Consider the following 140,067-nt stretch of genomic DNA (forward strand, 5'->3'; position numbering starts at 1 on the left):
AAATGAGGGTTTTTAAGGGAAAGAGTCCAGGTTTTAGTAGATCAGTGGACTTCAAGGTCACTGTGAGTCTACAGGATGATGTGGCAGCTACACAGAAGAAGACAATGGTTGCCTTCAAGCAAGTCTGCTTAATTCTTGAAGGCAGGACCAGGGGCACGGCAAGGGAGGGTGGTTACAAACCCAGGCCTTGGCTTGAGTTGAGGAAAGATGTCCTAATGGTCTCAGCACAGAAGTGACTCCTTTAGTAGGGACTCCATCATCGAAGAACTTCAAACAGATACTTGGGACCGCTTGTCCCAAGTCCCTGGACTTTGTATTAGTTACCCAAGCCTCTACTTCCCAGAAAAGATTGAGTGTTTAAGATTTTCCCTGCCTGTGGCCAATTAATCTCCTCTCCAGGGGGACTGGGTAGAGAGAGCCAGCCTGGGTGAGATGCTGACAAGGGGAGGGGTGGAGTCCTGGACCCCTTTGTTTGCTCACACATTCCTTTTCATCTTTCTCAGGGCTCTGTGAGCATGTGTGAGAGAAAGACAAGGGGAGGGTGGCTGTTTGTTAAAGAGGGGCTCGAGTCATTTACTATTTCATTAACACCTTGGCTTTCTGAGGTTGTTTTTTCTTACTCCCTTCTCCCACCCCCCAAACCTCACTTGGGGGAAATGAAGAGAGAAGAGATTAGGGGAAGGTGTGGTCAGCTCTCGGCATCATACTCTTGAGTAGACTTTTAAGCACATGGGGAGCCCTGCCCTGGCAGGGAAGACAGCATGACCACCAAGCTGGTTCAGGTTCTTAAGACTTTTCAGCCTATCCTCCTAATTCTCTCCTGACTTCTCCAATCACAAATACTTAATATGCTTAAGACACAGGTCTGACTGCATCACTTCCCTGCCTAGATCCCATCCTAGATCCCTTTGTCTCTAGAATAAAATACAATTTCCTCCACGATCTGCTTTTAGCCTTCGTTTCCAGGCAGATTCTATAGGACTCCCTTTCATGAATGCTGCATTTCATTCCAGCTGGTTGATTTGCTGTTTTCTGATGTTAGCATTCCAGGAGGGGCTGCACCTTCTACTTTCCACTTGGCTCTGCACCTCTTTTCTAAGTTCTACTTTTCTGATTGTTAGGAATTCCCCATATCTAACCAGCCCTGGATCCATCAGGATTCACCTTCTGTCCTGGTATCTCCCTCCTTCCCACTCTTTCTCTGAGAGTAGTAATCAAATCCACATTTCCATGGTTCCTGGAAAGGGCATCAGGCTGATCAGGTGTGCTTAGACTCCAATCACATCAGTGATCTCCCAAACCAAAGTGCTCCCTGGCAATTCATCCATCCATCAATTCACCTTCTCATCTATCTATCCATCCATCTACCCACAATCCACCCATCTCTCCATGCACCCATGCATCCACTCGCTCATCCACCCACTCATCCATCTATCCATCCATCCATCCATCCATCCATCCATATTTTCTTCCATACATCGCCACAGGCCGTCCCTTACCCTGGAAATGCATTTCCTCTTCAACTTGACACCTCTAAGAATTCCTGTCTCCCTTCAAGCTCAGCTAAAACACCCCCTCTTCACTGAGAGCTCCATCTCAGGGTCCATACCTCACTTAAGTACTGAATTATCTTATTTATGGTTCGTGAGTGTTAGTCTTGCTTCGTCCCTGTGGCTTGATCACTCCAAGCAACTAGAGGACCCCCAGAACACTGGGTTAGGAATCAGGAGGACCTGAATTTAAATTCAGATATCTTCTAGCTTTGTGACCTGGACAAGTCATTTCACCACTCTGCTCAATTTTTTCATCTGTAAAATGGTGATAATAATAGTATTTACCTCCCAGGGTTGTTGAGATAATAATTGTAAAGCACTTAGCACAGTGTCTGGTATATAGTAGGTGCTTAATAAATGCATGTTCCCTTTTCCCCATTTTCATCTTTGTAATGTGAGCACTGGATTGGATAGACTCTAGAGTCTCTTCCAACTTCATGAGTCCATCGTTGAGAAATCAGAACAGTTCAATAAATAAGTAAAAACTATTAGAGAGTCTGCTTTGTACCTAGAACTGGACTGGGAATTTTGGAAAAGGATAGGACTCTATAGTCTAGCTAGGGTGGTGTCTTAAACAGGTGAAGAGTTAAAAAGCCATCTGAGATTTCATAGAATTATGGTTCAAATTTACAAGTGTTTGAGGATCAGTTATTAGTGAAGAAAATAAATTGGAAGGGTCAGAGTAGTGGATACAGATGAGAAGGAAGAGCTCAACCGACAAGCATTTATTAGGCACCTGCTGTGTCTCAAGCTCTGTATTAAGTTCTGAGAATACAAAGAAAGGCAAAAAGACAGTCCCTGTTCTTGAGAAACTCCCATTCTGGTGGGAAAGACAACATGCAAACAACCATGTAGATAAAAATTCCAGACAGAATAAATTAAAAAGCCACAGAGAGAAGAGAGCATCAAGATTCAGGAGGACATAGGCAAGTCTTCTTTGAGAAAAAGTGATTTTAGCTGAGATCTTGAGAAATTCAGGGAAGCCAGAAGGCATGAATAAGGAGTGAGAGCATTCCACACATCCCTGGAGTTGGGAGAATATGGGTTGTGTTTAAGCAACAGCAAAACAGCCAGTGCCACCGGATATTAGTGTGTCTGGGACAGGGGAAGATAGAGAGGATAAGTTGTAAGGAGATTGGAAATATAGGAAGAAGCTGCTTATGAAGGGCTTTACCAGTCAAATAGAAATTTTAAATTTTTTTAGAGGTGATAAATTGTCACCGGAGCTTATTGAATAGGGTGGTGTTAAGAAGACCTATTTGACATTTAAATGAAAGTTGGACTGGAGTAGAGAGAAACCTGAGGCAGAGAGACCCTTAGCAGCTATTGCTATAATTCAGGCATGAAGTGATATGGGTCTGCATCAGGGTGGAGACAGTGTCAGAGGGGAGAAAGGGAGGGAATTGAAAAGATGTAGCCGAGGTGAAATCGACCAGTGGTGTTCCAGAGGTGAAACATACAAGAAACGTCTGCAGAAGCAAAATCGACCAGAGATGTGGCAGAAATGAAATTGATCAGAGATGTGGCAGAGGTGAAATTGACCAGAGATGTGGCAGAAATGAAATAGACCAGAGATGTTTCAGAGATGTAATATACCAAAAAATGTCTGCAGAAGTGAAATTGACCGGAGATGTGGCAGAGTTGAAATTGACCAAAGATGTTCCAGAGGTGAAATATACAAGAAATGTCTGCAAAAGCAAAATCGACCAGAGATGTGGCAGAAATGAAATCTATCAGAAATGTGGCAGAGGTGAACTTGACCAGGGATGTGGCAGAAATGAAATAGACCAGAGATGTTTCAGAGATGTAATATACCAAAAAATGTCTGCAGAAGTGAAATTGACCGGAGATGTGGCAGAGGTGAACTTGACAGACCTTGGCATCATATGGGGCCTGAGGGGTGTGAGAGAGCAGAGTCCGGGATGATTCCAATGCTTTGAGCTTGAAGGACTGGGAAGGGAGGGGTGTCCTTGACTGTTTTTCCTTGACTAATTTTCCACTTAGGCAGAGAGACAGCTTGGGAAGATAATGAGTCAATTTTAGACATGTTGAGTCTCTTTGGGAAGTCTGTTGAGACAGAAATTATTTGGACTTGTAACCGACTAGGCAAGAAAGAAGACATTGCAAGCAGGACTTTGAGATGTAGCCCTACTTTAGAAAGGATCATGGTCTAGTTGGCAAGACTAGATGCCCACATGAGAAAGCCGGAGGAAAATGATAGCCAGGCTCTAATTGAGAACTGTGTGACATGGAGAACAGGCTGGCTGAGTCTAGAGCTGGGAGCTGAGTATGGGAAGAAAGGTAATAGAACTAGGCTGTATACAGAGACGGGCTGGACAACCAGCTTGTGGATGGGTGTGATAGGTGGCTGATAAAACATAGGACTGGCAAGTCTGGGTGCTGGCAAGGAGCTGCTCTCTCTCCCTGTGGGAACAAGACAAGAAGGAATCCTCATATACCACAACTAGTAGTTTTTAGTCCTAAGGACAATCCAGGATAGGACTCAGGGAAAACTGGAACTCCCTGGCCATTTGCAAGTTCTTGATCCTCTCCTATGAAAATGGTAGAGACCACACCTCCACCGTGATCCGCAAGAGACTGACGCAAGCTGAGTCAGGCCCGGAAACAGTCCGTTCTCCTCCCAGACTCACTGGAAATATTTCAGGAGATGGACCACCCAAGCACCATAGCTTGGAGAGGAGGAGAGGGGGTTTCTCAGGGTCTCACTTGTACAGCTCTGGGACATTACACCTCCAGGATCCAATTTCTGAATCCATTCCAGACCTTGGAAGGAATTCTATTTGCTGTATGATTCAGAGAGAATACATGCGTATGCAAGGGTGTTTCAAATCAGTGAGACCCCACCAGAAAGTCAAATTTACTCTCTGTTTGTTCTCTCTGCACTGAAATAAGGGGCCCAGCACTTTGGGGCATTCTGCACTAATCACTGCTCCTCCCTCCCCGTAACCCAGGGGTCAAGATTCTTCTGTCTTGTCTCAGACATAGGGTGCTCACCTCCTCCTTTGGCCCTGACCCCGATCCCTTTAGTGACTCTCAGTAACCTCATTGGGAACAATGGGGAAATCTGAGCCACCTGTGTGTTTATCAAGGAAGTGGGTGAAGTGATAAGATCCATAGGCCAGTCCTGCCCCTTCTGTCAATATTAATCTGTGATAATTCCTGTGGGGCTTGTCAGCCACATAATCCCTGTCCCCGTGGGACTTCATCTCCAGCCTCTAGCTATTTCCTTCTTCAGAACCTCCAAAGACTTCCACAGGATGTTCAAATGTGCAAAATTACTTTTATTTTCACAAGTGAAAATCAAGTCATGACAAATGCTGGTTGGTTGACTGATGGACATAAGGGAGCATATTAGTCCTTGAATGTTTTGCATATGGAGGCAGTGAGTGACCCACCACTTGAGGTCTTCCAGAAGAGGCTAGAGGGACTCCTTGGTCAGATGAAGGTTGGACTGGAGGATCTTGTCCAATGAGTGGAGCAAACCAAGCCATGTATTCTGTTTCAGACCTGACTTTCAGAGCCCAGGGCAATGGGTGGGAATGACACTGACCACAGGTTCCCTTGATTTCAAAATAAAGGAGGATGACTGGAGTACAGGGATGTGGAAGTGGCTGATCCATGGCCTACTCTACTACATCCTAGGCTTGCCTGAAGGCCAGAGGCTTCCTTTCCCCCTTGGCCATGCTGTCAGAGGCCCAGGATGGGGCTAGGCACCCGCGGTGCCCCCAGAAGGAGGGCTGGCTTTAATTGTCTGGACCAAAGTTAACACGGAGAAATCAGACAATCAGGGTGGACCTTCAGGGGAGAGACGTCTGGGCCATGATCCCAGCTCCCCATGAAATGGGATGATACCAGGCTTGCAAGCCATGTATTTGCATGTAAATGTACATTTTTACTTCTAACTCCTCCGAGGGATCTGGGATAAAATTAGTAGCTCTTCTTTGTGGGGTTTTGGTCAGGGCCCCTGCCCCGGCTCTTAGCATCATAAGAGGGAGGCACCTGGTTGCCAGGGAGCAGGACGTCAAAAGCTCCCCCTGGCCTTAGCTGGGCTCAGAGGGTCAAGGCTCTCCTCATCTTCAGTCACCAGACCTTCACCCAGGAACTCATTCCTCACTTTGCAGCAGAACAAACAGGGCATTAATTTGAGTCCCCAAGGCTGACAGCTTTTCCCAGAGTTTCCTCTGCCATCCCAGAGCTAGCGCTCCCTGCTCTTGTCCCGTGCCCACACATGCTCACACACATACCACGCATGCTCACAAATGCTCGTACTTTCCCATACACACACACATGCAGGCTCCTTCACATCCACACGCTCGTTCACCCGTATACACGTGCCCCGATCCATTCATCTGCTAGAAGGCACAGCCCTGAGTAATTTACAGAGGAATCGTGGACAAAGAAATCTCCTAGACCCTGAGGGTGAGCAACAGAGACAGGGGAAAAAACCATCAGCCCCAAGGCCTGGGCAGATGTTCCACTGTATCGATTCCTCTTTCTCCATCCTAGTATGGCCAAGGCAGGACAGCTTGCCTGTGGCCCATATCCCCGGGAGGGACAACTGCTGCTAATGATCCTGAGATAATTCTGTTTCGAGAGAGAGTTGTTAAAAGAAGTCAGGCCCCCGAGCTTCTGCCAACCTGATCCAAAGCATGGATCACCCCACCCCCAGACATGGCGTCCTATCTTTCCACCCATAATCCATTTCTCTGTTCCCAGAGATAGATCTCCCTACCTTCCCCCATGAGGTGCTCTGGACATTACACCCAGATCTGGAAACTTATTGGGCTCAGGAGAAGCCCTCCCGTTAGAGGAGGGTCTCGGCCTCCAACCGGGTGCCTCCTGCCCCCACATGGGCAGCTGGCACTTTCTTAGGTCAAATTTTGTGTGACTGTGAAGCAAGGAAGAGGGCTGTGGTCAGAAGGCGCATACACCTCACTATGGCTCTTTGGACAGATTTTCCAGGGGATCCCCAGAGCACTGGGTCCGTGGCACATAGACTGTGATCCCAGACCGCAGAGTGAGAGCTGGATTCCTCAGGGTCCTCTTCCGTTCTGGGAGGAGCCCTCATGGATTCTGAGCCTCTTCAGCCTCGTGCCAAGCCCTGGTCCTAGATCCTGTGATTTTCTTTCCTTCGTGGGCCACACTGGCAAGGAAAGCCTGAACAAATGCCAGGCACTTGGTGGTCAGTCTCCAAGTTATCCAGGGAACAGATATGGACGAATGAAAACAAGAGCCCCATGCCCCACTAGATAAGGAGTCAAAGCATAGAAGGCCGATCTCAAGAAAGGAAACGCAAGCAATCAACAGCCATGTGAAAGATGATTATAGGAAGCTGGCAATCAGAGAAATGAACATTCAAGTGGTTCTGAGGATCCACCTCACGCTAGCCCAGGTGGCAAAGATTACAGAGGGAATGACGCAAGTTGGAGGGGATGTGGGAGGCCAGGCTGTGAGGTGGGCCAGCTGTTCCAGAGAGCGATTCAGAACCATTCCAAAGGTAACATTCCCGGCAGGAACATTACTAGCAATGCCCCTGGTGGCTCTCTGATTCCTGGATCAGCACCGGGAAAATCTCAGAATCTCCAGGAGGACGGGACCCGGCTGAGCCTTCTCCTTCTACAGAGGGGAAACCGAGGCCAGGGGAGGGGTTCTTGGGTTCACAAAGATGACAAATCTGAGGAATAGTTGAAAGAATTGGGGATAGGCTGGAAAAGAGAAGAAAAGAGAGGAGAGGAGGAAAGTTAGGGACATAGAGACAGACGAGGGGAGGGTGAGAAGTGAGAGAAGGGGAGGGGGGGGAGGGAGAGACACAGAGAAAATGAGAGACAGAGATAGAAACACAGAGAAAGGGACAGGCAGAGACGCCCGGAGAGATTAGGCTCATTTTGCTTAGTCCTTGGGGAATAATTTAAAAGAGGTGAATTAAATCTGACATCAGGAAACGAACCAAATTGTAACAGCCGGTACTTGGCTGCCTCTGGAGAGACTGGACTCCCCATCCCAGGCTCAAGCAGAGTCGGGAGGAGCCCCCGGAGGGACGACCGGCCAGTTCTGGCTCCCCCAGAGGCAGCCAAGGTCTTTCCTGATCAGAGAATTCGTGATGGCAGGGCCAGCTTTCCAAGCTTGGCCTCTGATCCGGGGCCGTTCAGCCCTTTCCCTACTCCACTTCCTAATTTCAGGAATTAACCTGCCCCCAGGTGCCAGGTGAAGTACTCGGAGGCTGAGCACATGGGCTTGGAAAAGGCCCCGAAGCCCAGGACAGCTTCCCTTTGGTCTTTGGGCTGGAACCTGGCCTTGCAGCGGGAGGAGTGCTTCTTCACGCCCTTGAAGGCTGTCTCACCCAGAGTCCCAAAGCCTCAGAAAAGACCGGGCAGCCTCCCAGAGAAGGCCTGGGTCTGCAGCCTCCCAGAGAAGGCCTGGATCTGCAGCCTCCCAGAGAAGGCCTGGGTCTGCAGCCTCCCAGAGAAGGCCTGGATCTGCAGCCTCCCAGAGAAGGCCTGGGTCTGCAGCCTCCCAGAGAAGGCCTGGGTCTGCAGCCTCCGGATCCCCCCTTTGCCAGCTCTACCTCTGCCTGGGAGTCAGAATCCTGGGGCGCCAGAGGCCTCTGGTCCCCAGAAAGTACCTCCAACTCCCCCCCTGCCCTGCCTTGCCCTGTTTCATTGCTTCTGGGTCAGAATGGTGGCCCCCAGAGAGCCCCAACGGCCTGGGGTTTTGGGCCTGCCTCCCAACGCTTGGGACTTTGCTGCACTCGCAGCTCCACGTATTGACTGTTGTTCATTTGCTTTAATCACGCCTGACCCTTTGTGTCCCCATTTAGGGTTTTCATGGCGGAGATATTAGAAAGGCTCGCATTGACTTCTCTGGGTCATTTTACAGATGAGGAAACTGAGGCAAACCGTATAGAGGGATTTGCCGAGGGTCACACGGCTAGGAAGTGCCTGAGACCATATTGGAACCAGACGAATCTCCCCAAGTCCAGGCCCCGCGGTGCTAAATAAGCAGGCGCAGGGAGAAGGACCTGGCACACAGAAAGCCCCAAATGTGCGGGTTATTTCTTTGTTGTTGCTAATTTATTTCTTGCTGTTGTTAATTTGTCCTCTCACGAGTGTGTTCCTGGGGTCTGGTTGCCCTTGAGGACCCACTGCACTACAATGGATTAGCCGCTAAGGCCCCATTCCGCTAGATCCAGCCCATCAAGAGTAGATCACCAGCCCCTCTGCCCTTTTAGCTCCATGCCCACAGTGATGGGCTGGCTGTATCTGAGCGCCCATAGAGATGCCGCCCAGCCCCGGTCAAGCCGAGGTCCCCAGGACTTTCCTGGGCAGCTCCTTCCCAAGCTGATGCTGAGCCACCAGTAGCCGCTTCAGGTCCACCCAAGGCTGCTATTATCTCGGCTACATTTCTCTGTTTTTCACAAGAAGAATATTCATTCCTTTCTTCAATCAAAAAACATTTATTAAGCACCTACTGGATACTTTGCTGCACACTGTGGACACGGAGACAAAAAATGAACAAAAATAAACTTTATTAAATGCTTTTCTAAAATCTGTTCAGCTTTACTGGGAAGTTAGTCAGGATGCAATGACTAAGCATTGATTAAGCACTTGCTGTGTTTGAAGCACAGTGCTAAGTGGTAGGGATAGAAAGAGAAAGCAAAAGCAGTCCCTGCTCCCACGGAGCTTCTCATGCAATGGAGAGACAACCTGCAAACGTGTGGGGACAAATGGGGTAGAGGCAGGGAGCCTCAGAGAGGGAGGCACCATATTTGGGAGGGCAAAGGCTGGGAAGGTGTCCTGTGGAAAAAGGGGCTTAAGCTGAGCCTTGAAGGAGACCCAGGAGGTGATGGAGGCAGAGGCGAGAGGAAGCGCGTTCCAGGCATGGGATGGGGCAGCCAGAAAGGAGCCCGGGCCCCTGCTTGATGGCGGCTTCCTTTTCCGGCTGTTTGCTTCCCACCCTTTTAGTCATTCCCGTGTCCACTTGGGACAGAGCAGACGTTTAGGGCGTTAGCTGCGCATCCATGTGTGTGGAGGGGCAGTGTGTGTATATGTGGGGGGGCTGGCGTCAACATGCCCCCTTGGTTGGCAGGAGGGAGGGCCGGGGGGCCTAGTTCTCCTAATTCTGCGAGCTGGAAGCTGTGGAGATCCCAAGTCTCATTCACTGAGCAAGTCCCCCGGACTCCCCAGGTTGGAGCCTGGAGCAGAGGCTCAGGGACCCGCCGTCCTGGATTTTCCGGGACAGCCTCCTCTGCGGCCCTCGTGGAAAGCTCTGCAGCCTCCTAAGCCATTGCCGGGCTGGCCGTTGCCTGTGCCCCAGGCCACCGGCAGCTGAGCCTCTGTGGCCCGTCCTGAAGCGCTCGGTTGGAGCCTCCGGCCTCTGCGCTCTGAAGGCTGGAACCGCAGGGCCGGGCAGGCCCCTGCCCCGTGGCGACCACAGCCACCTGGAGGCTCAGGCGCCCTGGGCTGGCGTCTGCCAGAGGGAAAGACGTCGCCCCATGTAACGAGGGGGTGTTGCCTGGAGATTATCGGTGTTGCCCCAACTCTCTAGCGTCCTATCTGCTCCCGTTTGACCTGGCCCGAGCGGGTCCTGATAGTGACTCAGGGGCCGGGCCCCGGGTACGGGGCCAACAGGCGGCATGGCAGCCCCGTGGGTCTGTGCCGTGCCCTCGGGGAGCCCCGGCTGGGCGGCGGGGGTAGGAGTCGGCTTTGGCGGGACCAGGCAGGAGCTGAGCTGCGACAGGGGCGCCGTTGCCGCAGCTCTCCCTGTCTGCTGGTGCTTCTTTCCCCCATATCAGGGAGAGGCCCCTCCTTCATTCTGTTTCCTTCCTCCTCCCAGTGCCGGTGGGAAGCGGCTCTGGATGTCCAGCTGCCGGTGGGACCTCATCTCCCTTGGGGGTTTGCCCATTAGAAACCCAGAGGGCCGGAAGGAGACCCCCGTGGAGCAGATGTCTCCAGCAGGCCCCAAAGGGGGCGGAGAAGGCCTCTGGGCCTGCACACCCTCAATAACAACCCTTGCAAAGGCTCCTCCAGGGATGAGAGCTCACCCCCTGCCAATGCAGCCAGCCAGTGCTCCCATGGGAGCACTCCCCACTGAAGGAAGTCTCCACAGCTTCCCCCACTGTCCCTGGCCCTGCCTTCTGGGGTCCAGCAGAGCCAGGATCCTCCCCCTCCGCAGGGGGCAGTTCTCACCCTCCCCATGCCTCCTATTCCTGCTCCAGATCCGTGTCCTGTCCCAGGCTCTCCCGCCCGAGCTGTCTCTGAGAGACCCCCTCCAACTGTGGCTCCCAGAGCCAGGCCGGCCCCAGAGGGTCTCACTGGGCGTTTCCTTATTGTCGGACGCAGTGCTCCTATTAACGCGGTGTTCCTATTAACACAGGGCTCCTATTAACGCGGTGCTCCTATTAACGCAGGGCTCCTATTAATGCCATGCTCCTATTAACACGGTGTTCCTATTAACACAGGGCTCCTATTAACGCGGTGCTCCTATTAACACGGTGCTCCTATTAACACGGTGCCATGTTCCTATTAACACAGGGCTCCTATTAATGCAGGGCTCCTATTAACGCAGTGCTCCTATTAATGCAGGGCTCCCTATGCGGTGCTCCTATTAATGCAGGGCTCCTATTAACGCAGTGTTCCTATTAACACAGGGCTCCTATTAACACAGTGCTCCTATTAATGCCTTTCCTAATCACAGGCTCCCTAATAATGGGGCTCCCTTAACAAGTCTCCTATTAAAGGGCTCCTATTACAGTCTCCCTATTAATCAGGCTCCTAATTAAGTTTCCTATTAACACAGGGCTCCTAATAACACTCTCCTTTAAAACAAAATTTCCCAAAACCCTTCCCTAATTATTCTCCCTATTAAACCCATCTCCTAATAACACAGGGCTCCTAATAATACCATTTCCTTTAACACAGGCTCCCTTTAATGGGCTCCCTATTAACGTGCTCCCTAATATGGGGAGCTCCCTTTTGCAGTCTCTATTAACAAAAATCCTAATAAAAGGGCTCCCTTAAAATTCCCTAATTCCAATCTCCCTAATAACAGAGAGCTCCCTATTAAGCGTCTCCTATTAACACAGTCTCCTAATAACCAGGTTATTAATCCATTTCCTAATAACACAAGCTCCTAATAATCAAGCTCTAATCAGTCTCCTAATAAACAGGAGCTCCTATTAACAATCTCCCTATTAATCAAAAACTCCAATATTTAATACAGTTTCCTATTAAACCCCAAGGGCTCCCTATTAACACAGTGCTCCCTAATAACACGTCTCCCTAATAACAAGGGGCTCCTATTAATGGTCTCCTATTAACGGTGCTCCTAATAACACAGGGCTCCCTAATAATCCATTTCCTATTAACAAGGCTCCCCTATTTCAAGGCTCTATAACACATCTCCCTAAATCAAGGCTCCCTTTAATCGGTCTCCCTATTAACAAACTCCCTATTAATCTTCTCCTAATTTGGTCTCCCTATTAACCCGTCTCCTAATAACATGGGCTCCCTAATACGGTCTCCATAACACAGTGCTCCTAATAACCGGGGCTCCCTAATAATCCATTTCCTATTAACACAGGGCTCCTAATAATCAGGAGGCTCCTTTTGCATGCTCCCTAAACAGGGGCTCCCTATTAATCATCTCCCTATCCATCTCCCTATTAAAGGCTCTAACCGTCAGATCTCCTTACCACACACTTTTTCTTAGCTTGGTACAATTCAGATCCTCTTCTCCCCTTAGGAGAGGTTGTGTATTTATCGCAAGGGCCAGATGCAAGTATCCCGGGTTCCACTGGGTCCAGTATCTTGTGGGCCAGAGAGACAGGACTGGCTGCTTGGGGCAAAGGCCAAGAGGTGGCCTAGGTGATGTAGGTCGGGATTTGGATTCGAATCCTGCCCAGATCATTTATAGAAGCAGGCCATTGGCGGGCGGGCGGGCCCCCCCAGACGGGGGGGGGGTAATTCCCTCTCCCCTGTCCCCGTCCCTGGGAATGTGAGGCAGGGCCTGGGGCACAAGGGGTGCCATTGAGTCTGCCTGCCCTCAAGGGGCTCCAGCAGGGGCTGAGCAGGGGTGCTGGGGGGGAGGGGAGGAGGCCCTGGGAGGGAGGCTGCTGGGAGGAGGCCCTGGAGCCGATGGGGATGGGAGGGAGGGGGAATCTGCCTGCGGGCTGGGCCCGGGCAGCTCCTGGAAGGCACAGCTTTGGCCAAGGGCCAAGCCTTTGTCTCCCAGCCCGGGACTCCCTGGGCTTGGCGCCTGTGCCCCCGGGCCCCATAGGGCAGGTTTATTCAAAGGCTTTATTCATCCTTGGCCGAGGCCCATGGACCCCCCGGCCTAGGTTGGAGGGAGGATAGAGAGAGGGGGCCCCTGGGGGGTCCCAGCTCGGGGCTTCCCCCCTCCCCGCCGGGCCCTGCCTGCCCTGGGGCTTCTGGGGTTCCGCTAGCCCTCCGCCTCCCTGGGGGTCCTGCCCCAGTGGTCCTGGCCCACCTCACTCTGAGGGGGCCCGGGCCCGAGGCCGCAGGTGCTCGTGGGCGGCCACAGAGAGGAAGCTCAGGATGAGGGATGCTTCTGGGCCTGGGTGGCCGTGGGGAGAGGGAGGGGGGCTGGGAGTCGGCTTTGGAGCCCCCTCCTCCCAGTGTGCAAACATGCCCGGAGGCCCCCCCCCCCAGCATCACTGCTGGGCAGAGGGAGGGCAGAGCGGCGGCCCCGCCCCGTCCTTGTGGGCTGGGTTGGGGCCAGAGCCAGCTCCGGGCCCTACATAAGGCTCTTCCTGGGGCCACTGCCCTTGCAGAGGCCAGTCCTCAGTGTGGTGGAGCTCGGCCGCCATGGGAGCCAGCAGCTGGGGGCGTGCCCTGCTCCTCTGGGCCCTTCTCCTGCTCGCCTCCTCCTCCAGGCAGCAGCAGCAGCAGCCAGGTAGGGCCCGGCCCCCGGGGCATCTCCTACCTCCTGGGGGACCCTCGTCCTCTTCTCCTGTCCCCTCTGTGGGGGTCCGGGCCCGGCGACTCCTCAGCAGCAGGAGGGCAGCTGTCCCTCCCCCCACAACCCCCAGAGGCGCCGGGGACCCCCAAGCCCGGGCTCCCTCTCAGCCGGCATTTCTGGGCAGGAGCAGGAAGGCCGGACCTTTGGGCCCCTCCCTCCCCCCTCCTCCAAAGCCTTCTGCCCCCACAAAGTGTCCCCAGCCCCCCAGGGCTCTGCCCAGGACCCCCATCAGAGTCCAGCTGCCTGGGCCCGGCTCCTCAGGGCTCTGCTCTGTCCCCCCCGGGGCTCTGCCAGGACCCCCATCAGAGTCCATGCCTCCCGGGGCTCTGCTCTGAGCTGCCGGTCCCAGGGTCACCCCGAAGCCCAGTCTCTGTTCCAGTTTTCTCCCCTCTGAACGAGGCCTTCTGGGACACCGGCCCTGGCACAGTGGGGAGGGACGGCCCGCCCCCGAGTTTCAGGGCCTGGGGGACTGAGCCCAGGGCTATGGGGGGACATGCTGAGGTCTCCGACCCAGGGGCTCTTGCTGTGATTTCCAGTAGGTCAGAATGCTGGGTCTTCCCCCTCACGGCCCCCACTTTGTGCCCACAGCATCCCTCGGGGACTGGCTGAGGGGGATCGGTTCTGGTCCTGACTCTGCCTCCTCCTGGGTCAGAGTGGTCCCAACTCTGGCCCCTCCCTGCCGTGGGGGCTGAGCCCCGTGTCTCTCCCAGGCCCCGGGAAGGTCCGGTCCCCCACAGGACACGGGCCTTGTCAGGAAGGGGGTGAGCCAGAGCCAATGGGATGGAAGGGGAAAGGGGGGGGGCGGCTCCCAAGCCAGGAAGACAGATTCTCGGTGAGAGAAGACCAGGGGCAGGAGCAGGGATGGAGTAGCATGGGGGGGGGGAGAAACTGCGGGTTCAGTCCCAGTCTGGGTAGGTAGTGAGCTCTCTGTCCCCAGAACCCCAAAATAGAGGCTAGAAGGCCACTTGTCAGGGATGTAGAGTAAGACCTGGCTTCGAATCCCACTCACATTTGGGGGCCTGCCACACCGTGACTCAGTTTCCTTATCTGAAAATGCCATGTTGCACTGGATCACCTCTGCTCTGGCTTCTAAGGCCTCCCCACTGGCCCTCTTGGCGCTTCTGGGATCCTGGCTGGCCGGGCACCCTGTGGGACAAGGGAGCAGACTCTGTACCCCCAGAGAGCAGGTCCCAAACTCCCGGGAGCAGGTCTCAAACCCCCGGGAGCAGGCCCCGAGATCTCAGGGAGCAGGTTTAGTGCTAGAGGCCCACGGCTCGGTCCGTGCTCCACCAAAGCAGGAAAGGCTGGGAGCCTCTGGTCAGCGCAGGCTCTTGGTGATGCTTCAGAGGAGGCAAAGGGTGGGATCATTCATTAAGCAACTACTGAGCGCCAGGCACAGGGCTGAGCACTCTACAAGTGGCATCTCGTCTGATCTCCCTCTAAGGAAGGACTTTAGAACCTAGAACCCGGGATGTCAGGGCTGGGAGGGTCCTTAGGACCTAGAACATGGGGGCAGGTTTGTCCAAGGGCAGCCTCGTGGCAGCCTCGGAGGGCCAGCCCGGCTCCGGGGTCTCTGGGCCCGTTTCTCCCAGGCCCAGTGACTCAGGCTCTAGGTTTTACTGCAGTTTTCCTTCTCTGGCTAATGCCCTGGGATGGACAGGCCGGGCTTACCCGAGCAGCTCCCACCCAAGGTGGAGGGTGGGGGGACGAGCCGGCCGTCCCTGCTCGCGGCCCCTCCATTTGGGCGGGTGTGTCCGGAATGAGTTCTGGCCCCGATGTCTCCGCCCGAGCCGCTCCGGTGCCTCCATCCAGGCCGGGGGTCCCGGGACGGTGTCTGGGAGCTCAGGGCAAGACCAGACCTGGGAGTCCTGCTGCTTGGGGCATGGGCGCCTGGGCCAAGCCAGCCCGCCGGCCCCCCCTGAAGGCAGGCCCCCTTTCTCTTTGGGCTGCAGAGCATGACACCCCCCGAGTCCTGTACGACCTCCCCGGCTCCCTGCAGCAGCAGGACGGTGAGTGCCGGGGTCCGGGGCAGGGTCAGGGAGGTGGTGGGGGACAGTGGGGGGCAGGGGTGTAAGGGCAGGTACCCAGGGTCAGGGATGCCCGGCAGGTACCCAGGGGCCCGGGTGCCTGGCAGGACCCTGGGGCAGGGGTGTGCAGGCAGGTGCCCGGGGCAGGGGTGTGAGGGCAAGTGCCCGGGGCAGGGGTGGCCAGCAGGAGCCCGGGGCCGTGGCTCCCTGGCAGACGGGGCTCTCTCTCCCCAGCCTTCTCCGGCAGCCCGCTTCGAGTCGCCAGGCCAGTGATGACCACCATCTCGCCCGTAAAGAGTGAGTGGGCCCCAGGTCGGGGGGCGCTGAGGGGGTAGGTTGGTCATGGACATGGCGGGGCTCAGGACGGCCCCACACCTGGAGGCTAGGCCCCCAAAGTTGCCATCCTACTTCCTCCAATGGCCTCCTGCCCTTTGGGTTCCCAGGATGCACCGGGGAGGGGCAGTGGGGCCAGGAGGGAGAGCGTGGCCCAGGGTCAGAGGCCTGGAAGCCCAGCTCTGCCTGCAAGCAGTGGAGGCCCCCCCTCCCGAGCAGGCCCCCATGTAAGGGGGTCCCCAAGAGGAGGCGCGAGGGCTGCCTGTTCCCGGGAGGGAGGCGGGGCTGGGGGCGGAGCCTCACGGTCTGCGTGGCCCCCCCCAGCCTACAGCCCCTCCCACAACGGCCAAGTCTGCAGCACCTGGGGGGACTTCCACTACAAGACCTTCGATGGCGACATCTTCCACTTCCCTGGCCTCTGCAACTACGTCTTCTCCTCCCACTGCAAGTCGCCCTATGAGGACTTCAACGTCCAGATCCGGCGCTCCCCGGGGCCCAACGCCACCACGGCCGTGAGCCGCGTCACCCTCAAGCTGGAGGGGACCGTGCTGGAGATGAGCCTGGGCGCCATCCTGGTCAACGGCAAACCGTGAGTGCGGCCTGGTGTGGGGCGCCGTCCCCTGGAGACACCCCCAGGAGAGCAGGCCCCGTCTCTGAGACACCCCCAGGAGAGCAGGCCCTGTCTCTGAGACACCCCAAAAGGAGCAGGCCCTGTCCTAGCCACCCCCAAAAAAGAGCAGGCCCCATCTCTGAGACACCCCAAAAGGAGCAGGCCCCGTCTCTGAGACACCCCCAGGAGAGCAGGCCCTGTCTCTGAGACACCCCAAAAGGAGCAGGCCCCGTCTCTGACACCCCCAGGAGAGCAGGCCCTGTCTCTGAGACACCCAAAAAAGAGCAGGCCCCGTCTCTGAGACACCCCCAGGAGAGCAGGCCCCGTCTCTGAGACACCCCAAAAGGAGCAGGCCCCGTCCTAGACACCCCCAAAAAAGAGCAGGCCCCATCTCTGAGACACCTCCAGGAGAGCAGGCCCCGTCCTAGACACTCCCAAAAAAGAGCAGGCCCCATCTCTGAGACACCCCAAAAGGAGCAGGCCCTGTCTCTGAGACACCCCCAGGAGAGCAGGCCCCATCCTAGACACCCCCAAAAAGGAGCAGGCCCCGTCTCTGAGACACCCCCAGGAGAGCAGGCCCTGTCTCTGAGACACCCAAAAAAGAGCAGGCCCCGTCTTTGAGACACCCCCAGGAGAGCAGGCCCCGTCCTAGACACCCCCAAAAAGGAGCAGGCCCCGTCTCTGAGACACCCCCAGGAGAGCAGGCCCTGTCTCTGAGACACCCAAAAAAGAGCAGGCCCCGTCTCTGAGACACCCCCAGGAGAGCTGGCTCCATCCCCACCTGGAAACCCCTCCCCTCCTCAGGCTCTGCTCAGACCAGACGGCCCCTAGTGCCCCTTCCCCTCTCTCAGCCTCGGTTTCCCCATTTGTAAAGCAGGCAGGTTGAGCGGGCTGCTCTCCCTGCCCCTACTCCCTGACAAGGGCTCTCTTGCAGGGCCCAGCTCCCCTTCAGCCAGGCGGGCATCCTGATCGAGAAGAGCAGCACTTATGTGAGGGTTGTGGCCAAGCTGGGCCTGGTGTTCCTGTGGAACCAAGATGACGGGATCCTGGTAAGGGCCCCCTGCCCCTGGCTGCCGGGGCTGCTGATCCCGGTGCTCCTTGGGGGCTCCTCTGGTCCGTGCCCACCCACATTGTGGAGGAGCCTCCTGTGGGCATGGGGAGGGGAGGGAGGAGCTGGAAGGCCCAGGGAGGGGGGGAGGGTCTGCACCCAGTGCCTGTGCTCCCTCTTGCCCTGGGGGACAGACGCCCGGGGATGGGGAGGGTGCTTGGGGAGCGAGGCCCCGGCCCCCGGGGCTCAGAGATGTCGCTCTCCTGTGTCCAGAGCCCTGGAGAGCACCTCTGGGGGGTGCGGTTTGGAGGCTGATAAAGGCTGGACTGGAGCTGGAGGATTTTGTGGGTACTCTATCCCGGGCTGGAAGGTTTGGGTCCAGACCCCCTGAGGAAGTTACCCCAGCTTCTCCCTGGCTCCTCCCAAAGGGGCCCAGCCGGCCTCCGGCTCCCTCCTCGGGGAGCACCGGTTTCTGCCCCTGGCTCGCAGGGCACCCAGGTCCTTAGCTCTGCCCGCATCCTCTTTGTTGTAGCTGGAACTGGACGCCAAGTATGCCAACCAGACTTGTGGCCTCTGCGGAGACTTTAACGGCGTCCCCACCTATAACGAGTTCTTCTCCAACAGTGAGCAGCCTCTGGGGCCTCCAGCCTCTGGGGGGCATCCGGGGGGGCTTGGAAGGAGGGAGGACCCTTCTCCTCCTACACATGGGGGGGGGCAGGCCCTCCTCTGTGCATGTGAGCGAGTTCCTGCCTGAGAAATGGGCAGGTCCGAGCCAGGGCCCAGACATGCAGGGCGGCTGGGGAACCGCCCGGGGCTGGGGAACCTCCCGGGGCTGGGGAACCTCCCGTGGCCGAGGAACCTCCCGTGGTTGGGGAACCTCCCGTGGCCGGGGAACTTCCCGTGGTTGGGGAACCTCCCATGGTTGGGGAACCTCCCGTGGCTGGGGAACCTCCCGGGACCAGGGAACTTCCCGTGGTTGGGGAACCTCCCATGGTTGGGGAACCTCCCGTGGCCGGGGAACCTCCCGGGACCAGGGAACTTCCCGTGGTTGGGGAACCTCCCGTGGTTGGGGAACCTCCCGTGGCTGAGGAACCTCCTGGAGCCAGGGAACCTCCCGTGGTTGGGGAACCTCCCAGGCTGGGGAACGGCTGCTTGGCCAGGGCCCCGGTAGTGGTCAGGAACGCTTGTGGGAGCCGAGGCTGAGCTTCGCCTGCTTCCCGCAGACGTCAGGCTGACCGCGGCCCAGTTTGGGAACATGCAGAAGCTGGACGGGCCCACGGAGCAGTGCCAGGACCCCCTGCCGGCCGCCCCGCACAACTGCATGGACCCCTTTGTAAGCAGCGGCCCTCCCCTATCCAGGGGGGGAGGGGGGCGGCCGCGGGAGGAGGGGAACGGGGCAGCGGGGGCACAAAACGACGGCTCTGCTGGGCTCTCCCCAGGACATCTGCGAGACCGTCCTCCGCAGCGCCCCCTTCTTCGCCTGCCACGCCCTGGTGGACGTGGGCAGCTACGTGGAGGCTTGCCGCCAGGACGCGTGCGGCTGCGACGAGGGCCAGAGGGCCGCCTGCATCTGCGGCACCGTGGCCGAGTACTCCCGGCAGTGCGCTCACGCCGGGGGGCTGCCCGCCGACTGGAGGGCCCCCGAGCTGTGCCGTGAGTAGCTCTCCCCGGGCCCGGAGCCCTCCGCCCACCTCGGGGCCCCCGGGACCTCGGCCGGGGATTCGGCTGACAACCCGCTCCCTTCCCCTCTCGTTCCAGCCAAGACCTGCCCCGGGAACATGCAGTACCGAGAGTGTGGCTCCCCCTGCGTGGACACGTGCTCCAACCACGAGCAGTCTCCGCTCTGTGAAGAGCACTGTGTGGACGGCTGCTTCTGCCCCCCAGGTGAGGCCCCCACACCTCCCCCTCCCTCTGCCCCCTCCCTCGGTCCCCTCCCTCTGTTCCCCTCCCTCTGCCTCCCTCCCTCTGCCCCCCCCCTCTGTCCCCCTCCCTCTGCCTCCCTCCCTCTGTCCCCTCCCTCTGCCCCCTCCCTCTGCCCCCCTCCCCCTCTCCCGAGGACCTCCTTGTCCTGCAACCAACAAAGAACGGGGGTGCTCCCCCTGCCGTGGCCACAGCCGCGCCGGGGAGGGGTTTGGGGCACAGGACGGGGGCCTGTTCTCAGGCAATTCTGCCCTGACAAGATCGTGGTCTGTCCTGAAAGTATCGAGTCCGATCCAGGGCTAGCCACCGATCCCTTCCCAATGTTCTGGCAGCTGCTCGGGCAGCTTTTGCTCAGAGCTCTCCGGGGTGGGGGGGGCTCCGTCTCCTGAGGGGGGTCCCTCGTCTGCTGGAACAGACACGGAAAGGGAGGGAGACCCAGACTGCAAAGAGAGAGGAGACAGAGAGAGACAGAGACAGGGAGCGGAGGGAGAGACAGAGAGAAAGGAGGGAGAAAAAACAGAGACAGAGACGGGGGGTGGGGTGGGGGGAGGACAGAGAGACAGCAGAGATGGGGTGGGGGGGGAGACAGAGAGCACTGGATGTCATGGTCACCTACCACCTGCTCCTCCCTGGGTCAGCGGTCCTACAGACTGATCCCAAGGGCGTCTGGGAGGCAGGGCCGGCTCCCTCCCCTGCCGCCTTCGGGAAGGAGCCGGGTGGGCCAGGGCAGGGAGGGTGGTGACAGAGGTGGGCCAGGGGCTGTCCCCGAGACGCCCCCTTCTGGGCGCAAAGGGTCTCCAGGCGGTGGCTCTCGCTTCCTCAGGAACGGTCTTCGACGACATCAGCGGCCAAGGCTGTGTCCCGGTGAATCGGTGCTTCTGTACGTACAAAGGACAGCCCTATGCCCCCGGAGCCTTCTACTCCACCGAATGCACTAACTGGTGAGTGGGGAGGGTCCCACGCAGTAGCAGCCACGGAATCTAGCGGGTCTGGAGCTGCAGGTTCAGATCCTGCCCAGCCCTGGGCAGATCCATGACCGGGACAAGCCCCTCCACCTTCCAGCCTCTCCTTAGGGGCCCCGGGCAGGTTTAGTCTGGCTCCAGGGAAGGGCCGTGAACCCAGTGACCCCAGAGCCAAGTTTGAACCCCAGCTTCCAAATCCGTGCCCTTTTGGCCCTGTTTCACTTCTGCTTCCTCAACTGTAAGATAAGGACAATGGACGCTTCCCTGTGGCCCTGGAGAGCCCTGGCTGAACCATAGGGGTCCCCTGCTCACGGTCCACGTGACCCCAGAACTGCTGGCGGACTCTCCAGGGCTGGGGTCTCTGGTCTCTCGTGGGGAGCTGGCCCTGCTGCCTCCCCTCGGGCTGTGCGGGGCCCTGAAAGTCTCCTTGTCCCTGCAGCACCTGTTCTGGGGGCCAGTGGAGCTGCCAGGATCTCCCCTGCCCCGGCACCTGCTCTGTGACTGGCGGCTCCCACTTCTCTACCTTCGATGAGAAGCATTACACAGTCCACGGGGACTGCAACTATGTCCTGGTCAAGGTAAAGGCTCCAGGGGCAGCTACAGAGAGGGGGCTCAGGGGGGATGGGGGAGGGCCAGGGGTCAGCCCTGGCTCTGGAGCTAGTTGTGGCTAACCTGGGAGCAAGGAAGAGAGAGCGGGGAGGGCTCAGAAAGCTAAGCTCTCCTGGCTGCAGGAATCCCTTCATCCCTCTGGGATGCTGGCAGAATCGGCCTCTAGGGCTGTCTCACATCCCGGGCCTCCGGAAGGACGGCCAGTCTGTCAAAACAGCCATTGACACTGAGTCGGGGGAGTAGCCAAAAGGCTGAGTGGGAGTCGGGCCCCCCAAAGATCCGAACAAGCTCCAGCCTGGGCTGAATCTAGGAAGGTGAAATTCAGGCAGAGGAAAAGCAAAGTTTGACACTTGGGTCCAAGTATTCAACTTCACAAGCCCAAGATGGGGGGGGGTTACTTCTCTGAAGAATCTTTGGGGGAGAAGTGGCTTCCTCAGAGCTTCACCCACACCCAAGGGGGACAACCTGGAAGGAAGTGCTCCCCAACACATGGGAAGCTCCCGCTGCTCCCTGCCCCCACCTCTGTGGAGTGTTTCTTTGGAGGGCAGGCAAGCTTCCTTGAGCCCATGGGTTATTCCCGAGAAGCCCCTTCTTTCCTGAAGCCTCATCCCTAAACAAGTAGAGGTTCACGTTGCCTAAGGTGTAAGAGTCGGGCTCCAGAGGTCCCTGGGAGGGTTTCTGCCCAGCGAGCTCATGAAGCGGTGCTAATTTGGGCCAGGAGCTCCCCTGGGGCTGGGCTGGGTCCTGAAGCTGAGAAGTGGGAGGCAGCCAGGGGCTGGAGAGAGGCTGCCCAGGGCCTGCGTCCAGAGGGGGTCTTTCCACTCTGCAGCCCTGTGACGACAAGGCCTTCACCGTGCTGACGGAGCTCCGCAAGTGTGGGCTGACTGACAGCGAGACCTGCCTCAAGAGTGTTTCCCTCAGCATTGGGCAGACGGTAAGTGCGCCCTGCGCCAAGAGGGGGCCCAATGAGGAGGGGGCGCTCCCGCTCTGGAGACAAGGGGCTCCACAAGGAAGAGGGCACTCCCACTCTGCAGGAGACAAGGGGGCCCAATGAGGAGGGGGAAGCTCCCCCACTCTGGAGACAAGGAGGTCCAATGAGGAGGAGGGCGCTCCTGCTCTGGAGAAGTGGGATCCCCAAGCCTGGTCTCCCGGACGAGGGGCTGGGCCCTGGGCATCTTGAACATTTGTTCCTCCAGCCTCCATGGTTTCAGTGATTGCCCCAAGGTGACTCCTGCCATGATCAGTTTAATCAATCATCTCCAGCATTGATTAAGCACGTTCCCCTTGCCGAGCAACGTGCTGGGAGGCTAAGCGGCAGGTCTCTGGAGAGAGAGCTCTTGGGGTTTGGGGAGCTTCCCGTCTGAAGGGTTGCATCCAGAACCCCATGGAATGGGCAACCTCCAGACCTGGCCACCCCTCACCACCTTCCTGCTCTCCAGGTGATTGTGGTCAAGTCCACAGGGGAGGTGTTTGTGAACCGGATTTACACTCAGCTGCCAGTCTCAGCAGGTGAGCGAAGCTTCCTTCTCGGCCCTGTTCTGGCAGCTTCTCAGGAGACCAGGGCCAGAACTGTCCTGGCAGAGAGGGGCGTGGGGTGGGGTGAGGAGCTCCTCCTGCCCCACGCCAACCCCGTTCTTTGTCCACAGGAAACGCGACCCTCTTCAGACCTTCCTCCTCCTTCATCATCGCTCAGACCAACCTGGGCCTCCAGCTGACCATCCAGCTCAGCCCCATCATGCAAGTCTTTGTGAGACTGGAGCCGTCCCTGCAGGGGCTGACCTGCGGTAGGTGGGGGAGCCCTTCCCCTAGTCCTTCCCGGCGGGTGGCAGACGGGTGGTCACGTGCTCACGGCCCTCCCGCCTCCCCCAGGTCTCTGTGGAAATTTCAACAACGTTCAGGCCGACGACTTCAGGACCATGAGCGGGGTGGTGGAAGGCACGGCCGCTGCCTTTGTCAACACCTACAAGACACAGGCTGACTGTCCCAACGTCAAGAATCACTTTGAGGACCCGTGCACGCTCAGTGTGGAGAATGGTGAGTGGGCTGTGTAGGATGGGGGTGGGGCAAGCCTGCTTTGCCCGATAGGCAGGTCCCCAGAGTGAGACCTCAGGTCCAAGCCCCTCCTCACTACCTGTCTAAAAGAGGAGGTCACCGAGGGAGTCCAGAGGTAAGGAACTTGCTGAGGGTCACACAGAGACTCGGTGGATGGAAGAAAGGAGTCTCCTGAGAGCCCATGGTAGGGGCAGAATGGAGGGATTCTCAGCAGGCACAAGCTGCCCAAGAGACCTCTGGGGTGGATCCTGGGATCCTGGGGCACAGAATCCTTGGAGGCTTGCAAGGTCCCAACAAGAAGTTCCCTGTCATTTTTGTTTGCAGAGAAGTATGCCCAGCATTGGTGTGGCCTGCTCACCGACCGGCAAGGACCCTTTGCCCTGTGTCACGCAGTGGTCAGCCCGGCCCTTTACCATCGGGTAACTATCTGCCAATCATTAATGGGCAGAGCCAAGTGATTGATGCTCTCACAGGCTTCAGAGGAAAGAGAGGAAGACAGGGAGAGAGGGCAGGGCAGATAAGAACAGCCAGAAGCCCCATCAGAGCTTCTCAACATCCCCAGAATAGCCTGGAGGGCACCGGTCCTTCCATCCTCCTAGAACAGGAGAGGACATAGCAAACATGCCATATTCCACACCAGAAGTAGGAAGATCTGTCCAAGGTCCTAATAAGGATTCCAGTGACCAAGGATTTAAAATGAGGCTCCCATTGGATCAGATGACAATGACACAGGGACCAAGCAGGTTTCTGACGACAACACACAACTGATCTGTCTACCATAATGTGTGATCCTGAATGTCAATTCTGTGCGGAAGGGATCTCGCCAAACCAGGGCTTATGTCTCTCCTCTGGGATCAAATTGTTAGGTCTAAAGAGACATTCAGGGAATTCCTGGTCCTCCTCTCCCCAGTCCTGGTTTTGACGCTGATTCTGGTCCTGGTCCTGGTCCTGCTTCTGGCCCTAGCTCTGACCCTGTCCCTGGTCCTGATCCTGGCCCTTGCTCTGACTCTCTCCCTGGTCCTGATCCTGGCCATGGCCCTGGTCCTAACCCTGATTCTGGTCCTGGTCCTGGTCCTGATCCTGGCCCCAGCTCTGATCCTGACCTTGGTCCTGATCTTGGCCCTAGCTCTGACCCTGTCCCTGGTCTTGATCCTGGCCCTGGCCCTGGCCCTGGCCCTAACCCTGATTCTGATTCTAGTCCTGGTCCTGGTCCTGATCCTGGCTCTGACCCTGGTCCTAATTCTGGCCCTACCTCTGACCTTGTTCCTGGTCCTGATCCTGGCCCTGGCCTTGGCCCTAACCCTGATTCTGGTCTTGGCACTGACCCTGATCCTAATCTTGGTCCTGTCCCTGGCCTTGGTCTTAGTCCTGACCCTGGCTCTGAGCCTGGCACTGGAGCACTTTTATAGCCACCCGGTTTGGAATCACACTGAACAATTAAAGGGAAAAGTATCCTTAGTGGTGACTAAGGAAGTAGGAAGTACCCTTCCCTTGTCCATCAAACCTCTAAATGAATTACTTATGCCTGGAGTCCTGGAAGTTAGCCTCAGGTCTCTGGGAGTTTGGGTGGGGAGACCTGGGTCCGGGGGATCCCTGGGACCACTGAGGGCCTTTTCTGCTCCCCAGAACTGCATGTTTGACACTTGCAACTGTGAGAAGAGCGAGGACTGTCTGTGTGCGGCGCTATCCTCCTATGTGCAAGCCTGTGCTGCCCAGGGAGTGCTTCTGAGCGGCTGGAGGACCGGGGTCTGCAGTAAGGAGCAGTGGGACTTGACTTAGGCAGCACAGAGAGGAAACAATGGAGGGGAGGGAGATAATCCTATGGTGCAGATGCTGTTACTATTCCCAATTTATAGTTGAGGAAACAGGTATACAGAGGTGAAGTGTCTTGTCCAAAGTGACACAGCTACTTGTGTCTGAGGCTGAATGTGGATTCAGGTCCTCCTGACTCTGGGTCCAGTGCTCTCTCCCCTGGACCAGCTTCCAGCATGGCAGGAGGGAGGGGAGTTAGTCTCCCAGACCATCTGCATGATCCTAGGAGCTTTGGGGGAGCAGCCCACTGCCCACATTCTGACTGCTTCTGGGGCCTCCCTTGTCTGCAGCCAAGTCCATGTCATGCCCCAAGTCCCTGATGTACCACTACCACATCACCACGTGCCAGCCCACCTGCCGCTCGCTCAGTGAGCCCGATGTCACCTGCGGTATCAAGTTCGTCCCCGTGGATGGCTGCGCCTGCCAGGAAGGCACCTTCATGGATGACACTGGCAAATGTGTGCCTTTGGCCAGCTGCCCATGCTACTACCAGGGGTCTGCTCTTCCAAATGGAGAGTCTGTGCATGACAATGGGGTCATCTGGTAAGGAGCCTGCCCCTGCTCTGCCCCTGCCCCCGCCCCCGCTCCTCCCCCCTCCAGGCCCTGCCCCTACCCCTGCTCCCTCCAGGCCCTGCAGTATGAAGAGCAAGGCCCCAGATGAGCCTTAGCTGGTTTCTTCCTTTCCAGCACCTGTACCCAGGGCAGACTGAACTGCATTGGAGGCCAGGTCCCGAAGCCAGGTAAGCCCCTCTACTGCCCAGTACCACACTCTGGCTGCTGAGGGCCCCATCTCAGCTCTCTGATTGGGTGGTCAGGCTACCAGCCTGGATAGAGAGCCCAGGAGGGCATGCCCACACAGGAAGCACCCCGGGACCCGGGGCCCAGATTGACAGAGGAGCATAGACCTTGAGCTGAAAGGGGCCCCGGAGACCACCAAGGGCCATTCCCTGGTACACCCCATGTACAGAGGGGTACAATGGTCCAGTGGGACAGGGGCTTGGCTAAGGTCTTGTAGCTTCTCAGTGATGGAGCTTTCTCCCCGTGGCTTGGTGACCGTTGGGTGTCTGTCCCCTTTCTTTGTCTCAGTCTGTCTGCCCGTGCACAAGCTAAGGCAAGGTCGCTGCACCATGAGCACAGAGCATTGTGCCTTACAACAGCCTGGCTTCAGCCCCAGCCCTGCCCCCAGCCCACAGGGATGAATTCTACAGGTGGGGGCTCCCAGGGCTGCTCACGGCTTCCCTTCCCCTTCCCTTCCAGTCTGCACCGCCCCCATGGTCTACTTTGACTGCAGAAATGCCTCAGCAGGAGCGACCGGAGCGGAGTGTCAGAAAAGCTGCCACACTCTGGACATGGCCTGTGTGAGTGTCCCCTGAAGCTCTGGCACTCTCTTTTCTTGGGGAGCTCCCAGCCCTCCATGCTTAGTCCAGGAAGGAGCCCTACGCCGCCCATCCTACTGCACCAGCACCATGTCCACCTAGATGAGTGAGGGTGTCAATGCCCTTGCACATGGGCTCACAGGTGCCTTCACACATCCTATCACCTGCCTGCTCATATGGCCAGTCCCTCTCCTCCCTCCCTCCGGGACGGGCCTTGTGTACTTCATCATGGGCAGTGCCCATGAACAAGTGGGGCAGGTGGACACCTGGTCCGTCTCTCTCCATTCCCTCTCCATCCCTGCTGCTGGCCACTTCCCCACCCTTTGCCATCCAGGACATCCAGAGAGCCTCTGAGCAGGACAGAAGCCACAGCCTATTTGCAGAGCTCACAGAGTGCCCGTTGCTTTAAGGCTGCTCAGCATGTGCAGGGAGGGGAAATCTGTGAGATTTAGAGCCCAGGACTTCCTGAAAGTCTTTACTGAAGGGTCTTTTCAAGACCTTCTTGTTCCCATCTCCAGCTTACACTGCTCGCAGCTGTCTGTCTGAACAGTATAGTGCTGGTGGTCAAATAGGCAATCTGTGTGTCTGTCAGTGTGTCTCGGTCTGCCTGCCGGCCTGTCTGCCCACCTCTGTGTCTCTCTGCCGGTCTGCCTGGCAATCTATCTGCCTTTCTGCCTGCCTGATGTCTGTCTGCCTGTCTGTCAGTTTATCTGCCTGTCTGCCTGCCTCTCTGTCAACCTGTCTGCCTGTCAGTCTATCTGCCTGTTGGTCTGCTCTTTCAGCTTGTCTGCCTGTCTCTCTGTCAGCCTCTCTGTCAGCCTTTCTGTCTGTCTGCCTGCCTGTCAGTCTATCTGCCTGATGGTCTGCTGTCAGCCGGTCTGCCCGACTGTCTGTCATCCTGTCTGTGTGCCTACCAACACCTCCTGTCAGACTTTTGACACCTTCTTCCGCCCACAACAGTATAACAGCCAGTGTGTCTCCGGTTGCGTGTGCCCGGATGGGTTGGTGTCTGACGGAGAAGGAGGCTGCATCCACAAGGATCAGTGCCCTTGTGTCCACAACGAGGCTAACTACCAGCCGGGCGAGACCATTCAGGTGGAGTGCAATACCTGGTAGGTGCCCGCGGCTGCACAGAGCTTCGTTCTCCTCCTCTGCAGGAGGCGGCTTTCTTCACTGAAGCAGTTGGGGAAGGCCTTCTGGGCGGCCTTCTGGGCAGGGAGCCTCAGTCAGATCTCCAAACTCACATCTCCCAGGACTTGCTGGCACCCCTCTGCTCTTTGGAGGCTTTTCCTGCTGACCCCTAGGGGGCAGAAGGCAGCTCTCTGCCAGCTGTGACACTGCCCCAGGAAAGAGGCCAGCCGTGGCCGCCTGCAGCCCAGGAGGATGGAGGTCCAGGCCTGGTCTCCACCCTTTGCCTGGGGCTTCCTCCCCCTGCTTCCTGCCTGGCCCACCCACACGGGCCTGACATCCCTTCTTTCTTTCTCCCCTCAGCACCTGCAAGAATCGAATGTGGGAGTGTACAAAGGAGCCCTGCCTGGGCACATGTGCGGTGTACGGGGATGGCCACTACATCACCTTTGATGGCCAGCGCTATAGCTTCAGTGGGAATTGCGAGTATACGCTGGTCCAGGTAAACGGGGGGGTTGCTGTGCTGGCCACGTCTTCCTCCCTCTCTCGGGACATCCACAGATCCCCTCTCTCTGGAGTCCCTCCCTGCTGGGGGAGCTGAGCCCAAGGGAGACTGGCCACTCCTACTAGTGAGGTTGAGGGTGGGGAGCTGCCTGGGGTCCTGACATCCTTCCCGACTCTAACCTCCCGCCTCCCGCCTCCCTAAATGCCTCCGACTCCTAACTCCTGACTCCTGCCTCCCGCCTCCCGACTCTATCAACAATGGGCCGTGGCTCGTTCAGGCTTGTCCCCAGGCTGGTGCAGTGGGGGAAGGTAGAGAGCCACAGACCATTCTGAAAGTGGCCGGGGACGCCGTCGGTCCTGGAGGGTTTTGGGAAGAAGCCCAGAGCACACCCTGAGATTCTGGGGAAGGCAATCATAGCCCAGCCCTCGGAGCTCTCCACAGATGACCTGGGACAGGAGCGCTGTCCGTGGTGCTGGGGTGGGGAAGGTGGGCCTCCTCCCCTGAGTCCTCACTTGAGCTTTTCCCTGGGCAGGACCACTGTGGGAAGAATAGCAGCGGCAAGGGGACTTTCCGAGTCATCACTGAGAACATCCCCTGTGGGACCACAGGCACCACGTGCTCCAAGGCCATCAAGATCTTCTTGGGGGTAGGTCTTTAACTGGGAAAGAAGCTGCCCAAAGAGAGTGTGGGACAAGGGCTGGGGCTGGGGCCAGCCTTGACTGGACACGATTTCCCAGCCAAGCAAGGAGGAGAGGGGGGCACAGGACTCCCTGGGAGGCCTGGTCCTGTCCCTGTGCTCTGGAGGAGGTCGCCATTAGGTGCTGTCCCCAGTGCCCTTGTGGGTCCGGGCCCAGGCACTGAGCAGCCTTTGCCCTTTTAAATCCAGAGCTATGAGCTAAAACTCAGTGAAGGGAAGGTGGAAGCAATGGAGAAGGAGGGTGCCAAGGGGGAGCCGCCTTACAGCATCCGTCAGATGGGCATCTACCTGATTGTCGACACTAACGCTGGGCTGGTCCTGCTGTGGGACAAGAAGACCAGCATCTTTATTCAACTCAGCCAAGACTTCAAGGTACCATGGCTGAGAAGCCAGACCTGCGACCCTGTGAATGCAGGCAGCCCTGGAGGGGCTCCAGGGGGGCCCCGCTTGCTGCGAAATCAGGGCCTGTGTGTGGGTGTGCCGTGTGTGTGTGCTCGGGTAACATCATGCACAAATGTTCATGTGCACGGGTGTGCGGTGGGTGTGCACTGTGTATGCTGAAGGGTGCATTGTGTGAGTGCAAGTGCTCCCATCTGTTTCTGCATGGGGGTGTCTGTGCACTGTGCACACTTAAGGGTGCAGTGTGTGTGTGTGTGTGTGTGTGTGTGTGCAATGTGTGTGTACTCAGGTAACATTGTGCACAAACGTTCATGTGCATGGTGTGCACGTGGGTGTGCATTGTGCACACTTAGAGGTGCATTGTGTGTGGGGGGTGTGCATAGGAATGCATGAGTGCTTACGTGGCATGCACTGTATGTGCAAGGGCTCCCATCTGGGTGTGCATCGCAGGGTGTTTGCACACATGCATGTGCCCGTTCTTGTGTTTGTCGATAAGAGGCTAAGTTCAGGGCAGGGATCCTGGAGTGCTTATGTGGCCGGGCCTTGGAGCCACAAGGAGATGAGGAAGGCGGGGCCCCTGGCCGCAGGAGCCAATGTCCCACAGAGGAGCAATGTGCTAGGCTGACTGTGGGGACGGGGGAGAGGGGGCAGGCGCTTGCCCAGGTTAGCCCAGGTTAGCAAGGATGCACAAAGCACTTTCCTTCCAGCCCCCTGACATAGAAAGGGGGATCCTCGTTTGGCAGATGAAGAAAAGGAAGTTTTCCCTCCATGTCAGTGGTGGGGTGTCTTCCCCCCACCGGAAAGAAGGCTCTTCCTGGGACCACAGCACTGGAGGCCATTGAGGACCAATAGGCTGGAAAAGAGGAGAATGGGTCCTCCAGGCAAAAGGAGTGAGGTGGCCAGCAGGGGGAAGTTGGAAAGGGACTCATCCTTCCACAGGATGAGGGCCAGCCTCTGCAGGATGAGTAGCCAGGGCTGTCTGGGCTGGGCTGGGCCTTGTGCTTCCTCTGCCTCCCTGATCTCATCCTTCTCTCTGGGCAGGGCAAGGTCTGCGGGCTCTGCGGGAACTATGACGGCAACACCGTCAACGACTTCACCACCAGGAGCCTGTCGGTGGTGGGCGACGTGTGGGAGTTCGGCAACAGCTGGAAGCTCTCCCCCACCTGCCCAGACACCGTTCCCGTCAGGGACCCCTGCACCGCCAACCCTTACCGCAAAGCCTGGGCCCAGAAGCAGTGCAGCATCATCAACAGCGCCGTCTTCTCAGCCTGCCACCCCCACGTAAGGCAGACCCCGACGTGAGGCAGACCCCCTTGTAGGGCAGACCCTCACGTAAGGCAGAGGGGCTTCCTCACATGCATAGTTCTGTCCCAAGCGGGGCAGCCGCTTGCCTCCCCACTGAACTGGCTGCTCCCCTGAGTGTCCCTGGCACTTGAGTGTTCACGAGAGCCTCGTTCTCTTCCGGGGCAGGATGCGACGTCTCTATTGGACAAAAAACCTGAATCAGTCTTGGGGTCACTCTGACTTCACCCCAAAATCTTCCACTTGTAAAGAGAAGGCGGGGCAACGCCCTCCCCGGCTCTGGGAGTGACCCGTGTCCTGCTGGGGATGGAGGAACCCAGACGCCGCCTTGTCTTCCCTAGGTCGAACCCACGAAGTACTACGAGGCTTGCGTGTCGGATGCCTGCGCCTGCGACACGGGGGGAGACTGCGAGTGCTTCTGCACGGCCGTGGCCGCCTACGCCCAAGCCTGCAACGAGATCAGCATCTGCGTCTCCTGGAGGACCCCCAGCATCTGTCGTGAGTCCCCGAGCCCCCGGGAGAGCGGCCGGCCAAGTCTGGCCTCCAGATTTAACCCTCCAGTTCATCTCCGGGGACACGGCAAGGGCGGAGACACCGGGGGTTCCCTCGGGGACCGGGGCCCCACCACAACAGCTCTGCCAGGGCTGGGCTACACCGTGGGGCCCAGCGAGACCCGGCAGAAAGGGCCGCCCCTGGCCCCCTGGTTCCTTCCCTCCCAAACCCGGGACTGTGCTCCCCTCTCCACTCTCTGCTTCCCCATCCTGCCCGCGCCACCTTGGGCTTCCGTCCGGGCGGCTCTGGAGTTCTCCCCAAGGCCGGGGACAGAGTGGGAGGGTCGGTGGCGAGCTGCTCTCTCCGCTGCCTTGTCACACGCATAGGCTCCCTTTGAGCAATCCGACCCTTTTATGTGTTTAATTATTAATAAATTGATTGATTGTTTTATGATAATTTTTCCCCTTTTAGCTCTGTTCTGCGACTACTACAATCCCAATGGCTCCTGTGAGTGGCACTACCAGCCCTGCGGTGCCCCCTGCATGAAGACCTGCCACAATCCAAGTGGGAAGTGCTCCCATAACGTCCGAGGACTGGAAGGTAAAACGGCCGAGCTTTAGCCCAGCCCCCAAGGGACGCCAGGGTGCCTGGCCACGCTCACATCATGGCCTGACGTCATTTTCTGCCCCAAAGCACAAGAGATGCCTTGGCTGAGATCACAAGATGAGGGAAGGAGAGGGGGTGGGGAGGAGGGAGGGGGGAGAGAAGGAGGAGAGGAGGTGGGGAGGAGGGAGGGGGGAGAGAAGGAGAAGGAGAGAGGGTGGAGAGGAGGGAGGAGAGAAGGAGAAGGAGAGGGGATGGGGAGGAGGAAGCGCCCGGCAGCCCCCTGGCAGGTTTCTGTTTTGCCCCGACTCAGAGCTCCACTGCCACCCAAGTTCTAGACAGTAGCTTTCACACAGTCCCTGGGCAGGATTCAGGACCTAAGTCCTGTGGAAAGCATAGTCACCTGGCCACCCTCTCTGGCCAGAGGCGAAGCTGGAGAAGAGCTGGTGGGTCCCCCACAATCTGAGAGCGAATCCTCTCCCTGCAGGCTGCTACCCCAAGTGCCCTCCAGAGGCGCCCATCTTCGATGAGGATAAGATGGAGTGTGTCCAGAGCTGTGCTCCCTGCTATATCCGAGGAAGATACTACCCGCCAGGCTCCCCGGTGCCCTCGGACGAGAACTGCCACTCATGGTAAGAGCCTCTCACTCAGGGTGGCAAGTGAATGGCATCTGCCCCTCCCGATTCTGCCGTGATGGAGACTGGAACCCTCCAGGCCTAACAGCTGTCCCATCCCCACTGGGACTCGCTCCCCGCAGCCTTAATGGCTGCCAGATGTGTCCTTGGGCAAGAACTCTCCAGAGGCAAACGTGTCCCTCAGAAGGGAAGGGCTGGTCTGGAGCCTTTGCCCGGAAAGGAGAGCGGGGGGGGGGCTCATTTATCGGTGGCGTGGGGGTCCCCTCCCCAGAGACGTTTCTGCGGCAGAGGGGCCGGGCGATTGTTCCTGCAGAGCTCGGCCCCTTGTTTCTCTGGCTCAGTGGCCGGCGTCCTGTTTCTGTCCTTGGCAAAGCCAAGCCCTGTCTGAGGCTGAGGTGGGGATGGGGGCTGGAGCAAGGGAAGGAGATACTTTCATAAAAACCGAAGCAAATGGAAAGCAGAGCCGGTGAGGGAGATGGTCGGCCTGGCCCATAAGTCAGAAGCCACCAGGAGATAGCGCGGGGCCAGTGGCCTCCGGCTCCCCTTCCCACTCTCCTCCTCTCTCTTCTCAGCTCATGCACCGAGGCAGGCATCAAGTGCACTTATGACTCAAAGGGTAAGAGATGGGCTAGTTTTTGAGGGCGTGTCCCTGGCTCGGGGCTGGCTGAGGGTAAAGCCAGATGTTGACGAAGTCTTCCTCTCTTCTGCTTGCTAGCATGTGTCTGCACGTACGAAGGGAGGAGTTTCCACCCTGGGGAGATCATTTACCACACCACAGATGGCACCGGGGGCTGCATTACTGCCACCTGCAGCGCCAATGGCACTATAGTGGGCAAGGTGTACGACTGTGACCTCACCACCACAGCCCCCTCAACTACCTTTTCCTTCTCTCACACCACATTAGGTAAGACCACGGCCAAGTCTAGTCAATCTGTAAGCATTCGTTAAGGGGCGTGCTACGAGTACAGAGAAAGGAAATTCTTTGCTCCCAAGGAACTTCCCAAGGCACAGAGTGATTTCAGGCGGGGGCGGGGGAAGCCCCTCTGAGTCTTAGGCTACAGGGAAAATACCTGACTCTCTCAAGGTTCCAGTATTCTCGTGGAATCTGAGTTATTCGGTGCCTTATGCGCTTGGAAGTTTTAGCAGCCTGGGTCCCCCTGATGTCCCCTTCTCCACTGTCCACTTCCCACACTGTACGGCCTTGGGACCAGACATCTAAGATGATCCCGGCCAGAGACAAAACAGGTCAGGTACTGGTGCTTCCTTAGAGTTCCAGCCTCACGCAAACAGGCTTCATTTTTCTGTACAGCTAATGCCGTCTTATGCATGTTTTAAAATCCTAGGTCGTCATTCTACATGTCAAGGACACAAAACTACATTAGTCCCACCTGTGACAGAATACGTCACGACTCCCTTGCCTATGACAGGCCCAACTGTAACCTGGGGGTACACAAAATCATTCGCTGTTCCCACCACACACACTGGTGTTACAAAAATGGTTTTCAGGGAAAGTATCAGTACACCTAGCACAAAATCGGAAGCCACGGAGTGTGTTAAAGAGGTTTGCACTTGGTCTCCTTGGCTGGATGTCAGCCACCCGGGAACAGGGGCCAACAGTGGCGATTTTGATACCTTGGAGAACATCAGAGCAGAGGGCTATCGAGTTTGCAGCTCTCCAAGAGGGGTAGAATGCAGGGCTGCCGAGTTCCCCGCTGTGCCGTGGCAGGAGCTCAACCAAACCGTGGAGTGTAGCACAACACAGGGACTGATCTGTCACAACAAGGATCAGGCATCTGGAAAATGTGAAAACTACCAGATCAGAATTTTATGCTGCGCTTCTCAGCCATGTGAGCCCAGCACTGTCAGGGCTCCCACAACAGAACCACACTCCCAAAGCACAGTCACTCCTGCCATATCGACGTCAAGCCCATCCACGACACCAGAACCAGGGAGTCACTCGACCAAAACCACAGCCTCTCCGACAACAACAAAGGAAAATGAGACAAGAGAAAGTCACTCTTCTTCCCCAAAGACATCCGAAAACAGCAGTCACTCTCCTAAGGTGACATCATCGAAAGTGAGAAGAGTGTCAGTGACAAACCCATGCCTTCAAGAAATCTGTGAATGGACAGCCTGGATAGATGGGAGTTATCCTAGCCCAGATATAAACGGGGGAGATTTTGACACCTTTAAAAATTTAAGATCAGAAGGATATCAGTTTTGTGATGTCCCTACAGAAGTGGAGTGTAGAGCTAAAAGCTTCCCGAACATACCTTTGAAAGAGCTGGAGCAGAATGTGACTTGTAGCAAGACAGAAGGGCTGGTGTGTCTGAACAAAGATCAGCTCCCACCCATATGCTACAACTATGAGATCCGGATAAAGTGCTGTTGGAAGGAAAATGTCTGTGGTCCAAAAGTAGAGACCACATCAAGGGCATACACTACACAGACACCAAAATCACATGGAGTGACCAAAATAACCACAGGACAGAAGCCCACAGTGAAAGCAACCTGTCAGCCACAGTGCTCATGGACCAAGTGGTTTGATGTGGACTTCCCATCATCTGCACCCAGTGGTGGAGATGAGGAAACCTACAACAACATCATGGCAAGAGGGGAGAAAATCTGCCACAAGCCTGAATACATCACAGAGCTTGAATGTCGTGCAGAGTCTCACCCTAAGATTAGCATTAATGAGACAGGTCAGGTGGTCGAGTGTAACCCTGACTATGGGCTCATCTGCAGGAACCAAGATCAGAAGGGGAAATTCAAAATGTGTCTTAACTATGAGATCCGTGTCCTCTGTTGTGAACCCATGGACAACTGTCCCGTTACATCTCCAACCACTCCCATGACCACATCGGTCACTACAAAGCCAAGTCCCGAGACAACTTCCCATTCTGTGCCCACCACAACCACTTCACCTCCAACTTCACCCCAAACTCCAACGACCTCGGTTACAACATCTCCAACGACTCCCACGACCACATCGGTCACTACAAAGCCAAGTCCCGAGACAACTTCTCATTCTGTGCCCACCACAACCACTTCACCTCCAACTTCACCCCAAACTCCAACGACCTCGGTTACAACATCTCCAACAACTCCCACGACCACATCGGTCACTACAAAGCCAAGTCCCGAGACAACTTCCCATTCTGTGCCCACCACAACCACCTCACCTCCAACTTCACCCCAAACTCCAACGACCTCGGTTACAACATCTCCAACGACTCCCACGACCACATCGGTCACTACAAAGCCAAGTCCCGAGACAACTTCCCATTCTGTGCCCACCACAACCACCTCACCTTCAACTTCACCCCAAACTCCAACGACCTCGGTTACAACATCTCCAACGACTCCCACGACCACATCGGTCACTACAAAGCCAAGTCCCGAGACAACTTCCCATTCTGTGCCCACCACAACCATCTCACCTCCAACTTCACCCCAAACTCCAACGACTTCAGGTACGACATCTCCAACGACTCCCACGACCACATCGGTCACTACAAAGCCAAGTCCTGAGACAACTTCCCATTCTGTGCCCACCACAACCACTTCACCTCCAACTTCACCCCAAACTCCAACGACTTCGGTTTCCACAACACCAACCAAACCCTAGCCATCCACCACCACCTACCCAGCTGGAGCCAAGTGTTGGGAAAGGGGATGGGACTTCCCATCATTCCCAGGGTGGAATTAAACTTATAATAACTTTCAGAGGAGGGGAAAATTCAAAAGCGCTATTCACGGTTTATTTCGGACAAAATCCCCATTTAACATTGGAAAATAGGAAAGTGGTAGGTGTAACCCGCTATGGCATTGCAAAATCAGGACGAAGGGAAATTCAAAATGTGTTTCAATTATGAGATCCGTGTCCTCTGCTGTGAACCCAAGATAAACTGTTCTACCACCACTGCTACAACTCCAACTATTCCCACAACTATATTTGTTACCACAAAGTCAAGTCCTGGAAACCCTCCTTTCTGCCCACCACAACTTTACCTTCATCTTCCCCAAACCCAACGACCTAGTTTCCCATTTAACCACCCTCGCCCATCAGTCACTAAAAGCCAAGTCCAAGGCCTTCCCATTCTTGCCCACCAAACCCCCCATCCAGCCACTAAACTCAACAACTTCGGCAAACAATCCTAGCACATCCACCTATCCACCTACCTACAGCTGTGAGCTACGGTGCTCGTGGACCAAGTGGGTTTGATGTGGACTTCCATCATCTGGACCCAATGGTGGAGATGAGGAAACCTACAACAAATCATGGCAAGAGAGAGAAATCTGCCACAAGCCTGAATACATCACAGAGCTTGAATGTCGTTCAGAGTCTCACCCTGAGATTAGCATTAATGAGACAGGTCAGGTGGTCGAGTGTAACCCTGACTATGGGCTCATCTGCAGGAACCAAGATCAGAAGGGGAAATTCAAGATGTGTTTCAACTATGAGATCCGTGTCCTCTGCTGTGAACCCATAAACTGTCCCATCACCACCACTACATCTCCAACCACTCCGACCACATCGGTCACTACAAAGCCGTCCCAAGCAACCCATTCTGTGCCCACCACACCAACTCAACTCCAGCTTCACCCCAAACTCCAACAACTTCGGTTTCCACAACACCAACAATCCCTAGCACATCCACCTATCCACCTACCTACAGCTGTGAGCTACAGTGCTCGTGGACCAAGTGGTTTGATGTGGACTTCCCATCATCTGGACCCAATGGTGGAGATGAGGAAACCTACAACAACATCATGGCAAGAGGAGAAAATCTGCCACAAGCCTGAATACATCACAGAGCTTGAATGTCGTTCAGAGTCTCACCCTAGATTAGCATTAATGAGACAGGTCAGGTGGTCGAGTGTAACCCTGACTATGGGCTCATCTGCAGGAACCAAGATCAGAAGGGGAAATTCAAGATGTGTTTCAACTATGAGATCCGTGTCCTCTGCTGTGAACCCATAAACTGTCCCATCACCACCACTACATCTCCAACCACTCCCATGACCACATCGGTCACTACAAAGCCAAGTCCCGAGACAACTTCCCATTCTGTGCCCACCACAACCACCTCAACTCCATCTTCACCCCAAACTCCAACGACCTCAGTTACTACATCTCCAACCACCCCAGCTCATCAGTCACTACAAAGCCAAGTCCCAAGCAACTTCCCATTCTGTGCCCACCACAACCACCTCAACTCCATCTTCACCCAAACTCCAACACCGACTTCGTTTCTCAACAACCAACCACCAACTCCTAGCACATCCACCACCGCCCTATCCCAGCTGTGAGCCACAGTGTTCGTGGACTATGGTTTGATGTGGACTTCCACATCATCTGACCCAATGGTGGAGATGAGGAAACCTACAACAACATCATGGCAAGAGGAAAATCTGCCACAAGCCTGAATACATCTACAGAGCTTGAATGTCGTTCAGAGTCTCACCCTGAGATTAGCATTAATGAGACAGGTCAGGTGGTCGGTGTAACCCTGACTATGGCTCATCTGCAGAACCAAGATCAGAAGGGAAATTCAAGATGTGCTTCAACTGAGATCGTGTCCTCTGCTGTGAACCCATAAACTGTCCCATCACCACCACTACATCTCCAACCACTCCCACGACCACATCGGTCACTACAAAGCCAAGTCCCAAGGCACTTCCCATTCTGTGCCCACCACAACCACCTCAACTCCATCTTCACCCCAACTCCAACAACTTCGGTTTCCACACAACAACCCTAGCACATCCACCTATCCACCTACCTACAGCTGTGAGCTACGGTGCTTGGACCAATGGTTTGATGTGGACTTCCATCATCTGGACCCAATGGTGGAGATGAGGAAACCTACAACAACATCATGGCAAGAGGAGAGAAAATCTGCCACAAGCTGAATCATCACAGAGCTTAATGTCGTTCAAGTCTCACCCTAGATTAGCATTAATGAGACAGGTCAGGTGGTCGAGTGTAACCCTGATTGGGCTCATCTGCAGGAACCAAGATCAGAAGGGAAATTCAAGATGTGTTTCAATAGATCCGTGTCCTCTGCTGTGAACCCATAAACTGTCCCATCACCAACTACATCTCCAACATTCCGACCATTGTCACTACAAAGAAGTCCAGAACTCATTCTGTCCCACCACACACCTCCCCATCTTCACCCCAAACTCCAACGACCTCAATTACCATCTCCAACCACCCCTACGACACATCAGTCACTACAAAGCCAAGTCCCGCAACTTCCTTCTGCCCACCACACCACCTCAACTCCATCTTCACCCCAAACTCCAACGACTTCGGTTTCCACAACACCAACCACAACTCCTAGCCATCCACCACCCACCTATCCCAGCTGTGAGCCACAGTGTTCGTGGACCAAGTGGTTTGATGTGGACTTCCCATCATCTGGACCCAATGGTGGAGATGAGGAAACCTACAACAACATCATGGCAAGAGGAGAGAAAATCTGCCACAAGCCTGAATACATCACAGAGCTTGAATGTCGTTCAGAGTCTCACCCTGAGATTAGCATTAATGAGACAGGTCAGGTGGTCGAGTGTAACCCTGACTATGGGCTCATCTGCAAGAACCAAGATCAGAAGGGGAAATTCAAGATGTGTTTCAACTATGAGATCCGTGTCCTCTGCTGTGAACCCATAAACTGTCCCATCACCACCACTACATCTCCAACCACTCCCACGACCACATCGGTCACTACAAAGCCAAGTCCCAAGGCAACTTCCCATTCTGTGCCCACCACAACCACCTCAACTCCATCTTCACCCCAAACTCCAACAACTTCGGTTTCCACACCAACAACCCCTAGCACATCCACCTATCCACCTACCTACAGCTGTGAGCTACAGTGCTCGTGGACCAAGTGGTTTGATGTGGACTTCCCATCATCTGGACCCAATGGTGGAGATGAGGAAACCTACAACAACATCATGGCAAGAGGAGAGAAAATCTGCCACAAGCCTGAATACATCACAGAGCTTGAATGTCGTTCAGAGTCTCACCCTGAGATTAGCATTAATGAGACAGGTCAGGTGGTCGAGTGTAACCCTGACTATGGGCTCATCTGCAGGAACCAAGATCAGAAGGGGAAATTCAAGATGTGTTTCAACTATGAGATCCGTGTCCTCTGCTGTGAACCCATAAACTGTCCCATCACCACCACTACATCTCCAACCACTCCATGACCCATCGGTCACTACAAAGCCAAGTCCGAGGACAACTTCCCATTCTGTGCCCACCACAACCACCTCAACTCCATCTTCACCCCAAACTCCAACGACCTCAGTTACTACATCTCCAACCACCCCTACGACTACATCAGTCACTACAAAGCCAAGTCCCAAGGCAACTTCCCATTCTGTGCCCACCACAACCACCTCAACTCCATCTTCACCCCAAACTCCAACGACTTCGGTTTCCACAACACCAACCACAACTCCTAGCACATCCACCCACACCTATCCCCAGCTGTGAGCCACAGTGTTCGTGGACCAAGTGGTTTGATGTGGACTTCCATCATCTGGACCCAATGGTGGAGATGGGAAACCTCTAACAACATCATGGCAGAGGAGAGAAAATCTGCCACAAGCCTGAATACATCACAGAGCTTAGAATGTCGTTCAGAGTCTCACCCTGAGATTAGCATTAATGAGGACAGGTCAGGTGGTGCAGGTGTAACCCTGACTATGGGCTCATCTGCAAGAACCAAGATCAGAAGGGAAATTAAGATGTGTTTCAACTATGAGATCCGTGTCCTCTGCTGTGAACCCATAAACTGTCCCATCACCTACCACTACATCTCAACCACTCCACGATCATCGGTCACTACAATAGCCAAGTCCAAAGGCAACTTCCATTCTGTGCACACAATCACTCAGCTCCATCTTCACCCCAAACTCCAACAACTTCGGTTTCCACACACCAACAGACCTAGCACATCCACCTATCCACCTACCTACAGCTGTGAGCTACAGTGCTCGTGGACCAAGTGGTTTGATGTGGACTTCCCATCATCTGGACCCAATGGTGGAGATGAGGGAAACCTACTAACAACATCATGGCAAGGGAGGAGAAAATCTGCTCACAAGCCTGATACATCACAGAGCTTGAATGTCGTTCAGAGTCTTCACCCTGAGATTAGCATTAATGAGACAGGTCAGAGTGGTCGAGGTGTAACCCTGACTATGGGCTCATCTGCAGGAACCAAGATCAGAAGGGAGAATTCAAGATGTGTTTCAACTATGAGATCCAGTGTCCTCTGCTGAGACCATAAACTGTCCATCATCCACCACTACATTCTAACATCTCCTCACGACACATCGGTCACTACAAAGAAGTCAGACAATTTCCCATTCTGTACCCACCACAACCACCTCAACTCCATCTTCACCCAAACTCCAACGACCTCAGTTACTACATCTCAACACCCTACGACTATCATCAGTCACTACGAACTAAGTCCCAAAGGCAACTTCCATTCTGTCTACCACAACTACCTCAACTCCATCTTCACCCCAAACTCCAACGACTTCGGTTTCCACAACACCAACCACAACTCCTAGCACATCCTACTTCCACCCACCTATCCCAGCTGTGAGCCACAGTGTTCATGGACCAAGTGGTTTGATGTGGACTTCCATCATCTGGACCAATGGTGAGATGAGGGAAACCTACAACAACATCATGGCAAGGAGGAGAAAAATCTACCAAGCCTGAATACATCACAGAGCTTGAATGTCGTTCAGAGTCTCACCCTGAGATTAGCATTAATGGACAGGTCAGGTGGTCGAGTGTAACCCTGACTATGGGCTCATCTGCAAGAACCAAGATCGAAGGGAAATTCAAGATGTGTTTCAACTATGAGATCCGTGTCTCTCTGTGAACCCATACATCCATCACCACCACTACATCTCCAACCACTCCCACGACCATCGGTCACTACAAAGCCAAGTCCAGGACACTTCCCATTCTGTGCCCACCACACCACCTCCAACTCCATCTTCACCCAAACTCCAACGACTTCGGTTTCCACAACACCAACCACAACTCCTAGCATCCACCCACCCACCTATCCCAGCTGTGAGCCACAGTGTTCGTGGACCAAGTGGTTTGATGTGGACTTCCCATCATCTGGACCCAATGGTGGAGATGAGGAACCTACAACAACATCATGGCAAGAGGGAGAAAATCTGCACAAGCCTGAATACATCCAGAGCTTGAATGTCGTTCAGAGTCTCACCCTGAGATTAGCATTAATGAGACAGGTCAGGTGGTAGGAACCCCTGACTATGGGGCTCATCTGAGGCCAAGATCAGAAGGGAAATTCAAGATGTGTTTCAACTAGAATCCTGTCCTCTCTGTAACCCATAAACTTCCCATCCACCATACATTCCAACCACTCCAACCATCGGTCACTAAAAGCCAAGTCGAGAAATTCCCATTCTGTCCCACCAAACCACCTCAATCCATCTTCACCCCAAACTCCAACGACCTAGTTACTACATTCAACCACCCCTACATACATCAGTCCTAAAAAAAGCCCAAAGGGCACCCCATTCTGTCCCACCACAACCACCTCAACTCCATCTTCACCCCAAACTCCAACGACTTCGGTTTCCACAACACCAACCACAACTCCTAGCACATCCACCCACCCACCTATCCCCAGCTGTGAGCCACAGTGTTCGTGGACCAAGTGGTTTGATGTGGACTTCCCATCATCTGGACCCAATGGTGGAGATGAGGAAACCTACAACAACATCATGGCAAGAGGAGAGAAAATCTGCCACAAGCCTGAATACATCACAGAGCTTGAATGTCGTTCAGAGTCTCACCCTGAGATTAGCATTAATGAGACAGGTCAGGTGGTCGAGTGTAACCCTGACTATGGGCTCATCTGCAAGAACCAAGATCAGAAGGGGAAATTCAAGATGTGTTTCAACTATGAGATCCGTGTCCTCTGCTGTGAACCCATAAACTGTCCCATCACCACCACTACATCTCCCACCACTCCCACGACCACATCGGTCACTACAAAGCCAAGTCCCGAGACAACTTCCCATTCTGTGCCCACCACAACCACCTCAACTCCATCTTCACCCCAAACTCCAACGACTTCGGTTTCCACAACACCAACCACAACTCCTAGCACATCCACCCACCCACCTATCCCCAGCTGTGAGCCACAGTGTTCGTGGACCAAGTGGTTTGATGTGGACTTCCCATCATCTGGACCCAATGGTGGAGATGAGGAAACCTACAACAACATCATGGCAAGAGGAGAGAAAATCTGCCACAAGCCTGAATACATCACAGAGCTTGAATGTCGTTCAGAGTCTCACCCTGAGATTAGCATTAATGAGACAGGTCAGGTGGTCGAGTGTAACCCTGACTATGGGCTCATCTGCAAGAACCAAGATCAGAAGGGGAAATTCAAGATGTGTTTCAACTATGAGATCCGTGTCCTCTGCTGTGAACCCATAAACTGTCCCATCACCACCACTACATCTCCAACCACTCCCACGACCACATCGGTCACTACAAAGCCAAGTCCCGAGACAACTTCCCATTCTGTGCCCACCACAACCACCTCAACTCCATCTTCACCCCAAACTCCAACGACCTCAGTTACTACATCTCCAACCACCCCTACGACCACATCAGTCACTACAAAGCCAAGTCCCGAGGCAACTTCCCATTCTGTGCCCACCACAACCACCTCAACTCCATCTTCACCCCAAACTCCAACGACCTCAGTTACTACATCTCCAACCACCCTACGACCACATCAGTCACTACAAAGCCAAGTCCCGAGACAACTTCCCATTCTGTGCCCACCACAACCACCTCAACTCCATCTTCACCCCAAACTCCAACGACCTCAGTTACTACATCTCCAACCACCCCTACGACCACATCAGTCACTACAAAGCCAAGTCCCGAGACAACTTCCCATTCTGTGCCCACCACAACCACCTCAACTCCATCTTCACCCCAAACTCCAACGACTTCGGTTTCCACAACACCAACCACAACTCCTAGCACATCCACCCACCCACCTACCCCCAGCTGTGAGCCACAGTGTTCGTGGACCAAGTGGTTTGATGTGGACTTCCCATCATCTGGACCCAATGGTGGAGATGAGGAAACCTACAACAACATCATGGCAAGAGGAGAGAAAATCTGCCACAAGCCTGAATATATCACAGAGCTTGAATGTCGTTCAGAGTCTCACCCTGAGATTAGCATTAATGAGACAGGTCAGGTGGTCGAGTGTAACCCTGACTATGGGCTCATCTGCAAGAACCAAGATCAGAAGGGGAAATTCAAGATGTGTTTCAACTATGAGATCCGTGTCCTCTGCTGTGAGCCCATGGACAACTGTCCTTCCACAATGCCCAGTTCAAGTTTGTCCCCAACCATTCCCACGAAAACATCAGCCACGACTTTTCTTCCATCTAGCAAGATCCCACCATTCCATGTTTCTACAACCTTCAGCACCTTATCTCCACCTTCAAGTTCATCATGTTACTGTTTCTTGTCTGGAAAAGTCTATCCATCTGGTAAGTACCTTGTAAAGTCTCTTCATTTCTCTTTTCTTTTTACTTCTGATTCTACCCAATCCTTATTGTTCTATTCCTCTTATCCATTCATTCCTTCCTTTAAGTCTCAGCATCCTTCTTGCCTTGCCTTCCCTCCACGGCTTCCCCCAAGAGCCACAAAATAATTTTGAAATGCCACAGATCCTAATGGAAGCTCATGGAGGAGCTGTAACCCATTGCTTCTTCTGTCTTCACTGTTCTCTTGCAGGAGACAAATAAACCACTAAGCAACAATAGTGAAAATAAGCATAATGATCATTATCCCTTAATTCCTGCTGCTTTTCCAAGTACACTTTCACTTAAAGCTTTATTTTTGTCTCATAGGAACTGTCATATACAACCAGACGGACAATGCAGGTCACTGCTACTCTGCCATTTGTAACAGAGACTGCAGTGTGGAGAGAATAGTGGAAAGCTGTCCTACTGTGGCTCCCACTCCCAGCCCATCGACATCAGCATCTACGACCACAGCCATAGACACTTCAGCAACCACCTCCACATCGCCATCACATGGTTGCCTGAACGCAGAACCTCCCAGACAAGTTAGTTGGCTATCTTCTGCCTTCTTTCTCTTTTGGTCCAGCAAGGACTGACCTTTGCAGGGAGGGCGGGGAACGGTTTCAAGAATTGGTTGTAGGAATTTTCCAAAGTTCTCTTAAATTGCTCTAAAATTTCACGTTAGAGTGTCTGGGAAGATCATTACAAGAAAGAGGAGTAAAAGGGCAATTTGACTTTGAGGAAAGTGATTGTTTTTTTTCCAAAATGCTGAGTTAGAAATGGTGAATGCTCAAGGGGAAACAGTTATTTCAGGAGTAGGAGAGGAGTCCATTCTGGTCTACATAAACGGCTTCATTCCTTTATTTGAATAAAGAGATGCTCTTTTATAATCTGACCTCCAGAGGGCTCCAGGAACTTGATGACTCCCTTATGTGTCTTTGTAGATTTAATAACTTCCTTTCTGAATTGCCAATTAGAGTCCTGAAATCAATCACCTCAGGAAACCATAGGCATTCCCCTCCCTCCCCCCGCCCCCGCTTCATTTCTGGGTCTTCACTTGAGCTTCAAAAGCCTAGTCCCAAATCTGTGCCTTTTTTTTGCACAGAAAGGAGAGACCTGGTTCATACACAAGTGCAAGAAAGCCACCTGCGAGGGCGACGATGTGATCACACTAACGCCTGTGAGCTGTCCTCCTGTAAAGGAGTTGTCCTGTACCAATGGCTACCCCCCTGTGAAGGTCTACGATGATGCTGATCACTGCTGCTACCATTATGAGTGTCAATGTAAGTGACTGGGCATGGAGTCCAACTCCGCTCTGCTGTGGGCTGCGGCCAGTTGAGGACGTGTCCAGGGTGTTGAGCTGAGACTTTCAGCAGCATTTGGGCAGCAGAGCTTAGTGCCTAATTAGCCCAAATAACAAATCAAAGTGAAAGCTACTTGCTCATCTTCCCCCCTTGCCCTGTGGCTCCTCCCCTCGCGGCATCCAGGAGTGGCTGTGTACAGAGGGACTGCCTCTCCTCCCTCCCTCAGATAGAGTGTCCCTTGTGTCCTATGTCTCAGAAGCAGAGAATGGGTTCAAAAATTCCAGTTACTTCTCTGGTTGATGTGAAGAGGGTAAAGGCCAGGTCTCTGGATCTTTGAAGGATTCAGGGAAAGGCCACCTGCTGCTTGTTTCCCGTGGTCCCGGGGATGGGACCCACAGGCACTCGTCCTAACCAGGAATGTTGTATTTAGTGACTAAAGGACTTGTGTCAGGAGAGAGCCCTGGCCAATGGCTAGTGGGTGGGTTCGGTGCAGTCCAGTTGCCTGGCCGTGAGATTCTCACTATGCACAGCAGAACAAAAGCCAGCCAGCAGAGGCCGAGGGTAGGATTGCCTACCTTCCTCAATCCTTCATGCCCCTGAAGGACAGCACAAGCTGGCCATGGCTCCTCATCACTAAGGGTCCTTACAGGCTGGCCATGGCTCCTCATCACTAAGGGTCCTTACAAGTTGACCATGGCTCCTCATCACTAAGAGTCCTTACATGCTGTCTGCCGCCTTCCTTCTCTGGCCAGGTGTGTGCAGTGGCTGGGGAGATCCTCACTACATCACCTTTGATGGTATCTACTACACTTTCTTGGACAACTGCACATATGTACTAGTGCAGCAAATCCACCCCGTCTATGACCACTTCCGGGTACTCATTGACAACTACTTCTGCGACGCCCAGGATGGCCTGTCCTGCCCTCGGTCCATCACTGTCGAGTACAAAGACAATCGCATTGTGCTTATCCGGACTCTGGTCCGTGGAATGATGGAGAATGAGGTGGGAAGGGCTTCTTCTCCCTGGGTGGGTCACAAGCAGCCAGAGGGACCTGGTGTCTTAGACTCCAGATGGGAAGCAGGAGGGGGCCCAGATTACAACATAGAATGAGGGGATAACCCTGCCCAGCAATCAGGATTCCTAGTGAAGGCACACACCAGGCAACATGGCAGAAACAACCTAGGCAAGATCAAGGGACAAATGGAGGTTCTTCCCCCCTCCTCCCTGGGCCCCTGAGGCTTTGCCAGTGCAGGGTGAGGATGGCTTCAGGGACGTGGAACTGTGGGCTAGGGCTGTCAGATGCAGAGGCCCACGCAGATCCCTGGTGCAGGCCTTTCCCCAGTGGATAGGGGTGATGCGACCAAGTGGTCCACGTGTCTGGGGCAGCCTCCCAGGTCTCTGGTCGGGCGCCTTTGCCCAGGAAATATTTGAGTTAGGTAGAGGAGCCAGCATTGGGGTAGGGGCCATGTTTAGTGGGAGGCTGTGAGGGGGACAGCCATAGCTGAACCCAGTCCCTGGGACTCATTGTTTGTCATAACTGTTCTTCCCCCCAGATTATTTTCAATAACCGGACTGTCAGCGCAGGGTTCAAGAAAGACGGCATTGTGATCTCCACCCTTGGCATTAAGATGTTTGTCACCATCCCAGAGCTCGGCGTCCAGGTCATGTTCAGTGGGATGCTCTTCTCAGTCGAGGTGCCCTTCACCAAGTTTGCCAACAACACGGAAGGGCAGTGTGGTAAGTGCCATCTATGTGCCTGCCCAAAGGAAGAAAAAGCCATGGGATGTCTCTGCCATTGAGTCCTCCCCGGCCGGGCTTGGACAGCCAGGCCAGCTGCGTGGGCTTGGACCAGCACTTGCTGAAGGCAAGCTGGAGAGAAGGCCCCGAGTCCTCATGCCCTCAGCTTCCCATGGCCATCTCAGAGCTCCAGCCCCTGTAGAACATTATCCTGGTTTGTCTCTAGGCCCAGAGACTGAAGCAGGTGGCCTTGCTGAAGGTTCATGTGGGCTTGGGTTGGACCCAGGTGCCATGGCTCCCAGCCTCTAGGCCCCCAGACGGGGCCTCATAAAAGTGGGTGGCCCCTCCCAGGGGTCTTCTGGGCTCTGTGACAGCCTTAGTGACTTAGCCCTCTCCCACAGGGACGTGCACCAACGACAAGAGGGACGAGTGTCGCCTGCCTGATGGGAAGGTGGTGTCGTCCTGCTCTGCCATGTCTAGTTCCTGGAAGTACCATGTGCCGGACCAGCCTTACTGTGCCGGGCCGCCCCCCACCCCTCCCGCGCCTTCCCTCACAACGTCAAAGCCGTGCCCTCCTTCTCTTCTCTGCATGCTGATCATGAGCAAGTAAGAAGCCCAAAAGCATAGCGAGGGATCTGGGGGGGAGGGGCTCAGGCGGACAGGAGAGGGGGCCCAATTTCTGCTCTCCCAAGCCCGGCTCCCCGACCAGGGTGACTTGTCTTCTGAGAGAGTGAGCCCCTGGCACCGGCAGTCTCCCAGGCGAGGCTTGTAGATGCTGTGGAGGGGAGCTGGGCACGGGTGGGAGTGGCTGGTGAGAGGGGTCCCTGAGAGCACTCCCGTGGTCTCGGATTCTGTGATCTTTCCCTCACAAGAGCCACGCCAGCTCCATGTGAGTGGGAGGCTCGAAGGGGTTTGAGAACCGGTGGAAAAACAACTTGTGACAATGTGGAGCTTAGACCAGGACGGGGCCACTGCTGGACAGCTCCACGTCAGCCTGACATGGGGGTCTGAGCCGGGGGCCCTGGTTCCCAGGCCTTGGCTGCGGGAAGGCTCTGGCCAGGCTCCCCGAGCGCCCACAACATGCCAGCTGCTGACTTGGGGCTCCTCTTTCCAAAGGGTCTTTGAAGCGTGTCATCATGTTATACCCCCAGAGCCGTATTTCGAGGCCTGCGTGTACGACCAGTGCCGCGTCCCCGACAGCCTGGTGTGGTGCTCCAGCTTGGAGCTCTATGCGTCCCTCTGTGCCGCCCAAGGCGTGTGCATTGACTGGAGAGGCGAGACCCAGGGGCAATGTGGTGAGTGGCCAGGGCCCCAAGGAGAGGTGGAGTCTGGGAACTTCATCCCATCGCTGGGTACAAGGGGAAGGAAGGGCTGTTGGCTCTGCTCCATTTAGAAATGAGGGGAGGGGCTGCCTAGGGTCACCAAGTCGCAGACAGCCAGTGTAGACTCCCTCAGTCTCACTCAGTCCTCGGTAGTGGACATCTTCCTGGCAGGAGCCTATAACGCACATTGTATGAGGGACAGCTGGCCCCATATATGATCAAGATCAGAAATTCACCTCCCCATCTTATAAGTGGGGAGCTCCACGGCCAGAGTCTCCCGCCTAGGAAGGGCCAGGGTTTAAGCCGCTGTGCTGGGGGAGTGGGGAGAAGGAAACAAGGCGAGGGCTCTAGCAGGAGTTTGGGGCTGAGAGTTCCGGAGCCGGGGACGGCAGGGTGAATATTGTCCAGTAGGGAGAACACAGGTGGGGCAGAGGGCGTGGATGGGGAAGGGGTCAGGGCTCAGCTCCCGAGGGAGTGAGTACCCCGAGGCTTTGCCCCCTCATTGCTTTCCCCTTCTCATAAAGCTCTTACGTGCCCTGATGGCCAAGTGTACCAGGCATGTGGCCCCACCAACCCACCCACCTGCCAAAGTCCCCAGGGAAGCCTCAACAGCAACCTGACGTAAGTAGCCGGTCCCTGCCCGGTCCTATTGACGTGTGGGGCATTTCCCTGCCCTGGGTCCCCACTTGGGCTCTGGCAGAAAGTGGCCAGCCTCTGCCTGCTTCCCTTGCCACCCCCCCCTACCAAGCATGACCCGGACGGGCCATTGGTTTCCCCATTGGCTGGAGGTGCCCCCAGGGCTCAGGGCTCTCGCACCAGGCTCCGGTTCTCCTTCCTCCAGCCTTCCCGGTAACATCAGCATCCTGACTGAAGGCTGCTTCTGCCCCACGGGCACCACCATGTTCAGCTTCGAGTCCAAAGTCTGTGTGCCAGCCACCCCATCCGAGTGCCACTGTAAGTGATGTGCTCGCCCTCCCGGAACCTCAACCGGGGCTCAAGAGGGCACCTAGAGCAGCTCCCAGGTGTGGGGGGGGGGGCTTTAGGGAAGGTGGGTTTGGGTTCAGGAGAGGACCAACAAGCTCATCCGCAGCAGGAGCCTGCCCACCCAGAGCCTTCCTACCCAGCCCTGCTGGGATCGGTTCTACCCCCACGCACACAGTGGGCATTTGGAAGCCCTGGAGGGTTGGGTCTGAAATGGGAAAGTAGGGCCCCTGCTCACAATTCCCTTCTCCTTTCTTTCAGCCTGGTGCACGGGCCCCAATGGAGAGCCTGTCAGAGTGAGTATTTGTGTCAGAGAGCCCCGCTCTTTTCCCCAGAGGCCCTGCTCTGGACACTAGACCCCAAGGGAAGAAGGTTGAGGAAAGCTCCCTTTGCCCTGGGGTTGCAGTGCCAGGGGCTCAAAGTCCTCCCTAGTCCCAGAGTAAGAGACGGGTCATGGGGAAGAACATGGGATGATTGGCCCGGGTCCATGTCAAGATGGTGGCTGTGGGAGGATCAGCCATGGGAGAAGGGGTCATGGGAAGGATGGGAGACCTCAGCTTTATTCTGCGTGGCCCCAGAGAACACAAGCTGGGGCAATGGGAGAGAGGAGCGTCCCTGTGTGGAAGGGGCTGCCTCAAGAGGCAGGGGGAAGGCTGCCTTCCTGCACTGTCTTTGAGGCTGGCCTGGAGATCATGGCCACCTCCCTCCTCCCTCCACTGTGCTCCCTGGGGATCTGGCAGGGCTGCCCTTGCAAGAGAGGACAAGCTGTCATTGGCCCTGCAGACACAACTGGGCAGCACAGTGCCTGCCGTCAGTGACCCTGGCCCTGTAGACACAACTGGGCTGGCACAGTGCCTGCCGTCAGTGACCCTGGCCCTGCCTCTTGCCTCCTCTCCTAGCCTGGAGCTAAGGTTCCCTCAGATCCCTGTGAAATATGCAGCTGCGTCTGTGATGACAACCCCGAGTCCAAGACGTCTGCCATCCTCTGTCAGCCCATAGTCTGTGACACCCACTGCCCAATGGTGAGTCCCCTGGGTCCCTCGGGGAGGGCAGGGCGCCTGGCCACGGCCGGGAAGCTCACCGTCACCTCCTCCGCTCCCTCTGCTGCAGGGCTACAAGTACCAAGAGGAGCCGGGCCATTGCTGTGGCAAATGTGTCCAGGTGGCCTGCGTGGTGCACACCAACAGCAGTGGGGTGCACACCAACAGCAGTGGGGTGCAGCTGGTGCAGGTAGGAGTGCCGGGCCCTCCCTCCCTGCCCCAAGCTGTGGACTCACCAAACCCCCTCTCTGGGCAAAAGTGGCTCCGCGGGTGGGCGCACTTCAGTTGCAGGGAGGCTAACGCTGAAGCTCGGGGGCAGGAGCCAAAGCTCAGGGGCAGAAGCCGAAGCTTGGAGACAGGAGCCGAAGCTTGGGAGCAGGAGCCCACCTGCCAGCCATTCAGGGGACAGTCACCCGCCGGGGACTCTGTGGGCAGAGCTCTCAGCCAGGCACTGGGGAAGGCTTCTTCCTCCTCAGGGAGCTCCTAGTCCTAGAGGAGGGGAATCGGACCAAATCAGGGCCCCAGAGGCCAGTGGCTCTGATGGGGGTCGGAGGCCCCTCCCATCCTTCCCAGGGAGACTTTTCCAAGAGAAGGGAAACAACCTGGAAGGTGGAGTGGGCGCCGGTCCGTGCGGGCTGCCCCTCCCCAGGTTTGTGACTTGTCCCCTGCAGTGGGGGAGGCAGGGCGGGCTGGTGCTGAGCAGCTGAACTAGCCACACTCCAGCCTCGGCCAGTAAGGCTGGCCTTGGATAGCGCCCTCAGGCTGGCCATGGCCTCTCCATTTGAACCTGAGGGCAGGGCATGTGTCTGTGCCTCCCACTCCCCGCTCCCCCACCAGTGGAGAGCCTTCCATGTGGCCGGGACTTGGTAAACGAAGAGGGAACAGGTGCCTGGGGTGGAAGGATGGCCAAAGGGAGGGGAGGGGGTCGGGACAGCCTTGTGTGGTGCCAGGGAAGTAGCCCAGGACACAGGAAGGCTTAGGAGAGAAGTGCCTCCTGACCAGGTGATGGTGGCCGTGGCCATGTCTGGGAAGTCATTCCTTATCCCTTGTCCCTTTCAGCCAGGACAAACATGGTCTAATCCTGAGGACAAATGTGTCCAGTATGAGTGTGAGAAAGTCAATGGCCAGCTCATTTTGGTGACCGCGAAGAAGGCCTGTCCGCCTGTGCTGTGCTCCCCGGTAAGCTCATGGGGGATTGGGAGAGGGCTCCTTTCTCCCCAGAGAGCAAAGGCGCCTGCGGACCACGACGTCCAGGGCCTCCTCCCCGGCTTGGGACCCAGGATGACTGGGATGCTGTGGGACTCCCCTTCCTTGGGTCTCCCTTGGGGCTGTGCTAGACCCCCGCCTGCCCTGTGCTGTCCCCTCCCGGCTCCTAAGGGATCTCCCCGCCTCTCCTCACCCCGACTCTCTAGAAAGCACTGCTAGGGCCAAGGCTTGGGTAAGAGGAGGCCGAGCAGGGGCAAGACCAGTCTGCTCCCCCGGGTCCTGCTGTGAATGACTTTTGTCTCCCCACGCGCACAGGACCAAGTCAGGAAGAGTGAAGATGGCTGTTGCCTCGTGTGTCCACCGCCACCCCGTAAGTGACTGCGATCCTCCTCCTCGGCTGCCTGCCCTGGCCGGAAGTCTGGCTTCCCACGGGGGAGGTGGAGGCAGGGGGCAGGAGGGAAGGCAGAGGGGGCAAGAGTCCCCCTGGAGAAGCCAGGAAGAAAGTCATGCAGCCCCTCCCCAAGGAGGTCCCCCACTATTGCCTCCGGCCCCCAGCGGGTCCCTGCGTCTGCCTTCCCCGGGGATCCCTGCCTGACCCTGCGTGTTCCTGGAAGGTTGTGACCCGGAGTGATCTGTCTCTTCCCCAGAGGTTTACCCTTGTGCCGTGGGACGCCACACGCAAGTCATCCGGAAGGGCAGCTGCAGCTCTCCCACCCCAGTGGAAGTGACCTACTGCCAGGGGAACTGCGGTGACACGATGTCCATGTGAGTGCCCCAGCCCCCCTCCCCGTCACCCCAGCCGGGCTCCCTGCAGCCACCAAGACTCAGGCCCTGCCTTCAAGGGGCCGGCGGCTTCTGGCCACCCTGGTGGCAGATCCTCGGGGAAGGAGGGGGTTAGCCCAGGAAAGTGGCAGGACAAGGACTCCGGGTGGAGGGACTAGCCCAGGAAGGAGGCATTGAAGGCCTGCCCCATGGGGGGAGGGGGCTGTAGGAATGGCCACGATGAGCCCCAGAGCGGCTGTAGCGACAGGGCGCGAGCCCCTCCAGCTGTTAGCTCGCCCACTGCGCCGATACCGACACGGAAGCTGAGAGAAGGGCTGGCAGCTCAGAGAGGGACGCGGCCCCGGGGCTTTGCCGACCCCCGGAGCGGCGCCCCTTGTGCCCCCTTGGCCAGACGGGAGCGGGGGCGGGGGCTGGGGAGCCGAGGCCCCGTCTCACGCCCTTGGCTCTCCCCGGCAGCTACTCGTTCGAGAGCAACGCGCTGGAGCATCGCTGCCGCTGCTGCCGAGAGCTGAGCACCAGCCGGAGGAACGTGACGCTCAGGTGCCCGGATGGCTCCAGCCTGGCCTTCGCCTTCAGCCAGGTGGAGGAGTGCGGCTGCCAGCGCTTGCGCTGCGACCAGCCGGACGGCGGCAGCGGCGAGAGCGAGGAGAGCGGCGACAACGAGGAGGAGCCGGCCCGGAGCCAAGAGCGGGGGCCCGCGGCGCAGCAGAGCCTGCGCCGGCCAGGGGCCGCCCCCGCCGCCCAGCGCCCGAGATAAGCGCCCCCGACCGCTGTGGGGCGGACGCAGCCCCCGGGCCTGGCCCGGCCTCCCACGCGCCCCTGCTCCCTCCTCCCTTCGCCTTCTCGCTTCGGCCTCTTTGGGGACTTCCGGGCAGAGCTCCGGCGCAGGCAGATCCGTGGGCAGGAGGAGGCGCCGCGGCCCAGCTCGCCCCCCTCCCCCCGGCCCCGGGCTCTCCCCGCGGCCTGTTCCCCCGCCCGGGCTCTCCCGCGCCTAGCCCCCCGCCCGGCTCTCCCCGGCCTAGCCTCCCCGCCCGGGCTCTCCCGCGCCTGGCCCCCCGCCCGGGCTCTCCCGCAGCCTAGCCCCCGCCCCAGGGCTCCCGCCAAGCCTATCGCCCAGGCTCCCGACGGCCCCTAGCCCCCCGGCCCCGTCCCCGCTGACACCCGGCTCTGCCTGCCTCCCATGCTGGGCTCAGCGCGCTGTCCATGAAGACTTTTGAGTCCAGTCCTCTGAGGGCCCCAGGGAGAGCCCTGCCTCCTCAGGCTGGTCCTGCAGTCCCCAGCACACACTCCGTGGTGCAGCCTTGCTTCCCCCGTGGCCAGCCCGCACCTGCGCCGCCCAAAGTGAAAGACTTTCTGAGACCAGTTTGAAGTCAGGCGGCAGAAGCGAGGGGGTCTCCCGGCAGCATCCGGGGGGCCTGGGACTTATCTGGCCCTGGACACTTTCTCCTCCAGGGAGTGGGGTGCCCCCTGCCCTTGGCCTTGGCCCTGCTGGGGCTCTGACGGGGGCAGGCGCCTTTCTCGGCCCCACTGGCCTTCTCATCCAAAAATGTTCACCTGTTCATCAGAAATAAAACTTCAGCATTTTGCAGTCTGTGTCCTGGCTGCTCTATTCAACTGCAGGGAGTGTGGGCCCCTCCCTGTTCTGACCCATCTCCCCCCTGAGCCACAGGGAGAGAGACCCTCATCCCCTTCCCCCTGAGAGGTCCAGGGCAGAGCAGACAGGGGCTTCTGAAGCCCGCCAAGGCCCACAGCACAAATGGCTTCTCAGTGTAGCCAGAGGCTGAAGAGGGATCAGGAGATGGCCCTCTTTCCATCACGAGCTGCAGAAATTTGGCCCTGGTTTGGCCGCAGGGTCTTGGGATGGGCAGAACCATGACTTTTCAAGAAGGGGGAGTTAGAGGGGCAGAGCTCTCCCCTGAGAGAAGAGGGGGTCTGAACATGCAGAGGAAAGAGAGAACTTTGGAGCTGGAAGGGCACTGGGAATCCCATGGCCAGACCTTCCTCCCCAAGCGGGAATCCTCCCCCAGCTTCCAGCAGAGCATTGCACAGGGTGGGGAGCCCACTACCTCAGCAAATAGCCTATTCAGGAAGTGCCCTTCCTTCACCGGAGGATGGATTGTGCCTTTCTGGGATCTTCAGTGCCCTCAAAGGAGGGTCCAAGGGGAATGCGCTTGCCCCAGGTGCAGAGCCAGGACTGGCCTCCCCTCCGATCTCCTCCTCCCTCTCCGTGCCACCCTGGCTATTCCCCTGCTTTCCCCTCTGTAGCTCGCCGACCCTCAGCAGAGCCCGTCCTCAGGGCTGGACAGTCCTCTGGTGCTGGAAGGGCAGGGGCCCACCCGGATGTGGGGGCCAAAGCTTCCCAGTTTCACCAGACCAATCTTTAAATGGCGTATCCCACGGGCATAGGAAAGCCTGACCCCTGGGGGGGGGCAGGGCATTGTCCGAAGTCAGGGAGACTCAGAGGGAAGGTCTGGGAGAATTCTCAAGCCTCTGGGCAGCTCCTTTGCATAAAGAGGCTTGGTCAGTGGGAGGCAGTGAAAATGAGGAAGGGCAGCGCCTGGGTTTTCTGCAAGGCTCCCACTGGCCGCCAGAGGGCATCGAGCCCACAATTGACAGGAACCAGCGGGCCAGGGCAGGCTCGGCTGCCTACCCTTTGTTAAGGAGGATTGCTGTGTCCCATAGGCCTCTGGGGGGCACGGGTGCCCAGCTAGGGCGTCATCAGGATGATGGTCTGAGACCTGTGGGTAGCAACAACACCTCCTCGTCAGCCCTGTCCCTCTGCCCCCCACCCCGGGGGGCTTTAGAAACTCTCCTCGGCTTTGGGGGCGGCAGCAGGACAGGCAGGGACAAACAAGGCACAAACCGCAGGTCTCAGTTGGCACAGTCTGTGCCCGCTCCGCGGCTCCCAGCCCCTGCTGCACGGGAGGTCAGTGGGAGCTCTGATGAGAACGCAGGAGTGACCCCTTGGAAGGGCCAGGAGGCTGCCCAGGTTACTGGCCTGCCCAGTGGGGGGAGAGGGGAGGAGGAGGAAGCCTCGGTCTCCAGCCCAGACCTGGGCCACAAGATGCGCCATCTGCAGGGGGAAAGACCCGGATGTCTGCCTGCCTCTGCCTGGGACAAATGCTGAGCCAGGGGACACAGATCGGGCTGGGGGAGGGACTCTGCTGCTGCTGCTGCTGGGACTCGGCAGGGGCTTCTGGGGAACTTGTGCGAATAAATGAATGGTCCAGGCAGCAGGAACCCCCGGGGCTTTAAGCACCAAAGGGGTTTTCGTTAATTCTTTGGGTTGGAAATCCTTCTCAAAAGAGGGTTTGAGGGGATGTGATAAAGCTCTAGAGGAAGAGGTCTGTCTTTCCTGGGTAGGATAGGACTCAAAGCCTGACCCACAGTAGGAGGCGGGGCTTGCTCAGTTTCCTCTTCTATAAGATAAGGACTTGAGCCTGCTTCTTCCTGTTGTCTTCCTGAGCATCACCTTGAGGTCACCAAAGGGACCAAAACGATTTTGTCCCAGCAGGGAGTAACACCAGGCTGTTGTGCATTGAGTTCCTTTGGGTTAATTTTGCAGTCTGTCTCCTCCCTCCTTGGCGACCCTCCCCCTGCTGCCTGGAGCTGTCCATCAGCTGGCCACGGCTCATCCGTCATGGGCTAGGAAACCAGATGACCAGGCTGGGCAGCATCGTGCTTAAAAGAGGAGTCAAAGAGCCTCCTTTTTTCCTGAATCACAAGGGGTTCTTTGCCTGCCTTCTCCCAGTGTCCCCTTCCCTCCAGCCCCAGACTAAAGGGCAGAAGGGGCCTGATGAGCAAGACCCTTCCCCGTTGCAGGGCTCTGATTCCTTATCTGTAAACTGAGGGGGTTGCACTGATTCCTGAAGCCCATGAAATCTTGGGCTTGTATTCACTGGGAACCATGGGTGCCCCGGATGCCCAGGCAATGGCTGGGGAATGGCCAGTTCAGATTCTGTGGGCTCGGCCATCATCTTTGTCAGAGGGACGCAGGCCCTGGTGGCCCAGCCAGGGATGGATGGGGTCCTGAGCCCCCGCTGGCTGTTCCCGGCCTCAGTGGCCGTCCTAGGGCACTGCTCTTCACCTGTGGCTTGGCAGCCTTCCATGCCTCAGGAACAAGACAGCTGAGGCTTAGCCCAGAGTCTTCCAGCAATCCGAAGGCTCTTGTGGTCCTGGGGAGAACTCACCCCTCTCCTCAGGCGGGCAGTCTACAATTAATTAGGACATGAGGCCTCTGAGTGCCAGGGCATGTGCTGGAAGGTACAAGTAATCTCCCTTCTCCCTGCCCAGTTTGGCCCCACGCAGAGGAGATCCAGTGTTGCTGTCACCTTCTCTGTCTCCCCAGACTGTGGGCAGAGGGGGAGCCCCGTGCCCCCTTGGGGTATGTGCCAAAGAGCCTGGGCAAAGGTGGCACCCACCCCTGGGGGGCCACGGGTGGGGAGGGGCTCCATTTCTGGGTGGCCGGGCCCCCTCCTACTGTTTGCATTGGCCTCTTGTCAGCTGGGAAGAGTTGGGCCCAGCCCTGGACCCACACAAAGACCTGATTGATCGGGGAGTAATTGGATCAAGGTAATTCCTTGAGAGGGCCCCCACATCCCCCCAGCTCAGCTCGGCCTGCCAGCCGAGGATTACGCAAGCTGGACTTGCGGGAAACGGAGACAAATCCAGGGCTCCCCACCCCCTCCTCGCTCCATCCAAATGGCTTTAGCCCTGCCTGCCACAGGAACCTGGCTCCCTCCTCCCCTCCATCCCCATGGCTCCACAGGTCGGTCAAAGGGGCAGCCTCAGCAAAGTGGCCTCTGCCTGCCCCCAACCCTCCCTCCCGGGCCTTCCCTGCACCCTCGAATTCCATGGTGAAAGCTGCCGCCATGGGCTGGACCTCGGTCTCTAAGGCCATGTGGGACCTGGGACAGCGGTTTGATGTGGGACCTGGGACAGGGGTTTGATGTAAAGGCTGGGTTGGGCTTTAATCTCCACCGATGGGGGGTGAGACTCTGGTCCTCGCTTCTGCCCTTTGTCCACCAACAGGATTGGACCAGATTGTCTGTGGGAAGCCGATCTTAGTGAACCCTCCTAGGATTAGTCTGGACGCCTGCATGAGGGAGAGGGTGGCCTGAGGCTTAGGAGGCTCTGAGTGGGAGCTGAATGAGGTAACTGTGTCAGAGACAGACAACCATGATTTTAGGGTGGAAAGGAACCTTCCTGGGGAAACAATCAAATCCAACCACTCCACATTTTACAGATGGGGAAACTGAGGCCCAGAGCCCTCAGAGCTCTCTCCCTGGGCTCACTGCCCCCAGACTGGTGGGGGTGGGAGCCCTCCTGGCTTTAGTCCTTGGACCAGCTCCCAGATTCTTGGCCAGACGTTCCCCCTGGCCTCCTTCTAGGGTCAAGCAGTCTCTCCCATCTTGCTCCGAGACTTGGCTGGCCAGATGTAGACTGCTGTCCTTCTCGTGGCCCAGGTGATCCAGGAAATAGCTCCACAAACTCATCAGCTCTCCTGGAGCAAGAGGCAGGAAGTGAAAAAGGAGACCCAGTGGGTTTGTTCAGCGGTGGAAAGGTGATCTGGGCTCACGCAGTCGCTTCTCTTGACCCCTAAGGCTGGGCAGCTGGCCCAAGCCCTGCCAGGGAGGATTTCCTGAAAGGTTAGCCACACGATTACCTCTGAGTCACAAAGGGACCCATGGAGCAGCTTCCCAGGCGAAGTTACCAAGGAATTGGAGGGGAAGTAGGGTGAAATCTTCTTTCTGTAGGAACCCAAACGCTGAACCCACGTACAGGGAGGGAGAGAGGAGCAAGAAGGGAGGATTCCTTGGAGGGACACAGCTCACCCCTGGAAGATAGAGGTGGAGGCTGAGTGCTGAGTGGGACCTCTCAGCCCCAGCCCATTCAGGGGACAAATCAGATGAAGCGATCTGACACCAGGAGACAGGTGTGATAGCCGAGGGCAGCCTGGGCTAGGCAGGAATGATTTCTTGGGCCTCAGGGGCACTTCCAGCTTAGATGGAAGCCAAAGGGGATTTGTACAGAGACATCCTTCCATTTCTTTTTTCCATTGTTCATATTCATCTGTCCATCCTTCCCTCCATCCATCTTTCCCTCTCTCTTTTTCTTTTCTTTTCCTTTATCCTTCCATACTTTCTTCTGTCCATCCATTTCTCCCTCTACCCATTCATGCAACCATCTTTTTTCATTCATCTGTTCATCCATCTATCTATCCCTCCATGCACACACCTCTTTAGCTCCATCCATCATTTTACCCATCTCTCCTGCCATCTTTCCATCCTTCCTTCTCCCTCCATCTTTTCCCCATACCTGGTTCCCTTTAACTATCTAATTTTCTATTATATGTCCCTTCCTCTTTCTGTGTGTCCATCTTTCCAATTATTCATCCTCCTCTTCATACATTCATCTGTATATCCTCTATCCTCTATCCATGCATTTCTCTATCTCTTTGTCTTTTCCTCCAGCCAGCCATCTCCTTCATCCAGCTGGCTAATCCTCATATCTCTCAACCCCACATCTGTCCATCTTTTGTCTATTTATTTCTCCTCCCTCCATTCCTAACTTCAACCATCTAGCCAACCATTCTTCTATTTCTCTTTTTCTCCAGTCATGACTTCCTCCTTCCATCCATCTTTCCCTTCCTTTCACTTACCATCCATCCATCCATCCATCCATCCATCCATCCATATATTTCTGTATATGTCTATCCCTCCATCCTTCCTTCCAACACTCTTCCTCCCTCTCCCTCTCTCTTCCTCCATCAATGAAGATATTAGCTTACATTTATATAATGCTTTGAACTTTATAAATCACTCCTCTATTGGAAGTTTCTTGAGGACAGAGACCATATTTTTCTCTTTTGGAATCCCTAGGGTTTATCACAATGCCTGGCACATAGCTGTTGCTTTAAAAATATCTACATATTGATTGATTAATCTGACTTTCAAGGTACCCATATTTCCATTGCATTTCATCCATTTCCTCCATTCATCCACATCTGTATCCATCTTATTCCCCTCCATTCATCCATTCCTCTATTTCCTCATTCAGTGATTCAGCTGTTGTTGTTTATGTCAAAAAGGATCATGACATGAGGGAGTTGATGCAATGATATACAACTTAGGAAAGTTACAATGGTGATTGGAAGGATCAAGACATAAACTCAGAAGTTTCACCCCCTCAAAAAAAAAAGCTGCATGCAAAGATTCAAAGCAAAATGTGAATTGGTCACAGTTCTCCTCTCCCCACCCCCAATCCCTGAAGAGTTCAAAAAAGATTTTGAAATCAGATAAAACAGATAAAGGAAACTTTGCAGAAGGAAATGAGAGTGCTGAAAGAAAATTGTGAAAAGAAAGTCAATAGTTCGGTAAAGGAGATAGAAAAAATACTGAAGAAATTAATACTGTAAAAAAAAGAGGAAAAAGAAAAGAAAAAAAAACTAATACTGTAAAAAACAGAACTGGTCAAATGAATATTTTTAAAAGGCACAAAACCCCACTGAAGGAAATTCCTTAAAATGCAGAATTGGCCAAATAGAAAATGATATTAAAAATTCACTGAAGAAAATAATTTAAAAAGTAAATTGGCCAAATGAAAAAGGAGGAACTAAAGTTTGCTATAGGAGTTATTGACCAAATGACCAAAAACCTCTACCAAAAATAAAACAAAAAAATCAATATATTCCAATCTGTATTCAGAGTCCATCAGTAATTTCTTTGGAAGTGAATAACATTTTTCATCATAAGTCCTTCAGAACTGTCTTGGATCATTCTATTTCTGCGAATAGCTGTCATTCACAGTTGTTCATTGTACAATATTGCTATTACTATGTACGGTATTCTCCTGTTTCTGCTCACTTTGCTTTGCATCAGTTCATGATTTCAGGTTTTCCAAAAACTGTCCTGCTCATTATTTCTTATAGCACAATAGTATTTCATTATAACCACATACCACAAATTGTTCAGCCCTTCCCCAATTCGTGATTGTATCCTCAATTTCCAATCCCTTTTCCCCACAAAAAGAACTACTATAAATATTGTTATATTTATAGGTCTTTTCTTTTATCTTTTTTTGGGCTACATCTCAAGTAGGGGTAGTTCTGAGTCAAAAAGTATGTGCAGTTTTATACTCCTTTGCTCTCTAGAATGATTGGAGCAGTTCACAATTCCACAATTCCACAATGCACCCCATTGTCTCCCCCATTAGACTTTAAGCTCTTTCAGAGCAGGGATGGTATATTAGCCTCTTTAGTACAGTCCCTGGGGTATAGTAGATGCTCAATAAATGTCAGTTGAATGACTGACTACTGGTTTTAAGAGAGTGCTAGCTAGAGACAGGGCAGGGTCTGAGTAGAAGTAGTCCCTAGAGTGGGCAAGGATGGCTTAAAAAATAAAGCACATGAGAGATGGGGGAAAACTGAGGCCCAAGGAGAAGAGGCTCATCCAAACGCCCATGGGTAGTTTATGCAGAAGTTGGAATTTTAGCCCTAGCTCAGGGATTGCACTCACCTACCTATCGTACACACACGGAGCCTCAGGGAGCAGGCAGGACCAAAGCTGGGCCTTTGAAGAGGACTCTCTGGACATTTTGAGCCACCACTGGGTCAGGCTTGCTTTCGTCCCTGTCAACACCCACCCCTGCCTACTGGCATTGTGCTTAGCCAGACCAGGAGAACTGGGAAAGAGGCATTGCCTGACAGTAAGTGCTTGATGATTGACTGCTTGATTGATGGTGGGAGCCCCAGGAGATGCCTCAGCTCAGCTCCAGTCACGGCCAAAGACCCTTTCTCAATTTTCTTTGTTTTTGGACCTCAAGTTGCTTAAGAGGAAACTGAAGACTATCAACCCCATGTCCCTCCACCCACTTCCTCCTCCCTCTCAGCTGGTCAATATTAGCCAAAGATTGTGTCCACAGGCTACACCCCTGAAACAAAACCACCAAGTGGTGAAATCCTCCTGACGAGTCATGGCTCCCAACCCCACTCTGAAATGCAATCATGGATCCCGTAAACCTTTTCCCTGTTTCCTGTTGGAGGCCAAGTGGCTACCGGACACCAGGAGCCAAGACAGCATGCCTGCCTTAAAGATCCCAAACTCTCCCTGCAGATCTGCTGCAGAGCCCCTTGCAAACACTAAGGCCGGACACTCTGAGACCATTCAGAGGGGCCAAGCCTGCCCCGTCTCTGCCCAGAGGGGGAGGCACCCGCCACTCACCTCCCTGCACCTGGTTCTCTGTATATTTCTAACAGCTCTGCCATTCTTAGAAAGAACAGTTATCACATGACCCTCCCCTCACAATTGCTAGGACTATTTAATCTAGAACAACCATCTCTGGCCACTGCTCCCCTGTATATATTCCCTCCTCCTATTAGAATGTGAGCTCCTTGAGAGCCAAGGGACTGTCTTATTTTTCTATTTGTGCTCAGGGCTTGACAAATAGTAGGACTTAGTAAATTCTCCCCCTTCCTTCCTTCCTTCCTTCCTTCCTTCCTTCCTTCCTTCCTTCCTTCCTTCCTTCCTTCCTTCCTTCCTTCCTTCTTCCTTCCTTCCTTCTGCCGTGGAAAACCAAGAAGCAGAAACTTTCTCTGGCTGGGACTACTGCCCAGCATCACTCAGTGCTGTAAAACTACTCAGCCAGAAAACTGAGGAATAGAAGCTGACGTGTGTGTAGATCCACTGGATCTAAGGGAAAAGGATCATGTGGTACTTAGGGGTCATCAGTGACTTAAGCCAGTAAAACATGAAGTTCACAGCATGAGACAAAGTTGGTAGTTTTGAGGCCCAGCCCCCAGGGAAACCATAATCAAAGAGGAAGGATTCAGAAAGTGACATGATTTCGTTGTCACCTCCATTTGAATCTGTTTTTTATTTGTGATCCCTGGACCTATTACTATTTTTATTGAACTATAGTTTGTAACAGATATAATTACTTATGTCTTTTTACATTTGTTTACAACATTTTTTGTCCTAATGCAAAAATCAAGTTTTTTTAAAGTTCCATGTGATTATTCAAAATATGTAGATCCTTTAATAGTTCCATTTAGAAAATGCCATGTCTTAGCTCTAATTCTCCAGAAATTTGTTCAGTTAATACTTTTCTCTTTTGTGTATCTTTCTGATAGATTTGTCCCAAAGTAAAAGAGAAATTTTAAAATCTTCTGCCACTGTTGTATTATTGTCTGGCTTCTTGTATTTCAGTGAATTTTTTCTTTTATGAGTTTATATGCTAAAGCATTTGGGGAATATATTTACTACTTTTATTGGTCTGTTGTGTATGATTTCTTTCAGCATAACGTAGTTTTTTGTTTATCTGTTTTCATGCTGTGATGTTTTCTTTTGTCTAATAAGATGATTGCAACTCCTACAGTTTTAAATTTATCTGATGCATAGTAAATAATTTTCATTCTATGCATGTCTTTGTTTTTTTATGTGTTTCTCATAAGCAACAGGCTGCAGATTTTGAGTTTTTAAAATGTAATTTGTCATTATTTTTCATTTTAGCAGATTGCTTAATCCAGTAATATTTAAAGTTATGAGATTTAGGTTTATATTTCTCTGCTTCTGTTTTTAAGAGTTTTTTCAAAATTAAGATTTTCCCAGTTCCTCTATAAAGATAATATTTGGTCTCTATTAGCTTAATCTGCTTTAAGACAATCTTTTCTTCCACTGAATTTTCTAACCATCAAATATTCCCCTTCCCCCAATTTAAGAGTTCAATTAGTTCTTTTGTTTATTCCTTTTTTATCTAGCTATTTAATTCCGCCCCCATTTTTTCTTTCAGTTATATAATCAAGTAAAATATTCTTTCCTCTCCATCCTTCCAACTCATTTTTGTTAGTTTTAAGTTTTTCTTTTTCTCTGTCTTTTTTAAACAAACATTTCTTTTTCTTCATTATTTTTCTTTTTAAAAAATCTATTTTAGATTTTTATTCTTTGGTTCATGATCCTAATACTTATTTATTCCTTCTTTAGATTTTATATTCCTCATGGAATTAGAATTTCTAAGGTATCTATTTTGGACTTACTTCTTTAAATAATTTCTACATTACTGTCTTATGCATTTTGCCCCGGCCCTTTTTTTCTTATTCTTAGAAATACCAGTTGCTGCAGGAAGGTAATAGGGAGGACATTGTTCCCATGGTGGGAATTCTCAATTATCCCTGCTTGTGATGTCCATTAATCATCTTTGCCCTCCCCATGGTAACTTCCCTCTTCCCTATTTGTGAAAAAATCTGACTCCTTTCTGGCTCCAGGACTTCCCAATCTTCAAGTGCCACTTGTCCCAAGGACTATGATTCCCATTCCCATGAGGGATAAGTGATCTTTTTAATCATCAAATCCTTAGAGATTTTCTCTATTGTAACGGGAAGGGATCAAACATTTAGTGCCTATCATATGCAAATATACAAAAATTATCTCTTGATCCTTATAATAACCATGGTAAGTAGGCATTATTATCTCCATTTTACAGAGGCAGACAGAAATGAAGCAACTTGAGAAGGGTTACATACAATGAGTATCTGAGGTTATCTTTGTTTTAAGGTCTTCCTGATTCCAAACCCAGAATCCACCTAGGAACTATTGTGACGGACGGAACTTTTTCTCCAAGAAAGCATTCTTCAGTGGGCCTCTCCCATCACTGAAATAAAAAGACCTCTTCCCCATGCCCCATCTCAATCCCACCTTTTCCCTCCTTACCCTTTCTTCTGTGAACCTTCTTCTTCCGGAAAGGCTTTAGGAGTTATTTGCTCTTCACTGTTAACCTCTGATTAGGACACATCATGTATTCCTCTCTAGCTTTTTCATTTTCCCCTTTTATGACCCTTCTCATCTGCTACTTAGTCCCACAGAAAAGCTTTAATTCACCTGTAGGAGAATGTTGTGAGGTTTGAACCATAGTGTATCAGGTCTGTTTCTCCACCATAGAGGCTTCGGTGTGACTTCTGCTTTTATTCTTGTGTACATTTTTAAAAAATCTTTAATCTGGATGGTGATTATGTTTTTCCTTTTGTGGGTGGTGGTCTTGGTTGCTGTATTTGCTTTTTTTTCTCATGTTTCTATTGTCTAGGATGTTTGAAAAGCAAATCCTATTTTCAGGCTTAGTTTTCTATGGGAAAAAGTCAAAAGTAATCTGGCAAAAACTGGACTTTTAGCAAAACTTTACACCATGTTCCACAATACATTCTACATGAGTGGACACACAACTTTAATAGTAGAGATCATTGTATTAAAGAAAAAAAAGTAGAAGAGGAGCAGTGATATAAGTCTCACAGCTGTGGGGAGGAGATGTATTCTGACCCAAATAAGTAATAAAGGTAATTACAAAAGAGAAAAGCAGTAACATTAATTACATAAAACTGGAAAAAATGTGCATAAAATTTCCCTGATAAGGATTTGATATATAAGTTTTATAAGCCATCAGCCATTCCCCAACAGATAAGTCGTCAAAGGATATGAACAAAGCATTCTCTAAAGAAGAATTGAAGAGTATTAGCCACCATAAGAAAGAATGATCCACATCACTAATATTTAAGGAAATGCACAAACAGCCCTGAGGTTTCACCCTAAACCCTGCCAATTGGCAAAAAATTTAAATGATGGGAATGGTCAGTGCCGGAGAGAGTATATGAAGACAGAAAATTAATACATTATTGGCAGAATTGTGAATCAGTACAATTATTTTGGAAAGCCATTTGGAAACCTGCAAAAAATGTGACTAAAATATCCATATCTTTTGATGTAGAGATTCTACTAGTCTTTGAAAAGAAGAAAAGCTCCATATATACCAACATATTTATAGCAGCTCTATTTGCAATAATAAAAAATTAAAATAAAATAGATGCCTATTGTTTGGGGAATGACATTATGGTACAGAAATATAATGCAGTGATGTAATGCTGTAAGAAATTATATGTGTGATGTAATGCTGTAAGATATTATATGTGTGATGGATACAGAGAAACCTAAGAAGAGCTACATGAACAGGTGCAGAAGGGTGGAGTGGGAGAATATCAATGCAGCAGCAAGACTTGAGAATGATTGGAAGACACAAGGATGCCTAAAATGAAAGCTCATCCATCAGGGGCCCAGAGGTTGGAGGTAGCATAGCTTTGGGATGCCAGAAAGGGCTAAGCCCAAGGAAAAATCAGTCAAGGGGCAAAACTCCAGGACTGACTCCATCTTGAAGAGAAGGTCCTTGCACGTGTTCCAAGAGGCAGAAAAGGTGTGGAAAAGGGAGTCCAGAAAGTGGGCTCTGCTCGCCCTTCCCCACACCATATGCTATGGGAAAGAGTGGACCAATAGTAGTAATCAACATACAACCTGGAGTAGAGAGAGACACGTGAGGGACCAGAGTGGATCCACACAGCCCCAGTCAGATACAGAAAGAACCAGAAAGGAAGCAGCTCGAAAGGACAGGAGTCCTTAGGCCGGAAAGGGAATGCTCGCTATGGCCTCCACAAAGACCTTCCAGGAAATGCTCATGCTTCCCCCCTGTCATCTTTATTCTCTGCCTCCATTGTGCTCTGCCTCTCCCGAGAAGCCCTGTGTGGATGTGAGACTTTGGCGGTTGTTCTTTATACCAGCTTTTCAAACTATACCATCTCAGTAAATACCTTGTTAAATGCTAATTGGGGTCGCTGGCTGGTAACAGGAAACACAGTGACTTAAGTATCATGAGTGACAGTTAGAAGCCACAAACCTTTAAGACCTACCCCGAGAAGACTGCCGAGAGATAGCTGCTGCTCTCTGGGGACCAGGCCCAGTCAGAATTGGGAGAGGAAATCTTGAAGGGGATGTCACGCTGTGGCAAGATTTCATAGGCAAAAAATGTGATCTTGGGCTGAATGGAAGTAACATTCTGTTCCGACCAGATCTGAAATACTGAATTCAGTTCTGGACACCCCAGTTAGCAAACTAAAGTGTCCAGGGAGGAGCACCCAGGTTAGGGAAGGGCCTTGGGGACATGCCATATGAGGATCCATTAAAGGACCCAAAATGTTCAACTGGGAAAAGAGAAGACTTGGGGGCACATGAGGACTGGGCTTCAGTGTCTGAAGGGCTGTCATGTAGAGGCGGGTCAGATATCTTCTGCTATGCTCAAGGGGGCAGGAGTTGGAGCAAGAAGTGGACATTTCCAACAGGTAAATTTGGGCTTGATGCTGGAGCTGTCCAAACACAGAATCAGCCGCCCCAGGAAGTAATGAGCTTGTCATCATGGAAGGCCTCCAAACAAAGGCTGGATAAGCACTTTTGAGGGGCATCGGAAGGAGAGAGCTCCATCAGATGTGACCAGGAGGTCCTATTCCAGCAAATTCTGCAGCTCTTAGTGCTCAGAGCATCTAGCCGTCTCAAGGGTGGAGCCCTAGTCCTGTGGATATGGCACCATCTCCATCGCTTTCCCCATCACTGGGACGATAATGGAGGACCAGTTGAGATCAGGACAGGACACAACTCATGAGTGAGTCTCCTGATTCCCAACATTATCCATTCATTTCTCTTTTCCTTATGGCTCAGGTCCCACTTGTAGAAAGTGGGGAGTGGACCCGATGTGCTCAGAAGGCTTTGGACATTCAAAGGGAGCATGGGGAGATTCCAGGAGGGCACGAGAAGGGCTGCCTTTGGTCTGCTCTCTGACCCTAGTTCTCTCCTCTCTCTTGTCTGTAGTCCAGAAAGAGAAGCAGGCAGGGCCCGGTGCCCTCTTCCCACCTCGGGCTATTATCTGATCTGGAGCAGACTAAAGCCAGACGTGAGTAGAGGTTACATGAGTGAGCGCCTTCCTGAGTGCACATGACCCGTATGGATGCTGTGCGTACGCAGGAAAAATGTCAATAATCTCTTTCCTGGAGAGAAGGGAGGAGCCTGTTTGTCCACTGACACTTTTTAATCTCTGGGCTAACGATTAGGGAGGAAGATTCTCGGACACTTGATCCATATTTGCTCTAGGGGAGGAAGGATCCTAGAATCTCTGGCTCAGAACTAGACGGGACCTTGGGCAGCATCCAGACTAGCACCTTCCCTTGAAGCTGAATTTGGAAGGGACTTATCCAGGGTCATGCAGGGCATAAGGAGGGGGTGAAGCCATGAGGCAGACCCACTTTCCTTAGGTGAAGGACAGGGCAGGAAACCTGCAAATTTCTATGATTTTTATTCTGGTCCTAAATAAAGATGAGAGTGGCATTTGGCTCAGGTGTCTTCATCCCTCCACAGTCAGTCTAGGCTTTTCAGCAAGCTTTAATAAGGATAAGCTTGTAAGGAGCTGCTGGGTGCTGGGGCGCTGCTTAGGAAAGAGGGAGATCTGCTCTCCGGGCCCTGCCTTCAAGGAGTTAATGGGGACCCAGAATAAAGCGGTTCAAAAGAATCTGGCTGACCGAGGGGGTCGGGGGGGGGGGCTTCCTGGACCCTCAGAGGCGGAGCTGCGGAAGGAGGCTGTCACAGGCACAGATGAGCCCCTGGGCAGAGACCCAGAGCCCAGCCAGAGAGAAGGAAGTGTAGGGAAATAACTACAGGTCAGCTGGATTGAGACCTAGAGTGTCTTGTCTGGAAAAGGCCTGGCAAGTGGGTCTGAAGATCTATCCCAACACGTCCCGACTGATGCTCAGTGGTCAGCGAGTGCACTCCAGACCCCCCCCCCGCAGCCTCTTCTTGAAGCCTTCCAGTGAATGGGAAGTTTCATTTCCCACAAGGGAAATTTCACTTTGGGAAGACGGGTCAGCCGTGTCCTGCCCCAGGACCTTCCGTGGGAGTGGGAGGTCGGACAGCAGGAAAACCGAAGGTGGAATGAACCACTGGGGGAGGCGAGGGCGCCCCTTTTGGGGAAGGACGAAAGCAAATGGTGGCTCTCAAGGGGCAGCTCTGAGATTTCAGGAGCCTATGAGTGAAGGAAGGTCGGAGGCAAACCACCAAGGGCCCCAAGTGCCAGGCTGGATCCTGGAGGCGATGAGGAGCCCCTGAAGGCTCGGAGCATGGGCAGCCCTGCCTGGTCCCAGCCCCAAAGCCTCATCCCCAAGGCCACGGAGAGCGGCGGTGTCTGGGTTCCAAGAAATGCCGTTAGTCTTGTTCCCAGTCTCTGGGGCTTAGGACGTGTTTACCTTAGAGCCTGCCCAGGCTTAGCATGTCAGGAAGACAAGGGAACTGAGCCTGACAAGTTTGTTCTCCACTCAAAGGCCGGAGAGGGTTTCTCCTCCCAAGGTGTAGATTATTGGCAAAGAGGGAGCCCAGACTACGAGCAGGATGCCAACTTTCCTCCCTCTTCCCTTTCTTTCCTGTTCTCTGTTCTCTGAACTGTGAAGATGTAAACCTTGGTGAGCAAACACGCCGTGTGATCCATCCACACACACACATCATCAGCACACATCCGGGATGTCTCAATCGGGACCCTGGCACACAATGGGGCTGAGTGTTTGAACCCATCCTGGGCACCCACCCCTGCCCCAGCGCAGCGGGCCCCGCTCCCCGCACCGAGTGACCAAACGTGCTCCAGGCGGGCAGGACCCCGACTCTGGCAATCAGTCAACAAGCATTTATCGGGGACCCACGTGCCGCGCACTGTGCTAAGCATCAGTCAGGGACCGTGAGAAGGAAGTGACCGCACCAGGGCTGTAGGGATCAGTGTCTCAGAAGTCCCCCAATGCCGGCTTCAACCCAAATAGCAGGCCTCTGAACTGGTCTGGGGGATGCATTGGGGGTCAAAGGGCAGAGGAACTGCAATATCACAAAGGTTCAGAAGTCTGGACAGGGGTCAAGCAAGGAGAGAGAGAGAGAGAGAGAGAGAGAGAGAGAGAGAGAGAGAGAGAGAGACAGTAGATAGAGAAGCAGAGCAGATCAGAAAGAGATAGAGAGAGGAGAGAGAGAGAACAGAGAGAGACAAGAGAAGTAAGATGAGAGGTAGAGATCAGAAGCAGAGATGATACAGACAGAGACAGAGAATAGACAGAGACAGGAGAGTAACAAAAGAGCAGAGATATAAGAGGAGACAGAGAATGAATAGAATGAAAAAATTTCAAGAGAGAGAGAGTAGAAGAGAGAAGACAGAGAGACAAGAATGAGAGGCAGAGACAGAGAGACAGACAGAGACAGAGACAGACAGAGACAGAGACAGAGAAGAAGAGGGAAAGAGACAGAGAAGAGAGACAAGAGAGGTGGAGAGAGATGAGAGAGAGAGTATCAAATAAAATAGAGAGGCAGAGATAATAACAGAGAGCAGATGTCAAGTAACAGAGCATGGACAGAGAGAGAGAGAGAGAGAGAGAGAGAGAGAGAGAGAGAGAGAGAGAGAGAGTTAGTTCATCCCCAATAGACAGTCATCTGCTTGCTTTAAGAGCCCTGGGGGTAGGAGTTTTCTCAGCTGGACTTTCCACTTTGGGAATTTCTTCCCCAGCTCATAGAGGGAGGATGACACCTCTTAGCCCCAATCCTGCCAGGCCCAGGGCAGACAGTGTCCTTGCTCCTTGTGCCACACTAGAGCTGATTTTGTGCCAGGCTGGGGGGGTGCCCGTGCAATTGTGTGCTTGGCTCTGCCGGGGGAGCCAGAAGGATAGCTGGGCCCTGTTTGGGAGCTTCTCTTGTTCTCAAGAAAGGCCAGGAACCCCCAGCTCCCTAAAATATCCAGAAAGGTCGATGTATGACAGGCTCTTGGGGGGGGGGATGCCAAGAGGAGGCGTGTGTGGCGGGATGGTCTCAGGGATGCTGTGGCCCCGGGCAGGTTTTATGTCTATAGGCAGAGAGGGAAGACGTCCAGGGGCAGATGGAGCTTGGGCCACACTTCGAAAGGGACCAGGGAAAAGCTTGATAGGACAGTACAGACTCTTGAGAACAAAAATAGGCAATTATCCTCCCGACATGCCCAGGACTCTGTGTGTCAGAAATGGAGTTCAGGAGGTCCTGACCTCAGGTTTCTGTCCCAGGTATTGTGCTGGCTCTCAGGCAGCCTGTCCTGACACATCCCGTGGTCGATGCTTCTTGAGCTTAAGGTCCACTGATACCACCAGATCTTTTTCAAATAAACTTCCGTGCTTGTCTTACATTGGAGGTGACTTTTGAAACCCAAGCCCCAAACTCTGCACACACCCAGACCCCTTCGACTTTAAGTTCTTAGAATTATCCTAATGTCTAGACACATCCTTTTGGATCTTGACTCTGCTCCCTTTTCCAGCTGGGTGACGTCAGCAAAGGTGGAAAGCAACCCCTCTCCTTTATCCGGTTCCTTCCTAAAACTGTTCCACATCCCAGGGCCCAGCCCAGAGCCGTGGGCCCCCACTAGAGACCCTCTTCTGCGCTGTCAGTGGTTGTTCTTTGGTCTGGCCAATTCTGAATCCTCCGGCTAAATGTCCTTCAGCCCACTTTCCTCCCATCTCTTCCACAAAAAATTAATGAGAGATTTTTAACAACTTTTTAAAACAAAAGTCTCAGTAAAGAGTGTCTCCAGCGTTTCTCTAATCTATGTCTCGTAATGCTGCTGTCAAAAAAGAAAATGCGGCGAGTCTGGCATGAGCTGTTCTGGCTGAAGGCAGGCTGGGTCTCAGACATCACTGCTGCTGTTTCTGATGTTCACCGACCGTCTCTCTGATTAATGGCCAGAACCAATGTCAGGTTCATTGTTAGGGCTTATTAACCCTCCCTTTTTTGGAGGGGTGGGTAACATAGGTGGGTTTGGCAGGGATGAAAGAAGGCTAAATGAAAAGCTCTGTCCTTCTGCAGCTCTGAAGCTATTACCTCTTTTCTCACACTAAAAGATTTCTCTCCCTCTCTTCCTCCTTTCTTTGATTCTCTCCTCCCTCCCTCCCTCCTTCTCTTCCTTCCTCCCTCCCTCCCTCTCTCCTTCCTTCCCTCCCACCCTCCCTTCCTTCCTTCCTTCCTTCCTTCCTTCCTTCCTTCCTTCCTTCCTTTTCCTTCCTTCTTCCTCCCTCCCTCCCTTCCTTCTTCCCTTCCTTCCTCCCTCCCTCCCTTCCTTCCTTCTTCCCTCCCTCCCTCCCTTCCTTCCTTCTTCTTTTCTTTCCTCCCCTTCCTTCTTTAGTTCCCTGCAAGGGGCTTAGTTGAGGCGGGGGACAGGGGTGAGGAATTCTGCTAATATGTACCAAGCTGTCCCCCGTGGGCTTTCCCCCCTTTCTCTGGGGCCCTGGGGGTTCCAAGGCCGGACTTCTGGGAACTGTTAAGCCCCCCCAGGCCCTTTACCTTGGGTCCAAGCACGGGCCTTCCTCCCAGGGGGCCCCCCCCAGTGCTGCTGTCCGTCCAAAGCCCCACCTCCCAGACCCTGGCATGGGAGCTGGAGGGGAACCAGTTTGGCTCTGCTATATAAATTCCTGCTGATTGTGGCGGAGCCTTGCCTGCCCATCACCCTTCTTGGGCCATTGTGTCACAGGTGACACTCAGCATGGGCACAGGGTGGGGGCTTCGGGGCCTGCTCCAGACCCTGGCGATTGCAGTCTGCATAACACAGCGGGCAGGTAAGGACCCCCCCCCAGTCATCTTCTTATCTCTGAACAGGGTCCCCAGAGGCTCTCCAAGGCTGGGGACTCTCAACCTTTGCCCTGGTGAGAAGCCTCTTAGAGCTTTTCCCTGAATATCTGAAGCTGGACCGTGGCTGCCCATGTTCCAAGGCTCCTGACCTAGCAAAGCCCATTGGGAAAGGAAAAGATGGAGGCAACAAGACCAGAGGGCACCCCCCCCTTAGGAAACAAGTTCTGGACTGGACTAGGGACAGGCACAGTGCCTGGGTCTCCTGGGCCTGGGGGAGAGTCCTTGGGTAGGCAGATGGCCCCTGGAGGGCCAGGAAGGAAGGCGATTGCCAACGGATTCCCAAAGCCCAAAGGCAGGAGGGCCCAGGAAACCTCCCAATCCCCCTGGCCTTACTTACTTCAACAAAAACTCGGTGCCCAGGCGCCCAGTCAGGCTAAATTTTCAGGAAAGCGGAGAAAAAGGAAGGGAAGGAGAAAGGAAGAAAAGGGAGGAGAAAGGGAAAGGGGAAAGGAAAAAAAGGAAAGAAAAAGGGGAGGGGAAGGAAAGAAAAAGGGGGGGAAACACTGAGCAAAAGGTGCCTTCAGGGGCAGCTCAGGATCAACCTTCTGGAGGCAGGGGCTCCTCCCACCTTCCTTCTTCCTTTGGAAACTGAGGAAGATATGGGGAATCCTGGGATGAGACCAGCTGAGAGGGAAGAGTAGGAGTGAGGAGAGGCATCAGGCATACACCAGACACCTCAGGATTCAATCCAGTGCTCCTGGGCCCCAGGGAGGCAAGAATTGGGTCAGCTGGAAACAAAAAGCTCTGGCTCCCGGGGAGAAGAGGAAGGCCTTCTTTCTTCTCTCTGAATCTCTATTTCTCTTAATGTCTGTTTCTCTGTTTCTCTCTCTCTGTCTCTGTCTCTCCGTGTCTCTCTGTCTCTGTGTCTCTCTCTGTCTCGTCTCTCTGTGTATGTGTCTCTCTATCTCTGTCTCTCACTGTCTTTATCTCTCTCTGATCTGTCTCTGTCTCTTTCTGCTTCTCTCTCTGGCTGTCTCTCTGTCTCCCTATCCATTTCTGTCTCCCATTCTCCTCCTCCCCTCCCTACCCCTCCTTGTAGGGAATACCAGTAGTAAGGACAATAGCAGCCTCATGATTTCAGGTTCCCCGGGTGCTTTCCTCTGAATCACTCTAAAAGGGAGGCCCCGGCAGAGCTCTTGTCCCCACTTCACAGAAGGGACTGCCGAGGTTCAGACCAGAGGCTCTCTCCTGTTACTGCCAGAGCAAGTTCATCAGTTAGGTTGGGGGAAGAGGTCACTGTGTACTGGAAAGCACAGAGATCTCAAGACACTGTCTGCCTTTGGCCACAGCCTTCAAGGCTTTTGGGGTCCCACAGCCTGGGAAAATTCCACAGGAAGTTCCAGAGCAGCCCGTCCCCTCTCTCCCACCAGGCTTGGGGAGCTGGAGCAAAGCCTGGAGCTGGAGCCAGAGACCATGGGTCACTCAGGCCGAGGTGGGGAGTCGCCTGGCAATGGGAGGGTCACTGAGTCTCAGGCCAGATCATGGCGGCTCTGCAGCTCCAGGGAAGGGTCTGGCCCCTGCTGGTCTCAGCCACTGCCTTGAGGGACCTAGCAATAATGGCTCGGGTTAGCAAGTCCGGGGGGAGGGGGGGACACAAGAAATTGGGGCCTCGGAGAGGCCGAAAGACTGGCCCAGCGTCTCAGAGCCGGCTCCTCAGCTCCGGGAACTTGGGGCCTTCGTGCCCTCGGGCGATGGGATGGAGCTGGGCTGCCACAGGGCAAGGCTCAGCATCACGTCCTGGGGGGGAGGGTCTTGTCCCCGAGGGACAGACTTAGAAGAGCCAACAGCGTGAAAAGGGAGGGGGGGGGGCGCGCTCCTGGCCCTTCCGCTAAACCTCCAGCCCGCCAGGGGACGCCCAGCAGAGCGCTCGGCGCTGGGCTCGAAGGGGCCGCCACCTCTGCGGGCCGCGCGGACAGACGGACGGGGCGGGGAGTCCAGGTCCTCGAGGTCCGGGGTCTCCCCGCGCCCAGCGGACCCGCCCCTCCCAGCCCAGCTACTTCCCAGAAGGCGCGGCGCCTTTATCTGCAGAGCCGGGCTTCACGGCAGCCTTCGACACTGTAAAGGCGGCCCGGGCGCGGGGGTCCCCTGTGGGGTCGGCCTTGGCGAGGCGGGTCCGCCTGTGCCACGGAAGCAGAAGCAGGCGCCCGCGGACACTCGCGGGCCCGGGCCTCGCGCACGTGGCCACGTCCAGCCTGGAAGGAGGCTCTCTCTCGCAGCTCTTGCTCCTCTGTCCAGGGTGCTGCTATCCGTCCCTCCGGCCGCAAGCTCCGGGCCTCCGAGGCGCGTCTACCGCCCTCCCCGTGTCCAATTCTCGGGGCTTCTCCCCCCCAGGGGAGCCTCGGAGCACCTCCTGTCTGGGCCCTGGCAGTGGCTCCTCACCAGCCTCCCTGCCTCTCCTCTCCGTCCCCTCCCGAGGCTGCTGCAGCCTCACCGCCCGCAGCTCCCCCTTTCTCACTACCTGCCAGAGAAGCTGGCCACGGTTTCCCACCTCAGCGCCTTTGCCTGAGCCATCCTCCCATTCCCGGCACGCCCTTCCCTGCTCAGCTCTACGCCTGGGAGGTCTCAGACCCCCACCCTCGGCTGCCAGCAGCTCCCGGGCCACCCACGGCTTTCTTTTTGGTCCCCAGAGCCCAGCACGGGGCGCGTGCTTGGCGGTGACTCACTTGGATCGATCGGGTTGACTTGAATCTTGCCCCCAAAGCGTTGGGCCGCGGGGAGGGAGGGGCCCCATTAGCGCCGTGGGTTTTTTGTTTGTCTTCCCAGAGTCCCAGGAGCTGAACATCGATTATGGCGCCTACCACCAGCCCGACTACGGTAAGGGGCGTCCGGCCGCCCAGGGGCTGCGTCCGCTTCCCCATCCAGGGGCTGGGAGCAACGGGAAGGGCGGGGCTCCTTCGTGCCTGGGCTCCTTAGGCTGGTTCCCACGAGAGAGGGAGGGGGCTCGCACCCCCACCGACACACAGCCCCAGGAGGTCGGCGGCTCAGGCCCTGTTCCCGGGGACTAGGAAACCCAGGCTTAGGAGACTTTCCCTTCCCGGGACTAACAAGGGGCATCATGGGCTTTCACCTTATGCCAGAGGGGGAAGGGAAGGGATTAAGTGTTTAGGCAGCACCCACCGTGTGCTAAGTACTGTGCCAAATACTTCAGCTCTAACTAGGGCAGTGCTATTATCCCCATTTAGAATCGGGGAATGAGGCAAAGGAGGTTAAGTGACTTAAGCCACTGGAGTGTGTTTGAGGCCCAGGGCTCTAACCATTGTCCTACCCAAGTGCCTAAGCACCCAGGCATAAAAAAGAAAGTCAAAAAAAGTCAAAGGTCTCCCCCATGATAGATCAGCAAAGCCCAAAGCCTCGGGCAGCCCCTGGACGGGAGAAAGACAAGGGAAAGAAAGCTCACTGCTTGTAACTTGGGGTACATCGACCAAAAGCCTGAATCCATGGAACCCCCAAGGCAAGGACGAGCTTTAGCCAGAGCATGGGCCAGGTGACCTTGGAGCAGAGGAAGGCCTGCTTTAAGTGTATGGGGGGTGGGGGGGGTCAGAGAAGAAATTTCCTCCTCTGAGAAGCTGTCACTGGCCTTGAAGGTGCAAGTCAGGGCAGACCATTGTCTTTTGGTTGGGTTTGCCCAATGTGGGCATCAAGGGTCCCAACCCTAAAGGGTAGATATTGGCAAGGAACCCGGGGCTTCCCCCCAGTGTCTGACTCACACTCACGTAGAGGAGCAGCACTTTCTCTCTTCCAGACCCTTCTGGCCTAGCCCCGTATCTCCAAGGGGTCCCAGTTCTTTGCATTTCCTCGTGGGCACCGAGGAAGAATCACAAAATCCGAGGACCATAGATTTGGTGACTTACGGTCACAGAGGCCTCATTTAATCAGGGAGAAATTGGGCCAAGCAGTGTCAGTGTCAGGGGGAGATTTGAATAGAGTCTCCCCCGTTTTGAGGCTGGCACACACATCAGCGCCCAGTTAGCGTCCCAGGGCCCCTTAGGACCAACCCAGTGGCTTCTTCTCCCAATTCCTCAGAATACTCAGTAGCCCTGCCTGAGCTCCATCCCACCTTTGGAATGACCTTCTTCCCCACGGGCACCATCACACCCTATGCAAGTGGTAAGTCTGCCCTGTCCCCAAAGCATTCAGAAATCCCATCCTGGCTCAGGAGTGGGGAGAGGCAGCCAAGAAGCCCAGGCTGGGCAGAGCCTGCTGGGGGTGTCCTAGGGTTTGTCTGGGGCCCTCTTCTCTCCCTCTCCCTCTCTGACTCTGAACCTCAAATCATTCACTTATTTGTAATCCCGCCTTCATCTGTTCCATGGATCTTTTTCTGTTTTCATCGACAATGTTTAATGATGACTGTTGACAGCATAAGTTGGGGGTCCCTGAGGGTTCTCTGACTGAGCATCATCAATGAGAACAAGCCCCTGCTGTGCAGAGCCCAGAACTTGGGCCTTTAAGGAGGCCCTCAGGGAGCTCACAGTCCAGGAGAGCTATGACCTATGCTACCGCATTGTGGGCTTGGCCGGTGTCTATCATTGGGCAAGACTGGAGTTTCTCTGGGGACGACCTGGGGTGTGGGAGGCTGCAGGCCTGGTGGTCTTGGGGGGAGGGGGAGACCAGTTCTCTGATTCAGCCCTTCTCCTTGGTCCACAGTCCTGAACCCTTCACACAATGGCCAAGTGTGCAGCACGTGGGGCAACTCCCATTACAAGACCTTCGATGGGGACATCTTCCAGTTTCCGGGCCTGTGTAACTACGTCTTTGCCTCGCATTGCCAAACTGCTTATGAAGATTTCAATATTCAGATCCGGCGCTCCCTGGTCGGGGAGACCTCCACCATCAGCCGCATCCTCCTCAAGACAGAAGGGATGGTCTTAGAGCTGTCTCCCAACGCCGTCTTCATCAACGGGCAGCGGTGAGCCCCGGAAGTCGCCCCGTTCCCATTTTGTGGCCCGGCCCCTGTTTATCTACCTTCCATTGTGGTGTTTCCCGTGGATAGCCACAGCCCTGACTTCCAGAACTGGAGGAGGCAGGGACCCCTGGCCAGGCCTTATTTACAGAGGCAGAAACGAAGATTCACATAAACTGAGGAAACCCCCCTGGCTCCCTGATACAGAAGATAACACTGCTCTGATCCTTGTGGCTTTTCCATCGGATAGACCCCGAATTCGGCATATAATTTAGCAAGAGCTGCATGAGGGCCATCTGTCTGTAGCTAGGGGCTGCCACAGTGCACAGAGTGCCCACTTGGGAGTCCCGAGTTCAAATCTCGGGCACTCCAGCACTGACTATGTGATCTTGGGCAAGTCACTTAACTGTAGAATGGAGGTCATCATTGAACCTCCCACCAGGGCTTTTGTGAGGATCGAATGAGATCCTATTCTTAATGTGACTTATCAGCCTTAAAGCATTGCATAAACACTTGCTGCCACTGTTGTTCTTATGGGAACAAAAACAAGCCCAGCTGTCACATGCCCAGACTTTTGAGGCAGGGCAGTCGCAAAGGCTCCCCTTTCTGAGCTGGGGAGGGGCGGCAGAGACCCACTTGTGGAACCAGACAGGAGGCCATGCGGCCTGTGCTGGTCTGCTAAGTCCAGGGGTGACCTGAGGTTGACAATCAGTGCAGTCACTGGGAGGAAACTCAGTGGGGCTGGGCGTAGGGACAGTCCTTTCAGCCCTGAGCTCCCTAGCTGGGAGCCCCTTCCTGGACAGCCCGCCACCTGGCAGGAGTCCCAAAGTCCTGCTTTTTGAGGCGAAAGCCTTTCTCTCTTGACCACGCTCTTTGCAGGGAACAACTGCCCTTCAGCCAGGCTGGGTTCACCGTGGAGGCAAGTAGCACCTACATCAAGGTCAGCATGAGGATGATTCTAACCTTCCTGTGGAATGGTGATGACAGTGCCTTGGTAAGAACAGGCCTCCCTCTCCCAGCTTGGGGCCCCGGGAACCAACCCTCCCTCTCCTCATCCCCTCCTGATCCCCAGCCACGGAGCCTTCCTCTTCTTGGCAGAGCTGCCATGGCCCTTTCCCCAACAGAACCAGCTTTTGGCGGGGGGGTAGGGGGGAGAGCCCTTTACAAGAAGCCACATGAAGGGTTGTCCGGTCCCCAAGGCTTCTGTGCAAGGAGGGACGGCTCTCCTCACTTAGCCAGTACATCCTGGCATTCAGTTCAGAGGTGACTGCTGCCCCCTGCTGCTAACTCAGCCATTCCTTAAGCACGTCCTCAGCCCTACTACGGGCCGGACCCTGCTCTGGGTCCATGTTCTCAGCCCTGCTATGGGCTGGACCCTGCTCTGGGTTCTGGGGGCAAAAAGAAGAAACGCCAAATGTGGTCCTGCCCGCAGGGAGCTCACGCTATTGGAGAAGTGACCTTGAGAATAGGATCCACACTCACAGTCCAGTTTAAGTAACAGGGAGCACACAAACATGTCCATGTGCATCCAAGCACACAGCACACGTGTGGGTACATGTCTAGGCACATGCACACCGCAGTTCCTGGCAAGGAGGAGGTCCTGAGCATCCTAGCACTGGAGGGATCTTGCAGGATCTGAGCTGAACTTGGAAGAAGCGGGGGATTCTGGGAGGCGGGAAGGACGTTTCAGGCACGTGGGTACCTTGGGCAAAGAAGTGGAGGTGGGAGAGTCTGTGTCTAGTGCACAGAGGCAGCAGGGGCTGCGGCAGAGTCAGAATCAGGTTCCTGAAGACAGCTTGTATTCTATCTGGGAGCTCCTGGGATGGAGCTTGCCGGGGTCAGACCCGAGTTGTGCTTTGGAGAGATCTCTGGAACCCACGGAGAGGGAAGATCAGGGGCTCAGTTAGTGGAAGCTGCTTATTCAGTGCCCACTGTACACCAGCAACTTGGGGTGAAAGAAAGGGAAATAGTCCCTGGCTCGAGGAGCTCCCCCCACAGAGGGGATGACGTGAGAAGATGAGGTGTGTGAGCCCCCCTTCTGTCACACACTGCCCGCACCCTGACCTTATTATCAATGACTCCATCTCCACCTCTTCCTCATCCCTCTCATCCAATCCCTTCCCCACCCCTCATCCCTGCTCCATCCTCCTCAGCTGCAACTGGATGCAAAATACGCCAACCAGACCTGTGGGCTCTGCGGGGACTTCAATGGCCTTCCCACGTACAACGAGTTCTACTCCAACAGTTGAGTGACACCCTCTCCCGCCCTTGGACAGCCTGCACCCAGTGGGGTCTCACTTCCGGTCACAGGTCCTGGGGGCTCAGGAGACACGGCTGGTTATCAGCCCCTCGGGGCCGGCCTCAGGAAATGAGAGGAGGAAGAAGTCCCCAGACTGGGTGGGAGACAGGGTCCCCCTCTGCAAAACCGGGAGGTTGGGGGGGTCCACCGAGGCCCAGCCTGAGCCCGTTCCCAGCCTCCACCATGCAGCTGGTGCTTTGTTCTGAGCACCATCCTCGGGGATGATGATGTGGGCAAAGGGTTCGCAGAGAGGGGATGCCCTCCTTGGAGGCGGGAGCTGCATCTGCTCCGGCCAAGCTCTCCCTGCGGCTTCCAAAGCGGCCCTGTGCCCTTCTTGGTGCTGCCTCAGTAGTGCCTGGACCTCCCAGGGGACCAGAACCTCAGAGCTGGAAGGGATAAGATAGAGGAAGCGCAGCGCAGTTAGGTGACTGACCGTGAATCACACCGACAGTGTCTGGGGGTGACCGGGGGGGGGCAAATTCCCGTAGGGTGTTAGCCCGGCTGCCTGGGCATGCCTGGGCACAAAATGTGCCATCACAAAAGCTCCCAGGTCTTGCCTTTTCACTGTTCACATACCCACTTCACAAACCTGGAAACTGAGGCTCAACAAGGGAGGGCACTTTGCCCAGCCCGTGTCTCCTGGCTCCCAGAACTCAGCGCTGTGGGTCTCTTCCAGATGTCCGGCTGCTCCCCTTGCAGTTTGGGAACCTGCAGAAGCTGGACGGGCCCACTGAGCAGTGTCAGGACCCCCTCCCCTCCCCAGCCAACAACTGCACAGATGAGGTGAGCAGCCACTTAGTGCACGGGGAGGGGAGGGAGGTGGGGAAGTGCACAGGGAGTGCCCCCCCCTTTAAGGCTCCAGACACTCCAGACCCCTCCCCTCCTTTTTCTGTCCCCTGTCAGAATTCCCTCCCAAGCCTGGCCAAACCGAAGCCCAGCAGCATCTCTTCCCATGATGCTTGGCTGGTGCCCTGGTCGTACCAGGGCTGGGCCAGTGGCCCTCTGATGAACTGATGTCCCCGGGGGACCATCTTAGCTGCCCCATTAGCCGACATCATAGGGCCACAGGTGCCGGGGGAGGGGGGCATGGGGGCAGTCACGCAGGAAAAGAAGATGAGTATGGGTGGGAGAGAGGAACCCAAGCCTGGCTAGCACACAGAGAGGCGGAAAAGCCCAGAGGGCCTCCAAAGGGAGCCCAGAGGAGGCAGAGGCAGCTTTCGGCCTGGGAGAGTCTGGAAGAGATAAAGCAAAGTCTGAAGGATGAGGGGCTTGGTCAGGGATGTGACATGGGGCTCTGGACTCCCTGGGCAAACCCACTCCTCTAATCCCAGAGAAGGAACCTGCTGCTGGTTACCTGGGGAGGGGGGATGGAAGCCCAGGGCCCGACGCTAGCTCCGGCCTGCCAGGGCTTCCCGACTTTCCTCCTCTGGGCAGTCTGGCTATCCGGGGGCTGCCCCCTGAGGCTGGCTCTGCCGCATGTTTTCTCCAGGAGGGCAGCTGCCTCAGGGTCCTGAATGGCCTGGCTTTCAGGGGGTGCAACCAGCTGGTGGACCCCCAGCCCTACGTGGAGGCCTGCGTCCAGGATCTCTGTAGCTGCAAAGAAGCCGATCGCTTCTCTTGTCTGTGTGCCACGTTCTCCGAGTACTCCCGCCAGTGTGCCCATGCTGGCGGGCAGCCCCTCAACTGGCGGAGTCCGGACCTGTGCAGTGAGTGGCGGCCAGGAGCCTTCCCCTCCTCGGGCTTGTGCGCGGCCCCGTTGGGAGGAGCCAGGGGAGGCCCTCAGAGACTGAAGGGCTGGCCAGGGATTAGACTCGTGTGTAGCAGAGCCATACAACCCACCCAAGGCTATGTGAGGTCGGGGGCAGAGGGGAAGGGAAAGCTTTCCGGAGAAGGGAGTCTTTGCAGAGTGGGGCGGGGGGGGTCACCACAAAGAAGCAGAGGGAGACCCTTTGAGCCCCTGAGAGGAGTCTTGCCACTGACTAACCCTCTAGACCACAGGATTGTAAAGTCAGAGCTGCCAGGGCCCTTCAGAGCGGGGCTTATCCCTTCATTTTAGAGATGAGCAAACTGAGGCTCGGGATGGAGGAGGGAGCGGGACTTGGCCAAGATCACCCTGGTGGAAAGTAGGAGAACTAGGATCTAAGCCTCGTCTGCCGAATCCTTCCCACGAAGCAAACTTCTGCCTTGTTTCCCCATCCAGATAAGGGGTGCCCCTTCAACATGCAGTACCACGAGTGTGGCTCCCCTTGCATGGACACCTGCTCCAACCCTGAGCGCTCCCAGCTCTGTGAGGAGCATTGCGTGGATGGCTGCTTCTGCCCCCCAGGCAAGTCCCCGGCCCTCCCCCATGCTCCTGCCATCCCCCACCTCACCAGGGCTCACCACGTCCCCGGAGGCTGTCATAGCTATGAAGCTAAATGGGGGGAATTCGGGGGAGGGAAATGACAGGGAATCACGGGAGGTTAGACACCAACAGGCAACTTAAAAAACCTCCCACCGAAATATTGATTTATTTTTAAAATTTGAGCGTTTTTATTTAAAGTTTTGAGTTGCAAATTTGATCCTCCTTCCTTCTTGAGACTGTAGGCAGCCGGGTGTAGATTATCCACGTGCAAGTATGTAAAACACTTCTATAGTGTCATTTTGCAGCAGAAGACTTGAATAAAAGAGGAAAAAGGAAAGTAAAAAATAGCGTGAGTTCAAACAGTCTCATTGTGTGGAGAGTGTGCTTGAGCGTGAGTCCTTGGGGACTGTCTCAGGCCGCTGCAGAGTTGAGAATAGCTGGGTCCTTCGCACCTGGGCATTATACAATGTTGCTGCCACTGCATACAATGTATACTGTATACAATGTATTCCTGGTTCTGCTCGCTTCATTTTACTTCAGTTCGTGTAAGTCTTTCCAGGTTTCTCTGAAATCATTTTGTCATTTCTTATAGTTGGGTTATATTCCACTACAATCATACCCCAGCTCGTTTTTGATGGGCATCCCCTCGGCTTCCAGTTCTTACCCCCACAGAAAGAGCCCGGCAGGCATCTTAAGCACCTCCTGTGCGCCAGGAACTCAGCCCCGTTTTTTAGTATCCAAAGGGAGGGTTATTTCACGGGCATGGGATTGGCCGCAGTGGGCAGAACCAGGAACGGGGGCATGATGCCCAGCAAGGAGGACTCTCCTCCCCAAGCAGAATGGGTGCGTGGGAAGGTGGTGACCTTCCAGCCGAAACTGGAGAGCCGCGCGTGGAGATGTTGTGGAGAAATGGAGGGGCCCTCTCTCCCAAGGCAGAACTCCTGATACTCTGGGAAACCAAGCTCCGAGAAGGAGGGGTCGCCCAGCCTGGGACCCAACCCTCACACCTGCCCCAGTGGCCGTTCCCATGCTCCCAGGAGCTTCTTCGGACTCATCTCTCCAGTGCCTCCTGCTGTTGCCCCCTCCGTGGGATCACCTGGGGATGTGACCTGGCAGAGCGGCCGGGGTCCCTCCCCCCTGACCTTTGCTGCCTGTCTCTGTAGGGACAGTCCTGGATGACATTCAGGGCCAGGGCTGCGTGACCCTGGACCAGTGTCACTGTACCCACAACGGCCAGACCTACGAGCCTGGAGCCTCCTTCTCTACCCGCTGCAGCTCCTGGTAATTCACCCATTTCTGCTCCCCTCCCCTCACTGCCCCAGATGTGTCTGGGACAGCCTCCCCCCGCAAGTCCCCACACTCCTTCCCGACCCCTGACCCGCCCGTCCTTCTCTCTACGTCCACTCCAGCACGTGCTTTTCTGGCCTCTGGGAATGTGAGGAGCTCCCGTGCCCAGGGACGTGCTCCGTGGAGGGCGGGTCCCACATCACCACCTTCGACCAGAAGCACTACAATGTCCACGGGGACTGCAGCTATGTCTTGTCCAAGGTGACCAGGGGGCACCGAGTGGCCGGAATGGGAAAGAGGGAGGCAGAGGAGGAGGGAGCTGGAGGAGCGGGGCAAGGGAGGGAGGAAGTGGCCATCAGCGGTCCCCACGGCAGTCCCACAGCACCCACCACTCCGGCCTCACTGAGCCTGGGGACGCTCATGTCACGTGAGTCCTGCCCTCCAGGACTGCTCATTAGGGATCCAGAATCCCAATGTCCTGGGCAGCAGGACTGGGGCTGAGCTCGGGCTGAGAGGTTGGGGCACCACCGAGCCCCCTCCGGCTCCAAGGACTTAGCAGCGGGGACCTTTGGGGGGACATGGCCTTTGTGGGGGACAGGGCTGCTGCTTCCCTTGTTCGTGAGAGTGGGTGGGAGTGTGGACACACTCAGACACACACATGCACACACACACACGAGCACACACACTCCCCTGCACCATTCTTATACACACATATACACATACACACAGATACACTCACACACACCTGCACACATTGACACAAATACATCATTCTTATACATATGTGCACTCACATGTCTATTCATACAGATATACTTGCACATACTCACCCATAAACATTCCTAATACACACACTTACACACTCAAACACTTACACACAGATATACCTTCACATACAATCCTCAGACATCCACATACTCACACATATATTCAAAGTACACTCTCACCTTTATACACACCCACATATTTACACACATGTACATTCACCCACGTAATTCTCCAACATACGTGTACTCACACATTTACACACATTTATACCTGCATATACACATACATATTCACAGACTCACACACATTCACATGTACACACTCACACAATTCTCACACATACACACTGACACACTCACATACACACACAGATATCTACACGCTGACACTTCCACTCACAATACACTCACACACAATTCTCACACATACATGCACTCACACCTATACTCACACAGAGATACACACTCACACCTAATTCTCGCATTTGCACACTCACACTTATACACACACAGATACACCTACAATATAACTCTTACACACATACATTCACATATTTACATACTCACACACACAGGCTTACCCACGTATACACACAGATACACACAAGCATTCACACACACACACACACACACACACACACACACACACACACACTCCCTCATGCACACCCACACACGCCACTGCTTGGAATTCTGTCCCATCAGAAATGCAATGACGCCACCTTCACTATCCTGGGGGAGCTGCGCAAGTGCGGCATGACGGACAATGAGAACTGCCTCAAGTCAGTGTCTCTGAACCTGAATGAAGGAGAGACGGTGAGTCAGTCTTGGGCTCCGGGACAGAGACCAGAGCTGGGTGGGGCCTCTCAGGTGCCCAGACCCCTCATTTTACAAAAAAGGAAACTGAAGTCCCTAGGGGGAAATGATGGGATCCAATTTGAATCCCAGGCCCTCCAGGGTGTGCTAGGAGCTGCAATCAGGCATGGAGAAGGGGTTGCTCTATGTGGCCCTAGAGGGAGGAACCAGGAGCCCCTGGTTGGGGAGGCACCAAGAGGGTGACTGGGGCTGCTGTTGGGAAGGTGGAGGAGGGGGCCACTGCCCACTGGGGCATGGGAGTAGGGACCGGAGGGCCACAGTCCCAGAGGGATGGACGGGGCCCTTCTCTGCCACCAGGTCATCAGGATCCAGCCCAGTGGAGCCGTGTTTGTGAACTCCATCTACATGCAGCTGCCCATCTCTGCAGGTAGGTGCTCCAGGGGCTCTAGAAAGCAGAAGCGTGCTTGGCTAGCAGCCCCCAGCATCGCATGTGTCTATACGTTGCACTGTGTGTGCATTACATTGTGTGTGCATGTGCATTGCATATGTCTATACATTGCATGTGTATGTGCATTGCACGTGTCTATACGTTGCACTGCGTGTGCATGTGCAGATGCATCGCATGCATGTGTGCATCCACGTGTCCGAGGCCGCTTCTCAGCACCGCCGCCTTCCTCCGGCTGACTCTGTCCCTCCCCTCCTGTGTCCGTAGCCAACATCACCATATTCCAGGCCTCGACTCACTTCGTCCTGGTCCACGCCGCCTTCGGGCTGCTCCTGCAGATCCAGCTGGTGCCCCTCATGCAGGTGTCCGTGCGGCTGGATCCCTCCTTCCGGGGCCAGATGTGCGGTGAGCACCTGCCGCCCGGGGACTGACTCACTGCCCTGAGCCCCAGCCCCGGACGGGGAGGGCCTTCCTCCCTCCCCCTCCTACCCCCTGCCTTGGCCTGGGCAGCGAACAAAGTGCCCTTGGCCGGGCACCCGGCCGTGCCGGCTTCTCGGTCCCTTGGCGGGGGGGGGGGCAGGAGACCCCGCTGCAGTCTCTGGACTGTCCACTCGCTGGCCAGGGGAGGTCCCCCTGCGGGGAGCTCAAGATGGGGCGACTCCCTTCCTCAAAGTCTCTTCTGAGCTCCCCGTGCTGCCCCCCCACCCCAGGCCTCTGCGGAAACTTCAACCAGAACCAGGCGGACGATTTCACAGCCACCAGTGGGGTGGTGGAAGGAACGGGAGCCGCCTTTGCCAACACCTGGAAGACCCAGGCCAACTGTCCCAACATCAGGAACAGCTTCGAGAACCCGTGCTCCCTCAGTGTCGAAAATGGTACCGGAGCCTCCCGGGGCCTTTAAAATAGGTTCCTGGGAGCGCCAGGGAAGGGGGGGTGCTGGGGACCCTGGTGGGGGAGCTGAAACACAGCAGGGGCAGCAAGGAGTGGGTGGGCCCCCCTGTGGGGGGAGGGTGCTCCGGGGAGAGGGAGACCAAGGGCTTCCCCCCTTCCTCCCTAGAAAACTACGCCCAGCACTGGTGCTCCCTGCTTGTGGACCACGGCACCATCTTCTCCCAGTGCCACGCCTTCGTGAACCCGGCACCTTACTTTAAGGTGAGAGCCCAGGGAGCACCTTCACTCCAGTCCTCGGGGCCGGCTCCTCCGCAGGGCGAGCCCAGGTCCCTCTCCCAGGGGCTGCACTCCCTGCAACGGCTGAGGGCACGGGGCAGCCTCTGGGGGCTCAAGGCCCAGCCAGCGTCTTCCTACTTCCCAGCAACCCCGGGTGCCCAACCTTCCTCCCTACTGCCCTTGGGGGGGGGGGCTGGAGGCCGGATATGACTCCTGGTTACCTGGGAACTCTCACGACGGGGAGATGACCTTCACCTGTTTTGATGTGTATTGAAGGAAGGGAGGGAAAGAAGGAGGGAAGGAGGAATGGGAGGGAGAGAGGGAGGGAAAGGAGGGAGAGAGGGAGAGAGAGAAGGAAGGAGGGAGGGAGGAAGGGAGGGAGAAAAGGGAGGGAGAGAGGGAGGGAGGGAAAGGAGGGAGAGAGAGAAGGAAGGAGGGAGGAAAGGGAGGGAGAGAGGGAGGGAGGGAAAGGAGGGAGAGAGAGAAGGAAGGGGGGAGGGAGGGACAGATCTGCAGCAGAGAGGATGGGACTGCATTCGGGCCAGGATGTGGGGGCTCAGCTTTCCGCACTCCCTCATCCTCAAGGTAAGGAGTAGCTCTACAGGAGCCTGGGCCCCTGGGGCCACTGAGGACCTTTTCTGCTCCCCAGAACTGCATGTTTGACACTTGCAACTGTGAGAAGAGCGAGGACTGTCTGTGTGCGGCGCTATCTTCCTATGTGCAAGCCTGTGCTGCCCAGGGAGTGCTTCTGAGCGGCTGGAGGGCCGGGGTCTGCAGTAAGTGAGCTGCAGAGGGGCACGGGGGAAGAGGTGTAGAGCTGACCTCTGACACTGTGTAGATGTCACCTTATGTGATCCTCTTAACAACCCTGGGAGGCAGGAGCTGTGATCATTCCCATTTCACAGATGGGAAAGCTGAAGCTGAGAGAAGTCCCCTATCTAATTAATAAGTGTCAGACTTGAACTCAGGTCCTGCTGAATCCCACATGACCCCTGACAGTGTCACAACAGCTCCAGCTCCTTCGAGCTTGGAGCTCTGCCTAGCACATTGCTAAGAGCAACTCTGTGCTGGTGGGTTGCTCGTAGGTTCACCCTCAACCCCATTTTACAGATGAAGAAACTGAGACTCAGAAAAGGAAAGTAGCTTGTCCTGGGAGCTTTATGAGGGACCTTAGCAACCCAACCTCCTCCCATTTTACAGATGGGGAAACTGAGTCTTAATCCAGAGTCCTAAGTTCTGAGTCCTCTAGCCAATACTTCTGAAGACCAAGAACTGGGGAACCCCGGGAACTACCTCAGGGGGCAGAAGGTTGAGGGGGTGGGGACACACCTTGCATGTACATACACACTCACATGCACCATACACATTTTCACACACACACTCACACTCAGACACACCTTACATGTACATACACACCCACATGCACCATACACATTATCACACACACACTCACACTCAGACCCACCTTACACACTCAGCACTTTGGACCTCAGGGAGCGGGATGACAGTGTTACCCAGCTTACAATAAGTTACAAAGCCCCAACTTGAGCCCGGCTTTTCAGAACACATGCAGAGATGGTTTTCCCCTTGCAAAGCTTGCGTTCCTCTGGCCATTCTCTAAAAAGGAAGCCATTTGTGATCCGGGACGGGAGGACCATTGGCAGAGGAGGGAGCAGAGCCGCCAGGCCCCGGTCTGACCCCAGGTCCCCCCCTCTTCCCCCTCAGCCAAGTACATGGACAGCTGCCCAAGCTCCTTCAGCTACAGCTACGTGGTGGAGTCCTGCCAGCCAACCTGCCGCTCCCTGAGCGAGCCCGACGTCACGTGCAGTGTCCACTTCGACCCCGTGGATGGCTGTGTTTGCCCCAAAGACACCTATCTCAATGACGCGGGGCAGTGTGTGCCCGCCACTCAGTGCCCCTGCTACTTCAAGGGCACCATGGTGGCTCTGGGAGAAACCATCCAGGAGAACGGCGCAGTGTGGTGAGAAGGGGGAGCACCTGGGGAGCACGTTGGGGGAGCACAGGTCCGGGATCGTCCTCTGGCCAGTGACGAGCTCGGCGCAGGAAGATCCCCCCGCCCCCACACTGATGTGGCGCAGCACGCTGGGCTGCGGAGGGCTTCCCTTTTTCTCCTCAGAGCCTGGGCTCTGAGGTCCTCAGAGGGGAAGGAATCTGCCCGGGTACTCGGAGGAGGAGGAGGCTTGGAAGCCAGGGGTCCCGACTCCCAGCTCCCTCCTCCCCATGGCTACCTTGCAGTCCAAGCAGTCACGCTGGTGAGTGAGTCCTTCTGAGGGCAACTTCCAGGGCAGACACAGGTGGGACATTTCTCTTCCCGGAGCCCTCGGGGAAGTCCTAGAGCCTGAGCTGCCAGAGCAGGAGCCCAGGAGGCTCAACTGGCTGTGTGAGCATTTATGAAGCACCTACTGTGTACTGAGTCCCACGTCAGATGCTGGGGACCCAAAACCAGACCCTGCCACCTAAAAGTTTACGATCTAATGGGGGAGATGATACGTACATGTGCCTGCAAAAATATCCAGATAATACAAGACCACGGTCAGGATCGGCGAGGGGTTGCCATCTGAAGGGAAACTCAAAGCCTTTCCCCTGCAGAAAGTAGCCCTTTGGGAGAGTTTTGAAGAACACAAAGGATTTTAAAGAGGTGGAAGGAAAAGTGGTAATGGTTGTAGGGTAAGGGGGCAGCTTGTTCAGTCTCAGAGGTGAGAGATAACATGGCTCGCACAAGGAAAAGCAAGATGGCGATTAGTTGGTTGGCAAAGTGTAGGAAGGAGGATGACAGAGAACTGGGTTGGAAAGAGAAGTTGGGACCAGATCACATAGATTTGATTTTATTTTCTTGAGGCAATTGGGGTTAGGTGACTTGCCCAGGATCACACAGCTATCTAGGAAGTGTTGTGTCTGAAGTCAAATTTGAACTCAGGTCCTCTTGACTTCAGGATTGGTGCTCAGTCCACTGCGCCACCTAGCTGCCCCTCACATAGATTTTAAAAGCTAAACAAGCTCTATTTTATCCTGATGGTAACAAGAAATCACTAGGGCTTCTTGAGGAAGGGGGTGCTTTGAGAATCATGTTGGTGGCCAAGTGGAAGATGGAGGGTCTTGAGTCAGGGAGGCCAGTTAGGAGGCTACTGTAAGAGTCCAGGAATGAGGTGACTGAGTATATAAGATACCATAGACATAGAAAGGTCAGGATTTAACAATAGACTGGAAGCAAGGAGAGCATCCGATGAGTGGGGTGCAGTGGGAAGGGTGTCAAAGGCTGTTGGCAACTTCAGGAGCAGGTGGGATTGGGAGGATCATAGGAAAAGAGGAGAAAAGCATCGAGCGCCACTCCAGACGGTTGAGTTTGAGATGCTACAGAACAACCAGGCAGAGATCCAAAGGATGCTGGGATTCAGGCGCATCACTGCTGATCTTTCCCCTTGCCCACAGTTCTTGCACCAGTGGGAAGCTGAGCTGCTTTGGAGTCGTGGATCCGAGCCCAGGTACCAGTCTTCCTTTCCCCCTCCTGCTCCCTGCTCCCTTCTGTCTCCAGAGCTGGCCTTGGGGGCTGTGAAGCACCAGGGATTTCTGGGAGAAGATAGAGTAGAAATGCCAGGATTGGGCTGAGGCTCCTTCCTGGGCCTGCGCTCCCCTGTACTACCCAGGAGGGTCCTCTCTCCTTCCCCCCTCCCTCCCTCCCTCCTTCCCATTTGGTAGGCCGGGTCTAGCCTTGCCCCATGTCCAGCCCAGGGTCAGGCAGCTGTGGGGGTGAAGAAGCAGGGCCTCGAGGGCCTACCTCATACTAGCTCCTCCCTTCAGTCTGCACGCCTCCCATGGTCTACTTGGACTGCAACAACGCCTCGGCGGGGACCCTGGGGGCCCAGTGCCAGAAGAGCTGTGACACACTGGATGTGGCCTGTGTGAGTGGGGCAGCCTGCCTGGGTCCAGTGCCAGGAAGCCTGGTGCCTGTCTCTGGGGGACTGGGGGAGGCAGAGACCCTGCCAGGGACGTGTCTGAGGGCGAATAGTGTGACTAGGTCATTGCTGAGTCCTCTCCATTCTGTGCCTTGGGGGCTGTTGGCCCTGGACCCCCTGGGGGTCAATAGCCTGTGGCCCTTGCCAGTCAGTCTCATGGCTGCCGGTGGCTTTTGGAGGAGCTAAAATAGGGAGCTTCCAACCTGAGCTCGTGTGCCAGAGGGATGTGCCTGGGGTCAGTGGCCAGGCAGCTCTGTCCCCCAGGATCCTCTGCACAATAGGGAGCAGTCCATGGAGGGTGAGAGCCTTCCTTTGCTCAGGAAGGGCCCCAGCTCTGTCCATGTGGCCTTGGCTAGGTGGGACATTGGACTGGGTCAAGCCACTTAGGTCACCGAAGTGAGCGGACTGCCAGCGGCCCCACGAGCACCGTTCCAAAGCCAAGTGGCGTAACGGCCCATTTGTGCCAGAGAATCTAGTTGCACGTATTTATGTGAGGGCGCCGCCAAGGAGTCTCTTGCTCTCCTCTTTGACAGTACAACGCCCAGTGTGTGTCCGGCTGCGTCTGCCCTGGAGGATTAGTGAAGAATGGAAATAACGGCTGCGTCAAGGAGGAGGACTGTCCTTGCGTTCACAACGAGGCCTCCTACAAATCGGGGGAGACCATCCGAGTGGACTGTAACAACTGGTAGGCGGGCACGGGCAAAAGCCAGGAGCTCAGAGGGGCAGAGAGGACACGGAAGGTCTGACCCTTTCCCCTAACAGATGGGCTGAGTTCCACAGAGGGTTCCTCGGCTCCTTCCTAAGGTGCCCTATACAAGGCCCAGTGCCCCATACAAGGCCTGGCACCCCATATCCCATACAAGGCCCAGCACTTACCAGAGGCTGGGTTGGCTCAAGAGGGGGCAGAGTGGGAGACCTGGTGACCAAGTTTGGGGAACATCCCTGAGAGAAGCTTGTGGGGTGGATCAGACGGAAGGCCTTGTGATTCTGAGCTTCTCCTGACCAAGGGTCAGGTGTCAAGAGGCCGCCACCGTAAGGGCTCGAGGGCCAGCTGAGGCTGTGAGGCACTCATGTGCCGGCCTACCTGGCTGCCAGTCAACTTCCCCCTCCTCCTGAGAGCCAACATCTGCGAGTACTTCCTCCTGAAGAAGGAGGGAGTACAAGAAGTATCACCAATTTGTAGATGGGGAAATCATGGCTTCCCCTGGGGCTTCCGGCACACTGACTGATCTCAGGGTTCTACCCACTCTGCCACACTGCCCAGTGCCTCGGTGTTCCCAATGAGAGGCAGGCTCAGCCTGGGGGGAGCGGCCGTGAAGGTGCCAGAAGGGAGTGCAGGAGAAGTGCAGTCAGGGGAGACCTCCTGGAGGAAGAGGCTAAACTGGGTCCTGAAGGACAACAGGGAAGGGCTCCAAGAGCAGGCACCAGGGGGACAATGAGCCCTTTTCTTCCCAACTTCCTTCTCAGCACCTGCAAGAACCGGAGGTGGGAGTGCACCCAGGCCCCGTGCCTGGGCACGTGTGCAGTGTACGGAGACGGGCACTTCATCACCTTCGACAGCGAGCGCTACAACTTTGAGGGGAATTGCGAGTATACGCTGGTTCAGGTGGGAGCCCCCGCCTCCTGCCCTCCCCCCGGGGCTGCCGGAGCACCATTCTCGGACCTCATTGCTCCTCTCTCTCTCTCTTCTCTCCCAGGACTACTGTGGGGGAAACACCACCACCAATGGGACCTTCCGCGTGATCACAGAGAACATCCCCTGTGGCACCACGGGGGTCACCTGCTCCAAGGCCATCAAAGTGTTTCTCATGGTGAGCTGAGGAGCCCCCCTTCCCCCCCGAAGGAGCCCCAATCCTCCAGCCCAAGATGAAGGGCTTTCTCCCTGTCCCCATGCAGCAGAAATCCCCTCTCGGGCAGCCCTGCTCTGTCCCGACAGAGCCTCAAGGAAGCAGGACCCACTGCCCCCCTCTGTCCCAACAGCCTTTGGAGAAGCAGGACCTGCTGCCTCCTGACCATTCCACCTCAGGGCAATTCTGAGCATTAGGAAGCCTTTGCTGGCCTCAGATGGTCCCATGGTTACTGGGGTCAGGGAGCTGCCTCCATTGACCGCGCCGCCCTTGGGTGCTAGAGACCTTGCTTGCTTTCCCACAGCCCAGGTTCTCCTGGCTTGGTTCAGGTTGGTAAACTGAGTCAGTGGCTGCTCAGATACCTTCAGGTAACCGGGCCTGCAGAGGGCGCTCTCTGGGCTCCCACTTCTGGCTGAGGAAAACCATCAAGTCTAACTAGCCAGGCTGCTGGATGGTCAGCGTTGCCCGTCCCTCAGAAGAACATGGGGGGAAATGAGCTGTGGCCAGAGAGCTGAGGTGCTCCCTCCCATGCCCCCACCTTCCTCCTCTTTCTAGGGAACGGAACTGATATTCAATGAGGGCCACGTGAAAATGGTGGCGCGGGGGACAGACAAGGAGATCCCATACAAGATCCACTCTAGAGGCATCTACATGGTCCTTGAGACCCAAGCGGGGATGGTTCTGATGTGGGACCGGAAAACCAGCATCTTCATTAAGTTACATCAGCGCTACAAGGTCAGGCCCGGCCACGGCCGAGGATCGGGGGAGCTCTTAGCAAAGGCGCACCGCCCCCCCCCAGCCCTTTACCCTGCCCGGGGTCTGTCCCTTCTCACCCCCATAGGTGGGGGGCCTCAAGCATACCATGGCCGCTCCTTAACCCCGCGGGTGTCCCGGTGCATGGGAAGGACCGGATTCGGTCTCGAGTCAGCAGTGTGGCTCGGGGGTGGCCCTTCCCCTCCCTCGCTGGGTCTCCATTTCCCCATCTGTAAATGCTCCCACTCGGAACCTCCTGGAGCTCTTGTGAGGAAGGCATGAGAAAACCGAGTCCTGCTCTCTGAGCTTGGGGTTCCTCGCTAGTTGAATAGGGGAAGCCGTCCAGTCTCAGGAACTGTCCATCCAGCCCCCTCTGGGGTCCCACCTGTAGCCTCCAGGATTTCCAGGGCTGGTTATTTCCCTGAGGGGGGTCCCGTTCCCCCCTCCCACCTGGGGTGGGAGCCAGCCTGCTGAAGTGGCTGTGGCCGGTCTGGAGCTGAGGCAGACCTGGCCCCCGCGGCCTGCTGATTCTCTGCACTGGGCCCAGGAGCGGCGTCTTCCACGGGGCCTCCTTTAACGGGGACGGCTGTTCTGCGGCCCCAGGGCCGAGTGCAGAGTCACTTCTCAGGCCTGTGACGGGGCGTCAGCTCCAGAGCGAGGCACCGGCACCCGGGGGTCCTGAGCCTGCTCTCTGGATCTCTGTGCGCAGGGCAAGGTCTGCGGGCTCTGCGGGAACTACGACGGCAACAGCCTCAATGACTTCACCACCAGGAGCCTGTCGGTGGTGGGTGACGTGCAGGAGTTCGGCAACAGCTGGAAGCTCTCCCCCACCTGCCCGGATGCCGTTCCCGTCAGGGACCCCTGCACCGCCAACCCTTACCGCAAAGCCTGGGCGCAGAAGCAGTGCAGCATCATCAACAGCGCCGTCTTCGCAGCCTGCCACCCTCAGGTACTTCCAGGCAGGTGCCGAGGAGCTGAGATCGGCACCCCCAGCAGTCCTTGGCCATGCGCCCCCCCCCAGCCCTTTGCCCTGCCCGGGGTTCTGCCCCTTCTCACCCCCCATAGGTGAGGGGGCCTTCCCAGGGACTCTGAAGCTGTTGGAGCCATACGCAGGCAGACCTGCAGCTTAAAGAGGCAGGGGCTTGAGCCCCCGAGCAGAGGGGCCTTCCTCTCGCTGACCACTCCACCCCGCTAACTCCCCTTTGGCCGTGCCGTTCCCAGGGGGCAGTTGTGAGCCCTGCCAGGGACCAGCCCAATTCGACCCTCCTTAGCTGCCAGCTATGTGCCAGGCACTGTGAGGGGGGTACAAAGAAAACTTGCCCACCCTTGCCCCTCCTGAAGGACTTGGTCGCAAGACAGTCCGGGGCAAGCTGAGCAGAGGAAGGGCCTCCCTCCATCAGGCCAAGGAAGACTCTGAGGAGAGGCTCCCCCTTCGTCCAGCTGAGCCTGGGGGGACAACAAGGGTTCAGCCTAACTCCTCCTCTCCACTCACAGTGGCAGCCTCCCCTGCCTGCCCCCATCCTCTGCCCCAGCGCACTCTGCAGGCTGCTTCCTGGGGTTCCTCCTCTGCTCCCAAACCTCCAGTGACTCTTTGTTCTCTAACACATCCTCCTCCCATCTCCCGTGATTCCCTTCCTTCCTTCAGATCTTCAGCCAAATGGAATGACTCGCCCGCCCTTTTGTCCCCTCCTTTCCTGCACTTGGGCCCTGGCTCACATTATCCCCTGAACTGGCACACTCAGGCACGTGCCCCCTTTATTCCTCCCCCCACCCAGCCCTGGGCACGGCTGCTCACACTCCAGCCCGGCCTCAGGAAGATCGTGCTGAATTCGGAGTCAGCACAAACCTGCCTTTGAATCCTGCCTTTGACAGTTACAAGCTTTGTGACTCAATCTCCTTAAGTGGCCTCAGTGGCCAAATCTGTAAAATGAAAACAATAGCCCCGAACCTCACAGTGTTGTCATGGGATTTCTGTGACAACGATGGCTGAGAATTAGACAAGGGGGGACGAGTTGGGAATACCACAAAGCCTTGTGGGAATGGTGCCTTTTGTTGAAGCTCGAGAGATTGGAATTGAGGGGAAAGCCGTCCAGTTGTAGCCAAGCTCACCAACCCTGAGAAGCACCCACTGTGTACCAGGCCCCAGAATGACCGAGCCCTTTTCCTTCCCCTGAGTGCCCACCGCAGGCACGTTGGGCTCTCCCTCTTGGGACTGTGGCTGCTGGACCTGTTTGGACCCTTTGTGGGGGATCTATGGCCGGAGCCCGGTGCCTGGTCAGGTGGGGGAGAGCATTCGCTTTCAATCCCGATCAGTCAGAGCTTCAACTGAGCCTTTCTGGCGAAAGCAGCGTGCCTCTATTAAGTACCTGCTGTATGGAGCGCCCAGGCTGCAGCTGGGACGGAGACGCCCATCGCAATCAGACAGTAACGGCAACAAGGACTGAGCAGGGAGAGCCGAGGTCCCAGAATCTGGGTAGAGTGGGCTTGGACCGTCCGTTCCTCTTTCCTCCCAGGTGGACTCCACCAAATACTACGAGGCCTGTGTGTCAGATGCGTGCGCCTGTGACTCTGGGGGAGACTGTGAGTGTTTCTGCACAGCGGTGGCGGCCTACGCTCAGGCCTGCAATGACGTGGGCGTCTGCATCTCCTGGAGGAAGCCAGATATTTGTCGTGAGTGGATGATGCACCTGCCAGTACCTTCTCCCTGACACACTGGGGTGGGGGGCGGAGGGACAGAGTAGAACATGCACTATCTGGCATGCTCTGAGATGTATAAACAGCATGCATAAAGCCCACATTCTCCCCGGACTTTTTTTTTTTTTTTTTGCTGAGGCACTCCCACTCCTCTCTTGTAACTTTCAGCCATGTTCTGTGACTTCTACAATCCCCACGGAGAGTGTGACTGGCACTACCAGCCCTGTGGAGCACCCTGTCTGAAGACCTGTGGCAACCCAAGTGGGAAGTGCCTGGTGGACTTACCTGGGTTAGAAGGTAAGAGAGAGCTTAATTAAATTCTATCCCCAAAGGAAAATAGAAATCCCAGAACGAGGGACAGCTCCCTGGGGGATGGGGAGGTGGCAGAACCAGTTCCCTCAGTTTCTAATCTACTCTACATCAATCAACAAGCAATTATTGAATGTTTACTATGTTCCATATGCTGTGGAAAGGGATACACAGAAAGGCTAAAACAGTCCTTGACTACGGATGGCTCCCATGTTAAAGGCCACAAAGTGGTACATACATATACTGTGTAACTGGAAGGAAATGTCAGAGAGATTGGCTCTGGCAGCTGAGGGAACCAGGAAAGACTTTATATAGAAGGTGGACCTGGAGCTGAGTCCTGAGTCCCTGAAGGAGGCCAGGGAAACTACAAGGTAAAAAGGTGAGGTGAGATGAGAGAACATCCCAGGAATGAGGGACAGAGACAGGAATTACTGTGTCACGTACAAGGACTAGTCAGAAGGCCAGTGACACTGAGTCAAAGAAGAGATGTTAGAAAGGAAGGTATAAGAAGACTAGAAAAGTGGGGAGGGAGTGGTTAGGAAGAGCTTCAAATGTCAAACAGCATTTTATATTTTCTACTGGAGATGATAGAGAGCGGTTGGAAATTGTTCAGTAATGAGGTGATACGGTCAAGATGTATACTTTAGGAAAATTACTTTGGTGGCTGAATGGAGGATGGACTAGAGTGGGAAGAGACTTGAGGCAAGCAGACCCCACAGCAGATATTGCAACAGTCAGTGTACTAGGTGATGAGGGTCTGCACCAGGATGGGGGCAGCATTAGAGACGAGAAGGGAGCCATCTAAGAGATGTTGTAAAGGTGAAATTGACCAGAGATGTAGAGGAAGTGAAATCGACCTGAGATGTTGCAGGGGTGAAAGTGACCAGAGATATAGAGGAAGTGAAATCGACCTGAGATGTTGCAGGGGTGAAAGTGACCAGAGATATAACAGAGGTGAAATGACCAAAGATGTAGCAGAGGTGATCAAATGAGTCCCAGATGGAGATATACAACCCTAATAGCTTTTATTTTGAAGATTGCTTTCAGTTTTTTAAAAGGTTTTTAAATATTTATTCCTTATATGCCACTAGAATTTATTTTTTTTACCCATGTCATTACTTCATAAAGCATTATCAAATTACTTGACAAATGATGTAAATTTTGCACAGAGATGATTTTCCATCTGAAATTTTCACTCCCATCATAGAAATTAATTTACTTTAGGGAATGACTAAGGGGAATTCTGCCAGACCAAATCCATTATTCAATGCCACATAAAACCCACTCAGTCTTGCATGGATTTTGTTGTACCTAAGGATTTAAAAATGTGAAGTTACAGTCAGATTCAAAAATTTCAAGAGAAAACAACAACCAGAGAAACTGGTGTGTACTGATACAATTTTATGAGGGCAAGTTTAATTTTAATCTTAGTTATTATTTGGATGCAATGTGCTTTTGCTGCATGCAACATAACACAAGTACACCAAAAAGTAATTATATCCCAAGTATCAGCAGGTCAAGTAAGACTGGCATTTAAAGGAATGACAACTAAAGAAATGATAAAGGCTCTAATGTTACTTACATTAAAACAAAAGAATCTAATGCAGTTTCTGTCTCGCCAGTGCCTCATAAATTATCCATCCTGCCTCAGAGCAATACACAATCTCAAAATTCTGTTGTTCTTAACACAGTATAGTGTGAATCACTAATGGCTTCAGAGAAATTAACAGGCCTTTCTGAAGCCAGACATACAGACACTCTAATAATCCCTCTATATCTTGGCAGCTTAAATCTGATCTTTTCATTTTCCAGAAATATCAGTTCAAAACTTAAAAACACTCTTTAATCAGCAATGGCTTAATTTAAGATTCTTATCTGGTATTTCCATGCTATCTATCTCAACCTTCAAGAAGAGAAAAAAAAAAAGGAGAGAGGAAAAGGTAACAAATATTTATACAGTGCTTACTGTATATTAGATACAAAGCGATACTAAGGGATACTAAGGGATACAAAGAAAGACAAAATTATAATTACAGCTAATGTTTATATAGAATTCACTATGTGTCAGGCACCATCCAAATAACTTCATAATTACCATCTCATTTGATCCTTACAGCAACTCTGGGAAGTAGGTGCTATTATATCCCCATTTTGTAGATGAGCAAACCGAGGCATACAGAAGTTAAATGACTTGCCTAGGGTCACACAGCTAGAGTCTGAAACCAAATTCAAACTTAGATCTTCCTGAATGATTCTAGGTAAAGAACCTTATGCTCTGTGCTACTCTAGCTGTCTAAAAACAAGACAGATCTCGAATGATTTTAATTGATTTAATGTTCCTCAGAATTGGGGGGAAAGACCCCCTTAATTAATAAGGGTAGGAATGCACCAAATCCTACTTAGAGACCACTTGCAATGTTAGTGAGTTATTCCTGATTTCAAGACCAAACCAGCTTCGGGATTTCATTCTCTCTTGTTGCTCCTGGTTCTGCCCCGGGGGACCAGACAGAACCTCCCCACAAAAATGCTGGAGGACAGTTCTCCCGGCCCCCTCCTTCCTTCACCCCTCAGATTTCTCTTCCCAGACTAAAAGTTGCTAGTTCATTCCAGCAGTTCTCCTGAAGCATGGACTTGAGAGACCTGGGAGGTCTCTGTCTGTCCCTCCCCCTCCTCTTCCCTGGGGAGAGGCCCTCTCTCTGAAGTCTAGCTCCTCTCTGCCCCCCCCCTCAGGCTGCTATCCAGACTGTCCGGCTGAGAAACCTTTCTTCAGTGAAAGCCAGATGAAGTGCGTCGACCAATGTGGCTGTTACGACGAGGAAGGGAACTATTATGAAGTGGGAGACAAAGTCGTGAGCCGAGCCAACTGCCAGAGCTGGTATGTAAGAAGGGTGGCCCCGCCCTTGGCTTGGGGAGTCGGGGAACCTTGCCTGATACCTGGCCCTGACTTTCCAACAAGGCAAAGGGGAGGAATTCCATTCAGTTCAATGGGAACTTATTAAGTGCCTACTGGATACAAAGTAATGACACTAACAGGAAAGGTCTCGTGTAGAAGGCAGCAGCCGAAGCCGAGGATTCTGAGACACGAAGGGGAAGAGGGAATGCGTTCCCTGCGTGGGATTTGTCATTGGCTGTTGTCCAGTGTGTTTATTTCCCGTGTCCCACATGCTTTCCCCTCTCCTTTTCACTGTTAGTAACTGTACCACGAGTGGCATCCAGTGCATCCCGGACCAAAATGGTGAGTAAGCTGCCGGGGGACAGGGACGCCCAGAGCCTCCCGCAGCGATCAGATGGTATCATTGCGTCTCCTGGCCTTTCAGAGTGCACTTGCTTGTATGAGGGTCACACGTACCATGTCCATGAGGTAATTTACAACACCACGGACGGCCTGGGAGGCTGCCTCATCGCCATCTGTGGCGAAAATGGGACGATCAAGCGCATGTCCGAAGAGTGCCCCGGGACGCCCTCCACCTCTTCGCCATTCACCTTCATCACCAGGCTGCCCTCCACTGCAGGTAACCTGGGGCTGGCTGAGAGGAAGCACTTGCCTGAAAGTCTCTATAGTTCTTCCCAGATCCCCCACCCTGAGCTCATTTGTAATGCAAGTGATTAAAAAGAAATCTTCCTAACAAGGGGTCCCTGCCCACTTAAGAGGCCGTGGCTAAGGCCAGCAGGCTTTGGGAAATGGCCAGACCAATGAGCGAACTTTCCTTTTTCAACTTGGAGATTTAGAAGCCCAGAATGGAAAAGCCACCCTTGGTGGCTGACCTTGGTGGCCGCTCTGTGCCCCGTGGCAGCCCCTAGCTCCAGGGAGAAGGAAGGCCTTGCCTTATACCCCCTGGCTAGTGATGAGCAGAGCCAGAACTCTTGGCTGCCAATTTGGGGCCCTGACCACCATGAAGTCTCATTGTCCTCTACCCCCAGTTGTGCTGGCAGCTTTCCAGGAGTCCCAGAACCCTTGGCTGGGTCTCCATTTCCTATTGCTCCTTCATTTTTTGTGTGCACAGCGCTCCTCTGATGATACTGGAGGCAGCCACTGAGCCTGATGGTACTTGACCTGGGAGGAACCAAACCCTCGGAGGTCTCAGTGCCAGCCAAGATTTCGAGTCCTTCAGGTGGAGTCTGGAATCATTGTTAGGGAAGGCAGTGGTCAGTTCAGGAAGGCAGTTCCACTGTGCCCCCAGCAGGGGAGCCCTGGGAAGGTATGCTGGGATCTCTCTGAGAGGTCCTATCTGGAAAATCTGGATTCGAATCTGAGCCCTGACTTCCTGGTAGCCTGATTAGGGCAAGAGCAACAGCACTGAGCCTTTCCATAATCCTCCACACATATGATCTCATAGAATTTTCACAAAAAGCCCATGAAGTCAGAAGCCATTATCCTCCCCATTAGGCCCAAACAGATTGAAGTGACTGGCCTCCAGCCCCATGGGAAGTCAATGCCTGAGATAGGATTTAAACCCAGGGCTCCTTGTCTTCGAGCCCAGTGCCCTTTCCAGTCTGGCCCCTCACTCTTTCCTCTGCCTGTTCTCCTCTGGGAGCCATCATTTCTTCCTCTGAAGCTGCTGTGAGGAGAGCCCCGGGTGCTTTGTCAGCCCCGGGTGCTTTGTCGGCCCCAGTCCCCCAAGTTTCCTTTCTCTCTCCCTTTCCAGAGACCACCAGCACCGTCTCAGCCGCTTCCACAGTGTGTGTGCGAGAAGTTTGTGAGTGGTCCGACTGGTACGACAGCAGCACGCCGGGAGCGGGGCTGGATGGTGGAGATTTTGATACGTTCGAGAACCTCCGGCTGAGCGGATACTCAATCTGCCCCGGTGCTCGGGACGTGGCGTGCAGGGCCCGGGCGTTTCCGAGCATCTCGCTGGCAGAAGTGGGACAGAAGGTGGAGTGCAGCCTGTCCCGGGGGCTGCTATGCTACAATGCGGAGCAGGAGCCGCCCTTGTGTCACGACTATGAGATCCGAGTACTGTGCTGCAGCTACGTGCCTTGTGGTGGGTCCACAACCACGGGCACCAGCTCATCTGCCACAAGATCTACAATGTCCCCCCAAACATTATCGACCTTGACCTCACAGACATGGTCCACGCCCCCCAGAGCCAGTACTACTGGGTCCTGCCAGCCCCAATGCCAATGGACAGAGTGGTTTGATACCGATTACCCCAAGTCCGAAGCCATTGGTGCAGACATCGAGACATACGACAAGATCAGGAGCACAGGAGAGAAGTTCTGCCAGGAGCCCCAAGGCATCGAATGCCAGGCAGAGAACTACCCTAACATGACTCTTGAGGAAGTAGGACAGGTTGTGTATTGTGATGTTCACTTTGGCTTTATCTGTAGAAATGAAGAACAATTAGGTTTGTTCAAAATGTGTCTTAACTACAAGATCAAGGTCCTGTGTTGTGATGACAGCAATTGCCATACAACGACTCCAGTCACCTCTGCAACCCGAGAGTCCACGCCAGTCATTCCCCTGTCCACACGCTCACCCCCAGGCACAGAAGTGACCGTTACAACATCCTCTTCAGCTCCTCACCCAATCACCACCGCAGTCAGCAGCACAGCAAAGACCTCGGCAGCGTCCACATCGACCCCCTTGGCTACAACCACCAAGATGGTAGAGGTGAAAACCGCAGCCACTCCTGGACCTACCCAGGGCACAGTTAAAACAAGCTCTCCCCTCACCCACTCATCTACAGAAACAGTTCAGACAACACAAAGACAATCCACAAACTCAGAGATCTCAACAGCCACAACACAACCGAGCTCAACTTTGAAGACACAGACTACCACGCTGCTTCCTCCTGGCCCCACATCAACCGGTACAATAACTTCATCACAAGCCACAACACTCGTCTCTACTTCCTGTCAACCAAAGTGTGAATGGACAGAGTGGTTTGATACCGATTACCCCAAGTCCGAAGCCGTTGGTGCAGACATCGAGACATACGACAAGATCAGAAGCACAGGAGAGAAGTTCTGCCAGGAGCCCCAAGGCATCGAATGCCAGGCAGAGAACTACCCTAACATGACTCTTGAGGAAGTAGGACAGGTTGTGCATTGTGATGTCCACTTTGGCTTTATCTGTAGAAATGAAGAACAACCAGGTTTGTTCAAAATGTGTCTTAACTACAAGATCAAGGTCCTGTGTTGTGATGACAGCAATTGCCATACAACGACTCCAGTCACCTCTGCAACCCGAGAGTCCACGCCAGTCACTCCCCTGTCCACACGCTCACCCCCAGGCACAGAAGTGACTGTTACAACATCCTCTTCAGCTCCTCACCCAATCACCACCGCAGTCAGCAGCACAGCAAAGACCTCGGCAGCGTCCACATCGACCCCCTTGGCTACAACCACCAAGATGGTAGAGGTGAAAACCGCAGCCACTCCTGGACCTACCCAGGGCACAGTTAAAACAAGCTCTCCCCTCACCCACTCATCTACAGAAACAGTTCAGACAACACAAAGACAATCCACAAACTCAGAGATCTCAACAGCAACAACACAACCGAGCTCAACTTTGAAGACACAGACTACCACGCTGCTTCCTCCTGGCCCCACATCAACCGGTACAATAACTTCATCACAAGCCACAACACTCGTCTCTACTTCCTGTCAACCAAAGTGTGAATGGACAGAGTGGTTTGATACCGATTACCCCAAGTCCGAAGCCGTTGGTGCAGACATCGAGACATACGACAAGATCAGAAGCACAGGAGAGAAGTTCTGCCAGGAGCCCCAAGGCATCGAATGCCAGGCAGAGAACTACCCTAACATGACTCTTGAGGAAGTAGGACAGGTTGTGCATTGTGTCCACTTTCTTTGTAGAAATGAAGAACAACCAGGTTTGTTCAAAATGTGTCTTAACTACAAGATCAAGGTCCTGTGTTGTGATGACAGCAATTGCCATACAACGACCCCAGTCACCCAGCCAGTGGAACTGACCGCCACCCTGAGGACTGGCCCCACGGCACAGACATCCCTCACCACCAAGAACCCGGTGACAGAGAGCAGCCCAATCACCTCTGCAACCCAAGAGTCCACGCCAGTCACTCCCCTGTCCACACGCTCACCCCCAGGCACAGAAGTGACCGTTACAACATCCTCTTCAGCTCCTCACCCAACCACCAGCAGTCACAGCACAGCAAAGATCGGCAGCGTCCATCGACCACCAAGATGGTAGAGGTGAAAACCGGCACCTGGACCTACCAGGGCAGAGTTAAAACAAGCTCTCCCCTCACCCACTCATCTACAGAAACAGTTCAGACAACACAAAGACAATCCACAAACTCAGAGATCTCAACAGCCACAACACAAATGACTCAACTTTGAAGACACAGACTACCACGCTGCTTCCTCCTGGCCCACATCAACCGGTAAATAACTTCATCCAGCCACAACACTCGTCTCTACTTCCTGTCAACCAAAGTGTGAATGGACAGAGTGGTTTGATACCGATTACCCAAGTCCGAAGCCGTTGGTGCAGACATCGAGACATCAGACAAGATCAGAAGCACAGGAGAGAAGTTCTGCCAGAGCCCCAAGGCATCGAATGCCAGGCAGAGAACTACCCTAACATGACTCTTGAAAGTAGGACAGGTTTGTATTGTGATGTTCACTTTAGCTTTATCTGTAGAAATGAAGAACAATCAGGTTTGTTCAAAATGTGTCTTAACTACAAGATCAATCCTGTGTTGTGATGCAGCAATTGCCATACAACGACTCCAGTCACCTCTGCAACCGGAGTCCACGCCAGTCACTCCCCTGTCCACACGTCACCCCCAGGCAAGAAGTGACCGTTACAACATCCTCTTCAGCTCCTCACCCAACCACCACTGCAGTCAGCAGCACAGCAAAGACCTCGGCAGTGTCCACATCAACCACCAAGATGGTAGAGGTGAAAACCGCAGCCACTTCTGGACCTACCCAGGGCAGAGTTAAAACAAGCTCTCCCCTCACCCACTCATCTACAGAAACAGTTCAGACAACACAAAGACAATCCACAAACTCAGAGATCTCAACAGCCACAACACAACCGAGCTCAACTTTGAAGACACAGACTACCACGCTGCTTCCTCCTGGCCCCACATCAACCGGTACAATAACTTCATCACAAGCCACAACACTCGTCTCTACTTCCTGTCAACCAAAGTGTGAATGGACAGAGTGGTTTGATACCGATTACCCCAAGTCCGAAGCCGTTGGTGCAGACATCGAGACATACGACAAGATCAGAAGCACAGGAGAGAAGTTCTGCCAGGAGCCCCAAGGCATCGAATGCCAGGCAGAGAACTACCCTAACATGACTCTTGAGGAAGTAGGACAGGTTGTGTATTGTGATGTTCACTTTGGCTTTATCTGTAGAAATGAAGAACAATCAGGTTTGTTCAAAATGTGTCTTAACTACAAGATCAAGGTCCTGTGTTGTGATGACAGCAATTGCCATACAACGACTCCAGTCACCTCTGCAACCCGAGAGTCCACGCCAGTCACTCCCCTGTCCACACGCTCACCCCCAGGCACAGAAGTGACCGTTACAACATCCTCTTCAGCTCCTCACCCAACCACCACTGCAGTCAGCAGCACAGCAAAGACCTCGGCAGTGTCCACATCGACCACCAAGATGGTAGAGGTGAAAACCGCAGCCACTTCTGGACCTACCCAGGGCAGAGTTAAAACAAGCTCTCCCCTCACCCACTCATCTACAGAAACAGTTCAGACAACACAAAGACAATCCACAAACTCAGAGATCTCAACAGCCACAACACAACCGAGCTCAACTTTGAAGACACAGACTACCACGCTGCTTCCTCCTGGCCCCACATCAACCGGTACAATAACTTCATCACAAGCCACAACACTCGTCTCTACTTCCTGTCAACCAAAGTGTGAATGGACAGAATGGTTTGATATGGACTTCCCAAGTTCTGGAATCAATGGGGGAGACTTTGAAACATATGATAATATCAGGAAAGCAGGAGGGAAAATTTGCAAAGACCCCAAAAAACTTGAGTGCCGAGCTGAAAATTACCCTGAGGTAAGCATTGACCAGATTGGACAGGTTCTGCAATGCAACCAGAAATTTGGGCTGATCTGCAAAAATGAGGATCAAAAGGGAAAATTCAAAATGTGCTTTAATTATAACATTCGTGCCCTGTGCTGTAATGACTGCCTCTCCCTAGTAACAGAAACAATGACGACTCCATCCACACCACAGAGCACAACTGAACTTACCACGCCCACCTCAACACTAATGACATCTACAAAGGAGGCTATTTCAACTTCCCAAACCAGGAAAAAACCTCCCACTTCCTCACAAACTCAGAGTACAACTCAAAAGTCTTTTAGTTCCAAGCCCTTGACAGCTTTGGTCTTAACACAAAGTATCCTAACAAAGCCTGGTCCATTCATAACAGCAAGAACCTCCACTGTGAAGTCTAGCACAGCAAGGACACACACCGCCCCAACATCTGGAGCCACTGAGGTCACCAAGCTGCCAAAGACAACTCCTAGATCTCTGAGCACAAGCTCATCATTTGGAACCACCTCCACTAGTCAATCAGCACCTTTCAGCCCCATTACCTCAGTCTCAACTGGGGCTACGTCACCCACAGAGTGCCAGCCCAGGTGTGTGTGGACAGACTGGATTGACCAGAGCTACCCCATCCCTGGAGAAAATGGTGGAGACTTTGAGACCTATGACAACATCCGGGCTACAGGGGAAAGCCTCTGTGCGAAGCCCCAGAAAATCCAGTGTCGAGCGGAGAACTACCCAAACCTGCCCCTCAGCCAAGTGGGACAGAATGTGGAGTGTGATGTGAGCATTGGCCTGATCTGCAGAAACCGAGATCAGGCTGGCTCAAAATACTGCTTGAACTACCACATCAAGGTGCTCTGCTGTGATGACTACCGCCATTGCAAAGCCACCTCATCACCACCTGTCACCACATCTACCATGACTTCAGTGAGCTCTCCCCTTCCCACCAACATTACCAGCCAAACTACCCCAACCCCCTCTCACCCCACTGGCACCACACAGAAAGTAACTTCATCTCATTTGCTGCCGACCCTATCTTCCCATAAGACTGCCAGTGTGCCCACCATGCCCACAAGTTCTGAATCCACAACAGTCTCTGGAGGAACTACCCTCTCACTGTCTCCCATCTCCAGAACGATAGTCACCTCTCCAACGGGCTCCTCAACTTCATCCATAGGATCCACAAGCTGTGCACCCATCTGCATTTGGACAGACTGGATTGACCAGAGCTACCCCATCCCTGGAAAAGATGGGGGAGACTTTGAGACCTATGACAACATCCGGGCTTCAGGGAAAACCCTCTGTGAGAAGCCTGAGAAGATCCAGTGCCGAGCGGAGAACTACATGCACTTGAACATCGACCAACTGGGACAAGTGGTCGATTGCAATGTGAACACTGGTCTAGTCTGCAGGAACAGGGACCAGTCTGGAAGGTTTAAAATGTGCCTCAATTACCACATCAAGGTGCTCTGCTGTGATTACTCCCGCTGCTCAACTACAGCCAGACCAGAAACCTCATCTTACCTTCATACTCTATCTACCACTGCCAGATCAAGGGTCCCACCTTACCTCAGTACTCTGTCTACTGCAGGAACCCACGCTGGCAGTACCCCCATACTGTCAACCCTCAGCAGCCCCTCCAGTGCCAGTGCCACTCCCTCAGGAAGCATGGCACCCACTACTCACTGTGCGCCCCGGTGTCGCTGGACCGAGTGGTTTGACACTCACAAACCCAAACCAGGCCGATTTGGAGGCGATATTGAGACTTATTACAGCATCACGGATGCTGGGGGCAAGCTCTGTCTGGAGCCCAAAGCCATCGAGTGCCAGTCCTCAGTCTTCCCAGACACTCCCCTGGAGCAGCTCGAGCAGGTGGTGTGGTGCGACGTGGATTACGGCTTGATCTGCAGAAACAGTAAGCAGAAGGTTCCCAATGCCGTGTGTCTCAACTATCGAATCCGGGTGCAGTGCTGCGATGACTACAGCCACTGTGCGACAAGTCCACCTACAACCAGCACGGCTTCCACGGGATCGGCTTCCTGGACGACACCGTCCACCGGCACCACGGCCACGTCTGCCAGCTCCAGATCCCCGAGCACCTCCCCTACCTCAAGCCTGCAGACGGAGAGTACCAAGTTACCGCCAGTCACAGCGGGCACCGAGAAAGTTACCAGCTCAGGGCCAGTGACCTCTCCACAGCCCACCTCCACCATCCCATCATCCACCGGCTCAACAGCACCAACCACTGCAGTAATTTCCCCTGTGGCATCTACCACAGCAGGGACACACACCGCCCCAACATCCGAGGGTACTGAGGTCACCACACGCTCACAGACAGCTCCCAGATCTCCGAGCACAAGCTCATCATTTGGAACCACTTCCACTAGTCAATCAACATCTCTCAGCCCCATTACCTCAGTCTCAACTGGGGCTACATCACCCACAGAGTGCCAGCCCAGGTGTGTGTGGACAGACTGGTTTGACCAGAGCTACCCCATCCCTGGAAAAGATGGGGGAGACTTTGAGACCTATGACAACATCCGGGCTTCAGGGAAAACCCTCTGTGAGAAGCCTGAGAAGATCCGGTGCCGAGCGGAGAACTACATGCACTTGAACATCGACCAACTGGGACAAGTGGTCGATTGCAATGTGAACACTGGTCTAGTCTGCAGGAACAGGGACCAGTCTGGAAGGTTTAAAATGTGCCTCAATTACCACATCAAGGTGCTCTGCTGTGATTACTCCCGCTGCTCAACTACAGCCAGACCAGAAACCTCATCTTACCTTCATACTCTATCTACCACTGCCAGATCAAGGGTCCCACCTTACCTCAGTACTCTGTCTACTGCAGGAACCCACGCTGGCAGTACCCCCATACTGTCAACCCTCAGCAGCCCCTCCAGTGCCAGTGCCACTCCCTCAGGAAGCATGGCGCCCACTACTCACTGTGCGCCCCGGTGTCGCTGGACCGAGTGGTTTGACACTCACAAACCCAAACCAGGCCGATTTGGAGGCGATATTGAGACTTATTACAGCATCACGGATGCTGGGGGCAAGCTCTGTCTGGAGCCCAAAGCCATCGAGTGCCAGTCCTCAGTCTTCCCAGACACTCCCCTGGAGCAGCTCGAGCAGGTGGTGTGGTGCGACGTGGATTACGGCTTGATCTGCAGAAACAGTAAGCAGAAGGTTCCCAATGCCGTGTGTCTCAACTATCGAATCCGGGTGCAGTGCTGCGATGACTACAGCCACTGTGCGACAAGTCCACCTACAACCAGCATGGCTTCCACGGGATCGGCTTCCTGGATGACACCGTCCACCGGCACCATGGCCACGTCTGCCAGCTCCAGAACCCCGAGCACCTCCCCTACCTCAAACCTGCAGACGGAGAGTACCAAGTTACCGCCAGTCACAGTGGGCACCGAGAAAGTTACCAGCTCAGGGCCAGTGACCTCTCCACAGCCCACCTCCACCATCCTATCATCCACCGGCTCAACAGCACCAACCACTGCAGTAACTTCCCCTGTGGCATCTACCACAGCAGGGACACACACCGCCCCAACATCCGAGGGTACCGAGGTCACCACACGGTCACAGACGATTCCCAGATCTCCAAGCACAAGCTCATCATTTGGAACCATCTCCACAAGTCAATCAACATCTCTCAGCTCCATTACCTCAGTCTCAACTGGGGCTACGTCACCCACAGAGTGCCAGTCCAGGTGTGTGTGGACAGACTGGTTTGACCAGAGCTACCCCATCCCTGGAGAAGATGGGGGAGACTTTGAGACCTATGACAACATCCGGGCTACAGGGAAAAGCCTCTGTGCGAAGCCCCAGGAAATCCAGTGTCGAGCGGAGAACTACCCAATCCTGCCCCTCAGCCAAGTGGGACAGAATGTGGAGTGTGATGTGAGCATTGGCCTGATCTGCAGAAACCGAGACCAGGCTGGCTCAAAATACTGCTTGAACTATCACATCAAAGTGCTCTGCTGTGATGACTACCGCCATTGCATAACTCCGAGCTCAAGCCCCTCTACGGCTTCCAGTTCGAGGACTCCACATGTGAGCACATCTACTTTGCAGACATCCACCATCTCCACCTTCTCCACTTCTGTATCCGTCCCTCCCACCTCACAGCCAACTCTGATGCCCTCCACCTTCACAACCCCCTGCTTCTGCTTCGTGTCAGGAGACCTGCTTTCTCCTGGTGAGTAGAATTCTTCTCATCCTCCTCATTGTAGACAAGTCATATGCATCTGTTGGCCTATGTTTCTTTGGGATCTCTTTGGGACACGGGATCAATTTAACGGCTTTTGTGATATTCTCTCAAAATTCTTTTTTTTTTTCTGCTGAGGCAATTGGGGGTCACACAACTAGGAAGTTTTAAGTGGCTGAAGCTAGATTTGAACTCAGGTCCTCCTGACTTCAGGGCTGGTGCTCTAAACACTGCACCATCTACTGCCCCTTAGAAATTCTCAAAGCAAAATAAGTGTGATTTTTCCACTTGTTCACACAAAGAATAATTTTCATAACCCCTGAGTTTCTTACCTTCTCCTTCTGATGACACATCTGTAGCTTCAAAGACATAATATGATCCTAAACATAAAAGAAAATCTTTATAACTCTTCTTTTCCTTTTGACAGGTGAAGTAATCTACAACAAGACAGACAAAGCTGGGTGTAGTTTTTTTGCCATTTGCAACCAACATTGTGAGATAGAAAGATTTAATGGACCATGTCCAACTCCAACATCAACTGTCCCCCAAACAACTCCTCCTCCAGGCTGCTATGATGTCCATCCAACAAGACAGGTAGCTAACACATTATTTAGCTCTTTTCTTCCCATGTGGAATAGGCTCATTTCTGAGATAGATGGATGGATGAATGAATGGATGGATGGATGGAAGGACAAATAGGAGAAACAATTAAAGGACAGAGAGATGATTGTTTTGTTGAATCATGATTCTTCATGACCCCATTTGGGGCTTGCTTGACAAAGATATTGAACGGTTTTGTCATTTCCTTCTCCATTCATTTTACAGAGGGGGAAACAGGCAGGAAGTGATTAAATGCTTGCTCAGGATTACAAGCTAAGAAGTATCCGAGACCAGATTTGAATTCATGAAGATGAGTGTTCCAGTACTCAATGCATTCTGGCACCATTTGGCTGAACCAAGATAGATAATGTAGGAAAGGATAGGACGACTAAATGGATATAGTGAAATTATATGTGTCGCTCATCGAACTAAACCCTAGAGATACAAATATGAGAAAGCAAGATAATCCCTCCCCTCAAGGAGCATCCATTCTAATTCCACATCTCTGTATGAATAGACAAAGGTCAGATTGGTGGAAAGATGCACAGACAGACAAATCAAGCAGATGGATAGGAGGGGATGTGGAGTTGGGTATCTGGCTATATGTGTATAAGGCAGAAAATGGATCAAGGACTGAATTCACTGTTAGAGAAGAGGTAGTGTTGCCTAGAGTTTAGAAAGCCAGACTTGAAATCAGGAAAAGGTGAGTTCAAATGTGTCCTCAAATATATTCTAGCTCTATAAGGCTGGACAAGGTTCGGTCTCAATCTCCTCTTCTGTAAAACATAATAATAGCACCAAAGCTGGCTATTATTGTGATTAATAAAATAGTAAATGGAGAGATGGAAAAGCTAGTAAATGGATGGATAAAATATGACTGAGTTCTATTTCCTCACTACCTACATATTCCTCAACTCCCTGCAGTCTGCTTTTGAACCCCTACTTCTAGGCTGAAATCCCTCCTTCTAAGGTTACTCGTGGTTGCTCTAATGCTCAATCTGTCTTCATCCTGCTTCTCTCTGCACCTTTAGAGACTGTTGCCCACTCTTGCCCTACAACTTCTCTCCTCCTTCAGAGGCATCTCAGTCTTGCCGTTCTCCCCTTCCCTCCCTACCTGCTTCTTCTCTTCTCCATTTCTTTGGATGGCCTGCCCTCTTCCCATTTCCATCATGTTGGGGTCTCGGAAGGGTCTGATCTGGACTCACTTCTATTCACTCCTTACAGAGCTCAGCCTTGACAAGAGTGTTGTCTTTTGCGCTTATCGTGGGGATAGAACTGGCTATGGCTCAACAGTGCAGATAATCCTGAATTCTGGACAACACAGAAGTGGTTTCTCTGAGCATTTTCCGTAGCATTTTCCTTCCTCACTGTGGGTTTCACATTCCTCTTGCCACTGGAAATGAGTTCATGCTTTCTGACAATGGAGGCAATGGGCAAATGAGCTGAGAATGGGCTCCAGGAATGGGAGGGAATCTCTGCATAAGAAAAAAAGGGTCTATGCTGCTGAACATGACAGGAGAGGGTCTCCCAAGGCACTGGAGAGGGGCGGGGCCACTTACAGGATGCACTTGAGAAAAGCCAGGGGCTCAGCCAAGCCCTGGGGGTGGGGAAGTCCAAGAGCCTTGGGAAAAGGCTCTTGATTTCCCACCCAAACATTAGGCACAAACCCTGGAAGGAGCCTGCCTCCAGATCTTGGGCAGTCCCTGAACAAGCCAATACCGGTGTTCATGTATTTTTCCCAGCCTGGAGAGCAATGGACCAGTAATTGCCAAGACTGCACCTGTGACAACAGCTCCCTCACCGTACAATGTAGACCTGTGCAGTGCCCAGAGCCCACACCACCCCCCAAGTGCCAAAAGGAGGGCTTTGTCATTGTCTACCAGGCTCGGGCAGAAGATTCATGCTGTATGGAGGCACACTGTGGTAAGGCCAGCCGTCCCTTGCTAGATCCCACAAGGTCAGAGTGGAAATCTCTGCAGAAGTCCTGGGACGGGGGTCTAGTTGGATCTATTCCAGAGTCCTGTGTGAGAGAGGAGGGGGCAGTCTGGAAATTTCTGAGCAGGGGCTGGGACATGGGAGATCCCTTTAGCAGAAAGATGGCCTGGAGCTGGGGTGCCCAATAAAGGGGACAGCCCCAGGGAGAGGGAGAGAGAGAGCTGTGGAGGTAAAGATAAGATTTATTGGGGAGAATATACTGGAGTGGGGAGGGAAGAGGGGAGAGGGAAGGATTAAAGATGAATCGGTGGCAGAAGGTTGGCATGCCAGATAAAAAGGACTTTGAAGGAACAAGCTCCGATTAAACCCTGGCATTCCTGAGCACTTGGCAGGACGTGTGGGCACGAGTAAGGGATCTGGACCTCCCAAGAGAAATAAGGGCTGGAAAAAAGACTCCTGAGTCCTGGTTTGGGGACTTGGGGCAGGGGGAGAAGCAGGGGGGAGGGCTGATGTTGGTGGGATGGTCAAGAGGGAGAAGAGTGAGATACCCTGGGACTTTGGGAATAGGGAGTCTTAGTCTTCTTCCCTGAGAGGTCTGAGGTGAGAAAGGATGATGCTGCTTAGCCACAGATTCAAATGCTCATTTGTTGATTAGGCAAGTCCCAGGAAATTCTGGGCATCCTTTCCTAAGAAATCCTAGGTTTGCTTCCCCAAGAAATCTCAGGCTTGCTTCCCCAGGAAATCCTAGGCTTGCTTCCCCAGGAAATCCTAGGCTTGCTTCCCCAGGAAATCCCAGGCTTGCTTCCCCAGGAAATCCCAGGCTTGCTTCCCCAGGAAATCCCAGGCTTGCTTCCCCAGGAAATCCCAGGCTTGCTTCCCCAGGAAATCCCGGACTTGCTTCCCCTGGTTAGACTGGGAAAGTAGATTACTCACAGGAGAATTCTAAAAGAGTGGAAGCAGCATAAAGGCTGCTTATGGAGGATTCTAATTAACTCAATCTAGAACCTGGAGACCTGGGCCCCAATTCCAGCTCTGCCTCTTCCCATTGTGGGATCCTTGTCTCTTGGGGCTGCCTCAGTTTCCTCCTCTGAAAATGGATAAAATAAAAGTTATGCTACCTCTTAGGGCTGTTGTGCAGTGAGCCTATTGTTGATCTTAAAGACTATTTACTGAGTGCATGACCTTAGCAAAAGAACTTAACTGTGTGTCAGTTTTCCCATATATGAACCCAGCTTGAAAATAACTCTCCTGCCTATTTCCAAGAGAGAGGAGCCCCAGGGGTGCCTCTATACAATCGTAAGCCTTCCTCTGGTGTGGACACTCCCTTTTAAGAGTCAGATGGAGGAAAGGGGGGTACTGACTTCTTCCCAGAGAGCTGGGATTGAGTAGAGTCTGCAGAGATGCCCTAAGAGCAAAGGGGTAACTTCCCAGAATTCCTGGGCTCTCCCTTCACTTGTGGTACATTCTCCCCCAACCCAGTCTGCAACCAGTCAAGCTGCCCTCAAGACCAGCCAGGCTGTGGACCCCAAGAGGAGCTGTTTAGCTTGCTGCCTGTGGACACCTGCTGTCCTGTCTTCGGGTGCAGTGAGTACTGAGCTTTGGGGCCTCGGGGGGTTCCTGGTCCTGGGATGTCCTGACCAGAACACCGGGCCACTTCTGATGGGAGATCCCAAGTGCTTCCCGGCCTCCCCCGTCCCGGATGAACGGGCAGCATTGAGGGTTCCTTAAACCATGTTCTGAGCTTCCCTTCACATTTTCACATTTTACATTCTCGTGTCTTTCAGGAGAGAAAATGTGTGAGCACAACGGGACCACCTACGGGGTGAGTGAGCCGTTCCCCTCAGGGTCCCCACCGGGCCGTTCCCCTCAGGGTCCCCACCGGGCCGTTCCCCTCAGGGTCCCCACCGGGCCGTTCCCCTCAGGGATCCCCATCTCCCTTCCCGACCACACCCAGGCCAGCTCCCCGGAAACAGCAGAAGGCTTCCTCTGTGGACGGGCACATCAATAAGGGACCAGGGCCTGCTCCAAGAGGGACAGAGGTAGCCACAATCAGGCATTTGGCGTTTACAAAGTGGCTAGTCTGTGCCGGGCACCGTGCTAAGAGCCAGATCTGGGGGGAGAGGCAGCTGAGGCAGTCCCCGCCTTCAGAGAGTTTACAATCTAATGGGGAGGAGGGCGACATTATGCCATCAAGTCTACAGAAAACAAGCTTTTAGGCAGGATTAATAAAAGTAATGGAAAAAGAGGAGGCGCTAAGATCAAGGAGGTTGGGGAGGATTTCCTGTAGATTTTAATTGGGACTTAAAGGAAGCCAGAAGGTAGAGAGGAGAAAGGAGGAGAGTGTCCTAGACATGGGGGGAAACCCAGAGATAGAAGTGAGGATAAGGAGGGGCAGAAAGAGGCATAAAGACACAGAGAGCAAGGAAAGAATTGAGAATAGGAGAGGGAAGGAGGGAAGAAGGGAGAGGAGAGAGAGGAGGAGAGAGGGAGAGAGAGAGAGAGAGACAGAGAGACAGAGACAGAGAGACAGAGAGAGAGAGACAAAGAAAGAGAGAGACAGAGAGACAGAGAGAGAGAGAGAGTGACAAAGACAGACAGACAGACAGACAAAGAGAGACAAAGAGAGAGAGAGAGAGACAGAGAGACAGAGACAGAGAGAGACTGACAGACAGACAGACAGACAGAGACAGAGAGAGAAAAAGAGAGATAGAGATAGAGAGACAGACAAAGACAAAGACAGACAGACAGAGACAGACAGACAGAGAGAGAGACAGAGAGACAGAGAGACAGAGAGAGAGAGAGAGAGAAAAGAGAGAGAGAGACAGAGACAGAGACAGAGACAGAGAGAGACTGACAGACAGACAGAGACAGAGAGAGAGAAAGAGAGAGAGAGAGAGAGAGAGAGAGAGAGAGAGAGAGAGACTGACAAAGACAGAGAGAGCAGAGAAAGAAAGGAGAGAAGGAGAGGGGAAGGAAGCAAAAATGAGAGAGATGAGACAGACAGAGAGACGGCACAGGTGAGAGCCCATTTGCACAAGAGAGCTCTCTCTGGTCTTGTCCCCCACTCACTGGCTGTGTGACTCCTGAAACTTCTCTGAATCCCATCTTTTCCATCTGTACAACGGGCATGCTGCCTCAGTGGCATTGATCCCTCCTTTCCCCTCACCCTAGGGAGCGCTCCCTGGGTGGAGAGAAAGGAAAGATCCATGTCACTCATTCCCCTGGAAAAGCAGGGTGAAGGTTCCAGGAACTCCAGAAAAAGGTCCCCCTGCTTGCCGTTACTTTGCCCAGTGGTTGCAAACATGGAAACCTGGCTCAAGATTCATTAATTGCCCCACACTCTAAATGCACAGAATGATCTCAATTAAAAAACCATGGCCCTGGATCGAGAGAACAAAGCAATGTGCATGTGGTTGCACAAGCTTGTGCTTTGGCAGGCGCGCCCCGTGGTGTGTGTTTGCACACTTGTGCTTTGGCAAGCGTGCGCCATTGTGTGTGCACAGAGTGTGTGTGTGCCCGCATGTTCAGAGAGTGCCCCGGGGGCCACCGCCATCCCAGCTCGGTGCCTTTGGGAAGCTCCTGCCGCTGACCACCAGAAGCTCCCTCGTCTTTGGCCTGGACGATGCCCCGTTCCCCCAGCTTTGCAGCGGTCCTCAGCGGATCCCCTGCTTCGGGTCCCATGTGCCCCTGGGGACCCTCGGCCCCCTCCCCTGGCCCTGCGCAGAGACCCCAGCCGTCGCCATTCCCTTAACCCCGGCCCTCTTCCCTCCCAGATTGGGTCGAGCGTGCCATCGGATCTGCCCTGCCACAACTGCACCTGCCGCGCCGAAGTGAACCCGGCCACCAACAGCACGGTGTGGTGCGAGCCCAAGCACTGCTCCAGCACCTGCGGCCCGGTGAGAGCCCAGCCCCTGCCCGGCCGGCCGGGCCCTTCTCCTGGCCTTCCCCACCACGGGCTGTGGGACAGCTGAGCGGGGGCAGCACATCTGGGCCCAGGAGCTCTCGGAGCCAGTCCCGGGTCAGCTGCCAACAGCATTCCCACCGCTGCCCCCCTTGGGATGCCCAGGATGGCCTGGGAGCTAGGGATCATGGGACAGAGGCTCCCCCCCTCGCCCCCCCCCTCCACGGCCCGCGAGCCAGGGCTGATCCCTGCCCCTGGGAGCTCCTCCCCTGAGGGAGGAAGTCAGGCCTGACTTGCTCCCTGAGCTTGTTTCCTGCCCTGGTGATTCCGGGAAACTCGCTCCCTTCCTTTGGGAAGTCTCAGGCCTGATGTGGGAGGTTGGGCCTCGGGAGGAGCCTGTGGGTGCCAAGCCGGAGAGTGGGCTGGCCCGGGATGAGGGAGCGAGGGTCCCGGGGGCAGCCCCTCGGGTTGGGGCTGCGTGAGGCCCCTGAGCAGAGGGACATGGGAAGCAAGGGGCCCCGGGCTGCCGCAGAGGGGGCAGCCAGAGAGGAGGCGGAGGAGCCTGAAGGCCAGACCAAGGCATCTGTGGGAGGGACAGGGGTCCAGGCAGGGGAAGGACAGAGAGGACCCAGGAAAACTCAGCCCCCTTCTTGCCTCCCCCCAAGGACCAGGAGTACCGCGTGTGGCCAGGCCAGTGCTGTGGGCAGTGTGAGCCCTTGGGCTGCCTCACCCCAGACGACAAGTGGATTAAGGTGAGAGGTCAGAGGGCAGGTGGGCTCCTGGGCTTTTTGTGGGGGCGGGGCCATGGGGCACTGCCCTCCAGGGAGGGCCTGAGGAAGCTTCCCCAGTCCCAGCACTGGCTCTGGGCAGGGCCCGGCCTCCACTGGGGGAGAGGCTCTGAGGCTGGCAGCCCCTGGCTGTGAAGACCATGTATTTTAAAATCAGCAGGAGTCAAGAATTCAAGTTAGGGGAAAATCGTCCGTCTTTATTCTCAGTGAAGGATCAGAGGTGGAAGATAATCTGCGATAGCAATGTGTGCAGCTGAGTCAAGAAGCTAGCTAGACCAGCAGCCACACAACCAGCAGCTGGGAGAATAAGGAACTCCGGCCCAATCTCTCCCAGCTTCTTTCCCTGTCTCTCTCTCTGCCTCCACCCACCAAAATCGTCATTTCCTATACAACACATCAGGACTTGCACGGAGAGTGGGCAGGGACCATTCTTTATCCAATCATGTATATTAATAGAGTATAGCCCAATTACTATTTAGCCTTATGTACTTACTTGGGACCTCAGTGCATCAACTCAAACCTCAGCCCATTACACCTGGTATCTGGCCAACCTCCCTCTGCCATTTCAGCTCAACGAGACCTGGGTCATCCCCGGCACGGACAACTGCACGCAGTACCGCTGCGAGGAAGTGGACGGTAACACCATCCTGTCTCCGCGGCCAGCTGAGTGCCCGGAGGTCCCGCTGTGCCAGGTACAGGCCCTGCCCCGGGCACAGGGCGGGTGGTAGGGCCTCCTGGCAACGGCTCCTTAGGGCTCGGCCTCCTTCAGACCAAGGCTTGCACACTGCGGGTCTCCCCCAGCTGCAGGCGCTCTCCACTTCCCTGCAGAGCGGCAACCTGGCGCAGAGGGCAGACTAAGGTGTCACCAGCACCGTCAGGAGTGAGACTCCCATCTGGAGAAGTAGATGCAGGAATGGGAGGCAGACGCCCCTGGGCTGCCCCCGCTGTCCCCGTGCTGTGGCCGGGAGCCTGGCACTCGCAGCCACGTGGGCACCAGCCTGAGGGGGCAGCCAGGGGGCACAGAGAGCTGGCCTGGAGGGCAAGGGTCTGAGCCAAGCCTCGGGCTGGCTCCTGGGCTTCCTCGAATGTGGCAGGAGGAGCAGGGTCTCCTGGGGCTTTGGAGGACCCAGCATGGCATTATCTAGTCGCAGAGCTGGGCATGTAGTCGGCACTAAATGAAGGCATGCTGTGAGGAGGAGAGGAGGAGGGGGAGGGGGCAGCCAGACTGGAGGAGCTGCTGTGAATCCTTCAGGGCCCCCCCAGGCCACCTCCCGGGGCCCCGACTCCAGGCCCGCAGCTTTGTCGAGGACTTCCCGAAGCTAGGGCCTGCTTCCTCCTTGTGGAAAGAAGGGACTGGACTTCAGGCCTTTGGGTCCCTGGGAGGCTCAGGCCTGGAGCCAGTGCCCTGGGCTTCCTGGGGGCTCCTCTGCCCGCTGCCCGTGGTGTCCCAGAAACCAATCCCATACCTCGGCTGCTTCGCTTCTACTGCACCCAGCCCCCCCTTAACCGGGCTCTAAGCCTTTCCCCGCAACCGGGCTCTAAGCCTTTCTCCGCCCCCCCTCTGCCTGCAGGGAATCCTCAGGAAGGTTGGCTGCTGCTATGAATGTGAAGAGCTTGAGGGTAAGTCAAGGCAGGGCCTCTGAGACAAGGCTTGGGACCCTGGGCCCTTCTCACACCCAGGGACCGCAGCAAAGCCGGGGAGCCGAGCGCCGGGACTGGCCCCCCGGCCTGGGGCCCCTTTGGGCGCCCATCTTTGCCCAGAACTGCCCCCAGCAGCCTCCTCAGTTATGAGGCCCACTTCCAGCCCCCATGACCCCGGCCCCGGGCCCAAACCTCACTGGGCGGCAGCTCTGCGGCTTGTGACACTTAGAAAACCCCAACTCCGTGCCCCTCCCCCCGGCCCCTGCCCACGGGAGGGAGTGAAGGGCCGGCCTGAGGAAAGGGGAAGGCCCAATCTCCCTCTTCCTCTTTTTAGAAAACTGCGGGGTCCAGTCCAACGAGACGCTTCTCCGACACGGGGACTGCGTGTCAGAGACGGCCGTCAATCTCACCTTCTGCGCCGGGTCCTGCACTTCCATGTCCATGTGAGTGAGGAACCAGCCCCCTCCAGCTCTTTCCCGCCCCTCAGGGTCTTCCTGCAGAGCCCGCTTGCCCCCAGTCTTTGGCCAGATTCAACCCAAAGCCCTCCCCGAGGGGGCCTGGGACTGTCCGGGCCTCGGGTCTACCCTGGGCAGGACCCTCACTCCTCACCGGGATAGCTCTACCCATGAGTGAGAGCAGAACCCTCCTCCCAGCCCCTGGGAACCCCCCGCCATCCCTGTGCCCAGAGCCCCCCCACCATCTCTGTGCCCAGAGCCCCCCACCATCCCCCTGCCCGGAGCCTCCCCCCACCATCCCTGCGCCCAGAGCCCCAGTGACTCCAGCATCTGCCGTTAGAATAGGCTGAGTTAACATTCTATAGAGATGTGTGTAAATGCGGCTCGTGCTTGTTATTATTTTAATTATCATCATCTCTATGTAGTTCCACCAAAGGCTGTAGTTAAATGCAGGTGTTATTCTGAGAAGGGGGGGGGGGACATTAAGTCCTCAGCAGCCACTGGCATTAACATGAGCACGCTCTTCAGATTGGGCAGCGCAGCAAAGCTTTTGCCACTGGAAGGGGGCAGTAGAGAACTACAGTGTAAGGAGTGAGGGCCAGGAAGGGACCCCCGATTTTACCGCTCCCCCAGCTCCATCCCACAAGGTCCAGAAAAGTGCAGGTGCAGCCTGAGCACAGGGGCAGGACTGGGCAGGACAGGGGGCCACGTAGAAACAGGCTCCCCACAGTTCCTCAAGGTTCTTGTGGGGACCCAGGACAGTTTTCTGTGCCCCCCAATGCCCACTGCCAGGACAGTTTTCTGTGCCCCCAATGCCCACTGCCAGGACAGTTTTCTGTGCCCCCCATGACCACTGCCAGGACAGTTTTTGTGCCCCCCGGTGACCACTGCCAGGACAGTTTTTGTGCCCCCCGGTGACCACTGCCAGGACAGTTTTCTGTGCCCCCCCAGTGACCACTGCCAGGACAGTTTTCTGTGCCCCCCATGACCACTGCCAGGACAGTTTTTTGTGCCCCCCGGTGACCACTGCCAGGACAGTTTTTGTGCCCCCCCGATGACCACTGCCAGGACAGTTTTCTGTGCCCCCCGGTGACCACTGCCAGGACAGTTTTCTGTGCCCCCCGGTGACCACTGCCAGGTCAGAGACAGCAGACTGATAGCCCAGCTTCCCGAGCTAACTGGGATGAGCTCAGGGTCAGTGAGGCAAGGATGGGTAGGCCATGTCCGGCACTCGGAGGAAGGCCTTGAGGGTTGTGAGCATCTAGGCGTGCTAAGTGAGCCTGGCTGGGCTGTCCTGTAGACCCGGCCGCTCTGGCCCTCGAGTGTGGCCAGGGTCAAAAGCCACGGTGGTCCATGGCTGGGGATGGTGGGTGCTGTGGGAGAGACACCTAGAGAAAGAGCTGGGGGAGTATGGAGGAGGTGAGCCCCGCGGAAAGTGGAGGCTTCCGCCACTCAGCAGAGTCTGCAGGGAATTTCAGCCAAGCCTTATATTCACGGAGAAGATGGGAACCCAGAGCGCGTGAGAAATGCAGCAGCCCCAACCAAGGGGGAAATCCCCATGTACAGTAAGACAAAGGGCTAGAGGTCTTTATTGTCCCAGAGAAAGCTGCCCAAGGGGCACCCTTTGTAGCCCGTGCCTTCCCTCAGGAAGTCCAAGGGGTTCCCCACTTGAGGTCAGGGGGTCCCCATTTGGAGTCAGGAGAGTCTGCTGGCAAAGGCTGGGTGAGCACCAGCAGGTCTCTGATGAGAGGAACGGGCTGGGATGGCCTTGAGACACCTCCTCAGGGTCTGGCGCTCTTGATCCTGCCCAATCTAGCTGGGTGAGTGGCCCAGCCCTTTTCACCTGTCCCACATAAGGGTCCCCACGGACCCTGCTGGCTTCTCAGGCGCCCCCACCAGGAAGTGCTCTGAGAGGGACTTTGTCCACCAGGTATTCTCTGGAGGCTAACGAGATGCAGAGGAAGTGTACCTGCTGCCGGGAGACCCGGGTGCACCAGGAAGAGGTGAAGATGAAGTGTCCGGACGGCACGGAGATCCGGAGCAGCTACACGTATGTGGATGCCTGCAGCTGCCTGCCCGCCTGCCTGCCCTCCCCCACGGAAGCCTTTGCTACCTAGGGACATGCTGGAGGAGCATGGAGGGAGGGCGCCAAATCCCACCGGAGCCCGGCCTGGAAAGAGACTCTTTTCTAAGCCCAGGAAACTTTGCTTGCCTTTTTTGCCTGCTTGCTCTGCAACAGCCCCTCCAGCAGCCCTAGATTCTTCATGAGTCCCCAATAAGGGGAGGTTTGAGCATCCTGGGGTCTTGCCCTGAGTGGCTAAGCACCTTGTGGGGAGGCTCTGATGGATACAATGAGACTCGAGGTTCTTGTCCCAAGGAGAGGCTGGAGGCCCTGAGTTAATAGGCCCTGTGAGTCCTTAAGAGCAGACTGTCTTTTGCCCTTTGTGCCTTTAGTAATTAGCACAGTACTTCGCACGTTGTAGTCACTTAATAAATGCTTATTGACTGCCTAAGAGATATGCCGACACTTAAAACAGAAAGAGCGGCCATGGACCATCAGCCCCAGACTCCCTCACCTTGCTAAGGTGAGACCTGGTGCTCTCCAAGGTGCTCGGAAGCCTCTCCATTCATTCTTCCAGCAGGAACCCCAAACACAGGACCAGGCATGCTCAGTCAGATCCTAACTTGTTCCCTTCCTTCCCTTTGGAAGGGGCTTTTACAGTAGCAGTAAATATTTCTCTCTCTCTCTGTCCCCATGGCCATGAATGGTGGTAGTGAAACCAACACTCCCTCCCATTTCTGGCTTCCTGGTTCTAACTCCATGCAGACAAGAGAAGGCTCATGCTGGCAGGCAGAAAGCAGGGATTCATCTCCCTATTTGACAAGAGAAGAAGCTGAGGCATGGGGGGATGAGCGAGCAGATGCAGGCAACCTCCTTGAGCTCTTATGACCTCCCTGTTCCTAAAGGATTCAATAAAAACTTCGCCATTCTGGGTCGTGTTGGTCTCTTGTTTGTGCGGCAGCGTCTCCAAGATTCAGCATCTCCCAGGCTAGAGTCTTGGGGAATCCTCACCTCAGAGGGGAAAAAAAGGGACTTCAAGACACCAGCCAAAGACTCTGATGGATCTTGGGGGGACAAGGAGTGACCATTCCACCCATTAGACAAACCTGGTGCCTCTGAAAGAGAACCTGCCAGCCTTCTTCTCAGCTCTTGGAAGGCAGGACCATGGGCCGGGGGCAACATCTGGGCTGGGAATGAACATGGAGATTAAAAAATCATAGATTCCTAATGGCAGTTGCATGAAACAGCCCTTCAGATGCTTGAACATCACCCTCAGTGCCCCCACACACACAACTTTCCTTTCTGATCCAGGCTCAACATGTCTAGGTCCTTCAACTGATGCTCAGGCAACATGATCTCAAGACCCTTCCCAGTCCTTTTGCCTCCTTCTGAGGTTCTCCAGCTTAAGGGTGTTCTTGCATGAGGATACCCAGACCTGAACATAGTCTTCAATAGACCAGAGGACAGGATTCTGTCCCATTCCTCATCCTAGAGAAGCTGCCTTTCACTACAAGGCACCTCACACTGGAACTCACATTGGGCTTGAAGGCCTCTCAGATCGTCAGATCTTTTCCCAATAAGCTGCAACCTGGCCACACCATCCTTATCTATCATAATTATTGATCAAGATATGAATTTCTTGCTTTTCCATTTCAGTTTGTTAGATTGCTCTGGGGCTTCAATGTGCCAAAGTCCTTTTGGATTGCAACTCGGTTCTGCAGAATGTTAGTAGTCCCTCCATGATTGGCATTTTAGAAGGGGGAGTATTCCAGGCACGGGAAGGCAAAGGCCCAGTGGAAGGAGGCAAGGCGTGATATCCAGGGAACAGTATGAGGGGGAATGGCGGACATAAGAGCTGGAAAGGAAGGTTTTATTGAAAATGTGAGTGGTACTGGGCTTATATCCCAAAGAGATACTAAAGAAGGGAAAGGGCCCTGTATGTGCACGAATGTTTGTGGCAGCCCTGTTTGTAGTGGCCAGAAACTGGAAACTGAATGGATGCCCATCAATTGGAGAATGGCTGAATAAATTGTGATATATGAATGTTATGGAATATTATTGTTCTATAAGAAATGACCAACAGGATGATTTCAGAAAGGCCTGGAGAGACTTACACGAACTGATGCTGAGTGAAACAAGCAGGGCCAGGAGATCATTATATATTTCACCAACAATACTAGATGATGACCAGTTCTGATGGACCAGGCCATCCTCAGCAACGAGATCAACCAAATCAGTTCCAATGGAGTAGTAACGAACTGAACCAGCTACGCCCAGAGAAAGAACTCTGGGAGATGACTAAAAACCATTATATTGAATTCCCAATCCCTCTATTTTTGCCTACCTGCATTTTGGATTTCCTTCACAGGCTAATTGTAATTTCAGAGTCTGATTCTTTTTCAGTCCGACAGAATCGGACTCTGTACTTTTATACAGCTGTATTTTGCTGTATTTTGTACAGCAAAATAACGTTTTGGTCATGTATACTTATTGTGTATCTAATTTATATTTTAAGATATTTAACATCTACTGGTCATCCTGCCATCTGGGGGAGGGGGTGGGGGGGAAGGAGGGGAAAAAATGGAACAAGTGGTTTGGCAATTGTCAATGCTGTAAAATTACCCATTCATATAACCTGTAAATAAAAGGCTATTAAAATTTTTAAAAAAGAAAGAAAGAAAGAAAGAAAGAAAGAAAGAAAGAAAGAAAGAAAGAAAGAAAGAAAGAAAGAAAGAAAGAAAGAAAAGAAAATGTGAGTGGTGTGGATGATTTAGCCTGAAAGAACCTTCTTGGCCAGACCTGCCCTTGAGAAAGATCACTGGATGGCAGGAGGCTGGACTGGAGTAATGGAGATGGAGGGAGAATGAGCAATCGGGAGGCTCTTGCCACAGGCCATGTGAAAACCTGTAAGGACCTGGACTAAAGAACTGCTGTGAGGAGGGCAAATAGGTCTGATGCAAGAGACATTAAGGAAGCAGAATGGAGGCAATCTGACTACTGGCTAAATATGAGAGCTCAGGAGGAGAAATGGTCAAAGATGAATCTTAACAAATCCCACCTGTCAGCGACTCTTACCATCTGCCAACTTTCCGGAAGGTAGGGGACACCAGAATGTACACAGTGGGGACAGTAGGGAAGAGTCTGAGTTCAAATTTACCCTCAGGGGCTGCTAGGTGGCACAGTGGATGGAGCATCAGCCCCCAAGTCAGGAGGACCTGAGTTCAAATTTGACCTCAGATACTTAACACTTCCTGGCTGGTAACCCTATGCAAGTCACCTAACCCCAATTGCCTCCGGAAAAAAAAAAATGCCCTCAGATATTTACTAGCATGATGATTCTGGTCAAGTCACTAAACCTCAGTGTCCTCATTTGTAAAATGAGACAATAATAGCCCCCTACCTTAAAGGGTTTTGGCAAGAATAATGTAATGTTATATAACATGATGTAAACTGCTTTGCAAGGCTTAAAATCAGCATATAAGTTCCAGTTATCATTATTGTTGTTATTGTTATGCTATTGCTAGGCTATCTAGATATCTAGAGGAAATTATAAATTGTAGGGGAAATAAATAAATTCTAAATTGTGCTATGAAAGACCCACTACAATTTTTGTTTATAGTTATTTTTTTTAATTTCAACAGCTTTTCATTTTTTTCAAACACATGCAAAGATAGTGACCAACATTCATCTTTGCGAAACCTTGTGTTCCAAATTTTTCTCCCTCACTTCTCTTTACTCCTTCCCATAGACAGCAAGTAATCCAATATAGGGTAGACATGTGAGATTCTTCCAAACATAGTTCCATAGTCATCATACAAAAAAAATCAGATCAAAAGGGAAGAAAATGAGAGACAGAGACTGAGAGACAGAGAGGAGACAAAGAGAGAGGAGAGAGAGAGAAGAGACAGAGAGAAGAAAGAGAGGAGAGACAGAGAGAGGGGAGAGAGAGAGAGAGGAGAGAGAGAGAGAGAGAGAGAGAGAGAGAGAGAGAGAGAGAGAGAGAGAGAGAGAGAGAGAGAGAGAGAGAGAGAGAACACAAACAACACCCACCCAAAAAGGTGAAAAGACTGTCCTTTGCCCTACATTCAATCCTCATATTTCTCTCTCTGGACGTGGATGGCTCTTTCCACCAGAAGTCTATTGCCACTACAATTTTTAAATTCCATTTCATGCTATTTTTACTTACAAATTCTCTCTCTCTCCCATTTCCTCTTCCCTTCCACTGAGGGGAAAAAAGAAAACTGGCTATAAACATGTATCCTCAATCAGAACATATCCTCACATTAGCCACGTCCAGGAAAAAAAAAGGGAGGAAAGGAAAAGAAAGTCTACTTCAGTCTGATCCACCAGCTCTGTCTGGAGCTCGAGAGCACGTTTCCTTGACTGCTTCAGATCTGGAATGGAAAAACGAGCACAAACTCATGCTACATCATCCCCGCCGTGCAAGGCAAGCCTTTCCCACTTTGGCATCCATTCCCCCTCCCATTCCCACAGGGCTTTTCGAGTTTTCCTCCCTCCCCAGATCCCCGCTGGATTTCCTCCCTAGCCTGTCCTCAGCTCCCTTTGGGGGAGCCCTGGGTAACAAAGCGGTGTTTTGCTGCCCTCTGGCGGCCGGAAGCCTTCCGCACCATGGACAGCACCCCCCCTTACTGTATTCTACTAGCGCCAGGCTTGGAGCCCGCAGCGAGGCTGGGGAACATCCAGGCCGAGCCCGCCTCTGACTGAGGGGGAGGGCGAGGTCCAAGTCAGCCAGGGAATGAAGGAGAGCTGTCAAGCGGCAGCCAGAGGGCTTGTGCCCGACGGCCCGATCCGGGGCCCCAGGGAGACCCCCACGCAGGCGCCCGCCGGGGCAGAGCTCGGAACGGGCTGCCCGGGCGTCGTCCGTGGCCTCTGGGGCCGCTCCTTCGCACGGTTGGGCGCCCCGACCCCAGCCAATGCACCGTCTAGTGAGCGTCTCCGGGAGTGTCATCACTACACCTGCCCCCCATCGCCTTCGTTGTGGATGCGGCCTTGGGTGCTTTAAAGTTTGCAGACGTGACCTCGCTCTGCGAGGCTGGCGTTAGAGGGAATATTCCCATTTGCCAAACGAGAAGACCGAGGTCCAGAGAACTGCCCCATGGTTACACCGCGGATGTTTCTGCCCGCAAGAATTCCAGCGCCCAAGTGGCAGCTGCTCGGCCACTCTGAGAGCAATTTGGCCCTGCCCCAGGGCCGGAAAAGGGCCGGAACACTCAGCCAGACCAGCTCCATCCGGGCACAGAAAGACTGGGGGCCGGTTGTATGGGGGCTAAGTGGAAACTGAGGGATGCCCGGCGCTGGGGAGCTTCGAGCTGGCCCTGAAGGGTCTCGGGACCAGCGAGTCCTTGGGCTCAGTGCACGGGGCAGGAGAGGCGCGAGGCTGGTCAAAGATACTGTCCCCCTTCCAGTCCTCAGCCCTTAAGTACCTCCAGGCAGTTACCTCCCTACAGCGCCCTGAGCCTGCGGGAACTGAGAACCCTGACATCATTACTCTAAGTACAGAGTATGTGGGAACTAGAGGACCATGACATCACCGCCCTGAGTACTGAGATTGGGAACTAGGAGAACCAGAATTCCCCCTGAGTAATGAGATTTGGGAACTAGAGAACCATGACATCACCCCTGAGATGAGATCTGTGGGAACAGAGAACCATGACACACCGGCTGAGCACTGAGTATCTGTGGGAACTAGAGAACCATGACATCACCGCCCCGGAATGAGTATCTGTGGGAACTAGAGAACCATGACAACCGTTGGGTAATGAGATCTTGGGAACAGAGAACCTTGAATCACCATGTGGGTACTGAGATCTGGGAACTAGAGAACCCCGACATCATTATCAAGTACGGAGTATTGGAACAGAGGACCGAATCAGCCCTGAGTACTGAGTATCTGTGGGAACAGAGAACCATGACATCACCACTTGAGACATATCTTGGGAACAGAGAACCATGAAACCGACCTGAGATCGTGGGAACAAGAACCGAACACCCCCGATATGGATCGTGGAACTAGAGAACCATGACATCACCCCGAAATGAGATCGGGGAACCAGAGAATCACGACATCACTTCATGAGATTTGGGGAACCAGAGAACCTGACATCACCCGCCCTGATACTGAGACGTGGGAACCAGAGAACTTGACATCACCGTTGAACTGAGATCTGTGGAACTAGAGAACCATGACAATCAAGGGTTTGAGACTAGATCGTGGGAACTAGAGAACATGACATCACCGGGCTGAGCACTGGATCATGGGAATGAGAACCAACATCACGCACTGGAGCACGAGATCGTGGGAACAGAGGACCAGGAATCACCGCCCCGAGACTGAGATCGGGAACTAGAGAACAACACACCGGCCCGGCACTGAGACGGGGAACAGAGAACCCGAATCACCGTGCTGGGAAACCCGAGACTTGGGCAGAGAACCGACATCACCGCCTGAGCACCGAGTTCGTGGAACTAGAGAACCATGAACACCACCTGAGCATGAGATCGTGGGAACTAGAGAACAACATCACCTGGGCACTGAGATCGTGGAACTAGAGAACCATGACATCACCCCCCTGAGACTGAGTTCGTGGAACAGAGAACCATGAATCAAAGCTGGAACTGAGTAATCGGGAACAGAGAACCAGACATCACCCCTTTCACTGAGATCTGTGGGAACTAGAGAACCATGAACACCCCGAGACTGGATCGTGGAACTAGAGAACCAGACATCACCCGCCTGAGCAATTGAGATCGGGGAACAGAGAACCAACATCACCGCCCTGAGCACTGAATCGTGGAACAGAGAAATGAACACGCCTAAACGAATTCTGTGGGAACCCCAACACCCCCCCTGAGACTGAGATCGTGGGGAACAGAGAACCAGACATCCCCTTGAGCACTGAGTATCTGTGGGAACTAGAGAACCATGACATCACCCCTGAGACCCGAGGTTCGGGAACAGAGAACCATGACATCACCCCTGAGACTGAGATCGTGGGAACAGAGAACCATGACAATCCTGGAGCACTTAATCTGTGGAACCAGGAGAACCAGACATCACCGCTGAGATGAGATCTTGGGAACTAGAGAACCAGACATCACCCCTGAGACGAGGCTTTGGGGCCAGAGAACCAAGGACATCACCCCCCTGAGACTGAGATCGGGGAACAGAGAACCATGACACACCGCCCCTGAGACTGAGATCGGGGAACTAGAGAACCATGACATCACCCCCTGAGCACTGAGACTGTGGAACTAGAGAACCATGACATCACCGCCCTGAGCACTGAGTATCTGTGGGAACTAGAGAACCATGACATCACCGCCCTGAGTACTGAGTGTATGTGGGAACTAGAGAACCATGACATCACCGTGCTGGGTACTGAGTGTATGTGGGAACTAGAGAACCATGACATCACCGCCCTGAGTACTGAGTGTATGTGGGAACTAGAGAACCATGACATCACCGTGCTGAGCACTGAGTGTCTGTGGGAACTAGAGAACCATGACATCACCGTGCTGAGTACTGAGTGTCTATGGGAACTAGAGAACTATGACATCACCGTGCTGAGTACTGAGTATCTGTGGGAACTAGAGAACCATGACATCACCGTGCTGGGTACTGAGTATATGGGCACTGGCGAGCCATCACCTCCTCGGTCCCCCCGAGTTAGCCCCTTGTTCCATCCTCTTCTCCAGACTTCTGGCCTCTGAGGGGAATGGCTGAACAAGTGGGCCACGTGACAGCAGCTGCTCTAAGAAATGGCAAGCAGGACTCCAGAAAATGTGGGCAGGATTCCCAGGTACCGGGGCAAATGATGTGAGCAGAACCAGAACGTATACAGCGACGCTGCTGAAGAACCGCAAATGACTCTGCTCTTCTCAGCAAGACAACCCCAAAGGAGCCACAAGGAAGCAGAAAGAACCAATGTTGTGGGAATGCAGACCCAAGCAGTGAATCCTTCTTAACTTTTTCTTTTCTTTCTTTTATTAAGAGTTTCTAATCTGTCCAGGGGAGGCAGCCTCTGTGAGAACCAAGAGGCTGAGGGGGGTACAGAGCCCCACCTACGGGGTCCAACGAGGGGGCCTAGGTTTGAAGACCACCTCCACCATCCGTCTGTGTAACCTTGGACCTGGACAACCCCCACCAAGCAGCAACAGCATCTCCCCCTTTTCTGTGCCAGGGGCCACCAGGCTGGGAAGGGCTTCAGGGCCACAGGGGTATTTGTGTTGGATTCTGGAAGTAACAGTGAGCCCCGGCACACTGAGCAGGAGGAGAGCTGCCCTGGAGAGACATCACCCTGAGGGAAGTGAGACCAGCCTGGGGGGAGGGGCAGGAGGTTTGGGGCACTGTTGAGACTTTCTGCCCCCTGGGAATGCGTGGGGCTGGACCCAGGGTCCCCACGAGTCCTTCTTGGGTTTCTCTGCTCATCTGGGCACCCCAGGCCCGTGATACCCATGACTTGGTGTTAGGGACCCAGGGCATTACGGACTAGGGGAGCGGCGCTTCAACTGCACAGTGATGCTGTGGATAGGAGGACTTAAGTTCAAATTCAGCCTCAGACAGCCCAGCCATGGGACCCGGGCAAGCCTGCCTCGGTTTCCTCAGCTGTAAGATGGGAACACTCACAGCCCCTGGGGGGATCATAGTGTGTCTCAGAAGTCTTCTGGGATGTGTGAATTCGAGCACTTGTGAATCCCTGCACTCAGTAGAATGCTTTGGAGGAGGAAGGAGGACACAATATTGTGGGGGCAGAGCAATGGGTGCCAGCTGTGGCCTGGCTGCAGTGGGGATGGCTGGAGCCAGTGGGGGTTGTTGTTCTCCCCGATGGGGTCTGAGATTTAGAAGAGGGTGGTTTGGGGGGAGGGGACCCCTGACCAGGATCAGAACACCTGACTGAGGCAGATACAGCCAGGAGGGGGCGGCATTGAAGGGAACAAGGAGGCCCCTGACACAACACAGGGTGGACCGGCCAAACAAAAGGGCCCAGCAGGGAAGGGGAGGGGCTGCTGCTTATATCTCCTTGGATATACTTTGTCATTGTGGCCTCTCCCCAAGGGAAGGGAAGCAGCTTGAGGCCAGATGCTTCCCTTTGTTGTCTTTGGAGAGTAGCAGAATGCAGGGGTACACAGCAGGTGCTCCATAAATGCTCAGAATTGCATGTGTGAGCACTGAGGGCACGCCTGAGAGGTACAGACAAGCCAAGGCTGACAGGGAAGGCTGGAAGGAGGGGGGACCTCGGGCTGGCAAACACGTGGGCAGCGGCCCCAGAGCAGGGAGGACTTGGGAACTTCTGGACCTGAGAAAAGGGGGGGTGGTTCTCACTGAACCTCTGGAACCACGAAACCTCCCTGGGGGCGGGCGGGGTGCAGCACCCGGCCCAGAGCTGGCACCATCGGCATGGCAACCCCCGTTCTCATGGGCCCCAGTGCCAGGCAGCTGCTCCCCTGGGCCCATGGAGGTGCCTCTCAGGCTCTGGGCAAAGGCAACAGATCAGGAGCAATTTTCCTGGCCTTGGTCCCAAGGACAAGAGTGAAGTTGCTGTTCCCCTCCTTTTTTCCTTTCCTCTTTTATTCCTTTTCTCCTCCTTCCTCCTTTTCCTCCTTTCCCTTTTTCTTCCTTTTCCGTCCCTGTTTTGCTTTCCTCCTCTTTCCCTTTCTTTTCCTTGCCACCTTCCCCCTCCCTCCATTCCACTTGGCTTCCGCCCCAGGCCCGGGCCCTTTCAGGGACTCAGCAGTGGCCCCACTTTGCAAAGTCAGAGCGAGCCTGTAAGAGTGGGGGCGGCTCCTTCCGCACCCCGGCCTCGCTTGGTCCCAGCCGCGCCCGGGCCCTGGGTGGGAGCCCAAGTTTTCAGACGCAGACCTTGGAGAACAGATTGAGTTCCGTGTTCGTATTCGTGTAGATGATCATTTATTAAATTAGACCAAAACGTATGTGACAATGAGAGAAAAACTGCAGACACCGAACCCCAGCCACGAAGCAGCGCTTGAGGACCCCGGTCATCCCCACAGAGGCAGGAAGGGCCCCGGGAGGCCCCGGCGAGCAGAGCCCATCACCCTTCTCCAAGTCCTTCCTGGGCCCCATCATGGCGCAGTCTCTGCCTCCCAAGCTGCTACCGACCCCAGGCCCAGGGAGCCCCATGTAGGGGAGTGCCCGGGCCCAGCCCCTGCAGGGAGGGCAGCCCCCGCCTCAGACAAGGGCACAGCCGCCTGTTCTTCAGGCTGTCCTCCAGGTGGTGACTCGGGGCCAGGCTCTGGCCCTCAAAGGAAATCTCAGCGCTTTTTACGAGGGGCTGGAGGGGAGGGGGGCTACTGCCTTCCCTGCTATGAAAAAAAAGCTCCACAAAAGCATTTGGTCCTGTCCTGAGACCGACGCCGCTGCGCCATCGCCAGCGCGCGCCAGACGCAACAGATCTGATAGTCAACAGCCCGTTGAGCAGGGAACGGGGTGTTCTCGGAGGGGGACAGGGAGCAGCCAGGGCCTCCCAGGCCTGAGGCCAGCCACTCCCCCTCTCCCCCGAGGCCCGGCACAGAGGCCGGGCCGCCATAAAGTGCGCAACTTCTGGGTGCCCCCAGACGCGCCCTCCCACAGAAGGGGCGGCTGCCCTGTCCACAGGGAAGGGGCCGACCTGGGCATGGCTGAGGGCGGGGGGCTCCGGCCCCCTCAGTAGTAAAGCAGCAGGAGACGGTAGGAGCGGGAAGGGGGCTCTCCGCCGGCCGAGGCGGATCCCCAAAGCGGCATGCTTCCGGGCTGGGGGGCGGGCCTTGTGACAGGCGAGGACCCTCGGGAGCCAGAGCCGGGCACTGCCATGCCAGGGGCAGAGCCCGGGAAGGGGCGGGGATGGGGGCGGGGCGGGCTTCCCCTCTCCGGCCCAGGGCAGGGGGTAACGGAGCGCCCCGGGCCAGAGGTGGAGGGCGCTGACCCCGTGGCCCCCGGGAAGGGCACAGGGAGGGAATAAATACAGAGGACGCTTCTCCCACCTCTACAGAACAGCACAGACGGCAATTAACTGGAAAGACCCACATGCATCTGCAAAGTGACCGAAGAGAGCCTGCAGCTGGGGACACGAGGGCCCGGGGACGGGGCGGGTGGAGGAGCGGGGGCAGTGAGGGGCCGTGGCCCCCAGGGAAGGCCCTATGACTCCTCCCCAATCTGAAGCAGGGAGTTGATAGCGGCCTCGCGGTTTCCCCTCTGGGCTTCCAGCACCGAGCGGATCACTTCTCTGTCCATGTTGGGGAACATGTCCTGGATGGCTTTCAGATCTTCTTCACTGCACGGGGGCTGGGGGCTGAGCACTGGGGGGGCCACCGCCAAGGGCATCACCCCCGGGCCGCAGACCGCGGGCATCCCTACGAGCAAGAGGCGAGACTTGGCACGGGAAAGGGGGGCGGGGAGCCCTGCAGGGGGTGCCAGGCCAGGGCCAGGATGACCCCACGGAGGGGGCACCCAGGCTGGCAAGGGGAGGGGAGAGGAGGACCCCCATGGAAGGGGCACCCAGGCTGACAAGGGGGGGAGGGGAGGACCCAGGCCGCAGCCGGGCCGGCCAGGGGCAGGGAGCCTCCTTGACCTCTCTGTGTGTCCTCAGGGTTCGGCCCAGGGCCCACCTCGGACACCCCTCCCCCAGCTCACTCTCCTCTCTGAGGACAAACCCCAGGCCCTGAAAGGGGGGGGAGATTGGCTCCCTGTCAATCGCCATGCTGACCCCCTGGGAGGGAGGGGCACAACCCTGCCTGCCCACGGCTGCCGGCCCCTTGGGGACCAGACCAGCCCTTCGGGAGGTTTCCCAGCCCCGCCCCAAGGCCAGTCAGACATGGATACCGGATACCAGGCGCACCTGTAATGGGCACGTAGCCCACCCCCTGCTGGTACACCGTGGGCATCAGGACCACAGGCTGAGGCTGCATCATCATGGCGGTCGGCAGAGACTGAGGGCAGAAACACAGCGAGGAAGCTCCGTCACTCAGGGCCAAGGGAGCGCCAAATCTCCCCCCTCCTGGGTCCCCCCCCACCTGCGCGGCACAGGGGTCAGCGGCCGTGAGGATGCACCAGGAGGGCGGGGGGTCCGGCACCGGGGGGCGGGGGAGCACGGGGGAGAATGCCGGATGGGCAGCCCGAGGCACTGACAGGCAGGGCCCGCCCTCTGCCTCTTCCTGAATCCTTGGGGCAGGCCCAGCACCTGCCATACAGCAGGCTCATCCTAAATGCTCTGGGCTGTCATGGCTCAGCTGTGACTGCTCCCCCGCCCTGAATTGGCTCCTGGGCGAGAAGCCACCAGAGCTCTCGTCCACCAGGGCCTTTTCTCGGGAACCCCCGAACAGGAGGTGGCTTTGTCCCACCATTGCCTCCTGTGGACACGGGGGCTCACAGGACCCACACAATGCCCAGGGCCCACCCGCGGGGAGGGGACCACAGCAAGGGGCCAGAGACCCAGCTGGTTCTGGAGGGCTCGGAGGCTTGCCGGCCACCGTGGGGCCCAGTTAGATGGTGCCCACTTCCCTCTGAGGTGGCACAAAGAGCTGCCGCTTCCCAGGCGCTACCTGAAGCCCGTGCTCGAAGTTACATCGGCCCTGACCAGGGGAGGAGGGCACAGCGGGCAGGGAGGACCAGCGCCCCCGCACCCCCAAACCCTCAGCCAGGTTGTGGGAGGAGCCAAGGCCACCCCGCGCCACCCATGCCCACGCCAGGACCCACTCACCGTGTAGGACATGACCAAGTTAATCATCCCTTCTTTGTCGTCGCCCTGCCTTCCACTCAAGCTGTACCACTCGTCCTCCACTTTCCCCTGTTTGAGGGACTCGGGAATGGTGATGTGGGTCCATGCGATGCGGTCATCCATGGAGAAGGCGCGCTGGGAAAAGCCCGAGGGGTCAGCGTCCTCCCTGCGCCCCCCACAGCGCTCTGACCAGAAGGGGCCTGGCCGCGGGGGCTCCAACCAGACGAGCTCAGAGGGAGGGCGTGGTTCTGAACATGGCCCCCCCCAAAGCATCCACCCCCCCACCCCCCAGCAGGCGGCCCCCCGAGGCTTCCACCACCTCCCACAGCCGGCCCAGCCGAGGCCCCGCCCCAGACCTCACCTCATCGAAGATCTCCAGGTAGAAAGAGTCCACGCTGGGGGGGACCGTGCACTGAATCACCTTGTTCCACCGCGGGTTCTTGGCGCCGTTGTGGGCGGTCGCCGTCTCGTACACCGCGTAGCCCAGCCGGATGCGGCAGTACGGGTCCATCCGGGTCACGCCGTAGTTCTTGGCCAGCTTCGCCTGCGAGACAGCCCAGTCAGGGGCAGGCAGAGGCTGGCGGCCCCCGAGCGGCTGCTGGGGTGGATGCCCATGGGGCAGGGGATGCCCTTGAGGGCCCGACTCCCAGTCTGCACCTCTCACAAGTAGCGGTTACCAGATGGAGCCGAGAGAAGGCAACCGGCCACGTCCTCCCTGGAGGGGGGCAGCCCAACCCCCACCGTCGCCACAAGGACCGAGACCCCACAGGAAGGGGCCGAGGAGGGGCCCGAGGCAGGAGCCAACCTTCTCACTAGCCCAGGCCCGGGAGGGAGCCTCGGGGGAGAGATGAGAGCCCTGGGCCCACAGCCAGCCCTGCCCCCCTCCTCCCCCAGCCCCAACGGGAGAGCAGACCCGGGCCCGCGCCTGCACCACGGGGCTGAGGCCCACTGTTAGGGCCCCTGGGGGCAGTGCTGCGCGCCCCAAGGCCCAGTGGATCTGCTGGGTGGGGTGATGCGGGGGTCCGGGGCGTCCCCCAATGTCCTGGGGGGAGGGGCCCTAAGGGGGGCCGGGGGGGCCTTTCCCCGGGAGGGCGCCCCCCGATGTCTTCCCGTCTTGGGGACTGCCCCTTGCCCCTCTCGGGCCCCCAGACTGCCCCAGGGCCTGGCTCCCGGCACTGAGCCCCCAGGCCCAGAGAACTTGGGGAATAAATATCGGCCCGATGCTTACAAATGTGTCTATGGGGGGGGGTTCCCCCCCACCACGCTTTCCCTCCTCTCCCCTTTGGGATACGAGGGTTTGTTGAGAGAGACTTTGTCCGGGGCCTGCACTAGTGACCCCTGAGGCTGGGCCCGGCCCCAGCCTCGGCCCTCCCTCCTGGCCCAACTGAGCAGCTCCTCCCCCCCACACTGCACCCTGGCCCTGCCCCCTCCCAGGGACCGTCCCACTTGCAGCCACCTCTGAGTCAGTCGGACGTCCCCAAGAAGACAGAAAACAGTCCGGGGGGGGGGGGAACCTTGTTCCAGGACCCCCGGTATGGGCCAGCAGGCCTCCAAGACCACCCCTCGTGGAGCCTCTGGTGGCCTGGGAACCTCTTCCCTACCTCACAAAGAGGAAACAAGGGCAACGAACCAGGACCCCCGGCTCGGGGCCGCTGCCCCTGCTTGGCTGCCCTTTGCCCGCCCGCTCGGCCCTTTGGCCAGTTCCCTTTCACAAAGAGATGGAAGAAAAGGCCCCGGGGCACCTGCCAGGCCTTTCCATGGGCCAAGTGCTGGAAGGGGGAAGCCCGGGGAATGGCTGCAGCCGTGAGGGGGTCTGCATAAGGGGCTACGGTAAGAAACAACACGCGGGGAGGGAGACTTCCACGGGCAGACACTGGGGACGGAACCTCCCGAATGGGACCGACGCTGGACGGACGCCGCATCCCCGGGGGAGGGCCGGCCCAACAGGATTTAAGCATTTTGTTTTAAAACGTCACTTTCTCGTTTTCTTTCTGTGCTTTCATTCAGCTGTTTTCAGCCACATCTGACGTGATGACCCCATGTGGGATTTTCCCAGCAAAGACGCTGCTCATTTTACAGGTGAGGAAACTGAGGCAATGGGTGAAATGATCTGCCCGGGGCCACACTCTGGGTATTGAGGGGATTGGGCCCGTGACGGCCCTGCCCGGCAAATTGTGCCTTTTGGCAGGGGGAGGGGTTTGGGGAGGAAAAGGATTTAAAAAAATAAAAATGGAATTGAGGAATATTTAAGGAAATAAAATGGCACAAAGGGAAAAGTTCTTTTTTCCAACTCCCCCCCAAGAGGAAAGGGGGTGGGCCCCCGGAGTGGGAGTTTGAGCCTGGGTTGAGGTGGGGGTGTTCAAAGGGTTTCATAAGCTTGGTTCCCGTTTCCCGGAACGGGCAGAACCACTTGGGCCCAAAATGTGGGGAAAGAGGTTTGCCCCGGTTTCGGGTTTTGGGAACGGGGAGATGTGGGTTTGTTTATATTTGGGGCCTGGGAGGGGAAAATGAGAAGGGAATTTTTGCCCGGAAGGGAGGAAGGGGCCCAAAAGGTTTTGGGTGGGGGAGGGGGGATTTTTTTCGAGGTTTTTGGTTTTGAGTTTGTCATTGAGTTTCCCTTTGTTTTGAGCCCCCCTTAGAGTTTTCAATTTGAGCTTTAGGTTGTTTTTGTTTGAGTTTTAATTGAGTTGAGCCCCTGTTTTAGAGAATTGATTGTGCCCAAAAGAAAAAAGGGATTTTGGGGAGGCCCATGGGTTGGGAGGGGGAGGGGACCCGGGGGTTGGAAGAAGGAGGATAATTCCTAGGAGTCCCCGGGATGTTACAACCATGAGAGTGGGTTACAAAAAACAGGGGTGGGGGGGAAAAGGGGTCCTTTCCCTGGAGCCCCAGGTTGCCCAAGGCCCGGAGGAGCCGGGAGCCGGTTCGGTGGGAGAATGGGGCGCAGGCAGGGAAGGGAGGCTGGCGAGCTGAGCTCGGCAGCTGGGCCGGCCCGGGCGAGGGAGGCTCCCAAAGGCCCGAGGCCCTGAGCTGACTCCCAGACCGGCTCCTCCGGCTGGCCCGGGACGCTCCGCCGACCGCCTCCGCCCCTCCCCCAGGGGGTGCCCAAGCCCTCCCCAGCCAACACCAGTGTCCCTGAAGACCCCCAGCTGAGCCCCCCTCCCCCCGTGGGCCTGGCAAGCCTTTCAGCCTGCACCAAGGGCCAAAGCCGGTGCCCAGGATCCTTCCGGGCCCCCACTGAGCCCACCTGGCCCCGGGCCGAGGCTCCTGGGACGGTGTCAGGCTGGACCCTGGGCAGCGGGCACGAGCGGGCACCTTCTTGGCTGTTGGGCACCTTGGGGCCCCTCCGGGCCAAGACAGAGAGCGCGGCCGAGAAGGGGCGGGAGCAGCCGCTCTCCACGCTCCGCCGGGGCCGGCCTGCCCATTCTCCTCGGCCCTTGTCCGGCGTCCTCCCCCGAGCCTCGGCCCCCCCCCATCGGTGACGTGGGCGCCTCCGGGGGCTCCCGCCCGGCCCACGGGGCCCTCCGCCAAGGGGAGTCGCCCCCCCCAGCTGCCCCGCCCTTGTCCCAGTAGCAGCCGCGGTCACAGAACCATCTCCCACGAGCCTCCCGAGGGCCCCGGGACAGACGGGGACGTTCGGGCGCGGGGACTGCCCGGGGGCACATGCCCGCCTGGCACAGCGGGCACCGAGGCTCGGGCACCTTCCTCAGAGGGGGCTCCTCTCCCCCAGCGAGGAGAGCCCCCACGGGGCGCACTGAGGGGGCTGCCGGGAAGGAAGCGGCCTGGCCGGCTCGGCTCCCCTCCCCCACCCCACCCCAGCAAGGTGAGTCACCCCGAGGCAGCTCCTCTCCCAGCCCGGGGCAGTGACTGAGCGGGGCTGCACAGATTTGGCTCCGACTGTATACCCGGCGCTGTGCGGGGGAGGGGGGGGGGGAGGAGGACGCACGCTCCCGGCTGGTTCCCATTTCCGGCCAGGCCCCGGGCCCCGGAGAGGATGCAGAGCCAGGTCCCCCAAAGCGGGGGAGAAAGGAGGGGCTCCGAACCCCCCCCACGGGGCGGGCGGTCAGAGAGGGGGGTATCAGGGAGCGGGGGCGCGGGAGGCGGTCAGAGAGCCGCCCCCATGGGGGGAGGGCCAAACAGAGAAGGCGGGGTGAGAGCCCGCCCCTCCCCCACGGGCCCGGGGAGGAATCAGAAGCCCGCCCCTCCCCACGGGCCCGGGGGAGGGGTCCCGAGCCCGCCCCCGGGCGGCGCGCAGCGGCCCGAGCCCTCGGGGAGGGAGGGGCCCGAGACCGGCCGCCCCGGCGCCCCAAAGTCGGGGAGAAGCGCCCCCGGAACACGGCGCCCCCCGAGCAGCCCCCCGTACCGGGCCCCGCTGGGTGCTGACGGTGGTCGCCATGGCCGCGTCGCCCGCTCCCCGCCGGGACCTGGGACCCGAACACCCGCGTCTCCTCCTCCTCCTCCTCCTCCTCTTCCTCCTCCGCCGTTGCCGTCAGCTGACTGACCGCCCGCCCGGCCCCGCCCCCGGCCCCGCCCCCGGCGCGCGGCGCGTCTACGCTGCGCAGGCGTACGCAGGGTCCTTCCCCGCAACAGCCGGCGGGGGCGGGGCAACTTCCGCTTCCGCCACTCTGAGTTCCGCCCCGCCCCCGACCGAGCCCGGATGTTCGCGGCAGAATCGCGCCTGCGCAGTTTGCCGTTCTCGCGGATGCCTCGGGCGGCCACTGTTGCGCATGCGCCGACCCCTGCTCGCCTCGGGCCTGAGAGGAGCCAGTGGGAAATGCCGGGCCCGGAAAGGGCCTGGAATCCCGCCGGGGACGGGGATCTCACCGCCTCCCGAGCACCCCCTTCTCCTTGGGACGGCGCTCCTCTGGGGCCCGAGCCACCGCCTCCCCCCGGACGGGCGGTCCAGCCACCAAGGGAGATGCTCGGCTTCCCCCGCTGGCTTTCCTGCCTGTGGGACGTGCTGGAGATGCCGGGGGCTCCCACCCGCCCCCCACCTCCTCCCTGCGAATGACGCCCGCACCGGCCAACCCAGCCCCGACCTCTCGCCGCCCCAGTTGCACCCGCAGACATCTCAAACTGCCCTCGTCCGAAACAGGACTTGTCATCCCCTCCCAAAAGTAGCCCGATCGCCGCAGCGCTCCGGGATCCCTGGGAGTCATCCTGGGAGTCGCCAGCCCCCTTACTCTCGCAACCCCCCCCCCCCATCCAAGACGGTGCTAGGCCCGCCGGTTCCAGCTCCCCGGCACCTCGGGGGCTCCGTCTTGTTGAGGAGGAAGACATACCCGCAACACAACCCTTCGGTCGGTGTCCTAGGCTTGGCGAGGGAATCGCACACTTCGTCTGTCTCCGGGTTAAGGGGCAAAGGTTCGTTACGCTGCTCGCAGCGGGCTGACTCCGGGGGACCGAGCAGTCAGAATCCAGGGGATGATTGTAACTGAGTTCTGAGGAAATCTAGCAAAGAGGCAGAAGCAAGAAGAAATTCCGCTGCTTGGCAAAGGGCTAAAGTTCCAAAAGGGTTTGGCGAAGAGGCAGAATCCGGGAGATCATTTCCCAGGAAAGAGAAACAAAGATTGGGTTGATATGGTTTAGAGGTGCAACTGCGGAGGGGTGGGGGTGGGGTAGTTTCCATCGTGGAGTTCTACAGCTCACTGACCCACAGAATTTCATCACTGCTGTCGGCCAGCGTCGTTTGTGGCATTCGCAAGGTCCCGCAGTGTTGGGTCCTCTCAGGCCTCGCAACTTTCTCACGTCTTAAATCTTTCCAGCGGCTCTGCTAGATGTCATTTCTGCCGCGTTCTGGTAGATTTCATCTATGCAGCACCTCTGGTGGATTTCACCTCTGCATTGTCTCTGGTAAATATCATTTCTGGTAGATTTCACCTGTGCTGCACCACTGGTCAGTATCACCTCTGCAGCGTCTCTGGTGGATTTCACCTCTGCATTGTCTCTGGTAAATATCATTTCTGGTAGATTTCACCTGTGCTGCACCACTGGTCAGTATCACCTCTGCAGCGTCTTTGGTGGATTTCACCTCTGCAGCGTCTCTGGTGGATTTCACCTCTGCAGCGTCTCTGGTGGATTTCACCTCTGAAGCATCTTTCCAACATGCCCCCTTCTCTCCCTGAGAACATAGTAGGTGCTTATTAAGTATTAGTTGATTGATTGCTTGGTTGGCTTACCTCACACCTGGTCCATTGCAATGGCCACCAGTGGGTTTACCTGCCTCAGGCTTCACTCCTAACCATCCTTCATTTAGCTGATCTTCCTAACGGTAAAGTCTGACCATGTCACCACTCTATCCCATTCAATAAATCCCCGTGGCTCCCTATCACCTCCAGAATCAGATATAAAGTCCTTTGTTTGGCATTTAAAGCCCTTCACATCTTGGCCCATCCTGACCTTTTCAATCTCATACAAATGCTTGCTGACTGACCAGTTTCCCACAATCTCTTGTCCTCACACAGTGGTGATTTTCTCACCTCTGACTCCAAGAATCTCTGGCTTCCTTTAAGACTCAGTTCATGATGCTGAGCAAAACAAGCAGAACCAAGAATTAACAGTAACAGCAAGATTGTGTGATGATCAGCTATGAAAGATTTGGTTCTTCTCAGTGATCCAAGGCAATCCCAATAAACTTTGGATAGAAAACTCCATCCACATCCAGAAAAAGAACAATGGAGATTGAATATACATCAACACATGCTACGTTCACTTCTTTTTTCTGTTTTTTTTCTCTCCAGTGATTTTTCCCTTTTCTGAGTTTTCTCTTTCAACACAATTTAAGAGAAATGTGTATTTAAAAAGGTAATATACATGTATAATTCAGAAAAAATACCAAAAAAAGACTCACTTCTGCATAATCTCTGGTAGATGCTGTTCAAGTGCTACCTTCTTTGGAAGGGGTGGGACAGTCTTTCCCTCTCTGGCCACTCCCCAAAATACTTTCCCTCTTAATGTTACTTTCCCTTTATACATCTGTCTGTCTTTCTATTCATTGACCTTGTGTGTCCCAATTTATACATATTGTCTCCCTGATGTGATTTATGATGTGGGCTTTGGTTATGTGAAGAATTCACAATGGCCATTCTCTTTGGCAAAAGATAGATTAATTTAGGGAAGATGTTACAGACAAAATGAAGGGATACAATAGACAACAGAAATGGTAAATATGAAATACAGTTGAAAGAGCTTATGAAAGACAACTTCCTCAGGGGAACTCACAATTGCCTAATAGAAAGGGAGTACCCCATGAGGTTGTGGCTTGCCTTGGCTGGCAGGTAAATCCTGAAAGGAACTTGGCACCCTGAAGAGTTAGATGACTGTAAGGAGGAGAAGTGCAGTTAAGAAGTATAGTGGAGTTAGGAGAGAGACCACATGGCATGGGGGAAGGAGAAGGGGAAAGACACCACAAGGCAGAGAGTATCCTGGTGGGCTGACCCAAAGGAAGGCAGCAGCCAATGGGATGGTCCATAAGTATATTTTATGTTAAATATAAATTATATACATAAAGTGTATTT

General features: G+C 55.0%; 3 protein-coding genes across 3 annotated transcripts; 2 read left to right on the forward strand and 1 right to left on the reverse strand.

The window, feature by feature from the left end:
* Positions 1–15,993: 15,993 nt before the first annotated feature.
* Positions 15,994–52,828, forward strand: MUC5AC (mucin 5AC, oligomeric mucus/gel-forming). The gene is given in 54 exon segments (XM_031943590.1): positions 15,994–16,499; positions 17,455–17,569; positions 18,101–18,191; positions 18,792–18,901; positions 19,008–19,221; positions 19,327–19,452; positions 20,312–20,429; positions 20,890–21,028; positions 21,889–21,993; positions 22,499–22,568; positions 22,706–22,843; positions 22,929–23,093; positions 23,436–23,530; positions 24,738–24,864; positions 25,214–25,466; positions 25,611–25,663; positions 26,181–26,281; positions 27,260–27,411; positions 27,791–27,929; positions 28,465–28,578; positions 28,819–29,001; positions 30,070–30,309; positions 30,672–30,828; positions 31,294–31,422; positions 31,913–32,057; positions 32,633–32,676; positions 32,776–32,964; positions 33,458–35,200; positions 36,227–36,642; positions 36,645–36,844; positions 36,846–36,904; positions 36,907–37,369; positions 38,435–39,265; positions 39,297–39,569; positions 39,803–40,159; positions 40,691–40,753; positions 41,177–41,363; positions 41,595–42,884; positions 42,887–43,661; positions 44,025–44,242; positions 44,803–44,980; positions 45,754–46,004; positions 46,556–46,739; positions 47,141–47,345; positions 47,856–48,034; positions 48,586–48,682; positions 48,903–49,015; positions 49,304–49,338; positions 49,942–50,064; positions 50,153–50,272; positions 51,142–51,261; positions 51,604–51,658; positions 51,936–52,053; positions 52,528–52,828. Coding segments are annotated over 54 exon segments (12,972 nt in total).
* A 4,225-nt stretch (positions 52,829–57,053) lies between these two features.
* On the forward strand, positions 57,054–120,804 carry LOC100918502 (mucin-5B). Its single transcript, XM_031943591.1, has 46 exons — positions 57,054–57,182; positions 71,437–71,521; positions 73,443–74,270; positions 74,358–74,408; positions 75,618–75,701; positions 76,239–76,500; positions 77,374–77,488; positions 78,648–78,738; positions 79,470–79,576; positions 80,283–80,499; positions 80,994–81,119; positions 82,301–82,418; positions 82,547–82,685; positions 83,897–84,007; positions 84,365–84,434; positions 84,720–84,857; positions 85,163–85,327; positions 85,510–85,604; positions 86,269–86,395; positions 87,345–87,600; positions 89,070–89,122; positions 89,439–89,539; positions 90,127–90,278; positions 91,061–91,199; positions 91,291–91,404; positions 91,996–92,175; positions 92,903–93,142; positions 94,707–94,863; positions 95,056–95,184; positions 97,927–98,071; positions 98,388–98,431; positions 98,514–98,708; positions 99,843–102,366; positions 102,973–108,431; positions 108,868–109,034; positions 110,783–110,963; positions 112,455–112,559; positions 112,760–112,797; positions 112,898–113,014; positions 114,479–114,871; positions 115,254–115,354; positions 115,445–115,628; positions 116,234–116,356; positions 117,236–117,284; positions 117,640–117,748; positions 119,691–120,804. Exons 1-46 carry the CDS (start codon positions 57,054–57,056, stop codon positions 119,875–119,877), a joined length of 14,700 nt encoding a protein of 4,899 aa, XP_031799451.1. The 3' UTR covers positions 119,878–120,804.
* An 8,923-nt stretch (positions 120,805–129,727) lies between these two features.
* TOLLIP (toll interacting protein) lies at positions 129,728–134,475 on the reverse strand. Its single transcript, XM_031943592.1, has 6 exons — positions 134,296–134,475; positions 133,367–133,595; positions 132,915–133,204; positions 132,536–132,688; positions 131,675–131,765; positions 129,728–131,189 (listed from the first exon to the last, which is right to left on the reverse strand). Exons 1-6 carry the CDS (start codon positions 134,473–134,475, stop codon positions 130,975–130,977), a joined length of 1,158 nt encoding a protein of 385 aa, XP_031799452.1. The 3' UTR covers positions 129,728–130,974.
* Between the last annotated feature and the right edge of the window lie 5,592 nt (positions 134,476–140,067).

This window comes from Sarcophilus harrisii, chromosome 6 (assembly GCF_902635505.1).
Source record: "Sarcophilus harrisii chromosome 6, mSarHar1.11, whole genome shotgun sequence".
NCBI lineage: Eukaryota > Metazoa > Chordata > Mammalia > Dasyuromorphia > Dasyuridae > Sarcophilus > Sarcophilus harrisii.

Coding starts and splice junctions, on each gene's coding strand:
- LOC100918502 (XM_031943591.1), top strand. CDS start 57,054: ATGGGGGGTGAGACTCTGGTCCTCGCTTCTGCCCTTTGTCCACCAACA. Junction 85,605..86,268: donor ACCCGGCACCTTACTTTAAG/GTGAGAGCCCAG, acceptor TCTGCTCCCCAG/AACTGCATGTTTGACACTTG. Junction 93,143..94,706: donor TCGCAGCCTGCCACCCTCAG/GTACTTCCAGGC, acceptor CTTTCCTCCCAG/GTGGACTCCACCAAATACTA.
- TOLLIP (XM_031943592.1), bottom strand. CDS start 134,475: ATGCGGCGTCCGTCCAGCGTCGGTCCCATTCGGGAGGTTCCGTCCCCA. Junction 133,205..133,366: donor TCCCTCCCGGGCCTGGGCTA/GTGAGAAGGTTG, acceptor TGAGAGGTGCAG/ACTGGGAGTCGGGCCCTCAA. Junction 131,766..132,535: donor ACTTGGTCATGTCCTACACG/GTGAGTGGGTCC, acceptor TTCTGCCCTCAG/TCTCTGCCGACCGCCATGAT.